This window comes from Dryobates pubescens, chromosome Z (assembly GCF_014839835.1).
Source record: "Dryobates pubescens isolate bDryPub1 chromosome Z, bDryPub1.pri, whole genome shotgun sequence".
Lineage (NCBI taxonomy): Eukaryota > Metazoa > Chordata > Aves > Piciformes > Picidae > Dryobates > Dryobates pubescens.
In genome coordinates, this window is record NC_071657.1 from 97,141,544 (window position 1) to 97,248,986 (window position 107,443).

The window sequence follows — 107,443 nt, forward strand, 5'->3', positions numbered from 1 at the left end:
ATGTAATTACCTTGCCCAACTCAACTCCTACTTCCCAAATATTGCATCACTCCCACCTATTTTTTATTTACTTAGGAATTTATCAATGCTCTGAGTCCTCTTTCAAATATTCTACATCTGTTCATTATTTTAATACACTGAAATTCTGTAAAAAGAGATTTTACTCTCTCCAACCACAAAAAATGGCATTCCACTACTGTCTGGCAACTTAATTATTGCATGCTTTGGGCTACGACTCAGGCTCACAGATGGCAGGCGAAGGAAGGTGTCAGTGTGCTTACCCAGGTGCATCATCTCAATGAGTAAATAAGAAGTTTGAAAAAAAACAACCCACCAACCAAGCCAAACACAACAAAACCCTTCTCAGATTCTTCCACCTTCCATTAGGGATTCCCTAAAACTGAAATGGTTTGATTTAGTCCACAATCCTGAAGAGTAATAGCTTTGTCTCTCTGCTCACATCCAAAACGTCTAGAATAATGTAGTGGAAGAGCATAGTGAGAAATGTCTAAAGACCCTGCAAAGGAGGGAGCAAGTCTGTGATGAACGTTGTGTTCAACATGCAGCTCTCAAACAAGACAACTTCACAGCACGTAACAGCTCAGTTAACAGAGTTGAAGTGAGGTCAAGCCTGGAATTCTAATTTTAATAGTCTTGTTCTAATGTTTTAATCCTCTTCTTTTCATTGTAAGATTATAAATAGCTTGTGTATATGCTTGTTCTGAATAAAGAAAATGAGACATGAGTTCATTGTTTCTTAGTTGGAATTTCCTAGAGGAAAAATACTGCCAAAACAATTTAATAGATTTTCAAATATCAAGACTGCATTTTGACCCAAATAGAATAGAATAGAATAGAATAGAATAGAATAGAATAGAATAGAATAGAATAGAATAGAATAACCCAGGTTGGAAGAGACCTTCAAGATCATCGTGTCCAACCTATCATCCAACACCACCCAATCAACTAAACCATGCAACCAAGCATCCTGTCAAGCCTCGCCCTGAACACCCCCAGCGACGGCTGACTAAATTAACCTGAAAGAAAAAAAAAATATAAAGTAGTTTCTTCATTTCCCCAAAACCACAGGAAAATAACAGCAACGAAAGAGCATTTCAGTCACTCAACAGTACTGTGAAAGTATGTTTGTTAATAAAGGTAAGGACAGTTCCTTTGAAGGCAAAGGGAGTTCTACTGCCTGCAGCTGTGTGTTTTGAGAAGTGTGCTGCAAAACAAAAAAATAAATACTTGAGCTTTATTAGTTTTTGATGTGTGTTCAACAAAACCAGGAGGCCCACCTCACTCAAACCTGAACCATTTCACTTCTCAGTAACTTGTGATTTTATTGGAGCAAGTTTTCTGTCAGGGGCCTGAAAGATGTGCTTTTAATTTCTTTCAGAGATGCAGTTTTTCTCAAGATCATATTGAAGACCATGTTGCTCAAGGCTGTTGCCAAATGTCACAGTACCGCTTCTGACAGCCACAGGGAGAAGAGGGAGGTTTCACAATAGGAATTGTGCAATAAGATTAGCCAGTCCAAGGAGGATAATAAAGATGTGAATGATCAATGCTGGCCACGTCAGCTGCCCAGCACGATGCAGGGAGATCACGTAGATGAGGGATGGATACAGGAATACAAAGGCCAGACCACACGTTGCTCCAGAGTATCTAAGGCAAAGAGGGAAGAAGGGAGGAGAAAAAAAAAAGTTTTGTGTTAACTAACCCTTATTTCTTCTTGTCATTTTTACCACTTAAACCAATGAACAATCAATGCCAGACAATGCCTGAACAATGACTATCTGCAGTCACTAAACATCAGTTTCTGTTTCTTGCTGTCCTTCACCTCCCTCATGAGCATTTAATTATCCACTTCTGTGTCAGCTCTCCTCCTTCCCTGTACCTGCACTCTGAGATGCCTCCTAACATTTTAGTTACATTCCCAGGTGCTTCTGGGGACTGACTCCATATCTGAATCACAGATTGGTTTGGGTTGGAAGGGACCTTGAAGGTCATCTAGTTTCAACCTCCTGCCACAGGCACAGACACCTTCTATTAGACCAGGTTGATTGAAGTCCTATCCAACCTAGCTTTGAACACTTCCAGGCCTCGAGCCTTCACAACTTCACAGTATCACAGTATAACTAAGGTTGGAAGAGACCCCAAGGATCATCGAGTCCAACCTGTCCCAACAGACCTCATGACTAGACCATGGCACCAAGTGCCACGTCCAATCTCCTCTTGAACACCTCCAGGGATGGTGACTCCACCACCTCCCTGGGCAGCCCATTCCAATGACGAACGACTCGCTCAGTGAAGAACTTTCTCCTCACCTCGAGTCTAAACCTCCCCTGGCACAGCTTGAGACTGTGTCCCCTTGTTCTGGTGCTGGGTGCCTGGGAGAAGAGACCAACCCCTTCCTGGCTACAATTACCTTTCAGGTAGTTGTAGAGGGCAATGAGGTCACCCCTGATCCTTCTCTTCTCCAGGCTAAACAATCCCAGCTCCGTCACCCTCTCCTCATAGGGCTTGTGCTCCAGGCCTCTCACCAGCCTTGTTGCCCTTCTCTGGACATGCTCAAGTGTCTCAATGTCCTTCTTAAACTGAGGGGCCCAGAACTTAAACTGAGTGGCCCAGAACAACTGAAGGGCCCAGAACTTCTCTGGGCAACCACCCTTGTGGGGCAGAATTTCTTCCTAATATGTAATCTAAACCTAGCTTCTTCCCACTTGAAGCCATTACCCTTGTCCTGTCACTATGTGACTTTGTAAGAAGTCCCTCTCCACTCTTCACCTACAAATGCCTCTCCAGACCTCAGCTAACCAGCCTAAGATTAGCCTTGCAGTCTCAATACGGTGACTTTCAAATTTTTAAAACAATGTTCTTGGAGTTTGAGGCATAAGAAAAATCACTGTTCCCCACTGTAAATGTTAATACTACTGATGTTTCTACTTTGTTTGGGGAAATTTGTCAACCTGCAATAGAAAAAGACTGGACAGTGCACCCTCTGAAAGCCCTCCTCTGCGGTCAGAATTGCAGATCTCACTGTGCCCCAGCCATTTGAGGGTACTGAAGCATGTAAATATGGGAACGCTCTTGAATCTGTAACTTCTATTTTAATTTATTTCATGAGCTCCTAGAAAATCACTCTCCAGATCTGAAAAGATCAACACATCCTTCTGGTAACTTGATCAACCCCACCAAGTGAAACACCAAACTCTTCTTTTTCTAACAAGCCCCTTATGGTACTGTGAGTTTCTACCTACTAAGCTATACTGCAGCCAAATGTTCATTAACTAACAACCTATTTTATTTCAAATACTTGAACACCCCTTTTAAACTAAGGAAAGATCATAAAACAGAGAAACCACCTGCAACAAATAAAACTAGATGATACCTAGGTTAGATGGTACATAAACAATTTATCATCAGGAAATTCACTGTTCTAAATGTCTGGTTGCTATGCAGAGTGTGCACATATTACAGAGGTCAAGATCAGTTTGCAAACAGAGAAATGTACTGCATGATATTTACTGGGAATTAATAAGCAGATCTCTATTACTGGAACATAAGACTTTCCCCTAAAAGGAAAGGTAGAAATAAAAGGAAATGTTAAAAAGACCACAACAACTCAAAGACCAGCTAGTCTGGTCAGACCCAAGCCTCTCATTCTGGCTTTATAATTGCAGATTTCTGTATTTTTAAACACCTCCCTCTCCTGGCTGCAGTAGGAAAGATGCAAAATAACAATGAATGACAACAATTACAAACATGGTGGTGTCAAGTGTAGAAAATAAAACTCGCTAGGTTGTTTAATCTTTCCCAATTACATAAATCCTAAGGGTTTATAGCATGGTAAATGTGAGATTTAATTTAGAAGTACAACTTTTATATCACTTTTCTCTTTGAAATTATTTTCTTTCTTGGATCTTTACTGTGGACTTTCAAAAAAGCTTACCACTAAACAAATGCTTGAGAGAAGCCACAAAATGATTGAGGGACTTCTCTATTGACACCATCTACTTTCATGTCTATAGTCACAAAATCCTCAGACACAGCTCCAATGAAACTTGAGGCCCAATCTCAATCAGCTCAAACAGTGGCATAACTGCAGATAGCTCCTTGTCAGAGCTTTAAAAAGGGTTGATTGTTTATACTTCTAAATCATTACTTACAACCTGTAAGCCTCGGAAAACATGAAGACAGAATTATTTGCACTCATACTGCTCCTTTTCAACATCAACAGGCAAACATGCAGCAGCACCACAGGCACATTCACTGCACAAGCAACACTCACCTTATGATACTTCCTATATTTGGATAAAATCTTGCCATTGCTACACCAGCTCCTACAATTGCTACGTTCAGGATGAGCACATGGACAACGCTGCAGGGAAGTGAGGAAAGAGTGTTAAGATCTATGCTTTATTTATTCCAGGATACACTCCCCATCATTTACAGTAATATTTAACTGGCATATGGACTGCACTAACATTTAACTGGTATATGGGTGGTGTATCCATTTGCACAAATCAATTAACTAATTTCACAGCAAACATAACATCCACTGAATAGTCAGAGTGTCAAACTCTGGAGGACACAGTCTCAGGCTGCGTCAGGGGAGGTTTAGGCTGGAGGTTAGGAGGAAGTTTTACACAGAGGGAGTGATTGCCCACTGGAATGGGCTGCCTGAGGAGGTGGTGGGGTCGCTGTCACTGGGGGTGTTCAGGGCGAGGCTTGACAGGATGCTTGGTTGTATGGTTTAGTTGATTGGGTAGTGTTGGATGATAGGTTGGACATGATGATCTCGAAGGTCTCTTCCAACCTGGTTAATTCTATTCTATTCTATTCTAGCATTTTGATTCAAATTATTCCTAAAGACTAATTATGTGCAATTTGGCAGTTCTGAAAAACAGCACAGAATCTGTTACCTACAGCTAATAGCAGCTGTATTATTTGAGATATTATTTCATCCATGTTGTAGTTTGAGCTGGGTGCCCCCCTGGTGCATTCACTTCCTGTGTCCAGAAGTCCAGCCCAGAGGGATGGACACAGGAAATTGTGTATTTCCTACCATAATTCTTTGCACCACTATAAGATCCAGTGCGGAGTCTGGCACTTCCTCTTTCCTTCCCTCTCCGAGACTTGGTAACTGGGGGAGAGATCTCCCGGCCATGGGCCTGACTGGGCCCAAGGCCACAGGGGGATGGGCAGTCTCAGGCCTGGCCAGCTGAGACTAGCCCAGCAGAGGGAGGGGGAAGAAGGAGCCCTGGGGGTTTTGCATGCACCCTCAGGTGGGGATGGGATCTTTCTTTGTCACTGCGCTTTGGGTTTTCTGTAACATTCACTGCTTTCTATTTAAACTTTCATCACTTTTTGCAATCCGTTTGCCTGAGTCGTTATTTCTGCCTGTGGTGGGGAGGGGATCTGCCCCAACCCATTACATTTTTTGGCGCCCAACGTGGGGCCAACTGCAGCTCGGATTGCAAAAGATGGAGAGTTTAAATTTAGTTCTGGGCGTCGGTTTGGGTTTGGAAAGTTGGGGCTCAGGTTTTGTGTTACCGGGGCGACTGTGTGAACTCCTGTGGGCTGCAGAAGGATAGCTGGTGCGTGGCTGATGGCATGGAAGTCCCTGCTGTTGTTTGGGAACAGCGAGGGGTGGTTCTTTCTGTGACTTTTTGCCCAGGGTAGCTTAAGAGTGCTCTAGTAGCCTAAGAAGGCGAGACCTGCCTTCTCCTCGTTCTCTGCGGAGCGGCAGGGAGCGGAGGAGGGGCAGCGGCAAGCAGAGCGTGGTCGGCCCGCGGCCGCTGCGGGGAGCGGACACCCGCGGCGAGCGGGCAAGCGACTGCTGGAGGTGACTCGGACTCTGCATCGCGGCGACAGAGACGGCGGGGGCCGGGCCGGGCCGCGTTCAAGCGGCGGCGGCGGCACCGCCCGAGCCGGGCTGCGTTCAGGCGGCGGCGGCAGCTGCAGCTGTAAATCTTTCCCTGGTGTTTTCGGACGTGTTCTGAAAATGGCGCCGAGCACCTGGCTCCGCCTCCCTGCTTCTTCAGCGGGCTGTGGCGCAGCTCCTCCCTCTTCCGGGGGTGGAGATTGTGCAGCCGGATGCTGTCCTGCCTCGGTACGTGAGCGCCCAGCCGGGGGGTGCGGAGTGCCTCTGACATGCATCCGTGTAGCTTTGGTCCGCGTGAAAGCGGTTGGCTGCGGCACCCTGGATGGATTGAAAAAGGCAGTCGTGGAGCCGGATTGTTCCGACTGGCCTGCCCCAGGGGTGGAGAATTTGCCGCTGAATATGAGAGTAAAGGCTTGGCTGAGAAGTTGTGAGGTATTTCCAGGTGACCAGGATGTCCCAAGGAGTCCACAAGGAATTCACACTGCAGGAGAAGGACTGCGTCGCTGGGAGGTTCCATCACATGAGGAAGAACAACTGGAATGGACTAATGCTTGAGCCTGAATGAGAGACTGTTTGAGTGGACGCCCAGATGAAGATATGGACTCTGCCGGACATGTCATCAGAAGTTTTCTGATCTGATGATGTGTTTGGGTGCAAAGATTATGGTATGAAATACAGGGGTGGCAATGTTGTAGTTTGAGCTGGGTGCCCCCCTGGTGCATTCACTTCCTGTGTCCAGAAGTCCAGCCCAGAGGGATGGACACAGGAAATTGTGTATTTCCTACCATAATTCTTTGCACCACTATAAGATCCAGTGCGGAGTCTGGCACTTCCTCTTTCCTTCCCTCTCCGAGACTTGGTAACTGGGGGAGAGATCTCCCGGCCATGGGCCTGACTGGGCCCAAGGCCACAGGGGGATGGGCAGTCTCAGGCCTGGCCAGCTGAGACTAGCCCAGCAGAGGGAGGGGGAAGAAGGAGCCCTGGGGGTTTTGCATGCACCCTCAGGTGGGGATGGGATCTTTCTTTGTCACTGCGCTTTGGGTTTTCTGTAACATTCACTGCTTTCTATTTAAACTTTCATCACTTTTTGCAATCCGTTTGCCTGAGTCGTTATTTCTGCCTGTGGTGGGGAGGGGATCTGCCCCAACCCATTACAATCCAGGTGTGCATCATCATATTTGTCATACCTCAAGGGCTTAGAACAGCAAGGTGGAATTAACCTGGGAAGAGTTATGAAGCTGTAGGCCTAGGAGAAGGCATGAGGGAAATGAAAACCATTCTGATCAGGGAGTAACTGGACATAGCTAATTCCCAGTGTCCCTGAAATCCATGCTTAGCACTTGAATCAATGACCTTGTTTCCAACAGTTACTTGCAACAGTTTCTAAAAATGTCCTCAAAGTTGAACTGTGTACAATTTAGCATTAAAAACAGTAGGCACTTATTTCACTGTCTAATTTTAGGCATCCCATTTCTAGGCCTTCTCACACCTATTTTAGGATCCAGAATAAACCTGAACCTTTGAACGTCTTCCAAGGCCTGTATGCTACTGCTGATGTCACAGAGGAAATCCACATTGCTTCCTGGCATAAATTTTTTTTTTTCTCCTTTCTTCCATCAATAGTAGTTCACAATATAAAATAAGCAACTGAGAGATAAATGTCAACTTCTCGACTGTGACAATATACCAAATATAAATGTCCTAGGTTTTATTCAAAAAAACCCAAACCCCAAGCAACACACCAAACCAAACAACTAAAACTGAAATCTGGATCAGCTCCCGTGGAGTTCAGAGTGAGTACAAATGCAGAGGTGTGGTTCATCTCTGAAATTAGCATGTGAAAAGCTGTTTTTATAAGCACAGAAACAGCCTAGATAACACAGCTAACAACTCACTGAACTATTAGCTGTTTTAAAACTGACGGATGATTTCTAATTTTGCACAATCAAAACACATATGGCACCCTCACAATGTAAAATCCACAATGTATATTCTTTGTGGCTGATTAAATGTTTCTGGACTGGACTAATTTTTTTTTATCCCCTGTATAACTTTTCTTTTGTCACATAAATGCATAACACAAAGGAACTGTGTTGAGGAAATTCCTGTTTATTGACAAGATGAAGAGCTAATGAACACACTCCTCTACCCCACCTGTCTACCCTGCCAAGCTACAACAGGCAAGTTTATTTTGCAAGCCTGTTCCCATCTGACTCTATGAATGCTGTAAAATTAGTTTTTGAAATATACCTGATGAAGCAAAGGAAAACCCCAGAAGCTCAGCCAAATTTCTGACAACAGAAGGCTGGTTAAGCAAAATCCACCAAGCTCTGATCAAGGAGTAGACTTCTTACCTTGGATAAGCATTTCCAAAAAACTGTCTTAACAGCTGAACTCGTGCCAGGTAGCCCAGCAGTGGGTATACAGTCATCATCTGGAACAGCAGGAAGATTCTTGCAACAAATGACATGATGTCATCGCTGGGAAAGTTATCTAGAAAATTCTAAACATAGAAATAATGTTACACTTATCAGTGGTGGCTGGATTATATGTATCTGCTGATTTTTAATAGCTGTGTGCAAGGGAAAAAAGAGATGAAACCCAAGCAACTACAAATGCCAAATGAACTCTGGAAAAAGGAGGCTGAAGGGAGACCTCACTGCTGTCTACAACTACCTGAAAGGACATTGTGTAGATATTGGTGCTGGTCTCTTCTCACAGGTAATTAGCAACAGAACAAGAGGGAACAGCCTCAAGCATCAGGGTAGGTTTAGACTGGACATTAGGAAAACAATTTTCACTGAAAGAGTGGTCAGGCATTGGAATGGGCTGCCCAGAAAGCTGGTTGAGTCACCAACACTGGATGTGTTTAAATGTTGTTTGGATGTGGTACTTGGGGATATGGTTTAGGGGGTTAGAGTAGGGCTGTTGGTTGGACTTGGTGATCCTGAGGGTCTTTTCCAACCTGAATGCTTCTGTGATTGATAACATGAAATACTGTTTCCCTCTTCCACAATTGCCTTGCCACCAAATACCAGATGATTTTTAAATATTACAGCACTGATGTCAGCTTTCTTATTAGCACTAAATATAGCGTTATTTTCAGTCATCTGAGCACCCTGAAATAATCAAGCCTGTGGAAGTGCCACCTGAGTTTTAGGCATATGGATTCATATGTTCCTATGACATGTTATATCCTATCTAGATATTAAAACCAGTTATTTAATCAGAAAACTGGATCACAGAAATGAGGAGAGGATTTGTCCAGAGAAGGGCAACAAAGTTGGTGAGGGGTTTGGAACATAAGCCCTATGAGGAGAGGCTGAGGGAGCCTGGGTTGCTTAGCCTGGAGAAGAGGAGACTCAGAGGTGACCTTATTGCTGTCTACAACTACCTGAAGGGGGGTTGTAGTCAGGCAGAGGTTGGTCTCTTCTCCCAGGCAACCAGTACCAGAACAAGAGGACACAGTCTCAGGCTGCGCCAGGGGAGGTTTAGGCTGGAGGTTAGGAGGAAGTTTTACACAGAGAGAGTGATTGCCCACTGGAATGGGCTGCCCGAGGAGGTGGTGAGGTCGCCATCGCTGGGGGTGTTCAGGAGGAGACTTGATAGGGTGCTTGGTTGCATGGTTTACATAGAATACATAGAATAAACCAGGTTGGAAGAGACCTTCAAGATCATCGCGTCCAACCCATCAACCAATCCAACACCACCTAAACAACTAACCCATGGCACCAAGCACCCCATCAAGTCTCCTCCTGAAAACCTCCAATGACGGAGACTCCACCACCTCCCCAGGCAGCCCATTCCAATGGGCAATCACTCTTTCTGTATAGAACTTCCTAACATCCAGCCTGAACCTCCCCTGGTGCAGCCTGAGACTGTGTGATTAGGTGGTGTTGGATGATAGGTTGGACACAATGATCTTGAAGGTCTCTTCCAACCTGGTTTATTCTATTCTATTCTATTCTATTTTATTCTATCATATACTACAAGTGAGGACATCAGAAAAAATGGTATAAGGCTGAAGTATCATGAAAATAAACAGCTTCTTAAGCACTTAGGATAACTACAGAAAATAAATGGGAAGAAAACTACTTGTACTCTAATAATTAAACAAGATTAGATTTCACCCCATGAAGTTATTTCAAATGGTTTAAAAAAAACCCACTTCATGTTTAAACAAGGGTACTATTTCTAACTAACCTACATTCACAGGAAGCCTTTAAATGCTGCTTCATTGCTGAATGTTGTGCAAGAGACACAGAACACCTGGCATAAAGTGGATCACAATTGATAACTCTTATCTTTGAAGTAATTAAGGGTGTGGAATCAGCCTTGCCTATAAGCAGATAAAAGTTTAATAGCCTTCACAAGGTGTTTCATGTGATGCTGTTACCTGAAGAACTCTGCTGACAAGGCTCACCATAGTATTAAGACTCCAAACCTACCCATAGCAAGGACTCCTATCTAAATGAGCTTGCATTTGCATTCTATTTCTTTTTCTGGAGCACCTGAAACCACTCCCAATGGGTAGGGTTAGTCACTGTGCACACAACTAAACATAAATATAGTACTTTGCAGGCTTAAAGGAGCTAAAGAAGTAAAACCCTTGACTGTTCACTTTTTCATTTTCACCTTTTCTTCATCACTTCCATAAAGTATTTATTAAATATTTCTTTTTTAAAGAACTACTGGCAACCAGACATAAATATAAATGGGATACATTACTCATCTGCTTGTGGCAGTCCCCATGAGGCATTAGCCAACTGACCAGAGTCAAGGACAGATGTGTCTGCCATGGTGAGTAATGAAGCATGAAGCAGTAGCAGGCTGGGTTTTTTTAGTACATATTTATTGAAAGATCAAGGATGAATATATGCTACAGTAAAACATCTCACCTGTTCAATACATTCTTTAGACAGTGGTGGAGAAGGAAAAGACATGAAAATTATCACTCCAACATACATATATGTTAATCCCACCAAGAAGTATGCAATAGAGAGGTCTCTCACCTAGAGGGAAAAAAAAAATCTCTTATTTTGGCCAGCACTGTCACCCCAAAACAAACAAAGTAAGAACCCTGAGAAAATTTCTATTGTATTTATTACTGTTACTTTTGTCTTTACATTTATTACTATTATTACTGTTACTTTTGTCTTTACATTTATTACTATTATTTTTACATTTAAGTTCTAATACTCAAACAGGGACTCCAGATCTGGTCATGGATCAGATAGAAAGGTGCAAGAAAATATCCCAGAGTGGAGCTAGACAACTATTATGTATATACCTACATGCAGAAAAGGGACTAAGAAATAGATATATACCAATAGATGCAGCATGTGATTGCTAGATGTACAAATATACACCAGTTTTTAAAACAAACAAGAACCCCCCCCACACTTTCATACATCCACCTACTCCTACTGAGAGCTTTGAGACACAGAGACAGCTGTTGAAGACAGAATGCCTATCAATGACATACAATAAATCTCATCAGGACTAAAATCTTGCAATTAAAGACATTAGCCTACTCAACTGAAAATATAATGTACAGGGCATTTTTAAAGACGCTGCTTTGAGATCTAACAGGATGACACCCATACACTGGCTCCAAACCAGAAACTAACATGTCAAGCTTCTGTATGAAAAGTGTGATAATAGCTAATACACTGTTAAATAAAAAATGCAAATAAAATACAAACAAGAAAGGCACAGGTAAGCATGTACATGTCCTTTAGCTTTAGCATCCTATTTTGTAATGATTCTTTCCTTTAAAATTCCCTATCCATTTAATTACTGAATTTTTCTAAACAATCCACAAAGTGCACTCAATTATAGCCAAACATTTTTAAGTAAGGTCATAAATCCATATTGAGCTATATTCCATGTACCTAAATATGGATGTAAACCCTAACCTCAATGCTCACTTCTCGAAAGTTTGACTATATTTATTAAGCAACTAATACACAAAAAGATTCTCAACTACACAAAAATAACTTACTTTTAAACAACATTCAGTATTGGAGGATAAGCAGCAAATGAATTTAAGTACTTTGTGAAACTGCAGAATCCACATATACATCAGACTCATCTCACAGCAGTATGGGTTATTCTACACCAATTGTGTTGATTTTGTGGGGTTTTTTCTTTGTGGTTTTTGTTGTTGTTGTTTTAATAAAGTAGGAGAGCATTTGTTTCTAGTTATTAACTAAATACATTCCATATAAGCTTATGCTACAGTACAAAAACACTCATTACCTTATAGCAAACCATTTGTTCGGTGGCTACTAATAATCAGCCTCTCAAAGGATGACTAGTAATGTTTCAATATATGACCCTATTTTCCTGTGACTGAGAAGCAAGTCTTAGCAGCTCAGGAACAGCACCAAATTATTAGGACTATATGGCTTCCAGATCAGGATAATTACGGCCTCCAGCCAGCTCAGTGAGCGTGGGCAAAGCTTACTCACACCTGTGCAGGGAAATGTTTCCCTAGGTGCTTCTCCACACTATCTCCTTGACAAAAGAAGCATAACCAATACCTTTCTGGGGTCCTCCAATGGGAAAGCAGTCCTCAAGGAAAGTATGAAGTGGTAGATTGTAAGGGTGAAGAAAAGTTCAGAAGAAAACCAGTTTTCAGTAAGGGAAATGGAATCTCCTGGACCTTTTGCCAGTGCTTTTGGTGTAGAATATTGATGCCTTTCCCCATCTGCTTGCAAGAGAAGGCTCCGAGGTGACCTAATTGTGGCCTTCCACTATCTGAAGGGGCCTCCAAGAAGGCTGGGGAGGGACTTCTCAGGGTATCAGGTAGTGACAGGACTAGGGGGAATGGAATGAAGCTGAAGGTGGGGAGATTCAGACTGGACATGAGGAGGAAGTTCTTCACCATGAGAGTGGTGAAGCCACGGAATGGGTTGTCCAGGGAGGTGGCTGAAGCCCTGTCCGTGTAGGTGTTTAAGCCCAGGCTGGATGAGGCTCTGGCCAGCCTGATCTAGTGTGAGGTGTCCCTGCCCATGGCAGGGGGGTTGGAACTAGCTGATCCTTGTGGTCCCTTCCAATCCTGACTGATACTATGAAGAGGCCAGTGATACTACTCATGAGACAGCAATGCATCTTTCACAAGTACTCCAGGGTAGCACTCATGCTTGTGGAAGCTGCACACTTCCAGCTGCAACCTCTTCCTCCTCCTGAAAAGCTACATGTAGCTGTAAGATGCTTCTTAAATCTTCACTCCCCATGCACTATCATTTAGTAAAGACTATTAACCTTTATCAGAGAATAACAATAGCAATAACATCGTCTTTAAATTATTTCCAGACTTTCTCCTGAGTGACATGAGAAGCTCTACAGGTATTTATATAAGAGCTACATCTTCAAAAGCACCAATGCTCATCCTAAAGAGTTATGTTAGGAATACTATATCTAAGCATACAGATTTCTTAAAAGTATTAATTAGTAACTTCCAGTAACTGCAGGAGACAGAGAATAATTAGGGCACAGTAGTTTTGCAGAGACATGTATTCTCACCTCCTGAAGACAAGTCTTATCACAGTCTCACAGTATAACTAAGGTTGGAAGAGACCCCAAGGATCATCAAGTCCAACCTGTCTCAACAGACCTCACACTAGACCATGGCACCAAGTGCCACGTCCAATCTCCTCTTGAACACCTCCAGGGACGGTGACTCCACCACCTCCCTGGGCAGCCCATTCCAATGATGAACGACTCGCTCAGTGAAGAACTTTCTCCTCACCTCGAGTCTAAACCTCCCCTGGTGCAGCTTGAGACTGTGTCCTCTTGTTCTGGTGCTGGTTGCCTGGGAGAAGAGACCAACCCCTTCCTGGCTACAACCACCCTTCAGGTAGTTGTAGAGGGCAATGAGGTCACCCCTGAGCCTTCTCTTCTCCAGGCTAAGCAATCCCAGCTCCCTCAGCCTCTCCTCACAGGGCTGTGCTCAAGGCCTCTCCCCAGCCTTGTTGCCCTTCTCTGGACACATTCAAGTGTCTCGATGTCCTTGTTAAACTGAGGGGCCCAGAACTGGACACAGGACTCCAGGTGTGGCCTAACCAATGCAGAGTACAGGGGCACAATGACCTCCGTGCTCCTGCTGGCCACACTATTCCTAATACAGGCCAGGATGCCATTGGCCCTCTTGACCACCTGGGCACACTGCTGGCTCATGTTTAGGAGGCTGTCAATCATTACCCCCAGATCCCTCTCTGTTTGGGAGCTCTCCAGCCACTCTGACCCCTTGTCTTGGACAATTTCTCAAAATACACATGATATTAAGTCACATGAGCTGACAAACCCTGTTTTCAGTTGCTATAAATTTAGTATTTTAGATGTATTCCTCATGCATAAAGCCAGTAACTCACAGTTGTTATTTGTATGTGGTCTACATATAAGATCTAGAACGAAGTGTAAAACTTCCTGCTGTGACAGGTACATGAAGTTGTGAGGGCAACCAGCCTGAAACAGAATTCTTAGTGTTTCCTTGGGACTACATTGAGAGGTAGATAACTGGCAGGCAATTTGCTCTGAACACGCTTAAACTATTCATGTTCCTACAGCTCTTAAGGATGTATGCTATAATCTGTACTAAGTGTTGATGTAATTCTGTGTTTTTATAACATATGACAAAACAGACCTTTTTCTTCATGTGCTATCACCATGCAAGTAATAGCTGGACATTTATTTCCATAAGCAAAAAAGGACAACTCAAGAACCTGGATTTACTTTTAATCAAGCAACCACTGGTTCCCTTGCAAACGTCTGCTTCTGCATGTAAGACAGCAACCTTTGCCCAGCAATGTGTGTTTATGTGTATAAGAGGAAAGTCTTTTGATTGATATTCACTACTCTTCAGGAGACCTAGGTTTGTAAAGACTCTGATTGTAAATACTGTTTACACAGCATAGTTCCAGATAAAACCAAAGGACAAACAGAGAGAGATAAAAGGATTAATTTTAAGTAACGGAGCAATAATCGCATTTGTCTGTTTTATAGTCAGAATGGACATCACTGTGGTGGAAGCTGTCTAAGCATAAAGAATACTGCAGCTCTCAGAGCTCAAGTTTGAAATCCAAGGATCGAATGCAGAAAAAATGGTTAAAAGAAGGAAGTATGTGGGAGATCAGAACAGAAGGAAGTACCAAAGGTAACATGCAGGTCAGAGACTGTAAGGATCACAACTTGCCACCTGCCAAGTACACCTGAAATAACACACAGATTTTGAGGGGGAATTTGGAGAACTGATGTTAGCTGAAGTTGCTGCTGACCAGGACCTCTTCTGATAGATGCACAGAATGAAGTGTTAGAAGTGCCTCTAGAAGAACAGAAAATTGGGTGACTAATGCTGGCAGCAGCACCAAACTGAAGGCAGAATCAGTCTTCTTATAGAAGGGTGGATATGAGAACTCTGAAAGTGCAAGATGTCCTATCATGCGCACAGCATAGCGCCCAGGTGCTGCTGGCAGGACCTGCGGCACAGGACTAGACACAGCACAGTGAATATCTTCAGATATTTCCCTGAAAGGAACAGGAAACTTTCGTGTCTTGTTTTCCCTGTTGTATGCCATGGAGAAAATAGTTTACTTTTCCTCAATACCACAGAGAAAGCAGGTTTGTAGAGTTGCTTGTTGGATGGAGAAGCCTGTATCACCACATCACAAGAAGTAGTACCTTCTCATGGTCTCATTTTAGATTGGTTTCTTCTCAAAAGAAACTGCCTGTGTAATATTTCAGTTGGACTCTGCTCCATATAATAAAAACATATGTTCAAGTGATAACATTTAACAAGGTGAGAAAAAAATACTCACCCTGTTTACAGATAATAAATAGTGTTTCAATATTTTTAGAAAGTAAGGTCCATCCACAGCTCTATGCTTTCTTTAGTTACCACCTGGACAAAAGACGTCTCTCTGCTTTTGTGGCTGGGCTAGTCTCTATGTAGTCAGTTTCTAAACCAGTTGATTGTGCAGTGCACAAAACCTTACACTGATAAATACAATGGACCAGCAGCAGGAGATGGGAACAGGGAGCTCAGCTGCAGTCTAAGAATCCTGCTCCCAGGTTTCTCCACGTTGTCCTGCTGATAGTTGTCTTATTCCAATGAACTACTCTTCTTACACCCACACCACTGTACTGGAATAGAAGGCAGAGGAATCCTCCCTCTGTGCATGTTCTAGTTTTGGGCAGCGATACAGGCCTGTGACCAGAAAGGAAGCTGCTATTGTTTTGTGTTTCTGACTCCATAAAAGAAATGTTACTGTTTCTTTCACTTTTTTCCCCCACCTCCCCCAATGAGTTGTTCTTATGACCTGTAGTTGCAGCAAGTTTTGTTAAAAAAACTAAAATGGTACTTTTCCTGCTCTCCAGGTTCTGTGCCTTTTCACAGAACTCCAACACTCTGATGGAAGACACATGTTATTACAGGTTGAGCCATGAAACTGAAGTCCCCATGGAATAACTGATATAAGAAAGAAGGTTGTTGATGCAAATATATAAGAAAAAATATACTCAACACCGTGACTCATATGATGGGGTGCTTGGTGCCATGGGTTAGTTGTTTAGGTGGGTTGGATTGGTTGATGGGTTGGACACGATGATCTTGAAGGTCTCTTCCAACCTGGTCTATTCTATTCTTATTCTATTCTATTCTATTCTATTCTAATTCTATTCTATTCTAATCTCACCTAGTCCACCACCTTAGTGAAAACAGTTAGCTCTACATGAGCATCAGTGCTTCATTAACATTTGCAAAGCACTTTTGAGAGCTAGGTAAAATGCTCCCATGCAGCTAGGGAGCAAATGAAATTCCTAGATGAATTAAGAACAGATTTGGTTTCCCATCACAAACCTTCCCAGCTTGAGATCTGAAGAGTACTTAAAAGTGCTCTTCCCATACAATTTATACACTCTTCTGGAATGAGAGAGCTGTCCAGGGCCTGGGATCCATGCTAGGGTCTAACTTGGAAATTTAACTCAGGCTCCAGAGATGGCACTCAGCAAAGCTGATGGGTGGCAATTTCTTCCTCATTAACACAGGAAAAGCACGCTAGAAGAGATTCCAGGTGCTGCTGTTTGGAGCTGATTGCTTGCTCCAATGTAAATGGAGGATAAACAAGCCACAAGAAGAGTCTTGAAGGTGGCATGGAGGCATTAGGCCTCCACTGCATACATAGGTGATTGCTGAAGTGACCATGGGGAAATCTTTTCCTCTTCTACATTGTGAGATTTTCTTGAGAAAACTGAAAATAAATTTACTTTGTTGTTTTTTTTCCCTTCTCCAGAGCTCCACTAACCCCTACTTTACTTGTCAACTATTTTGAGAAGCATGAAGAAGTTTTTTCGGAGGAGAATGCATGACTCCTTTGCAGAGGTGGTCACTTGCAAGCTGGCCTTGGTTCACAGAGAGAAAGAAGTAACTATGCAGATGACTAAAGCAAAAGGTCATCTCACTTGACTGGCACATCACCTCTGAATAATCAAAACAGATATGGCTGATGTGTTGTGCAGGCTACTTACTGTAGGTAGCTTTGCTTGAGCAGGGGACTGGACAGTATGACATCCTGACATCCCTTCCAACCTCAGCTTGTGATTCTGTACCAGTTTTTCATACAGCTACAGTTAAAAATCTTTGTGTGTTATGCAGTTATCCTTACTAAGTACATTTTAATGCAGCTGGACAGGAATACTGGAAAGTAGGGAGAAAAAAATGAAATCATCAAAATAACTACAGCAAAAATGTACTCTAAATTTATGTCATGTTCAAACCATTTTGTATGCAGAGCACTACACCTGGGGAAGAATAACCCATGCACCAGTACACGTTAGGGATTGACCTGCTGAAAAGCAGCTCCACAGAGAAGTCCGCAGAGAAGTTAACCAAGAGGCAGCAGTGTGCTCTTGTGGCCAAAATGGCCTATGGTATCCTGGGGTGCATTAAGAGGAGTGTGACTATCAGGTTAAGGAAGGTTTTCCTCCCTGTCTAGTTTGCTGTGGTGAGGCAATATCTGGAGTATTGTGTCCAGTTCTGGGCTCCCCAGCTCAGGAGAAAGTGAATTACTGCGAAGAGGCCAACAGAGAGCTGCAAAGATTATAAGGGGACTCTTACAAGGAGTGGCACTGTTTAGCCTGAAGAAGAGAAAGCTGAGAGGAAATCTTGTCAATACGTATCGATATCTAAAGGGCAGAGGTCAAGATGATGGGGCCAGTCTCTCCAGTGGTGTCCAGTGATAGACAATATGGGCAACAGACTTGTGTGGTCTGCTCCCTGAAGACAGGAAGTTCCACCCAAACTTAACAAAAACCTTCTTCACTTTGAGGATGACAGAGCAGTGGAACAGGCTGTCCAGACAGGTTGTGGAGTCACCTTCTCTGGAGACTTTCAAAAGCAGCCTAGTTACATTCCTGAGCAACCTGATCTAGGCAAACCTCCTTTAGTAGGGGGCTTGGATTAGATGATCTCCAGAAGTCCCTTCCAACCCCTACCACTCTCTGATTATTTAATTTTTTAAAGGGAAGATATTAAGAAAGAATCCAGTTCCTTCTGAATGAGCAGCACCATACTTTTTCAAGTGCAAAGGACCAGTCCAAAGGCTATCTATCAAGTAACAAACGGGTTTTCAGTTTAGGATTCAACTTAAGAGAATTTCCTATATAGGGTCGGGCTTCTCTGTGAACCTTGACTTGGACTGTCACACAAAACTACTTAGAAAAGACACACAAAAAAGGAAATCTTAGAACAGATATTACTGAGATGCCAAGGCTATTATTAGGACTCTGATAAAAATCAGTCCTGTGCCAAATACTGCCCACTAACTTTCATTCCAAAACTGGTCATTTTTAACAGAGTATTACAACATTGCCAGTTCTGCCTTTTGTGTATAATTTGGCCACTTAATAGCAGCCTGACCACAAATAATTCTGGGATACTTCTAAAAGCTTTCATTTGAATAGTCAGTAGCACATTTGTTAGCTGTTGGTAGCCAGTGAAAAGTACGTGTAACTGGGGTTTTTTTGTATCAAATCACAAGAGAGAGAGTTACATTTTCTGAAACTGGCACAGTCTGTGGTGGGTTGAAACTCCCCCCCAGCTAATGTGGTGAACTACCCCCGAAAATACAATTGCCAGACCAGCCCAGAAGCAAACGAAAATCTAGAAATATGAAATGCAATGAATATGTACAAAATACACAATATTTACATGTATTTACAATTTATAAACAACACAAGGACCCCCCTGGACAAAACCAGGGGGTTACCAACAGCTTCCCCCTCTCCATCCCCTTCCCCCCTGAGAAAACAGAAGAGAGTAGCTTGTTACTTAGCCACAAAAAGAATGCAGCCGAAGTCAGCAACAGCCAAGCAAAAGCCACCAGCTAATATCAGCTAGAGCAAAGAGCCAAGAAAAAACCAGAATCGTTTATACAACTAACCTTTGTTAGTTATCAGACCAATGGGATTATTTAGACTGTATCATTACTTTCCCTTTATATCCAATGGTAATTTATTTACATTCTACCACTTTCTATTCAAGATCTGTGGAAAACTTCCCAGACATCAGCCTAAAACTGCTACACAGTCTCTGGATTGATTTCCAGAGAAGCAGACAGGTTAAAAATATTGTTGTCTGTCAATCTAGACACAAATCAGCGAAGTCCTGTGAAATTACTTACATTATTTTCTTGATTCTTGTTATTTTGAAGAAGCGTGATGACACAATTGTGGATGAAGAAGGCAAGTGTCAGAATCCCTGTGAGCTGAGGGAACAGAATTCTAAACTCTGAGGGAGGAAAAAAGTGTTGATAACTTACTTCTTTGAAACAAACAATGTTGAAATGCAAAGGACTGTGGAATCTACTGGCAGAAACATGAACCTCCACATTGAAATGGGAGGAATTATCTTACCTTTCACCACAGACGATGTAGATACTTAATCACTAAGTATAAAATACCATAGCTACTATGCAACACAGACTCCATCAAAGTTTCTTGAGATACCTCAATCACAAAAGATTATCAGGTTAGTCTAGGATTTACACATATGAGCACTTCTGCTTCTCCACAGTTTAACTGGAAGGCATGTTTGAGGCAGGAATTGATTGCAGTGAGCATATATCTATTGGTCCCTGAACAGGAAAATGGGAAGAAGGAATCATTTGCTTTGTGAGCATCTCTCATTGTTAAGAAGTCACTTACACTACTAGAGGAAACATGACATCCACAGATGTTTAGGAGGTTCTGCTTACAAGAAAGGCAGAGCAATATTCTGTCTTATCATCATCTTAAAGCATCTATGATTTTTTTTTTATCTCCATGGGAATAGCATTGCTGTTTTAATACTTGAAGGATTATGTTCACAAGGTTGTGTTTCTGGGAGTGCTGCAACTGGTCTAGGAATTCACCACCGCGTAACATCATTAAAGCACCATCTTTGTTGGTATTATCTAAGGACATGTGTACTCTTTGGAGTGTCAACAGAAATTACAGGTCCCTGAACTAGCTCAGCTTCTGGAAAGCATCCAGCAATACAGCAAAACATTCATCAGAGGTGCATAAACCCTTACAGATCAAACCACAGAGTGTCCCATACAAACATATTCAAACCAGATTTCTCTAAAGCGCTATGGCGTCAACCAGGTAAACACACCCCAGGCTACTGAAAAAGGGCTTATACCAGTTGAGACAATATGCCTTCCCTAGGACTGGATTCACTGTATCTTCAATACCTAACCACGAGGATGTACATCTGCTACAACTGAGAGTGCAAACAACTTTTGGGCTTGATTTTCCTCCACTACCGTAATCTCAATAATAAAAAGCAAACTAACAGATTCAGAATCTCTTTCAGCACTGCATTTCCCCCATCACTACAACAATCAGAAGTAGCTGGATTTATATGCATTAGCTATATGCTCTGTCAATCATCTAGCCACACTGCCAAAACAATCAAATTACTGGGTGCTCCACTTCTTAGTGACCTGAGACACGTGTCATGTTATAGCTCATTTTACATAGGACCGCTTAATAGATCTCAGACTTCAGCCTGATTTCTCAGACTTAGGCTTGTTTCCAGTTTACATGGGTTTATTAGTGAACTACAGTTTCAGCAAATTTTCTTCTGCACTCTTCAGAGGAGTCTGTAGATATGAGACCATGAGAGCTTCTGAAGACTGTCTGCTGTGGCAATTCAGGTTAAAATAATGTTTCCATGGTCACAACAGAGTGATACCAAACACTGTGATACCAATCACAGATTCTTTACAGTTGGAAAAGACTTCCAAGATCATCAACTGTTAACCTAACCAAATCCACCACTAAACCATGTCCCTAAGCACTGCCCCTAGATGTCTCTTAAATACTTTCAGGGATGGTTATTCAATCAGTTTCCTGATTAGGCAGCCTGTTCCAATGCTTAACCACTCCTTTACTGAATAATTTTTTCCTAAAATCCCATCTCAACCTCTCTTGGCCCAACTTGAGGCTGTTTCCTCTCATCCTGCTGCTTCCCACCTGGGTGAAGAGATAGACCCATGCTTCACTACAACCTCCTTTCAGGTAGTTGTAGGTAAGTAAGGCCTCCCCTCAGCCTGCTCTTCTCCAGACTAAATAACCTCAGTTCCTTCAGCCATTCTTAACAAGAACAGAGGCTGAGGGAGCTGGGGTTGCTTAGCCTGGAGAAGAGGAGGCTCAGGAGAGACCTTATTGCTCTCTACAGCTGCGTGAAAGGAGGTTGTAGCCAGGTGGGGGCTGGTCTCTTCTCCCAGGCAACCAGCAATAGAACAAGAAGACACGGTCTCAAGCTGTGCCAGGGGAAGTTTAGGCTGGATGTTCCTCACAGAAAATGATTGCCCATTGGAATGGGCTGCCCAGGGAGGTGGTGGAGTCACCATTCCTGGAAGTGTTTAAAAAAAGACTGGATGAAGCACTTAGTGCCATGGTTTAGTTATTAGACGGTGTCGGGTGATAGGTTGAACTTGATGATCTCAAAGGTCTTTTCCAACCTCATTCTGTGATTCTGTGACCTGCTTTGGTCTTGCACACACTCACAGTCAGCAAAAATTGCCTGGCATTGAAGGTTCAATCAGAAAGGACAAAATTTTGGTTTTTTAAATTTTGTTTTTCTGGGTGACATAACAAAGTTGTTTGCTTTACACAGATTTCACATATTTCTAATCATTGAGATCTTGAAATAGGGTTCTGAATGTCTGGCAGAGATGAGAAAGGAATGACCTTCATCAGCTATGGGCAAATGAACAGATTTGATGATAGCTAAGGGCTAGGGATTGGAGAAGGGGAATACAGGATTTTTAGCAGACTTCTTTGCCAAATGTCCATGGAATACTCTAGGTAAGCTGTTTATTCCACTTACTAGTGTGTCAGATCAATTTCAGTTCAACTAGACAGCTGAAACAACACAAAGGGAGTGGTGGAAGATGACACAGAAGAAGTAGCTGCAAGATCACTTAAACTGCAATATGAACACACTGAAGTCAGTTCAGTTTCATACCTGTAACTTTACTCAGCTAACTGCTATCTGTAATTTACTGAGTTATTCCTCCTGATGCCACAGTGCATGATTCCACAAATCAGATCAGGTTCTATTTGAAACGGAAATGAACTCTGCTGTTTCTTTTTTTGATCTCTGTCTTGCTACAGCAGTTCCAAATCCATTCTAATTTTTAAGTTAAAATTGTCTTCTTCTCCAATTCTACATTATTTTACCTAACAATAGCTTGCAACCCATGTGCAGAACTGTTAACACAATCCTTATTGTAACCAGAAACTAAAAGCACACAGACCCACAGAAGAAACCTTAAGAAGGTTTCTACCTCTGAATTTTGCCTTAAGTAATTAAATAATTTTCTAAGAAGGGTAAAATGTTCCTGTGTCTAGAAATAGAAGGAGTGATACAATTCAGTGGTACAGGGGACATTTCCTTGGAGCTAACTGGTCATGCAATTTTGCCCATTGTAAAGGATGGGGAAAAAACCGCTAAGACCTAACCCCACATCCCTCATTCCAAGCTTCTTCAAACAAGAAACTGCTCTCTTTCAACTGTTTATGCAACAATACTGCTTATGGCTGTGACATATCCACAGTAACGTGTAACAGTACTTTGGAAAGAACAAACAGCCACCAAAACAACATTCAGAAAAGAAAAGAAACATACTGGAGAGCTAACAGCCTGACACAGTACAGGAAATTGTACTTGTAAATTATGGTGAATGAGCTATTTTACTTTAGCATGACAGTGTGTGAGGAACACCTTTACCAGTGAGTCTTGTCTACAGTTTCTCATTTGTAACTGCCACTGAAATAGGCATGATCTGATAACAATACTTGTAGAACTTATGATAATAGAGATGAAACAGGCTATAGCAAGCTCCTGTCACATGATTTATGTTAGAGATACCTCTGATGGGCACTGTTCCACAGTGCTGATACAGCTTCCTAATTGTTATTCTTTTATGATGGATCCTTCCTGAGCCTCTACATGCAACATCCGACTGAATTTCTTCACTTTACTTATGTCATAGAGGTGTTGAAAGGCAGGTGAGAAAGTCAATAATGAACTGCTTTTAAAGACCTTAAACCCATCACACATATATGCTTCATTGTTGCATTTTCACTGTCTTACCTGGTACAAAAAATTCATTCTCTGTAAACCAGTTGTATTCTAAGTGGATTCCCAGATGAGCAGCCTTTACAGTAACGAGAAAAACTAAGTAGACAACTGAAACCGTGCCTAGAAAAGACAAAACAAACACCATGAAACAATAGAAAGTACTGGTGTGGTGTTTTGTTCTTGCTCCATCCAACCAGTTAGTTGAAATGTTCATGATCAGTATCCATTCTTAAAAATACAGGCAATTATTTGTTGTCCTTCACAGCAGTGGCCAGCCTAAGCTCTAAATGGGCTTTTGCCTCTCTAATTTTCTTCCTCCATGACCTAGCAACATCCTTAAACATTTCACGGGTAACCTCTCCTTCCTTCCAAAGATGATACACCCTCTTTTTTCCACTCAACTAGCTCAGAAGTCCATTGCCCATCCAGGCTGACCATCTTCCGGCACAAGTCCTGGAAGGGTGGCTGGGAAGTGACCTACTGGAAATGGACCTGAGGGGGTGGTGGTTGACAGCCAGTTGAACATGAGCAAGCATTGTACCCAGATGGCCAAGAAAGCCAACAGCACAATAGCCTGTATCAGAAATAGCATGGCCAACAGGAGTAGGGAAGTGATTGTCCACCTGGACTAGGCATAAGTGAGGCCACATATCAAATACTGTGTTCAGTTTGGGGCCCTTCAGTGGAAGAAGGACACTGAGGTGCTGGACCATGTTCAACAAGTGACAAGAAAGGTGCTGAAGGGTTGACAGTACAGGTCTTGCAAGGAGCAGTGGAGGGAACTGGGGTTGTTCAGTCTGGAGAAAGGGAGGCTGAGGTGAGACCTTCTCTTTCTCTCTAGCTGTCTGAAAGGAGGTTGCAGCAAGATAGAGGTCAGTCTCTTCTCCTAAGTAACAGCTGAGGATAGGGTGAGATCAAACAATCTCAAGTTGGGCCAGGAGAGGTTTAGATCAGGTATTAGGAAAAAATTCTTTGCAGAAAAGGTTGTTGAGCCTTGCAACAGAGAAGTGGTTGAATCACCATTCCTGAAGGAATTTCACATATGTGCAGACACAGCTCTTGGAGACATGGTTTAGTGGTGCAATTGGCAGGTTAGCAGTCAGACTTGATCTCAGAGGTCTTTTCCAACCTACATGATTCCATGATTCTATTTTGATTCTGCTTATTGGAGAAACTTTCACTGTTTTCCATACCTTTAGCCTGATGCTTTAATAGTACTTTATTTGTAACCCACCTAGGACATTAAACTTTGCAAAGAAAGATGGAGACTTCAGACTCAGCAGGGGCAGAAGAACAGCGATCAGGTAAAATGGTACAGTTTGTGATTTGTTCCACCACTTCTCAAAGAGTTCAAAATCTGTGTTGTTTCCAGAAGAGAACATCACACTGCTGTTCTGTGGTGAGTGACTACCAGCATCACTTGGACAAATGACTGGAAGAAAGGAAAAGTATCACCAGATGTAAAAAGTTTTCACTTGCAGAGAATCTTCACAGCCAAGATCCCATAATGTCTAAAGGCTGTTCTACCTATGGGGAATGTAATCACTCAAAAACATTATTTAGCAAGTCAGTTCCTCAATTCCAAGTGGTTTTTTGTTTTGTTTTGTAATCAGAACTTCTGCACTAAGATTTCACTGCTAGGGACTCTGCACTTTGACAACTGCTATGTATGGCTGTTTCACCCAAGAGCAACAAAGATGCCGATTTCTCTGAAGCCTGAGCTGTGGCACAGAATCAGCCTCCAAGGTCATATACCTGTAACTAGGTATGTTCAATGTCTACATTTGCCTGCTAGAATGATGTCATTGCAACACACCTCTGCATCTAGCTGCATATTCAGCACTGTAATCTATCCCTGCACACCTCAGTAAGATCATATGAACAAAGAAGCAGGTGCATCTGTGTACAGAAGAGCCTGTATTACTGTATGTTGCTCTGGGAACACACAAACTAAGTATATGATAACTACTGTAACAACTGGCAAGTCTAAAGCTCATGCACCAAACCAATACACCCTGTCAGCTTGGTGCCATGCCAGGTACATCACTGCTAAATGGCACAGGTGAAGCAATTTAAGACATACACCCATGATGCTGCCGAGAGGAAACATCACACTCCTGTTAAGTGGAGGCTGATCAATGGCAGCACCTGAACAAGTGAGTGGAACAAAACAAAAGATGCCTTGACAAGATGTTTAGTTCATTTTTGTTGATATCAGCATTTGTTTCTAGTATGTGCCTACAAAGTTCTGTATTGAAATATGAACCTGTCTTATTGTTCCCATAATGTCTTATTTTAAATACTGGCATCTCACAGCAGTTGTGAGATCTCACTGTGACATCTCTCTTGCAGCTGCAGGCCTGTTCTGTTACAAAGGCAAAAGTGTAAAAAGTGTTTGTCAAATGTCTTGAGAGACCATTACATTACTTCCAGTTTTCTCATTGGCTTTTCCTCCGTTGCTTATATTGTTTCACGGACATCTAAAAATGCTTTTGTTCTTACTGGTCTCCCTGGTAGCCCTGAATGCTCTGCCAAGAGTAATTTGAGCTTCTCACAGCCCTTAATTTTGTGAAGCTGCTGCTTTAGATCCTCCAGTTGCTGCAGGATACTGTGGAATATTATTATGTACTGTCTCCCAAGTTATACCTTCTGCTGCATAAGAACAGGGCAGGATAGCAGAAAAGAGCATGAAAGAGCACTGCAGCAGCTACTTGCTCCTTGCTAGTAAGGACTGCAGGAGAAACAGGATCAGCACCAGCTCCAATGAAAATCAGCTGTTTTTCAGAATGATTTTCAAATCCTGTAACTGACTCCAAATAGCTGCTCTTCAGAAACACAGCTGCATCTAGTGTGGCATACAGCTGTCCAGCTAGTACTGCAATGTTTCCCCATTTCCATTTAAGTACCCAGGATAGAGAAAATTTTCTGCCTCAGAAAAAAGCACTACCTGTTCAGTTGGTATACATACGCAGGAAGAGGAGAGGTAAACAAGAATTCCTTCGTTCTGCATTATTCTGCAGATTTAAGAACTCCCAACAGACCTATTCTCATACTCGATTACAGCTTTCCCCCTAGTTGTGCCACCACCAGTCTCTTCACAAAATACAGGCAGACAATGCAAGCTAACATTCGTTTCTTTTTGCGTTCAGCATCATTAAAGCTGTTACAGATTTTAAAATAAGCATGTTGCTGCAGAGGTGATGGAGCACAGAGGTACTTCAGGCAAGACTTACCAACAGTAAAAAGATCTAAGTACGTCATTTTTAGGGTGTGGAAGTTAAAATTGCTTAATTGTTGTTAAAATGCCTAGCATTCGTAGTGTTAAGGTGGATCTATCTGGGTACACACAAACTCTTAATCTGATTTTTAATTCTTATCCCCACTTACGCTTTCCTTTTTTCCCCCCAGCTATTAACCAGGTGTTTATTTGTGGAAATACTAATCTCACATAGAAAATGGCATTTTTACGAACAGGTAATTTGAACTTACGCTATACGCTTTGTAATTGTAATGGGGTTAGGCATGGAAACATGATGCTTGCCTTTAACTACCATTCCCCACCTCCAAAACCAGGAAACACAATACCAGTAAGTGCTTCCTACCTTTGTAACTTCCATTGGTGCCAGGAACAATATCTGTTACATTAATGTCATGAACAAAGTCTGCAAATAAGAAGAAGTAAGGTTTACTACCCGTGTCCCAAACCTGCTATTATGCTTTTATCTGTTTACTTGACAAAAATTAAGTAAGTAAGTATTTTGGCACAATTACAACACTTTGCCCTTGTCCAAGTCAACACTTAAAAACTTTCTTTCAGAAGTGCTTTAAAGTAGCACCCCACTGCACTACTTTGTTCACAGGTCCATTTATGAAGGTCACAAGCTTCCCCTTTCAGCCGCTCATGCCTGTTCCCCCATTGCACCTCCACTTGTCCCAGCTCCTCAGTCTGCAGTGTTGTAGAACAGATAAGTGAGAAGGTGCCTCTTAAATAAATCAGCTGCTTTAGGGACAAAGTGCATGCACACTCTTTGTCCAGATGGTACTATATAGAAAAAGCTTCCCCTACTCACTTTTCTAATGTTATTTTCAGCAGAAGCTCTGCAGGATGCTTTTTCCATGTTGTATTTTAAAGAAAGGAAACCTTTGGAAAAAGGTTTAACTCTCAAAGTCTACAGTCATCTGTAGAACTACTCTGTTTTCATTACATCCCTGTGTTACTTCACTGCTCTGCCACACCTGGTATTTTTGACCTCTGCAACTTTACCAGTAAGAGAGTATTAGATAGCATTTTCTTTATATTTATTTTATATATACATGCATATATACAGAAAATGCCCACCAGCTTGGAAATACAATTAATGTGTCTCTGATTAACATTCACTTTTGCATGTGGGAGTATTACGTACAAACAAAATGCATCTGCATTTTAAAATGCAAGTATGAGCTGCTTGTTTCTCATGAACCAGAAAGTCTTGTGGGAAGAAAACTATTTTTTGTTTCTTTGCTTTGATTTATGACAGCCTGAACCAGAACTGAGTTTCTCCTACTTACTGATACCAGTTCAGTGTTGTGCTGGTTTGGGCTGGTTTTGAATTTGTATTCAAAACAGTGTTGGTAGTATGGGGATGTTTTCATTAGTGCTGAGCAGTACTTACAGAGTCAAGGTCCCTTCTGTTCCTCAAATCTCCTCACCAAGTAGAGAGCTGGGGGCGCACAAGCTGAGAGGGGATGCAGCTGGGATATCTGACCCCAACTGACAAAAGGGATATGCCATTCTGAATTCACATTCAGCATATGAAGCTGAGGAAAGGAGGAGGGAGAGGACATTTGGAGTGGTAGCATTTGTCTTCCTAACTAACTATTATGCATGCTGGAACCCTGCTTTCCTGGAGGCCTGCTGAAGAGAAGTAGTGAATTCCTTGCTTAGAGACAGACAGCCAACATATGCTTCCTCTACACCTAAGAAGTTCATTTTCTCCATGACAGTCCTCACAAAACTGTGATCTGTATCGGTAGGTAGAAGGGTGCTGGTAAACAGCAGTAGCTAAAGTACAGGTGAATAGCACTCCCACAGCATGGAGACTGCCTCTCCAACATTCTCCCTCACTAGTAGACTGGGTGTGGGCAAGATCTTGAGAGTGGACATAGTCTGGAGATATGCAGAGGACAGCAAAGGACAGCTGAATCACACTGACCAAGGGATACTTCATATCATATGAAGTCTGCTCAGCAATAAAAGCTAAGAGGAAGGAGTAGAGGGCACTTGTTACTATGACATTTGTCTTCCAGAGAAACTGCTATGCTTAATGAAGCCCTACTTCCCAGAAAGTTGCTGAACATTGCTTGCTGATGAGAAGTAGGGAATAAATTTTTTTCCTCCTTTGTTTCCAAGCATAACCTTAACTTTTGCTTATTCAACTGCCTTTGTCTTGACCCATGAGGTTTTTTTAGCAATACCCATCTAAGAATCATTCTTTTACTGTGCTGCAGTTCATCATTCCTTCAGGGATACTTGAAGAAACTTTATGGCAACACTCTAAGTGTGTTTGCTGAAGTCTAGAATGGAACTAGATAATTTTTTTATTAACTACTGGATCATTTCAATAGCCTAGACTGTTAAATGACTATTCAAATAGTTGCATACATGCACACAAGGAGGGAGTAAAAATACACAGAGAAAACAAGTAACCAGGTTTGGGTTGTTTGAACTACACCAAGAAGCCTCATTGCTGACATGCAAATTAGATAACTGGTACTTTTTCATTAAAACAACAGTTTTAAGAGAGAGACTGAGACACTGGCTTTGAAAACATACATGACTGTAGTAGTAACTCCATACATAGCTATTCTATTTATTATCAGTTGACTTTTCATGCAAAGAAACAGAAGAATTAAGTAAATTGGACAATCTTTTCCATTATAAAGTAGTCTTGATCTTTCCACAAGGTAAACATAGAAGGCAACCAAAAATGTATACTTACTGTAAATAAACTTTCCTGTGTTGAAGAGAAAGTTGGACATAAGCACCCAATAAACAACCATGGCTCCAACAAGTGATACCATAGAAAATAAGAGGCTTGACCACTGACCAAAAGATCCAAAGTAATATTTGCAGACATCTGGGAATTCCCAGTTTGAGGTATCTATTAAAGCTGAAGAAGACAAAAACCAGAAACATGTCTAAACAAAACAGTACGTCAGCATCAGTAGAACTCTTCATGAGAGTGTGCTCTTGTCTCAGAATATGCTGACACAAATTCACAATGCTTCCAGGGCTAAGATGATGGTTGCTAACTTCTTAAAGTATAACACTCATTAGGTGTTTGATTGAAGGAGCCTGGAGAAGCAGAGTTTGTTTATTGTGGCTACTACTACTTTGACTACTCCCAGAAGTACTGGGATAAGACGTGTTTGCAGGTAAAGCCTTTTGCAGGAGTTACAGCAAAGTAGGCCAGACCATGAACTGGTCCTCAACAATGCTCTGAAAAGAGATGCCATAACCAGGAGGCCTTACCTGTCTTTATTTAGGCAAGTGAGGGGATGATTTATGTATAAAAGCAGTAACTACAAAAGCTTCAAAAAGTTTTGAACAGTAAAAGCACATTCTAAAAAAAGTGAGACAACTGCCCATAAATTGTTTGCAACATAGAATATCTATGAATATTAGGGTAGTTGCAGACATAAAACACAAGTAGGTGCAGCTGCAGTCCACACTGCTCCACTGTGCAACATGATCAGAAATACATGCAGAGCATGTACATGCAGAGCATCGATCGTGTAAAAGAAGGGAAGCCTCTAACTCCTTAATTCACCAAACATAAGTGAACAACTGAAAACTTGCTTGCTAAGAAATTTGGTTTGGTTCTAACACTTAGGTCCCAAGGAACTGAAATATAATTTAAGACAGACACTTACAGAGCTTAGAAGCTGAGTACAGAAGTAGGGAGAAGAAACAACTTTTATTTGCAGGTTAGGTCTAACGTATAATAAAGATACAAACAAACTAAGAATCTATTAGATCTCTGTATTTCACACTTAATGGAAATATTTGTGTTACGAAACTTTTATTGCTTACGTATTGTCTTCCGTGACTTCACAACTCTGTAGCAGCAATAAAGAGTCAAAATGCCCATCAGCAAGATGAGAATAATTCCAGAAGTAAAGCCTGCCTGGAGAGCAAGAAATACAGGTTTCCTGCTTTATCAGTGGTGGGTTAAAGTTTCCCATTCACATTAACTAAGCATGACCAGCTCAGTTGGAAGCAAATGGAAGCTGTACTTACAAGCAATAACTACACTCCACAATGGAATGCAATGAACATGTACAAAATATACAGTATTTACAATATTATACAGGTATTTACAATCAGAAAACAGCACAGAAACCCCCCCTGGTCAAGACGACCAGGGAAGCTGTTCCACTGCACCCCCCACCCCAAAACCTCCCAAACCCCCTGTACCAAAAGAGAGAGAAAGAAGATGGAAGAAAGCAGAGTTAGTCTTATCTCAAGGTCAAAGGCATTAACCTCCCAGCGGAACAGCCAGAGCAGAGAAATAAAGAAGGAATTGGGATGAAAGTAGAATGTCAAAGACTGTTACGGTACATCTGCGTCCATGCCACTCATTCTGGCCAATTAAATTAGTTTAGAATAATATTTTGTTTTCCTTTTTACACCCAATAGTGAATTATTTATATTTCTCTACTTTTCTGCTCAAAATCTGCAGCTAACTTTTGAAGGCATAGCCTAAAACTGCCACATTTCCTTCTTTACCAGTAACACTACAAAAAAATTAAGAGCAAGCCATGTTGCCAAAAAACATTTTCATAACACATATATTTTGCACAGTTTTACCTGTTTTATTCCCCATGGGATACTTAATATAGATGTACCCATCATTGTGTTCCATATCATAAATCTAGGAAGAAAAGACGGCATAATTTAGGAAGCACTCTTACTTCATGTTATCCTCTTAGCTGCAACAGTTATTCATACAACACAGAACATTCAAGAATGAACTTTCTCACTAAGTTATGGCAAGGTGCTTAACATACATTGTCACTATACTGGAGTTTTTACCACAGCCATCTGCACAACTGTCAACTTTAAAAGCAGTTCCTAATGGACTGTACACATAGATTTCATCAGGAGCGGGAAGTACATGATCAGGAGCAATCTAACAAATGGATAAAAACAAAGACTTGTTAGTAACACCAAAGAAACTGTGGGAAATCACAAAATCTTTTCATGAAAAGTGCATTGAAAAAAACCAAAAGGATTGGGCTATATTAATTTCCTCCACATGAAAAAAAAACACGAAATAATTGATAAGTTTTTTAACTGGATAGCGGAAAATGGTATTTATTTTTTTTCTGGAAAATGTCTGTACTATATACAGATCATGCAAGGTCAATCATTGCAGCTGACCACTGCTTAAATCCTCTCATAGATGAGGGAAATGAACATACATATCTGAGCAGCCTGGAGCAGTCTTACAGAACTCAGACTATCTTTCCTTTAGACTGCGAGGATGTTCCACAAGAAGTTAATCCCAACTTCTGATAACACAAGAATTTGTTAAGGCACTCAGCTACATGACACTTACTTCAAAGAAGCTGCAGAGTGATTCTCCCCTACCTTCATTTGTGCTTCTTCTATAAACCTAGGCTGTGGAAGACTCAATCTGCTAGAGACCACTCTTAATTTTCCCTGTCTTTGCTTACCAATGCCTTGTCTGCAGGAGAGGTGAGCCTGCTATAGTAATGAATCCGCTTATTCATTGCTGAAGCTTCATCAGTGACTCTCTGCACATCATCGTTCACGCTGACTATGTTTGTAGGCTCCACATGAAATGGTCTGAAGGAAGGGGAAAAAAGAAAGAAAAGAAAAATCCTTAAATCCCTGTATGACAGGAGCTACAGTACAACTCAAAATGGCTTAACATCAGTTTGTATTAGTCTGTCGTTCACTGACACAGAGCAAATGGAAAAACATCACTGCCATAAGGAAAGCTGTCATCCATGAAAGAACTACATGATTATATCCACATTAAAATGGCCTCTTGCCAAATTGTGTGGGGCAACCTAACATCAAAATTCAAACCTAGGAGTTCTCAACTCAGTCTGTTACACTCTCAACAAATCACATTAGAACTACATGTTAATAAGCTTGGCCAAGCTTCTTAGTGTCTTAGCTCTGGCAACTAGTGTTGCCAGAGCTAGTGATGAGGAACAGAGGTAGGAACAGAAAGCATGAGAATGCATACAGAGGCAAGAAGAAGACAGAGGAAACAAAAAAAACAACAACAACAAAAGAAAGGAGCGGTGATAATGAAGACCATCTATGAAAAGACTAGGAACTACTAGCCAAAAACACAGTTTAAAATGTTGTTTAATGTGGAAAGAACCAAGCCCAAGTACATGTGTGCATACTATTTTTAAACCAATACATGTGGGAATGCAATTGGTCACAGAACCCAGAATAACAGATGTCCATTTGCAGTTCTGAACTATTTCATGACATCACTTCAGATTTAATTAAGGTCATCACAAATAACAGCAACAGAAGTCCTATGTCTCTCGTACAGAGATGTACAGCGTACAGGTGGTCTCCCTGCTCTCTTCCTCAGCTGAGTTGGACTGTAGGCACTATCAGAGCCACTAAGCAAAAAAGCAACCACACCACACATCCCTCATTTTCTCTGCATAGATGTAGGTACAGAGGAACAAGGGTGAAAACTGTTCCTTAACTTGAAATACAACATAAATTTGACTTCATGCCAGATACTGCAGAGATTATTATTTTTTTTAATCCAGTGTTAGTTTATTTCCATATAGAAATACTATGCTATTGCTTAAATGTGACATTCACTCACTAAACAGGCTAATTTCTCACAGAGAGGGGACACTGTAAGCCTTGGTAAAGCTTTTTTGGTTTTTTTTTCTCTTTCATTGGTACTTTTAATTTCTAAAGCAATCTCAACATCTTTATCAGATTCTTCTATGCTGATGTTTAAATCACTTAGAAACAAGAACCATCCCAAAACCAAAAACCATGAAAGTACAGATCCCAACAAGCTGCAGGCTACCAAGAGCAGAAATTACATCAGAACAAATCCACACCATTTTTCCTGTAACATGAGCAAAGCCTATTTGAATTGTCTGTTTTTCAATATCCCTTTCTGGCTCAGGCTTAAAAGGAAATAGGTCAACCCTTCTTTCCCCAGCTTTAAATACCCTAACAAAGGCCTTATTCATTTTCTCAGTGAATTATTAAGCATTTGCACCATGGCACCACCTTTTATATTGAAGAAAGAAAAGGAACATAGCTCTGAAGTTGGTTACTGTGTCTTTGAAGAAATGCATCAGAGAATCATAGAATGCATGGATTGGATGAAGGTATGTCCTTATTCCTATGTGCTTAAGGAGACACAGCAGTTAAGAGTATTTGTAAGACCAGTAAAAAAATCACTGAGAAAAACAGAAAAGAGGCTAACAACTTCCTTCTCCAGAAATTCATACTTTCCTTCATCTTAGACTTAATTAATTCTTACAAGTTTCTTTGTCATGGAAAATATGGCTTAGATTTGGTAAGCCATTTCCCACTTAAGGAAATGAAAGAGAACACTTCTCATTTCTAAAATATTCTCAAATTACTTTCATTTCTTTCCACATCTATGACACAAAAGGGGGCATCCCCAGTTTGTGTGTGGACTTCTGTGATGTTTTTATAAACAATTAACATACATTGTAAAAAAACCCAAAAGATGCCACTATTAAACCAGAATAAATTTTAAGCAATAGTTTTATTACTCAAGAGGCACAAAGGTCTAACTAACCCCATAGGTATATAATGTATAGAAATACTTATGCACTGTCAGCTCTAACTTCACTTCACTTCTGATTTCACTTGTCTTAGCTTAAAATTTATGGGCTGATCCAATCTTTGCATGCTGCTGAAAAATACTTCCTTGTAAGACCTGTGAAATACAGACTGTAGTAATAGAGAAGAGATATAGTGGGTTTAAATGCCTCCCCACTCCCAGTCAGCTCTCTGCTGTTTTGATTTTGGATCACTGACACACATTATCTTTAGAATACAGTAAGTATGTGTTTTGCTAATTAATACAACAGCTGCATAGTGCGAAGAGCTTCATGAGGGCTACATCTTTTCCCATCTCCAATTAATATTGTCAGTATATTCTTATAATCTTCCACTGCTACTGTGGAAATTTTATATATATTACTACTGCTTCCCACACGGAGGAGTGCACATATTTAATGCTGCCAGTACTTGGGCTACTTGCCTGATTGATCCCTCCTGGTGTGCATCTGTTCAGAATGAAAATGATCTCATGCAGCAGTTTTCTTTTTCTCTGGGTACTACTGCATCTCAGGTGCTACTGAGCAAGTGACTGTACTAAAACAGACTGCTCATGCATCAGTTTTATCATTAACTGAGACCTGTTTGAAAACATCAGTCTGACTTGGAAGCTAGGTCAGGATGCAACCTTCTCTGATCTCCTCCAGGAGAGGGTAGCATTCTGTCTAAGATCAAGGTCATTTCTCAGCACCCAGCTACACCCAGATTAAAGACTCGTTGTAGAAGATACTTGAACGTTTGAGAAGTTCTCAAAGACTAAGATTTTCAAAGCCCAAAGGCCCCAGGATATAAGCTGGGGTGTATTTTGGAAAACTTTGTTTAGGGACCTGAAGAATACAGGACAAGCACTCTGTACATGCAAGCAACAGCAGCTGCAACAAATTCCTAGAGAAGTTTCTGAACCAATTATGAAAGGGAGGTGGAAGAACGTGGTTTTGGGAAATGGGAGAGGTTACATGACTGGAAGGTGTGACTATTAATGCAAAACAGACAATTTCTATGCATTGAGATAGAGTACAGCGTCCCATGAATTTTCTGTAGTCATACTGAAAAACACAATTACAATTTGCATTTCAAAAGCTAGCCTGACAAACAATGCGCTTTTTATCAGGACAAACACACCAGTAAAACACTGCTTTTTCCACAGCACAGTGAGTATGGACCTGATAAAGGGTTTCACCCAGGAAGTCCACTATACCCCAAACAAGTACTTCAGAAACCATTCCCAGAAAACCTACAGCTATGCTCATCTGAATTATTTCTCATTCACACAAAGGAAAAGCTAAAAATAAGAATTCCAGTGGTGGTCCAGGAAAAGAGAGAGTCTATCCATATTCCCTTACCTTATGAACTTCACCGGTGTTTTTTTCAAGCAAAGAAAACTAAAAGAGATGCTTACAATTAAGGTTGTTTCCAAATATTGTATTAGGCAAAGTTCACAATCTTGCAACCACTAGTATTCATAAGAATGATAAATCTCTTCAGCAATGTACTACATATTGCAGAGCAAGGAAGCAGTATGAGGAATATCTACCTCAGTAATTTTTAAACTAAATAATGCTTTCTTCCAAGCACCTTTGCCACAGCCTTTTTAAAGAGCAAGCAACAGGTTGCAAAAGAATTCTTCACTTTGAGGGTGGCAGAGCACTGGAACAGGCTACCTAGAGAGGCTGTGGAGTCTCTGGAGGCATTCAGAGCTGGCCTCAACACGTTTTTATGTGATTTACTCTTGGTGATCCTACTCTAGCAGAGAGATTCGACAAGAAACTCTCCAAAGGTCCCTTCCACTCCTACCATTCTCCTGTAGCACAGGAGAAGCAAAAGAGTAAGACTGATTCACTACAATGGAAATTAAAGTAGGGTGAAATAGTAAGAAGATTATACTCATAAGTTGCTATTTCTTAATTGGGAACTGCCTGTATGTACAGGAGTATCACAGATGTCAGAGTGCTTCTCTTTAGAAAGCTTGTTCCAAAGCATTCCATGACTAACTTGATTTTTACTTTCCTAGCTTTCTTAATTTACTTAAGCATTGTAAACAGTCTGCTCACAGTTTATCCTCTTAAGTTCTTTATTCTTTTGCCAATATATTTTACTTCCTTTTTCCACATTCATACCACTATTGTCACCATAATGATTACAGCACAACCACACAAGTGTCTTAAAATGCTGGAAAAGAGAACACTAACCTTACAGAGGACAATATTAAGCCACCTCTGCTACTCACAGGATATGCATTTAAACATGAAAGAATCACAAGCTTAAACATATCACATTTTAATCACTGTTCCCTCTTCTGTGTCAAAGGCAAACCTATTCTACTCTTACTAAGAAGTACGAAGGTTCTTAATTAAAAAGGTTCTAACACTTCCGAATTCAGAAGTAGTAGCATTAGGAATTAGTAAAAATGTTAACAACACAGGAAAACAAACAAAAAAAAAGCAGGCATTAGAGTAAAAAGACCACAAGGGTGTGGAGCAGTAAAAGAATAATGAATGCAAAAAGAGTATTAGCATTAGGTTAGTCCTGACTATTGTCTGCGTTTTTGTAAGTTAAAAGAACTTTGAAAATAAAAGGGAGAAAATCACTTCTGCATGAAAAAGAAGAGCTGCTCTGCCCACAACCGACAGACACTGTTTAATTTATTACTGTTTCAGTTCATCCACTGATCTCTCTTACATTGTGTGAGGACACTGGGATTTCAAAAGGAATAACACGGGGAAGAAGGCTTGATCTCCCTTTAGCAGGGAGTGCCGAGAAGTTTTTTCATATGCAAAACAACCAACACAAAACATAAGTGTTTCTTTGAAGGTTCAAGTATTCCTGAAGATAACTGCAGTATCAGTTGACAATCTGAGCAATCACAAGGGGAAAAAAAAACCCAACCCACCTCCCTCTCTTGCATACAATGATCATCAATAAACTTTGCAGCAACGACATTCTGATTTTTAAAGGGACCTACAAAATGGGCAAAACAAGCTAAAGTGGTGTGGGTAATTTGGGTCACTGCGAAGAACAACACCAACCTGTTTAGGATTAAAAACCAGCTTTTTACTCCACACAGATGAGCAAAAGAATACTGGACAAAATAATTTACAACTCTAAACCACAGTTAGCTTATTGTTCTTATGTAAACACAGAAAAGCATGTGTTTCAAACATCCCAAATTCTCCAAGATGTTAAGAAAATCAAATAACTATGTAAATACCATCAAATCTCAAACAGTCCAAACAATGGAATAAAACAGCACTAAGAAAGACAAACAATGATTATAAAAGCAAATCACACAAAATACTTCAAGACATATCTTAAAGCAAGGTGAACACTCACCAACATCAGGTTTCTGAACAGTAAGTTACAAAATAGGAGCTAGCTAAGCAGAGTGAATCATGCAGCTGCACTAAGACTTTCATGCCTGATAAACCCCACTCTGGAGCTGCTAATCCCTGAAGTTCTAATGAAGAAGCCTTTCAAAATGCCCACTGCCCTGATCATAACTGACAGAGACTCCCATGGGCTGTTCTTCTTCATTCCCTCTTTTAAATACTGTGGCTACCTCTTCTAAAGACACAGAGTTCAACCTTTTTGGCCCTACTATGATGTCCATGCATTCCTGATATGCAAGGGCTCACACCCTTCATTTTTGTGCTTATGCATGTCTGGAAGGAAGACTTGTAGAAACTGGCTAAGTGAGCAATAAGAAGAAAGGGGGTTTTTAATTTTTTTTTTTTTAATTTTTATTTTTTAAACCAGGTTGGAAGAGACCTTCAAGATGTCCAACCCATCAACCAATCCAACCCACCTAAACAACTAAACCATGGCACCAAGCACCCCATCAAGTCTCCTCCTGAAAACCTCCAATGATGGCGACTCCACCACCTCCCCAGGCAGCCCATTCCAATGTGCAATCACTCTCTCTGTGTAAAACGTCCTCCTAACCTCCAGCCTAAACCTCCCCTGGTGCAGCTTGAGACTGTGTCCTCTTGTTCTGGCGCTGGCTGCCTGGGAGAAGAGACCAACCTCTGCCTGTCTACAGCCTCCCTTAAGCTAGTTGTAGAGAGCAATAAGGTCACCCCTGACTCTCTTCTCCAGGCTAAGCAACTCCAGATCCCTCAGCCTCTCCTCACAGGGCATGTGATCCAAGCCCCACACCAACTTTGTTGCCCTTCTCTGGACATGTTCCAGCAAGTCAACCTCCTTCCTAAACTGAGGGGCCCAGAACTGGACACAGTACTCGAGGTGTGGCCTAACTAGATCTCAGAGAGCTGTGTTCAACTGTACAATGCCTAATGACAATGGGAGTCCCTTGGGGGGTCAGTACAAGGACCAGTTTAACATCTTTGTCAGCAACATGGACAGTGGCATGGAGTGAACTCTCCGCAAGCTTGTCGATGAGACCAAACTGTGTGGTCTGGTTGACACACTGGAGGGAAGGGATGCCGTTCAGAGAGACTTGGACAGGCTTGAGAGGTGGGGCCAAGACAGCCTTGAGAGCCACAGAATCACAGATTAGGGGCTGCAAGGGACCTTGTAATTCCAATCCCCCTGCTAGAGCCTAGAGTAGATCACAAAGGAATGCATCCATGTGGGTTTTGAGTCTCTCCACAGAGGGAGACTCCACAACCTCCCTGGGCAGCCTGTTCCAATGTTTCATCACCCTCACAGTGAAAAAAATTCCTCATGTTTCCATGGAACTTCCTAGGCCTCAACTTCTACCCACTGCCCCTTGTCCTGTCACTGGGCATTGCTGAGAAGAGCCTGGCTCCATCCTCTTGGCACCTTTTATATATTTATAAACATTAATGAAGTCACCCCTCAGTCTCCTCCAAGCTAAAGAGCCCCAGCTGCCTCAGTCTGTCCTCACAAAGAAGATGTTCCCCTTCCTTAATCATTTTTGAGGCTCTGTGCTGGGCTCTATCAAGCCATTCCCTGTCCTTCCTGAACTGAGGGGCCCAGAACTGGACACAATATTCTAGATGTAGCCTCACAAGGGCAGAGTAGAGGAAGTAGAGAACCTCTCTCGACCTACTAACCACAGCCCTTCCAATACAACCCAGGATACCATTGGCCTTCTTGGTCACAACAGCACATTGCTAATTCATGGTCCACCTTCCATCTACTAGGACCCAGGTCCCTTTCCCCTTCATTGCTCTCCAACTGGTCAGTACCCAACCTACACTGCTCCATGGGATTGTTCTTTCCCAGGTGCAAGACCCCACACTTGCCCATGTTGAATTTCATTCAATTTCTCCCTGTCCAGCTCTCCAGCCTGTCTAAGCCTCTCTGAATGGCAGCACAACCCTCTGGTGTGCCAGGCACCCCATCCAGTTTTGGGTCATCAGCAAACTTGCTGATGGTGCACTCAGTGCCCTCATCCAGGCCATTGATGAATATATTGAACAGCACTGGTCCCAGTACTGACCTCTGAGGGACTCCACTAGATTCAGGCCTCCAACTAGACTTCATCCCATTGACCACAACTGTCTTACTTCTTTCCTTCAACCAGTTCTCTATCCACCTCATTACCTGATCCTCCAGATCAGTTCCTCAGTTTAGCTGCAAGGATGCCGCAGGAGACAGCATCAAATGCTTTACTGGAAACAAGATAAACCACATCCACTGCTCTACCATCATCTATCCACCTGGTTATGTCCTTGTAAAAGGCTATCAGGTTGGTCAGACACGCCTTCCTCTTGGTAAAACCATGCTGACTGCTCCTAACACCCCTCTTGTCCTTGATATGCCTAAGGACAGCACCAAGGATAAGCTGCTCCATCACCTTTCCAGGGATGGAGGTGAGGCTGAGCAGTCTATAGTTACCTGGCTCCTCCTTCTTACTGTTTTTGAAGATTGGAGTGATGTATGCTTTCCTCCACTCCCCAGGTACCTCTCCTGTGTGCCATGACTTACCAAAGATGGTGGAAAGTGGTCTGGCAATGACCTCCACCAACTCCCTCAGCACCCTTGGGTGCATCCCATCAGGACCCATGGATTTATGGATGTCCAGATGACTTAACTGTTGCCTAACCTAGTCCTCATCCACCAGTCCTCACCTACCAACGAAGACCCCTCCTTTGTCCTGTCTTTCTCTGGTGCTTCAGGGGTCTGGGGCTCCCAAGGACAGTCTCTAGCAGTATAGATGGAGACAAAGGTGGCATTCAGTAACTGCCTTCCTTGTGTCCCCTGTCACTAAGGCACCCACCTCATTCAGCTGTGGGCCTATATTGCCTATGGTGTTAGTTTTTCCTGCCATGTATTTGAGGAAGTCCTTTGTGTTGTCCTTGACCTCCCTTGCAAGTTTGAAGTTCAATGAGGCCAAGTGCAAGGTCCTACACCTGGGTCAGGGTAATCCCAAGCACAAGTATAGGGTGAGCGAGGATTGGCTTGAGAGCAGTCTTAAGGACTTCAAGGTGATGATAAACTTCACACAAGCCAGCAATGTGCACTTGCAGCCAAGGCAAACCACAACCTGGGCTGCATTGAAAGAACGGTGACAAGCATGACAAGAGAGGTGATTCTGTGCCTCTACTCTGCTCTCAGTAGGCCCCAACTGCACTACTGTACCCAGTTCTGGTGCCCCAAGAATAAGTAGGACATTGACCTGCTGGAGTGGGTCCAGAGGAAGGCCACAAAGGTGATCAGAGGGCTGGAGCACCTTCCCTATGGGGACAGGTTACAAGAGCTGGGACTGCTTAGCCTGGAGAAAAGAAGGCTCCAAGGAGACCTTATAGTGGCCTTCCAGTACTTGAAAAGGGTCTACAAGAAAGCACCAGAACAAGGAGCACAGTCTCAAACTGCGCCAGGGGAGGTTTAGACTCGAAGTGAGGAGAAAGTTCTTCACTGAGTGAGTCGTTCGTCATTGGAATGTGCTGCCCAGGGAGGTGGTGGAGTCACCGTCCCTGGAGGTGTTCAAGGGGAGATTGGACGTGGCACTTGGTGCCATGGTCTAGTTGTGGGGTCTGTTGGGACAGGTTGGACTTGATGATCCTTGGGGTCTCTTCCAGCCTTGGTTATACTGTGATACTGTGGCATGCTGAGAGCTGGTCCCAGTCTTGTTGGCCTACTCTGGACATATTCAAGTGTTCCAATGTCCTTCTTAAATTGAGGAGCCCAGAACTGGACAGAGTACTCAAGGTGTGGCCTAACCAGTGCTCACAGAGAAAAGAGTATTGTTTAGTCCCTGGCTAACATGTAAATAGGCCATCATGGCTTTCCAAAGCTGCAGGCTGAAACAGTGGAAAAACACTATTATCGAGACTTTTTGGTTTTTTGTAGTGGGTCCCAACAAAAGGATTTTGCATACAACAGCGCCATCTTCAGTTCCTTCAGGAAAACTGCTCTACTATAATGCTGGGAGCAAGGGGAAAAGGGCCATAAGCCGGATCCAAGAGGTAGCACGGGGCTATTCCTTTGTATAAAAAGTTATTCCTTGTCTAAAACGGTAGAGGTGATGCCTTCAGTGAGCATCAGAAGGTTTGTTTTCCCTCCAGTTGCAGATTTGGTTCTAGGACCAGCTCACAGAAATCTTAACTCCCACAGAAGCAGCTGTCTCCCACTCTGACTTCCTCTGGGGAAGAAAATGTGCAAAATAACCACTTACCTAGATATGTATTAAATTTGCAGGCATGGCAAAAAGGCTCATCTGCCGAATTTTTCAAATATGCTAAAAAAAAAAACTACTACAGTTTTCTTGAAAGGTAATAAAGGTCACTCAGTTTCCTCAATAGCAGCAAATGAAGTTTTTTCTCAGCATCAGCTGCAGAATACATGCAAAAGCCATTTACACATACTGACACCCATTTATCTACACCATCTGGCAAGCTTTTTTGCATAGTCTCAACATTTCTGTTTGTTGTGGTAAATAAAAAACACCATGCTTCAGCATACACACATGATATTCAGTGTCTGGAGACATTCTAGAAACCACTTGCAAAGTTCTTACTGGAGTACTCCCTCTGAAGTGATGTCTATAGAGAAGTCTCATAAACAAAACATAATATGAACATCTGTTGACCTGATACTTGGAAATAATATCATATAGAGACAAAGTAGGAACTGTTTGTATTCAGATCCTTGTTTCCAAGTGTTAAGTCACTGTCTTTGGAGGATTCTGTTGCCAAGGGCAAAGATTAAACAACTCAGTCCTATATACTGCATCTGTAGGTTCAGCCTTCTTTGTACCTTTTGTACTTAAAATCTTCTGGATTGAACTGGATACTCATGATTCCATAACTGCTTTCATCACCTCCCACAGGAACTAAGAGAGGTTTGGTATCCTCTTCCATATTTGGTGAACGTGTCTGCTTCTGGATTCTGTTGGTTATTCTGACCTAAAAAAGAAACGAGACAAATGCAGTTAAGTAAAATTGTGTCCCTGCTATAAATTTAACATGGGTAAAGTCCCACAGCTTCAGAAGCCCTGGAGTGAAAGCCACAGAAAATCCCCTCAATTTGCCACTTGGGAATTCTCATTTCATAACACAAACATCATGGGACAAGTGCAGCAGTGATGGTATTCTCTACAACACACTATCTATTTATGTGCTCAATGTGCAATTGTAGTCAGAATCTCTACTAGCACTGCAACAGACATCAATTAAAGGCTGCTGCTGGTTAAATTTGAATGGAAAGAGATATGTGAAAAGTGAGGCTTGGAATCTGAATTTCCTTTGAGCTACCACAGCTAAGAAGTGAGTCTACCATATGAAAATTACCCTTCAGCACATTCATACACAGGTCTTATCTTCCTGCTTTCAAAGCATAGGACTCCTTTTCTTATTGCTCCACCGTAAGACCAGCATGAGTTTTAAAAGAGCTCAATTTCAATTTTTTAACAGTACAGGTGAGAACAATTTATCACAGTTATTAGAGACTATTATTTTACTAAGTTACTTCAGACTTTTCAGCGGAAACATAAGCACTTTTACAATGTATTTCCCAGACTAAAGATCAGATCATTGCAGTCTACTGTGTCCCAGCTCTTTGAATTAAAGGCAATGGATGGTTAATAAGGCACTAATAATAACATATTTATGCTTTCAGAGCACTCCTGGCAAATGTGGAAAAGATCACTTTTAAGCTAATGGAATTCTACTTAGACTGGATTACAGTCCTCACATAGAACTCGCTGGAGTTTCATGTGCACCTGAACAAACATAAAAGGCTTTAACAGTTCTCATCCCTGCTACCTCCTGAAGAATTCCTTTGAAAGGTCTCCTTCAAACAAAAATGTCAGAAGTATCTTCTCTTTCCAAGGAACTGTTTCTGATGCTTTAGAATGTTAGACAGAAAAGACAAATAAGAACCACAGCTGGCACTAGATAAGGGAGGATGGCACTGCATGTTTGAAACCTGGTGTGATGAAAGAAGGTATGATAGAAACAATGAGGTGTGCATCATCCTCTCTCCAACCTCACATATACACTGTAAAGGATGCATCCCAGAAACTCCACCAACCTGAATTAAAGCAATGGTATGGCTCTATCCTTTCCTAACTGTACGTTCCCAACCCTATTGCATTAAGTCATCCTGCTAATGTCTCTGAAAAAAAACACCAGAGAATCTGTAGGAGAGGACGAAAAGGTAGGCAGTTTTCAACCAGGCCGACTCTGGGGTTCAAACAATTGCTAAAGGAGGAGTGGAATAAAACTGAAGGAGTGTGTAGAAGGCTTATAATATGGTACCATCTTCTTTTATTCCATTCTTTTCACTTTTCACCTTAACACACTGCATGCTTTTTCTGAACAAGACACACCTTGACCTCATAAACAGGCCCCTCACTCATTCTGTATTTTGCACGTCTCTCAGCTTGTATCACACTTTGGATGTAGCCATAAAAATATAGATGAAAATTTAAATTCACAATAGTTGAATTTAAATTTCTAAATTAATTTAAATCCCATATATTCAGAAACTGGTTTAGTCACAGTTTTACATAAGACTGCAGAACTGAGATCCCTTCCTTTCACACACTCTACTTTATGGTGCAGATTATAAAGATAGCAAATGTTAATTTAAGATGCTGCTTTGAACACATCTCTTTCTTAGAAATCTGTTGTAAATAATGTATTTACACTTTACAATTCATCCTGACAAAAGCAGACATTATCACCATATTGATTTTCTCTGCACAGTGGCTATATAATAAAGAACCCAGAAGATTCGATAGTATTCTATAAAGAAAAATAATCCTTCCCAAAAATAGCATAATGTGGGCTTGACAGTATGATTTAGGTTTCACAGAGTTGTTGCTTACTCACTCCTTAGAATACACTTAAAAGCTGTACTGGTGAACACTTTGTTTTTCAAGTGCCCACTATTGAAAACAGGTATGTGAAGCTTATGACCAGTGAACTGATTATAAACAGATGCAGCTATCACATATGTAAAGACTGATGCTGGATCCAGTATAGCTGTAAAGACTATCACAAGAGTAAGATGAAGAAGAATGAACTTGATGAACTTTTAATCTAATTTTACCCTCTTCCAGCTGGACTGCATGCTCAAAAAACATGCTTAATACATAGAATGGAGGCAGTTGTGCCATATGAAGTAACTGTCTGATAGACTCCATTACAATAACCTCTTCTCAACTGCTTACCTTATTAGTGTCCTCGTTATGATTTTTTTATACTGGGTATCAAATCTGCGTTCACCTCACTCTAGAGGTTTATTCCAAAAATCTGTGATATGACATGCAGTACTTCCTACATGGTCTTAAAAGCCTAGAATCAGGAGCAGGACACCCAACACAAAGAATTCATGTCAAAAAAAAAAGAAATTTGCTTGGCAAACCTCATTGCATTTGTGTATTTTATGAATCACTGTAGTAATAATTTCCATGACGTCATTGTGGCATTCAAAGAATTGCAATGGCTCTCTGGGATTCAATAGATCACCGCTTGGAAACCGAGAAGGTTGGTTGAAGGATATGCGAGTCATTTGTTGTCAAACTGGATTTTCCTCCAAGTGAGACAGACGTCACCACTACCTGTAGTGTACCTGCAGTTGCCAATTTCGCAGTACTTTGTGTTTGGCAGTGCTATGAAGCACCACTGCTCCCTGCTGCTAATTCTCACAGTCTTTCCTCCACCTATTTGTGGTGGAACAGCTATTTGTCTTGTTCTGGTAGAATGAACAGGACTGAGGTACAGACCTGGCTTACAATGTAACAATGAATAGGAAGATTTGGGGCTTGGTTTGGGATTATCTGGGCTGTGGTTCTGCAGAACCAGCAGTTTCACTATACAGTTGAAGATACAGTTATGGTTTGTGGAATGAAGAACAAAATATTGCTAGAAGCATAACTTAACCTATACCTCCGACAGTATGTTCTTTTCTCCCCTCTGCTTAGAACCTTCTCTTGTAATGTTGCAAAATAAAAGAGCACTTGCCCAGTACACCCCCAAATTATGTTAAATATTCTGAATGCAACTAAGTAACTCTCAAACTAAGCATCAAAATGAGCAGATTTTTTCCTGTGCTCCATTCCCTATCTATAGTTAAGGATAATGCTAATACTTGCCTTATCTTACAGACACATTATGAAGATAAATTAACTTTCGTGTAAAGCTTAGCTGTGACTAAGCACTGCAAAAAATGCCAAGGAGAACAGTTAACAGTTGTTGAGCAGCAAATAAGGCAGATCATTCTCACACAAAACTGAACACTATCACTCTCCTACTCTTGACAGAATATTCCCTATTCTCAGAACTGTCCAGCTTGAGAAAAAATATTTCATAGACAAGTATTTCCAGTCAGTATCCTAACTCATATGTAGCATGATCACTAAGACTGCCTCACCAATTTTGATTTCCATTAAGCTTGGCCAAGTTTAATAATCCAACATTTGAACACTTCAGTTTTGCAATCTCTATCCTTTTAAACACAAATCTGCGTGTTTAATAATCTGTGCGGAGACACTGGGTTCACATTGTAATGTATTTGGTAATGAATGAAAACCAGGGTTTTTCTCCTCAGCATACTGTACCCTATATTCTTCTCTAAAAATTGTGCTTCTCTCTCCAGATCTTCTGCCACTTGCTCATTACCATTCTATCCTTCAGCAAGGACTCCTTTTTCAGTTGCAGGAATCTGCTTTTTTAATCCCCATCTGGCACAAGCATCATGTGTTTCCTCTCTAGTGACAGCAGAGACAAAGATCAGAGAAGTGTCACAACTAAAATCCTACTGACAAGCCAGGAACAAAAGAAGAAACATCATGTTTTTCCCTGCAGCCTGCAGCATTGCTGTTGAGAGGAAAAGGCTGTAAGAAATTTTTCTCTGCACTGGTATTTCTGCTCTTTTCCAGCTCAACTTTAGCAATGGCAGTGGTTTTGCTTGTGAAACTCCTAACCTGTCACATAACAGATATGCGTCACTTAGTCTTCCAAGGATTTGACTCCAGGATGAAATACTTTGGCTTTGATACCCCTACAAAAATCAGCATTAAGTGATGTCGAAAACCACTTCCCTAAAATCCCATGGCTGTATCTAATGTAGTTATTAAGATTTTAAAAGTAGACTTTCCACAATAACTATTACAAAGGAAGCATGTTGTCAGACATGTAGTAGCAAAATCCCCACATATACAGAGCAATGCTGACATTATCACCTTTTAAGAGTTGCTGTACACAGCCTTAAAGCACACTCAGTAGCCCTCCTTTCACTTACAGAGGAATGGCTACATCTAGGAGGAAAACTTGAAACACTCTTCCAGATATTAAAAAATCTGTCCATACTACTGGCATGCTAAAATAAGATTGGGATTCTCTACTGGGTAAGGGCTTAAAACTGGAATTACTATGCTATCAACATTGTCTTAACCATCATGAATAGCTAATCCCCTACATAAACACTACTAATATCAAGATATTTTTCAATGGTCCAAAATCTGCATGCACTTTGATTTCTATTGTCCCTTCTTTTTTCAAGACATAACTTCACTGGTTGCAGTGGTGAAGATGACTGAGTATGCCCTCTTGCCCTATTTTACAATTCACCTATAAACATCTGAGCACTCCATCAGAGGGATAGCAAAAGGGAAAAAGTGGATGAGAATTCAATAACCCAGGTTACTGCTGATCTTCAACTGTGAAGCAATACCTAGGGGTACACAAGTTACTTTTCTGCATTCCCTTCTGCTCTACATTGTGCAAGACTTTCTGATGGTGAACTGAACAGGGTTAGACCTTCATTAATCATCACTGGCTGCTGTTGCTGCCTTCATATTCCCTCTGTCCTGGTTATAAACTCTGTAAAGCTTCAAGGAGGGAAGATAAGGGCATATCAGTTTTAGAAATCTCATTCTAGCCTGGTGGCTGGCCTGTGGTCAGTCTTCTTTGTACTGGATGACAAAACCATGTAACAGTTTGCTTGCACTATGAATCTAATAATAGTATTTTATGACTCAGGTAAAGATTTCTGTGTCAACGCTTTAAGATAAGACATACATCTTTACCGATTAGAGTTATAGCCCAGGCCATGCAAGAGGGTTACCAAATACATTTACCCCACAGCAGCAACAAACAGTTAGATTAGTTGATTACCCTAGTCACATCACAAGCACTGACAGTACTTATCTGGTCTGTAGGACTGCTAGTTATCACAGACCCTTTCATAAAAGGTAGTAGAAGGAAGGCAGAGTGGGGGTCTGCCACCATACACACCCCCTCCAATACCATCGTGGCTACAAGTGCAGTTGGACATGGTGCTGTAAAAACAGCAGCAGGAGTCCTGGGAGCTGTTGGAGCTGCACATCACCAAATTTAAATCTATGCATAGAATACATAGAATACATAGAATAAACCAGGTTGGAAGAGACCTTCAAGATCATCGCGTCCAACCCATCAACCAATCCAACACCGCCCAAGCAACTAACCCACGGCACCAAGCACCCTGTCAAGTCTTCTCCTAAAGACCTCCAGTGATGGCTACTCCACCACCTCCCCAGGCAGCCCATTCCAATGTGCAATCACTCTTTCTGTATAGAACTTTTTTCTAACATCCAGCCTGAACCTCCCCTGGCGCAGCCTGAGACTGTGTGGTTTCATAACAGTTTTCCAGTGTAGGAGATCCTGTGGATCAGCCATCACAGATGAAATCAGAACTCTTCATTTGGAAGTCATGTAGTTTGAAATAAACTATAACAGAACTTAGTCACCTACAGCTTACCACTTTTCAACCTGTTTAATTACAACTGCAGCCTTACATTTCACCTTGGTAGGAATTTTGCCCCACAAATGCTGTTCGGCTTAATGTACGGCAGCAGTTTTCCTCGGTTTGAGATTTCTAATGATTCTTAAAGCAGCCCCCAGTCAATTAGCTTACACAAATAAAACTGTGATCATTCAAATGTGGCTGCATTTAGTTTTCTTATTTAAAGTCACCATTCCTAAAACCCCACCTCATACTCATGTGGATTCTTAAATACAAGAATCCACTAATATTTAGTTGACACATGAAAAACATTTTTAACAGTGCTTCTTGGTGTGACCTGATCTTCGAGATTTTGAGGTGGTGACTGGATTAATGAAGGTTGAGACATAAATCTCAAGTAAACTGCAGGCTGCGAACATACAAATTTTAAGAATTAAGTAAGGTCTAAACTTAAAAACAAGAATTTGAAAACAGTTTGTCAGCATTCCTTGGTTCCTCCTTCTGCGACAGTGAATCCTCCCATCAGAGGTGACTGAAGAATGCTCTACTGGTCCTAAGAGCAGCAACATACATTCACAACACCTTAAAATAAGGATAGCTTGCCACCAGTCAGCTTGTCCATTCTGTCCTACAACTCTATTAGTTGAAGATTATTGAGACTGCATAAGCAATTTAAGTCAACAGCTTTTTTTGGGAAAGAAAAAGGCTCTTTAACATAAACACCAAACCACTGTTACGCTGTGCAGGTCAGATTGAACCAATGGGGCTGTGATTGCTGCCGGACGTTAACAGCAGAGTTAACAAGAGATATCACATTAACTTGGTTTGTCTTCAACTGATAAAAGATCCATTGTTTGTACATTGATCGTTTTGGTGGTGACAGTAAAGAATATACAGTCGTCTCTCTCCTTAAAGATTAAGTCACATTTTAAACACCTTTTTGCAGGTCAGTGGGTCCATAGGGCCGCGAAAACGGATGTAAGCTTTTCCCCGACACGTGGGTCACTCGAAAAGCTCTCCTGGCGTTTCTGTAGCGCAGACAGCGCTCTCGGGACAGAATGTCACTTTTGTCACGTGACACCAGAACCATACAGGGTTGTCGCCAGTCTCCACGTCCCGAGCCGCTTTCGCCCTTGCCCTCACCCTCGCCACCCCTCAGGTCCAGCGCACTCGGCGGCAAACAGGGGAACCTGGGGCCCACCGGCGCGAGAGAGCCAGGCAGAAAAATGTGGAGCCTCGTCTGGCCGGCCCGCCGCGCCTCAGGGGGGCTGGCAAAGCGTGGGCGGTGCTGCGGCCACAGCGAGTGAGGCGGCCGCGGAGTCGTCCCCCGCGCCAAGACCCAGGAGCCCTGCGGCGCGTGCCCACTGAGCCGCCCTCCCCGCCGGGCGCCCCGGCCGGCCCCGAAGGCGCTGCCAGCTGGCGCCACACAAACAGACGCAGCTCTTCTACCTGCGGCGGCTCGGCACCGCCTCGCGCCGCTCCGGCGGGCTCCCGCTCCCGCGGCGGCAACAGGAAACACCCGGGGCCGGGCCAGCGGCAGGCGCCTCTGTCTGCCGCCGGATCCGGACGTGGCGAGCCGCGTAGTTCCTGAGAGCGGCGCCGCTGAGGGAGCTGCCGGGTACAGGACTATGCTTCCCGGGAGGCAGTGCGCGGTGCCAGGCTGCCGGGGTGGGGCCGCGCGCCTCACTGCAGGCAGGACTGGCTGCGGTGTGCTGTGACGGTATTAGCGCTGGGTTTGGAGCGTCGGCGAGGCACTCATGGCCTTTAGCCGGGGTCAATCAGACCGAAAAGCCAGCCCTGAGAAGTCTGCTGATTGGTTTTAAGGCAGGAGATGCCACGCCTGTTCTTGGGGCGCTATCGCTGTCCTTCCCCTCTCTGTAAACAGTTAAACTGGTGCTGCAGTAAAGTGCACCGCGCGGGGCTTCCTACCGCCTGCGCAACCTCTCTAGTGAGGTCGTCATGGTATGGACAAGCGTGTACCGCCGAGGCAGGAACACAAGATTTGTGTTTGCTGGTGATGGCTTAATTAAAAGAAACAAAACCAGAAGCCCACACATTTGCTTCCATGCTTTTGCAGTCAGCATGTTGAAAAGTTGGGGCAGTTCAGGCTGGGTGCCTCCTGTTGGTGCCACATAAGCTACACCTCCGGTGTCCCAAGTGTCCAGCCCAGTAGGTGGGCACAGCAAATAGCACATTTCATACTCATAATGTCCTGCACCCTATAAATTAATTTGCAAAGTCATTCTCATCCTCTTTCTTCCCTCTCTGTTCTTGTGGGAGATGCTCAACTTGGTATCTTGGGCTTGGATAGGACTAATGCTAGGAGGAGAAGCAGGGTGGTGACAGTCTCAGACCTGGCCAGCCTGAGACCAGCCTAGCTGGGGGGTGGAGTGGGGTGGGGTAAGAAAGAGCCCTGGAGGTTTGGGGTATACCCTCAGGTGGGGAGAAGGGAAGTGTTGGGAGGCCTTTGGCTGTGCTATAGGGGACTGTATGCTTTGGGATTCTTCTGTCACTATGCTTTGTAGCTTCTGTAAAATGCTGCTTTTCCATTTCAACTTTTTCAACTTCTATCACTTTTGCAATCCATTTGTGTGTCATTCTTTTGCCCCTTTCAGAAGCAATAGGGGATCTGTCTGGCCTCAAACCAGGACAAAAGTGCAGACATAACATTGCCAAAACAAATCACATGGGTCCTCGCATCCAGAGGATGGCCATGAAGAACATCGGAGGGCTGGAGCACCTCCCCTGTGGACACAGGCTACAAGAGTTGTGTCTGTTCACCCTGGAGAAGGCTCTAGGGAGACCTTATAGCAGCTTTGTAGTACCTGAAGGTTGTCTGCAAGAAAGCCATAGAGGAACATTTTACAAGGGCTTATAAGAGAATGAGAGGGAATGGATTGAAGCTTGAGGAAGGTAGATTTAGACTAGTATTAGGAAGAAACTCTTTACAGTGGGGGTGGTGACACACTGGGACAGGCTGCCCAGGGAGGTCATGGATGCCCCCTCCCTGAAGGTGTTCAAGGTCAGGCTGGACAAGGCCTTAAGCAACCTGGTCTAGTGGAAGGTGTTCCTTCCCATGATGGGAGGGTTGGAACTAGATGATCTTTAAGGTCCCTTCCAACCCTGGCATGGAGGCACCCACAAAAAAGACAGCAACAGCCGCCTCAAAACTCTGGATTTATTGCAATTAATCTGTTCTCCTTCCAACACAATAGAATTACAGATTTGGATGCCAGTTAGGAAAATACTGTTCCACAATTAATTAAACTGTTTGGAGAGATGAACCACAATGTGCACATACTCACTGAGAAAATTAAAATCTCCCCTCGGCTACCCAGAAGATACATAGCCACACACACACACACACACACTCACCAAGGAAAGGCAAGCACTCCTTAGAGGAGATCCCATTCTAAAGGGATCTGAATGCCATGCTGCCTCTGTATGGGAAGAAAGCCATCTCTCCATAGCAGGCTTCTACTTGTACCCTGTGAGCTGTGCTGAGGTAGTTCAATTTCTTAACTAGTCCTACTGCCTAGATATCAAATAAACAGAAGGACTTCTGGGCTCTGAGGCACCAGCTTATGTCCACGGTGTCAAGCTGATCTTTATCCACCCTGACCGCAAGCCTCGGCCCTTTTTGTGGTGTCTGTCAGGACCTTGTGTTAGGGAGTGGGGGGGCACTCGTACCTGCCACAAGCCTAAGCCATTGTATGACTGATTATAACATTTTAGTGGATGAAAAAGTAACTTTCCCCATCATTGCAAACACACACTAACAAACTTAGTGTTTTTTTTTAAATTTTGTTAGAGATTAGTCCAGATTTCTTCCAGAGAAATACTGGTAATACATCAGGATAGCATTTACAAGGTACTAACTGTGTTACACTCAATTTAAAAATATTTATTTTGGGGTGGGGGGCAAAGAGAAAGCACACTTTACATGTTTGTAAGTCAATAACTTGTTGTTAGTATAACTGAAATCCTAAGAGTATAATATATTATTTCTCCATCAAAAATAGAGCTTTAGTGCAACAAAAACAGTTGTTTGGCTCATGAAGAAGCCTACTCAGTTTTCATGTTTAGTCTACAAGTAACAGGGTCTGCTATGGATTTAGCACAGCAGGTAAAACTTAGGTTGTGATTCAGAAACTTGTGTATAACTTTATATCCTTCCAACAAAGATGCTCCCATTACAAATTCATCATCCTGGTGTAACTAGAAAATGAAATAAAATAGGTGAATAAATAAATATGAAATAGGTCAATGAAGTAACCAGAACACAGCAGAGAAACCATAATTGTTAGCTTTTATTTCAAGGTAACACAGAATACAGCTGGTAGGAGACCATCTTTATAGACCTCAAATAAGGAGATGACAAATTATGGAAGGAAAGATAATAAATGATGAAGTCAGAAGTTTTCTTGAAGATAAGGAGTAGAGGCTTTCACTAATGAGTCCACACCTCTCAGAGAATACTTGAACCTCAGGGAAGTAGTGAACAGAGTGATGAAGAACATCGGAGCATCAGAGGGGGAAGAAGTCAGGGGACTTTTTGAAGACCCTTCCCCAAAGTTTGCCAGGGGCTGGGAGTGTGCATGCAAAGAGCCATTTGTATATATTAGCATGAGATCTGAAAGGTTGATGAATATTTTAATGATTTCTCATATAAGCAATGAATATACATTGATATGTATTTTATAAGACTGTATCCAAACCCTGTTCAGTATGCATGGATTTTGTGAAACGATTTGCTCATGCATACAGCCTTAATTAAATGCCTTTTTGCTCACTAAAACCTTCCAATTGGTCTTAGAGAGTTTGAATCCGGTATTTTGAATGAAGTAAGGAGATTTCACTGTTTTTCATTAAGTTTACCACAGCATCAGTAACACTTGGACCTTGTGTATCTCACAGAAAGCTAATCACTCCAAGCAGCTGTCATTGCTACCTGCACTTAGCACAGCCTCATATATATCATCTAGTGGCACCATTTTAAGCTTACTGTCAAACAGAAAAGCTGGTTCTTACATTTCTTAGCTCCTCTGCATTCTAATTTGAGTACCTGTGCCCTGTCCTTATGTTCCTGAAAACTGAGAATCTGTAAAAGATAGGAGTAAGGTAAAAATAGCCTGTATGTTAATTGAGAGATCACTCCCCCAAAATACCAGCTGCTGCAGGAATTTGCCTCATTGCTGCCCAGAGCTCTTACTAAACATTCAGATGTTCACTGCAAAACTACAGATCTGATGTTGCATCTCTGCAGCAGAAGACCTTGAAGTTCTTGAACAGACACACAGATTTTCAAATAGTTATTCTGACTAGGAAAATCTCTTGAACATGCTGGAGCAGGTTAACTAGTATTTATCACATGCTTGCTTTACAATTTTCAGAATAAGCATTACTGTTTTATTTCACAGCATGAAAAGAGGTACAGAAAAGACACACACTGCAGTAATGCTACCAAAACAGCATGTGTGCTCAGGGTTGAACTGTTCTTTTAGACCACATGCTGCAAAATTAAGAAAGGGACTTCTAGTCAGTGTGTCCTTGATGGTTAAAACATGCTGGACAAATATGTAAAATGTGTTATTAAATAATGCAGTTTGTTTTTGGATTGAAAATAGTGTCCTGGACTAAACTAGCCTCATTATAAAGTTAAAAAACACATCTCACAGCCAGAAGAACCCTGCCCCAAATATGCCACTTGCCCTATGAGCACCTGTAGTGAATTTAGGAGAAGTGGGGCCTCTATAAAGAGAAGTGAGCAAGAGTATAACCAGTGGTTAATTAGTGGGTGTGGGCATGAGGCAAAGTGAACACATTTCACTTCACAAATATCTCCACAAATTAACCTAATTACTGTGATACTGTAACCCAGGCTTGTACAAGTCTGAAATAAACAAGCAAATTCTCTCCTGTGTGTGTGATTTTTGGCTTACTGCATACCAGGCAACGAATACATCTTTTTTTTGTACAACACTAGCAGCCCCAAAACACAAGCAGATGTGTCAGCCATGATTTTTAATAGATGCATTGAACTGATACTGCTGCCATAAAATTCAGCTATGTAAGGAAGCCCTGTAAGACCCCAGTTTTAATTTTTAGAAGGTAAGCATTTTAAGTTTCAGGTGCAAGGAGACTCATGTCTCAGATCTTGCACACCAATGACTTAGAGAAAGGTACACAAGAGACTCAGTAAGTTTCTTGTATTATGCTTCTATTTCAGCGCCGGACACAGGTAGAATAATTTCAAAAGGCCTGTGTATCTTCAGAGAGTTTGGGGCAAACTTTTATACAGCAAGTCATCTGTGGTATGTCAATACTTCACAGAAAAGCCCAGATGCTTCCTATCTATACAAAGATTATCCATCTAAAAATAGCAGAAGTATACATATCATCCAGGTGTCCTTTATCTAATACAAAAAGACCCTCTTGTCCAAGACTAACAGAAGTAAATCACTAAAAATCCTGCTATTCCTTATCCATGCAGAGGCTGTCTGCCAACTCCTCTCCTCCTCCCTGCATTCCAGCATTCAGCTAACAAGGAAAATTCTTATCTACCTGGTTATTCTGTTAATGAGAATTTTCTGTTCATCACCAACGAGACAAACTAGCCACTTCTTATTTCTTAAACACATGCATATATGTTAGATTTCCCTGAATGGTCATGCATATTCATTTAATTTCCTGAACTGGTCAACATATTTACATATTTAATCTATCAGAGAGTGCATCTCTGTGGCTGTCTCCAAAGGGTCCTATCTATGCTCTCCTTCAACAATGTTAATGAAAGAGGCGTTTAGCCCTCTTTTATCTATCGAGTCTGATATAACAAAAAACTGTGGAAAGGGCATTTTTTGTAGTTGGTTGTTTTTAAATAGATTGTCTATTTAACTTTGTTGCTGTTGTTATTCTAGCAAGAGATATGTTAACTGTTACAGTAATACTTTTTAATTTTTTTTGCAGAGTAAGTTGCAGTCCTGCCAAACAGAGGACTTCACTTTCATTAGAAATGAATGAAAAATTGGGTACACCAATTGAAAAAATTAAGGACTATCCAGATGCTCGGATAGCTGAACGGGACCATCACTAAAGCACAGAAGCGCCCAGATACTCTGAATCTGCCTTTTCGCGAGTTGCTTTTTCCTCCCACATGGACCTTGACTTTTCCGACCCCGCCGCTCCGCCACACAGCGAGCGAGGCGCACCATACACCTCTCAACCTTTTCCGCCCACAGAAACAGCAGCCACAGGCGGGTCAAAGCTTCGGCAGAAACCTGCCCTGGCCCAGCAGCGGCGCACAGGCGCACTCCCAGCGGCCCAACCGTGAGGCCGCTCGACCCCCACTACAGGCAGTGCCGCAGGCGCCCCGCCGGCTAGGTGCGCTCCTATTGGCTGGCAGGCGAGGCACGCGACGGGGCAGCCACTGCACGTGGCAGAGGCGTTATCGCAGGTACCAGGCGGAGGAGACATTTTCCTTGGTCGGAGCCGCGGCGCGGCGGGAAGGAGGTAGGGGCGGGGTGGGATTGCTTGCCGTTCATGGAAGCGGAGGGGTTCCCTACTTGTGGATTGTTGGTTATGAGGAGGGCACTGAGTACTGGGGCAGACAGACTATAACGTTCCTTGCGAACTTGCTGGGGCAGATGCTCCTAATTTTGTCTCTCGCAAGCAGGTCCCTCCAGATACAGCATGTTCCAGGAGGACTGGAATACAGACGTGGGGGATGAGGCATCATCAGTCCTCCCACTCTTTGAGGAGGTATGTTGGGGCAATTGTTGGGCTGTATCATGTTTGCTTCTCTTTTCTCCATATGTGTAAGCTGGACTCATCATGATGATTGTGCTCTAAGCTAAGTTAACATGGTCACAGTATTCTTTAAAGGGATTAAATCCTTCTGTGTTTCTTGGAAGTGTTGTTAATGCCTAGTCTTTAGGGAAGAAAAACCAAGAGAATCATGGAGCCTGACTGGACGTGTGTAGCAGCTGTGTTTTCAAATCTTGATAGCCCTGTGTTTTTTTGCAAGCTCTCTGGAAGCTATCATCTATCCAGAAGTAGATGGAGATGATGCTTCCTCTCAGGTACTCTGTTTTTGCAAGCTGCCTCTCCTTTGCTGGGTTTGTTCCCTACCCTTCTGAGCTGGGCTACTAAGGCATTTGTAAACCCAGCTCACTTAAACTGGTAAAAGATGCTTATAGAAGTTAGTCTTGAGTTAAATTACTGATAGGAGAAAATGTGCAAATTTAAGGGCATTGGTTTTAATGGTGTTTAAATTCAGCCTTTATGAACAAATAAAGAGGCGAGTCCAATGCCTTGTTCAGATCTCTCTGCATAGCTGAAAACAAGGTTACCAAAAGAAGATACTATGGCATTTGGTTTCACAATAGTAATTTGGATTTAACTTCCTGTAGTGTTTATTAATCAGAAATCTATACTAATACCTAGAAAGCATGGTCTTGAAGTAAAAGGTTTGGTAGTTACATATTGTTCCTCAGTCAGCTGGTGTTCTGGCTTACTAGAATATCTGGTTTGCATTATACAAGAGAAAGTTAAACATGGTTTTTGCTGGAAATAAAACTGACCATAAGAATGAGATGTGAAAATTACATCCTGATCTGAATTGTTTCATATGGGATATCTGAATCTTTGAAAAAAGTAGCAGGGACTGACATATTTTAATTATTTCCTTGAAGATAATCTCTAAGCATTCTCAAATAAAACTACAGAAACGCAGTTCTGAAGCTTACAGAATGAGATTTTTAATCACAGTACAAATAGCCTGAAAGATTGGAAAAGAACATTACTTTAAAAAGTTATCTTGGTTTGAACAATAAATATTACTCATATTTGAGAACTTAATTGTTGGAAGTTGCCAAAGCTCATGTCTCTATAAGAAAGTGACAGGAGGCAAGGTAAACTTTCTTAACACTAAGTCAGCTGTGTAAACTGAGTTTGGTGATGCTCAGATACAAATAGTATGCAATTTAGTATATTGAAATGTAATAAACTGAAGGGAGTGGAACAGTCTTGGACGCTGCATTTCAGAAGTTGCAGAGGCAGGTTTTTTCAAGTGCAAAACTTAGCAGCTGTGTTTGTATTTACATACGTTGCTTGACTTAGGCTTAATGTTATGTCTTGTTTCTTGTAGGCTGCGTTCTCTGGAAGACAAAATGGCCCCTTGTCTGACTTCCAGACAGGTGAAGGTCTGAGTGTAGGCTCATTCGGTATGTGAAGAGCACTTCTGATTTTACTGACATTTGTGAGAGCTAGGCCCTTCAGCTTTATGGTGATCCCTTCCCCTTTTTTTCATTTGATGGAATGTTGTTTATTTAGTACGTACATGATCTAGGGGTGGATATCTCTGGATTGTGTTAAACCCAGGATTTAAATCCACACATGCAGTAGAAAAATTAAAGTGAATGCATATGGTGATGAAATCAGTGACTCTAACAGCTGTTGTTCAGGAATACACTGATGCAATACTAAATTTTAATTCCAGTGAATTAGAAACAGGGATGTATTTTAGGCATCTTCACCTGTCAAATATTGCTTGAAAATCAGTACATTTAGAGCGGTAAATGGTACAGCAATGAATTAACACTAGTGTTTGGTAATTTCAGACTCCCTGTAAGACCAGTTTGTAAACCTGTATAGACATGAGTTGCATTAATAATTCACATGGTAGGCAAATTACGATTCCGAACATTGCTGTACTTTTACCAGTTTTTAATAGAGTGCTTGGCAGGTAACAGTGCAGTCTACAGTTGATATGTTGTAAGTGATGGGTGTAGCAGATGTGACTAAAGAATGATAATGGTTCTATCCCGTTTGCTGTCTATAAATTTATAATCTGTGGTTTTGTACAGTGTTTTTCATTAGTAGAAGCAGTAAACACGGAGGGCAGCAGGGTGAAGAAGGAACTTACTAAGGCAGGTGCTTTATTTATTTAGGTATTTTGGTGGCATGTGATGTGCTTTCCAAAACTTAGCAATACTGAATTAATTTAGTGTATGCAAATCTCACCTGGAAGAGGACTGATGGAATAAGGATAGGTTAGGATGGTAAGTAAAGAGAAGAGAGTTTTCCTCACTTTTACAGGCAAGTAGACGGTCAGTGGAAGCCAATCTATTGTGGTAAACCGCAAGAGTAGCAACGTAAATAATTGGTAAGCTGTTTTTTATTTGCTGCTTGCTCCACGCTGTGTTACAAACATGTATGTCCCAGTATCACAGTATATTAGAGGTTGGAAGGGACCTCAACAGATCATTGAGTCCAGTCCCCTGCCAAAGCGGGATTACCTAGGGTAGTCTGCACAGGAATGCATCAAGCTGGGTTTTGAAAACCTCCAGAGAAGGAGACTCCACAACCTGGGCAGCCTGTTCAGGGCTCTGTCACCTTCACTGTAAAGAAATTTTTCCTCATGTTGAGGTGAAATCTTTTATGTTCAAGCTTGAACCCATTGTTCCTTGCCTTACTACTGTACACCACCAAAAGAGCTTGGCCCCCTCCACTTGACACCCACCCCTCAGATATTTATACACATCAATGAGATTGCCTCTCAGTCTTCTCAAGACTAAATAGCCCCCCAGGGATCTCGGTCTCTCTTCATAGGGGAGATGCTCAAGTCCCCTAATCATTCTCGTGTCTCTCTGTTGGATTCTCTCCAGCAGTTCTGTCATTCTTGAACTGGGCAGCCGAAAACTGGACACAGTAGTCCAGGTGTGGTCTCATCAGGGCAGAGAAGAGAGGTAGAAGAACTTCCCCAGCCCTGCTGGATACACTTTTCTTGATGCATCCCAGGATACCATTTGCTCCCTTGGCCACAAAGGCACATTGTTGTTCCATGGAGAACTTGCTGTCCACTGGGACTCCAAGGTATTTCTCCATGGAGCTGCTTTGCAGCAGGGAGCCCCTAATCTCTAGTGATGCCTGCTGTTATTCCTTCCCAGATGTAGGACCCTGCGCTTGTCCTTATTAAACTTCATGAGATTTGCCTGCACCCAGCTCTCCAGCCTATCCAGGTCAACATTGGATGGCAGCCCAGCCTGACAAGGTGTCAGCTACCACCGCCCAGTTTTGTATTGTCAGCAAACTTGCTGAGTGTGCTCTCAATCCCCTCCTCCAGGTTGTTGATAATGATACTGAACAAAACTGGACCCAATACTGATCCCTGTGGAACACCACTGGCCACAGGCCTCCAAGTTGACTCTGTCCTGCTGCTGATGCCCCTCTGAACTCTGTTGTCAAGCCAGTTTTCAGTCCACCTCACTGACCAGCCTTCTATGCCACATTGCCTGAGCTTTTCTGTGAGGATGTTACGGAAGACAGTATCAAAAGCTTTACTGAAGTCAAGATATATGACATCCACTGCTCTTCCCTCAATCTACCCATTTGGTCATAATTTCATAGAAGGCTATCAGATTAGTCAGACAGGATCTCCCCTTGGTAAATCCATGTTGGCTACTCCTGATTACCTTCTTGTCTTCCATGTGGTTAGAGATGACCTCCAGGATGAGCTGCTCCATCATCATTCCAGGGATGGAGGTGAAGCATACTGGTCTGTAATTGCCTGGGTCCTCCATTTTGCCTTTTTTGAAGACATTTGCTTTCTTCCAGTTGTCAGGCACATCTCCTGTTCTCCACAACTTTTCAAAGATGATGGGGAGAGTCAGAGTAATTTCTACTGTCTTTCCCACAAACTACTCAGATCTTCCAATGAGCAGGAGCTGTGAACATTGTTTAGACTATAAAAGCAGCAGTTCTAACATTTTTAGTGTTGTATAAGCAAGGTGTCTTAATTGTGTGACTTGGTAATGTACCAAATGTCCTTCATTCTCTTTTTTTGTTTTCCTGTATGACAAGCTCCTATGTACAGGTGATCTCTTCCTTAACTTGTTTGTCATGTTGCAGAGTGTGCTCCAAGCTTCCTCCGAGTGAAACACAGCCCTGTGTTATGTCACAATTTTGCATATCAGAAAACCTGTGGTGGGTGCATTCTGTTCCATCATCTGAGTCATGAATGAAGGTGATGTTTGCCTCATTATCAGTCATTGGAGTATTTTGCTAGTGATTTGCCTCCAGGTGGAATTTCTGCTGCTGATCATAACCCTTGGATCCCAGTGGTTCAGCCTACTTTCAGTCCTCCTCACTGTCAGGTTACGTAGGCTGGTCTTCATTGGTTTGAGTATCTTACAGGAGACTGTGTCAAACTCCTTGCTTTCTGGTTTTCCTTTTCCAGGTGCTGTTGAAAGACCTAACAGAAGTCAGTATTATGTTGGAAGGTGCTCTAGAAGTAGAGGTGGGATTGCATGGTTAGAGTTTGTAGTTTTGGGGGAGATTTAAGACTTTACTTTTGGTAAAAACATTTAGAATGGAGGACCTTGCAATTGATATCTGAGTGGACTATAGAAACTAAAATCTTACTATGTTGGTAACAGTACTGTTTCTGTGTGGTGCTATTCTGTATTTAAAATGGAAGTTAAACCTGTCCTAAGATTTGTAATTTTAATTGATTTTCTTTGCCTTACGAAAGGACATCATTAATCACATGGTGGGGTTTTTTTGTCCCGTGGGAGGTAGGCTACAGACTTGAGGTTCTTTTCAGACTGGATGTTGTAATTTTACTGTTGAGTTTAAAAAAATACCCAAACTGAAACAACAAAAATAAACCAAAGCCATCCCAAACCAAAAGCCTATCTTGAAGCCAAAGATAGCTTTGAATGTTGTTGGTTCTTTTTTTCTGATTACAGGTACTGCTGCTGAAAATCAGAATAGATGGCGTGAGCCAGTGAGTACATTTGGTAATGGAAGGAATTCTGCAAACAGAGGTAATTGTCTGTGGTGTCTGTAATTCTTGTGGTTGGTTAGTATTTGATACTTCGAAATTTTCAAGTACTCAGTTTTGTTGTGTGAGTACAAAATGAGTATTTTATTACTTTGAGGTTAATACCAGTCCCTGTTTCTGTTTAATGTAGGCACTCGTTACCACCCTATAGCTTTGGCTGCCCAACATAAAATACACCCTCACCAGATGGCAGGTCTCTACAGTTGAAAATCTGTTTTTAACTCTTTGACTCCATCCTTTGTGGAAAGGGATATTTTTCTGTGCTCAATATTACCATTCACATATTTGCACATGAGGAAGTGTACCAGTGCTCTTCTGTGAAAGACCTAAAAGCATTCTTTAGTATCCCTAAAGCAATCCCTGTCCTCTTCCTCCTTTTAATGGCAAATACCACTCTTGGATGTGATGTAAGTTGAAGGGCATAGTGACTGGGGCTGTGGCAGTACTGCCACATATACTTCCATAGGCAAGCACTTAGGGCCGTGGAAGCTCAGTGTTGCCTAGCATCTGTCTGGATAGTTGAGAACTTTAGTCCTGGCTTGGGTGCATTTACCAAAAGTTGAGACATGGAGAACAGGTGTGGAGACAACTTGAAGTTGTTATTTTTATTCTTTCAAAAAGTTCTACACCATCTTTTGCACCTCTTGAATTGATGTCCTTTATGGTAGGGGCATGCTAGACTTACATAAGCAAGCAGGCAGCAATCCTTTGGTGATGCTATGAAATGACAGACAGTTCTGTGGACATTCTGACAGTTGCAAAGTAACTGACACACAGTAGTATTTAAGGTCTGTAGTGTGTATGGATGTTTTTATCCTGACTGTCTTTTACACGTGAGCCTTTAAGATGCAATTTTAAAATACTTTAATTAAAAAACGTCAGGTGTTGGTGGAGAAGGGACTATAGGTGCTGCAGTAGGGGAACTTGGTCTCCTTTAACAGAAGATGCTCTTTGTCATTACAAGATGCTAGAACAGGTGCTCAGTTGAAGAATAAGGAGTAAATGATGTTAAAATCTGATTAATTGCTTGGATCTTTGACAAAACCTAAAATTGTCCAAGCTAAAATGATGAATACTTTGTCTATGCCTGTAGCTGTTTACTTCCTCTCCTTTCCCAGCAGGAGGGTGACTAGGGAAAGGTGTTAGCAATAAAAAAAAGGGCATACTTGTCAATGCCTGTCCCAAACAACTGAATAAACAGTTCAGAGCAAATAAATAAATAAATTTCAGGTCTGAAAGGCAGATGTTCAAATCCTCACTCTTTAGGAGGCAGCAATTCCTACTGCCGTGTTCCACATTGTTGATTATGGAAATGCTCAGTTGCCCTGTGACCAAAGCAGAGCACTGAAGCTGATCAGCATCATAACCAAAGTGTTGAAAGTAGTATGTTATATACCATATATGCATGTAAAGTCAAGTACTTTAAAGTTTTAATGTTTGATTTACTTTTTTGCAGAAAGCAATGCTACAGGAGAGGAGTAGACTCTTGTCATAATACATTTTGGGGAAAATTACTCCTTTTCTTTATTTCAATGCTTAGGCAAATCACTTAGTTTACTTCTTATATGACTTCATAAAATAAAGACAGCAATGTATAATTGCAAATGGAAGGCACTCGATCTACACTTACAAAATTGAGCAAACTAAGTTGTTTATTATGCTATACTGCAGGTTTCCAAGAAATGAATGCAGTAGAAGATTCTCCTATGCAAAAGAGAGGTTTTGCAGCACTTCCTTGTGGTTTTGGAAGACGTGAGAGTGAGTTTGTTTTATATTGACAGCATACATTTGGCCATTTTTTCTGGGTTTGCTTGCCTGCTGAGAACTACAAGTATAGAGGTGAAAGCTATAAAGTAGCTTCTGTTCTTCAGCTGTGTTGTGGAATATGGATGACATCTTTGAAAAATGGTATCATTGTAAATAATACAGCCTAAGTTGAAGTTAGAGAAATCTGTGAGTGCTATTGCACTGTAGAGTTTTTGGAGTAAATACTATTAGCTTTAAGCATGGTATTTCTTTCTTTATGCTGATTTTAGACAATACATCCACTACACTGTGTATTTCTTACAGGTGTTAGAGGTGAGCAAAGAAACAGACCTCAGTGTGGCAATTTTGGTGGCTCTAGAAGAAGAGCGTTTGAAGGTTCTGCAGGTAACACTTTCTAGTAGGGTCGTGAACCTTCCATATATCCTCACTGTTGATATGTTCCTAGCTTTGCTAACTGTTATCATTGCACTTGTTCTCCCTGTCTGAATTAACTTTCTGTGAATATTAGGTAGCTTATATGCAGTGCCCACACAAAGCATGTTAGTAACCTGGTTAAATTTTTTTGTAATTGGATTTTCAAAGCTGTTGTTTTCATGCACAGTGAAGCAGAGATACTAACTTAAAATTTACAGCAAGCCTTTAAGAGCTTGCTTAGTTTTGAAATAGTCACTTTAGACTTTTTCCACCTCTTAAAATGGGAAGTTTTGTTTTAGGTGATTTGAATCTAATGTTGAAGGGTTTTTTTTCTTGTCTGTGAAGGACTTTTTCCCTCATGCTCCATTATACACATAGGGTTGCTTCACATCCATTTGACTTACTTCAATAGGGCCCTTGTCTGGCTTTTTGTAACTAAGCTTTTATTGTTTACTTACATTTCTACTCATTCTGCCACCTATTTAGGAACCACTGTTGAATTTTCTTGGAACTTATTAAGATTCTTACTTAAATTTTCTGTCAAATGAGCTTTTTTTCCCTAAAAGCAATTAATGTTGGAATGCTTTCCATAGCAGTACCTTACAAAGACAACGAAGAAAAAGGTTCTGAAAAAGGTAACTTGCCTCTTTGTAAGTAACGTGCCAGTTCTTATTCGCTTTTAACTAAACATTCTCTTTATCTAAAGTTATTGGAAGTATTTGGGTAAAAAAGAGGATAGTGAATGGATGAATGCATAATCGTCTCAAAACTATTAATGTAGCATGACTTGCCAAGCAAGTACTGTTAAAGTCAGTACAATTAAACTTTGCTCATCTTTAAATTACTAGGCAACTCAGTGGTTGTTCCCACCTAAATAGAGATTTAACTTTACAGAATGGAATGTTTACAATGCCTCTGTTGCAGGCTGTTTCTTCATTCTAATAGTAAAGCTTATCTACTTGAGACACTGAATGTAACTGGCAATAGTTCAGGGATCTAAGTGGTGATAGTCATTAAAGCAAAATACAAATGAAGTGATAGATTCTTGGTTTCAGACACTATAGCATCTTGGATGCAGTTTTTGGAAAACAGGCTTGATGTCTTTTACTGAGTGCAAGTTGATAATTACAATTTCATTATTTCTGTGTGCAGGAGATTTGATTGAAATGTGTCATTAGTAATAATTTTCTGACATTATTGAAAGAGTCAGCTGGGACAATCTGTTAAAACATTTGCTTACTTTAAAATAAGACTGGATGAGGAGCTTAGTGCCATGGTTTATTTAATTAGATGGTGTTGGGTGATAGGTTGGACTTGATGATCTCAAAGGTCTTTTCTAACATGGTTAATTTCGTGATTCTGATTCTTACCTGCAGTGGTTTTTGCAAGTGACTTTAGCCTTATTTGCCTTTCCTTTATTCTTGAAAGGCAAATAGACAAATAGTGAAGTCCTGACTTTTGTTTGAGTAATTGTGGTTCCTGCAAACTTTAGTAAGCATCAAATAATTCTTTACTTTTCAGTCTGAAAATTACCTTAAGGTGTACAGCAGTATAAATGTACTGCAATAAACAGATTAATTTTGTCTTTGTGTATTAATAAATGCTTTGTTATTCAATACAATAATTTACATTGTAAGGAGTTTGTATGGTAGAACTGGTTTTTGCATGGTGGTAGAGTAGAATAGAATAAACCAGGTTGGAAGAGACCTTCAAGGTCATCGCGTCCAACCTATCATTCAACCCACCTAATCAAGTAGACCCTACTTCAATTTTTGTGAGCTGTTTTCAAAGTAAGGTCCTTGAGCAAATGTGAGGCAAGAATGCTTTACAAAAGTCTGACTGTGATTTTTATGTCTAGTAATATGAAAATAAATTCTCATATAATCCGTTTATGGAAATCCTTGCATTCTTGGGAAGTGGGAGAAATCTAAATGACATCCCACTAAAGGTAACTTCAGTAGCTCCATACTTAAAATAATTTAAGTTTTCATTGTATTGTTCATGAACTTGAGTGGCTGTGTTTTTAAGGTCCAAAGGTGACTTATGTGCCGCCTCCTCCTCCTGATGATGAAAATTCCATCTTTGCACATTATGAGACAGGAATTAATTTTGACAAGTATGATGAAAATGTTGTCGAAGTGTCAGGACTTAATGCTCCAGCACCATTACTGGTTAGTAAATTAACCTCTAGTTTATGTTGAAAGTGATTTCTGCAAGGATGTATATTCAGTCTAATATTCACTGCTAATGAAAACAGTAATAAGGATTTTGGATCTTGAAGACACTACTGTGTTGGAAGGAGATGCTGCCGATTTGAAACATAAAAATACAAACACAAAATGACATTAACAAACTACCATACTGGATGGACAAGAAGTATCGTCTTAAATAGCAGAAAAACACCAGTTCAGATCCTGAATTGGCAGCGGTTTCTGGGGAGGCTGGTAGAGTCATTTTGTGAAGTCTGTTACTGGGGGATCTTTTAAGGATGCAAATGAACATGTGTTGGAAGAGTTTTCATTTGGTCAGAGAGGCGGTTTTTAAAGTAATTTCTAGCTCTCTTTTCTATGGCTGAAAGTCATATATAACTCTATTTCTACTATGTACTAGATGTCTAGTATTAAACCCCACCACTACAATGAAACAAACCTATAAACAGGAGGGAGAAGTGGGAGGGCAAGGCAACTGATTTTATCATGTGTGATGCCTTTTGGTCCTGCATAGTAATGCAGCTTTAGCTCCTCTTACTAGTTTCAGCACAGACTGAGTATCCTTCTATGTGAAATGAAACTGAAGTGGTTTAGTTTTTTATAGCATGCCTTGTTGGCTTCTGCTGAATTTTCTGTCAAAATGCTAGTAAGACCAGATGAAGGCCTATACTGTGCTACAGACAACTTTACTTGAATGGCAAGAGCAGGTTGAAGAAACTTTTCAGGGCTTTTGCCTGTAGGAACCTTGGCAATCTAGACAACTGGTGAATCTCTCAAAAGTTAACTATTTTTAGTGTTCAGACATCTGTATCCTATGGTAAGTGTCTCAGGTTTTAAAGTTCAAAGTCCTGTGGTTGTGTAGTGTTCATAATTTTTTTTCTCCTGCAGAATTTTGAAGAAGCTAATTTCTGTCAGACTTTAAAGAGGAACATTGCTAAAGCTGGATACTCTAAACTTACTCCGGTGCAGAGGTACAGCATTCCAATTGTACTGTCAGGACGGGATTTAATGGCATGTGCCCAAACAGGATCGGGAAAGACTGTAAGCATTTCATGTAGTACTCATACTACTGGGAGTGTGTGGTACTAAACTTTTAGCTAGATGACCCAGATTTCCATGCCCCAGGTTCTTCACAGCTTGTTGTATAGTGACTTGTGATGCAGTGGCAGGTGTAGCCTTAAACATCGATATGAATGATGTCGCATTTTGGGGCTTAATTTCTTCTTTAAGTGAACTAGTGTCTTGATACAGAAGGCCAATCTTCAGGGCTGCAGATACAGGTTCAGAAGTATAGGCAGTCATAGAAAATAATGACAAAAAAACTTAGCAGCTGAAAGCTAGGATTTCACTAAATCACAGAATGTCAGGGACTGGATGTGACCTCAAAAGATCTAGTCCAACCCTGCCTAGAGCGGGATTACATAGAGTGGGTCACACAGGCATGCATCAAGATGGGTTTTGGATGTCTCCAGAGAGGGAGACTTCACAACCTTTCTGAGCATCCTGTTCCTGTGTTCTGTCACCCTCACAGTGAAAAGCCTTTTTTCCTTATATTTACATGGAGCCTCCTGTGCTCCAGCTTGCATCTTGCCTTGTCTTATAATTCAACATCACTGAGAAGAGCTCCATTTTCCTGACATACACCTTTCACATTTATAAACATGAATGAGGTCACCCCTCTGTCTCCTTGGCTCTGAGCTAAAGAGACCCAGCTCCCTGATCCTTTCCTCATAATGGAGATGTTCTACTGCCTTAATCATATTTGTGGCTCTGTGCTGGATTCTTTCAAGCAGTTCACTGTCCTTCAACTGAAGGGCCCAGAACTGGACGCACTATTCCAGATGCAGCCTCACCAGGGCAGGATCGATGGGGAGGAGAACTTCCCTTGACCTGCTATCCACACCTCAGGATGCTATTGGCCTTCTTGGCCATGAGGGCACATTGCTGGCTCATGGTCATCCTGTTGTCCACCAGGACTCCCAGGTCCTTCTCCCTGGAGCTGCTCTCCAATTGATCAACCACCAACATATCCTGGTCTATGGGGTTGCTCTTTCCCAGATGGCATGAGTCTACTTTTGTGAATCCGTGATCAGTGTATGTGAGCATAATGCGTGGAACTGCTTGAGAAACCCAGAAGTTTGGTAGTACATGACTATTCCTGTATTATGAGATCCAAGGTCCAAAGGCATAGTATTGCACTTCTTAAAGAAGGATAAATAAGGTTAAATGTTCTGTAGTGCATTCAGGTCAATCCTTTTATTCAGTATTCAGTATCACTAAGGTTGGAAGAGACCTCAAAGATCATCGAGTCCAACCTGTCACCACAGACCTCATGACTAGAGTAGGGAGGACACTAGTGCCCACTGCAGGCTTGAACTCACGACCTTCCCCATTAAAGGTCTTATGTGCTACCAACTGAGCTTGCAGTCTGATTTTCTTGAAGTTATTTCATGATGTGCTGTATCACCCTAGCTTTAAGATTTATGTGCAGCTTTTAATGTGACTAATGAAAGCTCTTAATTCTAAACAGCATAAATAGTGCTGCTTTTTTTTTAGGCAGCTTTCCTTCTGCCGATTGTGTCTGTCATGATGAGAGATGGTGTAACTGCCAGTAGCTTTAAAGAGCAGCAAGAACCAGAGTGTATTATTGTCGCCCCAACTAGAGAGCTGATAAATCAGATCTTCCTAGAAGCAAGAAAATTTGTGTATGGGTAAGCTTCTGCACTGTTGCCTGATCTTATTACTCTTTCTGAATCAGCAGACTTGCCATTAATACTTTTAGAAATTTTTCTGTGCCAATTCAATTACTACAAATACCTGAACTTCTGGCTGGCTAGCGATTTAAACTCCTAATCTTTGCAATATTGGGGGTGGAAGGCAGGCCAGGAGGAGGCTTACTCCAGCTTGAAGTGAAGGTGCTTACTAAATGTGTGTCACACATTTACTGATGAGAAAAAACCAGTTTCTTAAGTAACTTAAATTTAGGTTGCCTTACAGAATGCATACTTTAATTGTCACCTTGACAAAAATAGAGGTATATGTTAGCACTTTATAGTTACCTTTCAGAGGTGGTTTCTAGTAATGCTGCTTCAGAGTGTTTCTGGTCTTGGACAGAAATTTCACATCTCAAGCAAGATATTTTAGCTCTACTTTTTCAAAACAGAGCAAAAGGTTTTGACTTTTCATTAGACCCTTGGATGTTCCATGAGAGTACATTTGTACTAGTCATAACATTGAAAACTTGCTTTTTAGCAAGGTCATTCTTGTAAAGGTAGTTTTCTACAAGAGAAAAATAGCTGATGCAGCTTTACTGGGTGGAACTAACCAAAAGCCTCAGTAAGAAGAGCATGAAGTAGTAACACTTGAATGGGTTTGCCATCTAATGCTTGAGCAGCCAGTGTATTTGATTGCTTTACAAAGATCCTTTCAAGGTGTAGAAGGATTGCTGTCAGAGCTCTGAAGGCATGTATTTGGTGGCTCTGCTTTTTTTAAGTATGCTGTATAGAAGGGGGCTGTGAGTAATACTATTTCAGCTCTTAGTACTAGCAACTATCAGTTGAAAGGAGAGGGAAGAATGCAGGTAAATTAACGTGTTCTTTTCAAGGAAGCCATCTGTACAGTCTCTATTATGTAGTATGAATAGGAGCTTTGAACTTGGTGAGTGAGCTTCTGGTCTTGAAACATGGCATTTGGTTATAAGCTGTGCTGTATGATGAAGGAATTAAACTAAAATGGCTTATGGTAGGTCTGGTAATTTTAAATGTATTTTTATGAAACTACTGCTTGCATGTTTAATTATAATTTTTATTTTTCCTTTATTTTTTTATTTCCATAATAGAACTTGTATAAGGCCTGTTGTGATGTATGGTGGTACACAAACAGGTCATTCAATTCGGCAGGTAATGCAAGGCTGTAATATACTATGTGCCACTCCAGGAAGGCTTCTGGACATCATAGAAAGAGACAAGGTGGGAGCTTAATCTGAATTTCCTAAACACTTGTAGATTTTGCATACTGGTTTACATTCTTCAGATTTGATAGAAACAAAGATAGAGCCGTGAAAGCCAGTCAGTATATTGCCTTAGTACAGGCATCTACATAAAATACAAGTGAGTTTTTCTTGGAACATCTAAACACCATGAGTTTTCTGAAAGAACAGTATGAATCCAGGTTTTTCCACTCCCTTTCAGGGTCCACTGGAAAATACCCATCTAAATGAAACTGGCTGCAGTGTTCTTGGCAATTAAATTTTAGAAGTTTAAATGCATGAAACGCTTTCTCTTAACTCCTGTGGAAATTTCTGCAGCAGATCTTCACTTGATGTCCTGTTTGTTTTGCTAAAACAGCTTTTTTTTTTTCCTGTCTGGAACAGTACTAGTATTCTTTGAATGTTTTAATACTGATTAAAAATATTTTAAATAAGATGAATATTTAATACTGATTTAAAAGTATTTTCCAGTCATTGTAAGTTCAAAGTGAAATTACTCCATATTATAATGGTGGCTTACTGATGTTGTACTGAACAGGTGACATTTTGAAAAAACTCTCCTTGGTAGAAAAACTAGAGATGGGCTTTTCGTGGCTGTGAGGCTTCTAGTCACAATGAGAGCCTTGGTCAGCAACAGTGAAGTTGTGATGTCCATAGTAATGCTTTCTGACTATAATTTTTTTTCAGAACAAGGCTTTTTTTCTGAGGTTGTGTGAGACATTTTGGTTTGTATTGCTGAACCAAACTCCAAAGCACTTCAGGGTATGTGTATTATTAGTATTGATGCAGATTGAAAAGTTAAATAGAGCTGGAGATGCGAATGGAACAAAATACACGTGAGCTGTTATTTGTGAACAATTAACTTCTAAAAAGAAATAAGGACAGATTTTGACAATTAGGACATTCTGTAAGCATGTACTATCAGTGAATAAATACGCTTTTTCTTTCACTGAAATGCTTGCAGATTGGTTTGCAGAATGTGAAATACTTGGTACTAGATGAAGCAGACCGCATGCTTGATATGGGATTTGGCTTAGATATGAAGAAGTTGGTTTCTTACCCAAGCATGCCATCCAAAGATGAACGCCAGACACTGATGTTCAGTGCCACTTTTCCTGTAGAAGTTCAGAGGTGAGTAAGGTAAAAATGCAAGTAGATCTGAAGAGCTGTTAAGAGTACTCCTTATGTGTAAAAGCTTATAATCTTGCTAGAAGATGCTGGAAAGCTATGATGTCAACATTCCTTGCTGAAAACATCCATATTTAAGGTAACAGAGCTATTAAGTTGCATAAATGAACTGCTTAACTTCCGTGGGGACTCTATAGCAATTTATGAACTATGTCTAAAAGCTTTTAAATTTCACTTCTGCGCAAGTCCTTATAATGACACCATTTGTTTCTTCCTCACCACATCTGTGCAAGCTCACAGATGTTTCACAAGCAGCACTGGTAGTACTGTCTTCATCACCAAGATATAACATAACCCGACATCCCAATTATTGCTCACCTTGGCAGCCTTTCTGATACACAGTTCCTATTTGCATGCATGAGAGCTATTTGTTTCTAGTAGTTTTAAAGCTTCCACAAATGACTTTAGGGTATATTTAACAGTTTTACTACTGTAGTTTCAATTTAGAATTATATCCATCTGTGAGTTCTTAAACTAGTCAAATCTTAGACTAAACACATTGAAATATCTAGTAACTTTTTCATTTGCTGTGAAAAACACCAGTGCCCAGTTACATCTTTAAACCATGTGGGAGATTCAAGTCCTTAAGACAGTCTTTTAACATTTATAAGACTTTTTTCTTTTTCTTAGGCATTTGTTCTAAAACTTGAGATTGACTGTTTTCAGTTAAAGGTTGACTTGAATTTTACTGCAGTGGAAGCTGCTTTGTGTGTACTGAACATAAGCACACTGGTGTATTGATAAGTTAATAGTTTAGTAAAACTCCTAGTAGTATTATGAGGCATTCCAAGGAATTACCTATTTGACAAGTTTGATCTCTTGGATAAAATTGCCTATGAAGAGGAACACTGAACAAAACTTTTTTTTTGCCTATGGTAACTCATAAACAAATGTCATGTAATAAACTGTGTTTAAGCAGTGCTTTTGTTGAATCATTGAATGGGGTGGTAGTGCCTCTTGAAGGCCTGGTTTGAGTTCTGTCTGTGTAGAATTCTCCCCTGTTCCTCCAGCTAGTGATGAAGTAGTGCCCTAAGAATGTTCTGTGATCATATGTGAGTTACCCATTTGTACAGGGTTAAGACAATCCTGTGTAAAAAGCAAGCCCCCTGCCATTCAGATCAGGTGGGAGAATGTCCTAGTTTCATAGTCTGCCCTCCAAATGAAGCACCCCCCATGCCAATGCTGGAGAGAGGGAAATACAAAAAAACCCCTTGGGTTTGAGATAAGGTGTTTACTGAGATGATAAACTGCACAGTTAGGTTACAAAAGCAGGAGCTGCAGCAGAAGCCAGAGATAAAACAGCTCCCCCCAGTCCCAAGCATGCAGCAGCCAGTCCAGCAGAAAAGGCCAGCACCCCAAACCCAGAAACCAGAAGAAGCAACTGGAAACAGGAAGCCTCTGATGTTAAAATCTGAACCTCAAGCCCCATGATACTTTGCTCCAGCCAGCACTTTTCATTTTGAAGGTGGCATGTCATCAGCATGGTGCTGAATACACATCAGCAGATTCAACTCAACCCATGACAACCCATTTCATTACAAGCATGTATATGGAACTTATTTTCTGAGATAGTTAGAAAATGCAGTGCTTCTGTTAGGAAAAGTTACAGGGAAGTAGTAAGGCTGTACATGTTTTTACTGAGGAGATTTTTTGTACAGCTGTCTAAAAGACAATGCAGACGCATGCATTTATTTTTTTAAAGTTGAAAATGACTGCGTTGTGAGGAATGATAAAAGTATTTGTGACAGTTGCTTAATCAAGGTTACTTAAAGTAAAAGTAAGCTACATATTAGACTTCATGTTGCTCAATTTTGGTTTTGTTTTTTTTTTAAGGCTGGCTGGTGAATTTTTGAAATCTAATTATTTATTTGTTGTTGTTGGACTCGTGGGTGGAGCTTGCAGCGATATTCAGCAAAATATTCTTCAGGTTCCTGAGTATTCCAAGAGGGATAAACTCATTGAAATTCTGCAAAGCATAGGTAACTTTTCTTACTGCTAATTGTTTTCCAGGAAGGACAAAATTACTTGTTATTAAACTTGTGCCCCTGCTATTGACCAGGTCATAATTCCCTTCTATTGAGTATTTCACACTTCATGAAAATACTGATTGGAGCTTGAAGATGATCTCAGGAAGTTCTAGGGTTTCAGGCACATTCGTGTTACAGACATTTGTCAAGGGCTTATCTTTGTTGATAAGCAGACAGGCTTACAGATGGTTAATTTCTTTATACGGTCTATTACAGCCTTTAGTATCTGGGGGCATTACCTCTGGATTATAGCTTCAATAAGCTTCTTACACAAATGCTCGGGCCTGTATTTTGTTAATAGCTGGGATTTTTCCACATTTGCTCTGAATGTATCTTAAGTTTTAATACTGACTAAGGGAGTTTGGAGTTTAAAAAGGACTATGTACCTTGCTCTTCAGTGCTCAGAATGGAATTCATACTTAACACACAGAGCAGCACTTGTTTCCTTCTTTTATTGAGGAGAAGAATACAGTGCTCTTGTCTTCAACCAGAGTTCCTGTTTTGATGCAGAAACTGATGGATTGAATTAAATAATTTCAATACTGGCAAGAAATTTCAATCAAACCTTAAAGACTTCATTCAGCACTCATTAGGTTTTTATAGAAAGACCTGCAACTGTGAATAGTGACAATGCATTAGGTTTCAAACTGCAGTGGATCTGAACTCTTGTTTAACAGGTCATGAACGAACCATGGTATTTGTGGGCAGAAAGATAAAAGCAGACTACATTGCAGCCTTTCTTTGTCAAGAAAAAATATCAGCCACTAGCATCCATGGGTAAGTATTTTTAAGTGAAAATCAGGTTAAGTGACTTATGAAGTATTAAGTGACTAATACATAATACTTTATCTTATGAAAAGTTTCTATTGAGATTTCATGTTTGGCCATCTGTGTGACTTAGCATGCCTTGTTTCAGACAGTGCTGTAATCCTCAGCAGCTTTGTCCACATGAGAATGTAGTGTTTCTGAAGGCTAGTTCTTACAGCATTTCCTGAGTTACACATCTTTCTGTTTGACTGCACTTCAAATGCAGTGAACTAGAGAATCTTATCCTTACTGCTAAAAAAAAAAAATCCGTGTATTATAAATTCAGTACAATCAGATGTTGCTTATATGTCATCATTTGCATGACCAAAACTGGACTCGACCTTTTGATGTCACTGGTGAGATTATATTCATAAATTCAAGTGGCAGATCACAGAATCACTAAGATTGGAAGAGACCTCAAAGATCATCAAGTTCAACCTGTCACCATAGATCTCATGACTAAACCATGGCACTGAGTACCAAGTCCAATCCCCTCTTGAACACCTCCAGGGATGGTGACTCCACCACCTCCGTGTGCAGCCCATTCCAATGGCTAATGACTCAGTGAGGAACTTTCTTCTCGCCTTGAGCCTAAACTTTACCTGGGGCAGCTTGAGACTGTGTCCTCTTGTTCTGATGCTGGTTGCCTGGGAGAAGAGACCAACTCCCACCTGACTACTACCTCCCTTCAGGTAGTTATAGACAGCGATAAGGTCTCCCCTGAACCACCTCTTCTCTAGGCTAAACAATCCCAGCTCCCTCAGCCTCTCCTCATAGCGCTTGTGCTTGAGGCCTCTCACCAGCCTCCTTGCCCTTCTCTGCACATGTTCAAGTGTCTCTATGTCCTTCTTAAACTGAGGGGCCCAGAAATGGACACAGATGTGGACTTCCGTGACATCTTACAGGCATCCCTAAAGTGATGAGACAGTTTGAGTCATGTACTATACAGATTTCTGATGCAATCTTTTCTGCCTCCTTGATTTGTTCATTGACAAAGCATTTGAATGGAGATCAGTTGAAGACAAAGATGCTTATACTTTGAGTTTGAATTATACTCATTAGCATTGCATACCTGAACAAATGCTGAGGAAAAAATAAAAATAAAAGAGTTGCTAATTCTAGATTATCAAATCTTCTAACAAGGTGATCTGTTGTGCTGGGTTGAGGCAGCCCCCTCTCTCCCCACCACAGGCACAGGAATAAGACACTCAGACAAACGGATTGCAAAAGTGATGAAAGTTTAAATAGAAAGCAGTGAATGTTACAGAGAACCCAAAGCGCAGTGACAAAGAAAGATCCCAAAGCAAACCCAGAGGCATCCCATTCCCACCTGAGGGTACACCCGAGACCCTCAGGGCTCCTTCTTCCCCCTCCCTCTGCTGGGCTAGTCTCAGCTGGCCAGGCCTGAGACTGCCCATCCCCCTGTGGCCTTGGGCCTAGCCAGGCCCAAAGCCAGGAGACATCTCCCCCAGTTACCGGCTGGTGGAGGAGGAAGAAAAGAGGCCAGTGCTAGACTCCGCACTGGATCTTATAGTGGTGCAAAGAATTATGGTAGGAAATACACAATTTCCTGTGTCCATCCCTCTGGGCTGGACTTCTGGACACAGGAAGTGAACACAGCAGGGGGGCACCCAGCTCAAACTGCAACATGCCACCCCTGTATTTCATACCATAATCTCTGCACCTAAACACATCATCAAATCAGAAATCTTCTGATGACATGTCCGGCGAAGTCCACATCTTCATCTGGGCGTCCACTCAAACAGTCTCTCATTCAGGCTCAAGTGTCAGTCCATTCCAGTCCTTCTCCTCTCATCTAATGGAACCTCCCGCGATGCAGAGTTCACTCTTCTGCGGTGCAAGCTCTTCATGGATCCGTTGGACATCCTGGTCACCTGGAAAGAACCTCACAACTTCTCAACCAAACCTTCATTCCCATTTCTATCCACTCAGCGGCATTATTTCCACCCCTGGGGCAAGTCAGCCAGAACAATCAGGCTCTGCTGCTTTTCCACCCCTCCAGGAAATAGCACGCTGAGCCTCTCTCAACAGTGCACGGACCTATCCAAGCCCAGTGCTGACCGCTTCCAGCCGCGGCCCGAGGCTCCACAGACGCATGCCACAGGTACACCGCCCCTCCACTGGGCGTTCGCGTACCGCAGATGTGGCAGCTCCAAGTACACAGCCCCACCCCGGGAGAGGAGGGGCTGCTCCACAACCTGCTGAGAAGAAGGGAAGTGGAGCCAGGTGCTAGGCGCCATTTTCGGAACTCGTCCGAAAACGTCGGGGAAGAGAACAGGGCTGGCCCCGCCGCCACTCCGAGTGCACGGCCCGAGCCGCCGCCGCCGCTCCGAGCGCACGGCTCGGCCCTCCGGCGCCGCAACCCGAGCATACAGCAGGGCTCCAGCCACCTCTATCGCCGCGGTACAGAATCAAAATCGCCTCCACCCCTCGGGCATTCAAACAGCTCCTCCAGCGAAAACCATAAACGCGTCCCCAGGGCCCTTGAGAACAGCTTTCGAACTGAGTTCCCGTTCGCCCTTCCTGGGTATCGGGAGCCGGGCTCGCCCGCTCCGCCGCGGCTGGCCCTACCCCGCAGCGAGAACGGACCTGACTTTGATCTGCTCGCCGCTGCCCCTTCCCCCATTTCACCCCCCCGCCGCTTCTGCCGCTCCGCAGAGAGTAAAGGTGGAGGAGGGGCAGGTCCCGCATTCTTAAGCGATGCCCCAGTTCCGATGGTTAAGAGCCACCCCTGCTTGAAATAGCAGGAGGGGCTCCGTGCCACCGGCCACACACCAAGTGTCCCCCGGCAATCCACGAGAACTCGCACAATCGCCCCAACAACAACAACACTTGAGCCCCAACTGCCAGAGAACCAGAACGACGCCCAGAACTAAATTTAAACTCTCTTATTTTTTGCAATCCGATCTGCAGAATGCACACAATAGCAAACTCCTCTCCTGGCTGGCTCGCCAAGAATGTGGTGGGTTTAGAGGCAGACCCCCTCCCCACAACAACCATCCTCTGCTACCAAGAATGTGCTGGGTTGAGGCAGCCCCCTCTCTCCCCACCACGGGCAGGAATAAAACACTCAGACAAACGGATTGCAAAAGTGATGAAAGTTTAAATAGAAAGCAGTGAATGTTACAGAGAACCCAAAGCGCAGTGACAAAGAAAGATCCCAAAGCAAACCCAGAGGCATCCCATTCCCGCCTGAGGGTACACCCGAGACCCTCAGGGCTCCTTCTTCCCCCTCCCTCTGCTGGGCTAGTCTCAGCTGGCCAGGCCTGAGACTGCCCATCCCCCTGTGGCCTTGGGCCTAGCCAGGCCCAAAGCCAGGAGACATCTCCCCCAGTTACCGGCTGGTGGAGGAGGAAGAAAAGAGGCCAGTGCCAGACTCCGCACTGGATCTTATAGTGGTGCAAAGAATTATGGTAGGAAATACACAATTTCCTGTGTCCATCCCTCTGGGCTGGACTTCTGGACACAGGAAGTGAACACAGCAGGGGGGCACCCAGCTCAAACTGCAACATCTGTCTTTCATGTAAAGAACTGGAATGTAGTTCTGTTGTGTTTATGCAATGGCTTAGTGCAAGGGCAAACCAGTTTCAAGTCATTGCCCCTTGTCCTTTCACTACAGGCCTTTGTAAATGTTTCTCTCCATCCTTCCTGTAGGCCCCCTTCAGGTAGTGGAAGGCTGCTATTAGGTCTCCCTGCAGCCTTCTCCATCAGCCTGTCTTCCCAGCAGAGGTGCTCCAACCCCCTCATCATTTTTGTGGCCCTCTTCCGGAGCTGCTGCATCAGGTCCGTGTCCTTCCTGTATTGTGGGCTCCGGATCTGGACATGGTACTCCAGGTGAGGTCTCACCAGAGCAGAGCAAAGAATCACTTCACTCATCTGCTGGCCACGTATCTTTTGATGGAGACCATGATATGATTTGCCTTTTGAGCTGCAAGCACACGCCGTCTGCTCATGTCCAGCTTCTCATCCATCAGCACCCCCAAGTCCTTTTCCACAGGGCTGCTTTCTATCACCTCATCCCCTAGTCTGTATTAATAGTGAGGATTGTTCTGGCCCTGGTGCAGAACCTTGCACTTGCTCTTGTTGAACCTCATGAGGATCACCTGGGCCCACCTCTCCAGCTTATCCAGGTCCCTCTGGATCACATCCTGTTCCTCTGGCATATTGACTGCACCACTAAGCTTGGTGTCATCTGCAAACCTGCTGATGGTGCATGCAATCCCACAGTCTGTATCGCTGATAAAAATATTAAACAGCACAGGTCTCAGTACAGGCCCTTGAGGGACATCTCTTCTCACTGCTTTCCCTCTGGACTTCAAGACATTGAGCACCACCCTCTGGATGCAACCATCCAGCCAATTCCTGTTGCAATCATAGGAATAAGTAGTCAGAGCAATGTGGTAATACAAGCTTAGAGCTTGATATAGTGGTAGGCCATGCTTACAGTATCACAGTATAACTAAGGTTGGAAGAGACCCCGAGGTTCATCGAGTCCAGCCTGTCTCCACAGACCTCATGACTAGACCATGGCAGCAAGTGCCATGTCCAATATCCTCTTGAACACTTCCAGGGACGGTGACTCCACCACCTCCCTGGGCAGCCCATTCCAATGACGAACACAGTATCACGGTAACTAAGGTTAGAAGAGACCCCAAGGATCATCAAGTCCAACCTGTTCCAACAGACCTCACAACTAGACCATGGCACCAAGTGCCACATCCAATCTCCCCTTGAACACCTCCAGGGACGGTGACTCCACCACCTCCCTGGGCAGCACATTCCAATGACGAATGACTCAGTGAAGAACTTTCTCCTCACCTCGAGTCTAAACCTCCCCTGGCACAGCTTGAGACTCTGTCCCCTTGTTCTGGTGCTGGTTGCCTGGGAGAAGAGACCAACCCCCTCCTGTCTACAACCACCTTTCAGGTAGTTGTAGAGGGCAATGAGGTCACCTCTGATCCTTCTCTTCTCCAGGCTAAACAATCCCAGCTCCCTCAGCCTCTCCTCATAGGGCTTGTGCTCAAGGCCTCTCCCCAGTCTTGTTGCCCTTCTCTGGACACGTTCAAGTGTCTCGATGTCCTTCTTAAACTGAGGGGCCCAGAACTGGACACAGGACTCAAGGTGTGGCCTAACCAATGCAGAGTACAGGGGCACAGTGACCTCCCTGCTCCTGCTGGCCACACTATTCCTAATACAGGCCAGGATGCCATTGGCCCTCTTGGCCACCTGGGCATACTGCTGGCTCATGTTTAGGCGGGTGTCAATCAGCACCCCCAGGTCCCTCTCTGTTTGGCAGCTCTCCAGCCACTCTGACCCCAGCCTGTAGCTCTGCATGGGGTTGCTGTGGCCAAAGTGCAGCACCTGGCACTTGGGCTTGTTAAATGCCATCCCATTGGACTCTGCCCATCTGTCCAGTCGGTCAAGGTCCCTCTGCAGAGCCCTTCTACCCTCTAATTGACCAACATCGCTCCTAATTTGGTGTCATCTGCAAACTTGCTGATGCCTGCCTCAACCCCCTCATCTAGATCATCAATGAAGATGTTAAAAAGGATGGGGCCCAGCACTGATCCCTGGGGGATGCCACTGGTGACTGGCCGCCAGCTGAAAGTTAATTCACCACCACTCTCTGGGCTCGGCCCTCCAGCCAGTTCCTAACCCAGCACAGAGTGCTGCTGTCCAAGCCACGAGCTGACAGCTTAGCCAGCAGTTTACTGTGGGGGACGGTGTCAAAGGCCTTGTTGAAGTCCAGATAGACTACATCCACAGGCCTCCCCACATCCACCAGACGGGTCACCTGATCATAGAAGGAGATCAGGTTGGAGAGGCAGGACCTGCCCTTCCTAAATCCATGTTGGGATTAGCACAACTGTAGTTTAGCACAAGTGTAGAAGTAACTAGCAGTTCAGCAAAACAGTGCTGTGCTAGCAGTGTGTAACTAAAACAAAGTCCTAGTAGCTGTAAACACAAAGAATTGTCTTGGAATAACAGGATGTATACAACAGGATATAATCAACAACCTCGTGTGATACTAGTAGTTTAACCAATAATGTGTAACAGTAGAGCCTGCGGAATGAATGAAGTTATGCTAACCACGCTCTGTGAGTCTGTGTATCTATATAAGCTGTAGTGGTTCCTTAATGAAACTGAACAATGCTTTGATTGTATTGGTCTTCCGTATTGATTCTGATCTCCGTCGTCAAAAAATTCCTTATCCGCTGAACAGTCCACCCATCAAATCCATCTCTCTCCTGCTTGGTGAGCAGGATGTTGTGGGGGACTGTGCCAAAGGCCTTGCAGAAGTCCAGATAGATCACATCCAAAGGTTGTCCCTTATCCACTGACATAGTCATTCTATGATAGAAAGCCACTAGGCTGGTCAGGCAGGATTTGTCACTAGAAAGCCATTCTGGCTGTCTTGAATGACCTTCCTGTCCTCCATTTGCCATAGCATGTCATCTAGGAGGATCTGTTCCATGACCTTCCCAGGCATGGAGGTGAGGCTGACAGGCTGGTAGTTCCCAGGGTATTCCTTTTTGCCCTTTTTAAAAATGGGGGTAATGTTTCCTTTCTTCCAGTCCCCAAGGGCTTCACCTGATGGCCAGGACTTTTCAGATACCACGGAGAGTGGCTTGGGCACTACATCAGCTAATTCCTTCAGGATTCTGGGATGTATTTCGTCAGGTGCCATGGGCTTGTGTGTGTTCAGATTCCTCAGATGGTCATGCACCTTCTCTTCACTTGCAGTGCAAGGGACTTTGTCTCCCTGGTCTCCAACTTGCAGGTCATCAACATGACAGCCATGAGGAGAGGGGTTGCCCGTAAAGACTGAGGCAAAAATGTTGTTGAGAATCTCCTCATCCATTGTTACTAGCTCCCCATTGTTACTTGTCAGGGGGGGAAACACTTTCTTTAACCTTCTTTTTATGGGTAACATACCTGTAGAAGCTTTTCTTGTTTGCCTTGACATCCCCTGCTGTAATGGGTTGGGGCAGACCCCCTCCCCACCACAGGCAGAAATAACGACTCAGACAAACTGATTACAAAAGTAGTGGAGAGTTTAAATAGAGAACAGTGAGTGTGCACAAAAGGAAACATGGCGACAAGAAAGAAACCAAAGTAAACTCAGAAAAACTCCAAACCCCACCTGAGGGTGCATCCAAAACCCCCAGGGCTCCTTCTTCCCCCTCCCTCTGCTGGGCTAGTCTCAGCTGGCCAGGCCTGAGACTGCCCATCCCCCTGTGGCCTTGGGCCCAATCAGGCCCATGGCCGGGAGATCTCTCCCCCAGTTACCAAGTCTCGGAGAGGGAAGGAAAGAGGAAGTGCCAGACCCCACCGCAAAATTTATAGTGGTGCAAGGGATTATGGTAGAAATACCTAATTTCCTGAGTCCACCCACTGGGATGGACTTCTGGACACAGGAAACACCCCTGTAGCAGAGGGCACCCAGCCCAAACTACGACAGGAGCCACCCCTTATTTCATACTATAATCCCTGCACCCAAACACATCATCAGATCAGAAAACTTCTGATGACAAGTCTGGCGGAGTCCATATCTTCATCTGGGCGTCCACTCAAACAGTCTCTCATTCAGGCTCAAGCATTAGTCCATTCCAGTTGTTCTTCCTCATGTGATGGAACCTCCCAGCGACGCAGTCCTTCTCCTGCAGCGTGAATTCCTTGTGGACTCCTTGGGACATCCTGGTCACCTGGAAATACCTCACAACTTCTCAGCTAAGCCTTTACTCTCATATTCAGCGGCAAATTCTCCACCCCTGGGGCAGGCCAGTCGGAACAATCCGGCTCCACGACTGCCTTTTTCAATCCATCCAGGGTGCCACAGACAACCGCTTTCACGCGGCCCAAAGCTACACGGATGCATGTCAGAGGCACTCCGCACCCCCCGGCTGGGCGCTCGCGTACCGAGGCAGGACAGCATCCGGCTGCACAACCTCCACCCCCGGAAGAGGGAGGAGCTGCGCCACAGCCCACTGAAGAAGCAGGGAGGCGGAGCCAGGTGCTCGGCGCCATTTTCGGAACACGTCCGAAAACAGCAGGGAAAGATTTACAGCTGCCGCCGCCGCCTGAACGCAGCCCGGCTCGGGCGGTGCCGCCGCCGCCGCTTGAACGCGGCCCGGCCCGGCCCCCGCCGTCTCTGTCGCCGCGATGCAGAGTCCAAGTCACCTCCAGCCGTTCGGGCATCCAAACGGTTGTTTCAGCCAAAGCCACGAACGTGTTCTCAGTGCCTTTGAGAACAGCTTTCCGGCTGAAGTCCCCGCTTGCCCTCAGGCTACGGCAGCAGTCGCTTGCCCGCTCGCCGCGGGTGTCCACCCCCGCAGCGGCTGCGGGCCGACCACGCTCTGCTTGCCACTTCCCCTCCTCCGCTCCCTGCCGCTCCGCAGAGAACGAGGAGAAGGCAGGTCTCGCCTTAGGCTACTCGAGCACTCTTAAGCCACCCTGGGCAGAAAGTCACAGAAAGAATCACCCCTCGCTGTTCCCAAGCAACAGGAGGGACTTCCATGCCATCAGCCACGCACCAGGTGTCCTTCTGCAGTCCACAGGAGTTCACACAGTCGCCCCGGTAGCACAAAACCTGAGCCCCAACTTTCCAAACCCAAAACGACGCCCAGAACTAAATTTAAACTCTCCATCTTTTGCAGTCCGAGCTGCAGTTGGCCCCACGTTGGCGCGCCAAAATGTAATGGGTTGGGGCAGACCCCCTCCCCACCACAGGCAGAAATAACGACTCAGACAAACTGATTACAAAAGTAGTGGAGAGTTTAAATAGAGAACAGTGAGTGTGCACAAAAGGAAACATGGCGACAAGAAAGAAACCAAAGTAAACTCAGAAAAACTCCAAACCCCACCTGAGGGTGCATCCAAAACCCCCAGGGCTCCTTCTTCCCCCTCCCTCTGCTGGGCTAGTCTCAGCTGGCCAGGCCTGAGACTGCCCATCCCCCTGTGGCCTTGGGCCCAATCAGGCCCATGGCCGGGAGATCTCTCCCCCAGTTACCAAGTCTCGGAGAGGGAAGGAAAGAGGAAGTGCCAGACCCCACCGCAAAATTTATAGTGGTGCAAGGGATTATGGTAGAAATACCTAATTTCCTGAGTCCACCCACTGGGATGGACTTCTGGACACAGGAAACATCCCTGTAGCAGAGGGCACCCAGCCCAAACTACGACACCTGCCAAGTTCAGTTCCAGCTGGGCCTTGGCCTTCCTGACCTTGTCCCTACACAGCTAGGCAACGTCCCTATATTCTTCCCAGGGTGCCTGTCTCTTCTTCCATTTCCTGTGTAGTCCCAGCTTGCCCTTTAGTTTGATCTGCAGGTCATGGCTCAGTCATGGTGGTCTCTTTCCTTCCTTGCCCGATTTCTTACATGTGGGGATTGAGATCTCTTGTGCTCTGTGGAAAGCATCCTTAACAATCTGCCATTAATGCAAATGTTTTACTGGTTTCTGGTTCACCAGAGTTTTTCAAGTTGAAGTTAGTTAGGATAGTTGTTCTCCTCTCGAATAGTGGTTGTACCAGATTTCACTAAATGTCCCATGTTGGATATCAGAGCACTGTTAGCTTTGTAATTTGTTCTCATTTGGACAAGAAAGAACATGAATTTAATACTGATCTACTGTATTTAAATACTGGATAATCTTTAAACAGTCTTGAAAAATTAAAACCCTGGAGCAAATCTAGTTTTCTTCTCATGATACTAAACTAAAGACAAGGCCTGTACTGTTAGTTGATCATACTTCTTCATACATCTGAAAAACAGCCCATGCGGGCATGGAGGTAGAATTAATCTTTGCTCTTCTGCCTCCTTACTACAATGTAATGGGAAAATAACTTCTGACTATGGTAAGTGTTGTAATTTGGGCTGGGTGCCCTCTGCTACAGGGGTGTTTCCTGTGTCCAGAAGTCCAGCCCAGTGGGTGGACTCAGGAAATTAGGTATTTCTACCATAATCCCTTGCACCATTACAAATTTTGTGGCGGGGTCTGGCACCTCCTCTTTCCTTTCCTCTCCGAGACTCGGTAACTGGGGGAGAGATCTCCCGGCCCTGGAGCTGATTAGGCCCAAGGCCATGGGGGGATGGGCAGTCTCAGATCTGACCAGCTGAGAGTAGCCTAGCAGTAGGTGGGGAAGGAGGAGCCCTGGGGGTTTTGGGTGCACCCTCAGGTGGGGTTGGGGTCTGTCTGGGTCTATTTTGGTCTCTTTCTTGTGACGATGTTCCCTTTTTTTTGCACACACTCACTGTTCTCTATTTAAACTTTCCATCACTTTTGCAATCTGTTTGTCTGAGTCGTTATTTCTGTGTGTGGTGGGGAGGGGGTTTGCCCCAACCCATTACAGTAAGAAGAAAGAATTGGTTAAGGAAATGGATCTTCTTAGAGAAGGGATTGAATTTAGTACACCATTACCTATGGTTCTTTAAAAGTAAGTAGAGGTGTAAGTTAAAATAGTTGCTGTGTCTTACTACATAAACTAGTAATGCATGGGTGGTTGTGGTGAGGTTTGTTCATTTGTTTGTTTTGCTGATTGGAACACCCTTCCCCTGATGTTACCCACCCACCCCTGCCCCCAGAAAGTATTACTGTCCATGCATCATGACCTTATTACTTGTATCTTAAGTAATGCTGCCATTCCTTTCCTTATAGAGATAGAGAACAGAGAGAGAGAGAATTAGCTCTTCAGGATTTTCGCTCTGGAAAGAGTCCAGTTCTTGTGGCAACTTCAGTGGCAGCAAGAGGTCTGGATATTGAAAACGTTCAACATGTTATTAATTTTGATCTTCCCTCCACCATTGAAGAGTATGTACACCGAATTGGACGAACTGGTCGCTGTGGAAATACAGGCAAAGCAGTTTGCTTCTTTGATAGTACTTCAGATGGCCATCTTGCACAACCTCTAGTGAAGGTGCTTTCAGATGTAAGTTTCAAATTTTAGTGCTTGATTTTTTTATATTAAAAGAACTTAATCTGGCACCAGGTCTTTTAGTGACAGATGGAGTACATCTGTCTCCCATGGGGAAAAGGATCCTGGCACATGAGTTGGTGAGGCTCATTGGAAGGGCTTTAAACTAGGCTTGAAGCGAGAGGGGGCTAAAACTAGGCAGACTAGAGATGAGACAAAGGACAGCCTTCAGTCTGCTCTTTCACTTGAGGTGGGAGATGGTGACAGTAATACCAAAATTATCTGTGACAAGTGGCAGGAAGATGCACCAGGATTGCCAGGAGGTAATAGTAAGGGCCTTCAACCTGTTGCCCTGAAGCGTGCTGTGAACACTGCAGCAAAGGCACGGTCTTACAGAGCTGAGCCAGGTGCCGCTGAGGTAGTAGGAGACAGGAGGGTAGCTCCCATCAAACACTTTGAGGGGAACAGTGGGGTGCCCGTTTAAGAAGATGACATGGCTGGCAGCCCAGCTGAAGTGCCTCTACACCAACGCACACATCATGTGCCAGAAACGGGGAGTTGGAAGCTACCCTGCTACAGGAAAGCTATGACACAGTGGCAATTGCAAAGACTTGGAGGAATTCTGTGACGGGAGTGTGACTATTGATGGCTACAAGCTGTTCAAACAGACAGGAGAGGAAGAAGGGGTGGAGGGGTTGCCCTCTAAAGAAGTGGATAGTGTGTGAAGAGTTGTCGCTAAAGAGTAGCCATGAGCTACTCTAAATTTTAGGAAAGCAAATTTTCGGATTTCAAGGAGTTACTAAATAAGACCCCATGGGAAACAGCCCTCAGGAACAAGGGAGAGGAACAGAGCTGGCTGATCTTTAAGGATGCATTCCACAGAGCACATGAGATCCCAATCCCCACATGTAAGAAACTGGGTAAGGAAGGCAAGAGACCACCATGACTGAGCCATGACCTGCAGATCAAACTAAAGGGCAAGCTGGGACTACACACACAGGAAATGGAAGAAGAGACAGGCACTCTGGGAAGACTATAGGGACATTGCCTGGCTGTGTAGGGATGAGGTCAAGGAAGGCCAAGGCCCAGCTGGAACTGAACTTGGCAGGGGCAAGGGGCAATGACTTGAAACTGGAGAAGAGTAGATTTGGATTAGATGTTGGGAACAAGTTCTTTACCATGAGAATAGTGGAACACTGGAACAGGTTGCCCAGGGAGGTGGTTGAGACCCCATCCCTGGAGATTGTCAAGGTGAGGCTTGACAGGGTTCTGGGCAATGTGATCTGGTTGAGGATGCTTCTGCTTACTGCAGATGGGGTTGCACCTTTGGAGGTCTCTTCCAACCCACAACATTCTGTGATTCTATGATTCTGTTCTTTAAGATTTTACTTTAGTGTACTGAGCAACTATTATTTCTTTGCTACAGTTGTGGGGCTTTTTATACAAATTTGTAAAGCAAACAAATTTCTAAATTCACTCTTCTATTATATAGGCCCATCAGGAAGTTCCTTGTTGGTTGGAAGAGATTGCTTTTGGTTTTCAAGAAGGAGTCTTTACAACAGTTAATACACAAAAGGTAAGTTTGGGAATTAACTGAAAGTCTAGGCCTTTAGAACTTTGTTTCAGTGTAAAAGTGTATTTAGCAATATATATTCAGAGCATTACTACTGGAACTGTGATGTTGGCAAGTGTGTCTCTTAGCTTCAAATCTTGAAAGCTCAATACTTCTAAAACTGATTTTGGATAGCTTGCTTGACTTGGACTGTTATATTTCAGCCTTACTAGTTGCATCAGCCTTGTCTGTGGTGTCAAGAATTACTCTTCAAAAGAAGAGTTTTGTACAAACATGCACAGGCTGTACTTCTACAAGTTGCTTTCTGCATATGTAGGTTAGAAGCAAATAGTTCCTATTTACACAGCCAGTGGTTGTTATGAATTCCTCAAAGTAACTAATTTGACTGACTTAAGATAGATAAATGCCCAAATCTGATCCATGTCAAAGCTGTTCTTGATGTCTGTAAGGAGAAGGTGCCCTCTGGTCTCCCAGCGTTGCTGATCCTAGATGTTAAAATACAGTTTGAGCTCTCTAGTTCAGAATTTAAATTCTGTGTCTGCACCTACTTTGAATTATGTTAATTTTTTTTCTTAGTTTTGTTTTTTGTTGTTGTTTTCAAATGGCTATTGATACTTCTCATTTTTATCTGCTTGGATTTTAGTGCCTTCATCGAAAGCCTTTCTTTGATCCAGTGCTGCCATAGAACTTTATCATATTTCAGTTGCATTCCAAATATTAATGCATTCTTGGAGATCACAAGAGAAATAATTACTCTCACTGCTGACACAATATCTGAAACTCAACTTCAAGCTCAAATCTTCCTTTTATTATTTAGCATTTTCCATACCATCGTTAACTGAAAGTACTGCGAGCTCTGGGTTTATTTACCTGCCTGACAAGTTTCCTAACCAGATATGAAACTTTTTTACTTTGGGTCTTCATGGGACTTCAGTTACAGGCTAAAACATCTGCTTCCTTCTCAGGCTTGCAGCCTCATATTCTGTATTCTCATTCAAGGACATGTTTTAAATTTGCATAGATTGCTTTCAAAGGTAGATCTCATCCACCTTTAAATCTGGATTGCTTCCAAACACACATCTCCAGCCTCTGTGGAGTGACAGATTTAAGAAATCTGTCATTTTTAGGTCAAAGTCTGTTTTTGATATCCTTTAAAACTTCTCAGTTGCCAAATCTCATTGTTACTCTGGCTACATATTTATGAATAGAAAAGTTTCAGGGGAAATCTGTCTTATAGCCTTGGGAGAACTCTCCTCTTACTCACATATGCACAGTGCACCAACTCGTGTTTGAGATTATAGAATCATAGAATCAGTAAGGTTGGAAAATACCTCAAAGATCATCAAGTCCAACCTGTCAACCAAGACCTCATGACTACTAAACCATGGCACCAAGTGCCACATCCAATCCCCTCTTGAACACCTCCAGGGATGGTGACTCCACCACCTCCCTGGGCAGCACTGTCCAATGCCTAACAACTCTCTCTGTGAAAAACTTTCCTCCTCACCTCGAGTCTAAACTTCCCGTGACGCAGCTTGAAACTGTGCCCTCTTGTTCTGGTGCTGGTTGCCTGGGAGAGGAGACCAACCCCCACCTGGCTACAACCAGCCTTCTCATAGCTGTGGACATCAAGAAGGTCTCCCCTGAGCCTCCTCTTCTCCAGGCTAAACAATCCCAGCTCCCTCAGCCTCTCCTCACAGGGCTGTGCTCAAGGTCTCTCCCCAGCCTCGCTGCCCTTCTCTGGACACGTTCAAGTGTCTCAATGTCCTTCTTAAACTGAGGGGCCCAGAACTGGACACAGGACTCAAGGTGTGGCCTAACCAATGCAGAGTACAGGGGCACAATGACCTCCCTGCTCCTGCTGGCCACACTATTCTTGATGCAGGCCAGGATGCCATTGGCCCTCTTGGCCACCTGGGCACAATGCTGGCTCATGTTCAGCTTACTGTCAATCAGTACCCCTAGGTCCCTTTCTGTTTAGCAGCTCTCCAGCCACTCCGACCCCAGCCTGTAGCACTGCATGGGGTTGCTGTGGCCAATGTGCAGCACCTGGCACTTGGACTTGTTGAATGTCATCATGTTGGACTCTGCCCATCTGTCCAGCCTGTCAAGGTCCCTCTGCAGAGCCCTTCAACCCTCGAACCGATCAACACCTGCCCCCAGCTTGGTGTCATCTGCAAATTTACTGATGACTGACTCAATCCCCTCATCCACGTCATCACTGAAGACATTAAACAGGATGGGGCCCAACACTGATCCCTGGGGGACACCACTGGTGACTGGTTTCCAGTTGGATGTGGCACCATTCACTACCACTCTCTGGGCTCAGCCCTCCAGCCAATTCCTAACCCAGTGCAGAGTGCTCCTGTCCAAGCCACAAGCTGGCAGCTTGGCCAGGAGTTTGCTGTGGGGGATGGTGTCAAAGGCCTTGCTGAGGTCCAGATAGACTACATCCACAGCCTGCCCCACATCCACCAGGCAGTCACCTGATCATAGAAGGAGATCACGTTGGTGAGGCAGGACCTGCGCTTCCTAAATCCATGTTGGCTGGGCCTGATCCCTTGGCCATCCTTCAGGTGCACTGTGATTGCCCCAAAGATCACAGTATCACAGTATAACTAAGGTTGGAAGAGACCCCAAGGATCATCAAGTCCAACCTGTCTCAGCAGACCTCACGACTAGACCATGGCACCAAGTGCCACGTCCAATCTCCTCTTGAACACCTCCAGGGACGGCGACTCCACCACCTCCCCAATCTGCTGCATAATTTTCCCTGGCACTGAGGTCAGGCTGACAGGCCTGGAATTCCCTGGCTCATCCAACCAGCCCTTCTTGTGGATGGGCATCACAGTGGCCAGCTTCCAGTCATCTGGCACCTCTCTGGTGAGCCAGGACTGGTGGTAAATGATGGTGAGTGGCTTGGCCAGCTCATCTGCCAGCTCTCTCAGCACCCTAGGATGGATCCCATCTGGTCCCATGGACTTGTGGGGATCCAAGCAGCTAAGGAGGTCTCTACTTCCTCCTGGATCACAGTGGGACTATACTGCTGTTTGCCTCTAACTGCCAGCTCACGAGGCCAGTTATCTGGAAGACAACCTATCCTGCTATTAAAATTTGAGGCAAGGAAGGTGTTAAGTACTTCTGCCTTTTCCTCATCTTTTGTTACTATGTTCCCCTCCATGTCCACCAAGGAGTGGAGGTTGTCCTTTCCCCTCCTCTTGCCATTAATATATTTATAGAAGAATTTTTTGTTGTCCTTCACAGCAGAGGCCAGTCTAAGCTCCAAATGTGCTTTTGCCTCTCTAATTTTTTTCCTTCATGACCTACCAACACACTTAAACCTACCAGGGGTTACCTCACTTTCTTCCAAAGATGATACACCCTCTTTTTTGCCCTTAATTCCTTTAGAAGTTCATTGCCCATCCAGGCTGGCCATCTGCCCCGGCAGCTCGTCTTCCGGCACAGCCTGTTCCTGAGCCTTCAAGAGTTCTTTCTTGAAGTAGGTCCAGCCCTCCTGGACCCCTTTGTTTTTAAGGGCTGTTCCCCAAGGTACCTTCTGAGTTCCTTGAGTGTCCTGAAGTCTGCCCTCTGGAAGTCCAGAGTGGAGGTTTTGTTGCTGCCCCTCTTAGCTTGACTGCATATTGAAAACTCAATTATCTCATGGCCACTGGACCCCAGGCAGCCTCCAACCACCACATCTCCCACCAGCCCTTCTCTATTGGCAAAAAGGTCGAGCAAAGCCTTACCCCTGGTAGGCTCACCCAGCAACTGGGATAAGAAGCTGTCCTCCATACACTCTAAGAACTCTCTGCTCTGTTAAGTTCCCAGCAGATATCAGGCAGGTTAAAGTCACCCATAAGAACAAGGTCTGGTGATCTTGAGACAGCCTCTAGCTGCCTATAGAATAATTCATCAACCTCTTCATCCTGGTTAGGTGGTCTGTAAGAGACTCCAACCAGGATGTCAGCCTTGTTGGCCTTCCATCTAATTCTCACCCACAGGCACTCAACTTGGTCATCCTTAATCTCTAGTTCCATGGTATCTAGAGCCTCCCTGATGTACAGGGCCACCCCTCCATCCCCTCTCCCTTGCCTGTCTCTCCTGAAGAGCCTGTGCTCCAGTCATGTGAGTCACCCCACCACATTTCTGTGATGGCAACTACATCATAACTTTCCTTCTGTATACAAGGCTTCCAGCTCCTCTTCTTTGTTACCCATACTGCATGCATTACTGTACATGTACTTCAGCTGGGCTGCTAGTTTCATCCCTGACTCCAGCTTACCACGCTCAGACTCCTGTCTGGGGGGACTGGTTTCAGCCCTTTCCCCTTCGAATCTGGTTTAAAGCCCTGTCAATGAGACCTGCCAGCTCCCTTCCTAGACCCTTTTTCAGCATGATTAAGGGAACAAAGCATTTCTCTTATGAGGAAATGCTGAGAGTTGTGGGGCTGTTTAGCCTGGAGAAGAGAAGGCTGAGAAGGGGTCCAGTCAATGATTACAAATACCTCAGCAGTGGATGTCAAGAAGATGGAGCCATTCTGTTTTCACTGGTGCCCAGTGATACGACAAGGGGCAACTGAACCAAACTAGAACATAGTAAGTTTTGCATAAATAAGAGGAGAAATTATTTACTGTAAGCACTGGAGCACTGGAAGAGGCTGTCTAGAGAGGTTGTGGAGTCATCTTCTCTGGAGACATTCAGAACTGGCTTGACATGTTCCTCTGTGGCCTGCCCAAGGTGATACTGCATGGAAGGGGGGTTGGTCTCGATAATTTCCAGAGGTTTCTTCCAGCCCCTAGCATTTTGTGATTCTGAGAAACTCAATTAGCATTGAGAGATGTGGCATGTGGAAAGCTGAAATGGTTTTGTAGTGACATTTAACATTCAATGGTTGAAAGCATTAATGATTCTAAACTAGTATCTGTTCTTTTTCCTAGAACTACAGAAGTGGAGGCAATGTGAACCCAGGAGAAAAGAAGTATTCTGCAAGTGAATTGGAGTCATGGGGTTAAAACTACTTCAGTGCCAAACTAGATTGCATGCTGTTGTACTTCTAAGTAAACTGTTGCATCTCATGTTTCTCATAGTTTTGTTTGTGGAGCAATTGCTGTTTGAAAGAGTAGCTTGTATGGTATACTAAATCTGACAGCAGTGTCTACGTACTCAGTTGTTGCAATGAACCTAGTGATGATTATCACTTCACGGAGGAAGTCAGAAGCAATATTTTTGGGAACATTTCAGGTGTTCAAACTTCCCTTAGGTGTTTGCTTGGTAGCTGGTTTGCAAGTAGAAAATAGTAGATCCTTTGAGATCCTTTGTTACCAAAATTCTGCAAGGAAAGATACTATTGTGAAGACATAGTGTGGGATAGCTTTACGAAAAGAGCTCATCTGAATTTTGTGATTGTTTCTTGTTGTAACAGGTCAGTTTAAAGTTAGAATCTAGTAATAAGATGACTTAAACATAAGGATCTGTTAATTTTGTAAACGGTTACTTAATAAAAACTTGAGGAGTGCATATTAATGGTTGCTTCTACGTCAGGTGAGTAAAAGAGCACCTCACTACAGTTTCATGAACTAGCATTATTTTGACATGCGTGGAACATCGGACTCTCCATACAGAGCTTAGGTCAGTGGCAACATTCACAACCTAATTGAAACGTGTTTTATGGATCCATCTTCAAAGGGTGAAGCCCTGTGTTGCTTCTAGTCGTGTTTTTGCCTTTGACAGACGTAAGTACTTTTCTGTTATCTCTTGTGTAAAAGTCTGATTCAGAGCACGCTTGATGGTTCCAAAAGTTTTCCAGACTTGTAAAAGCTGAAGAGGGGCAAGCAGCCATTAACAGTTAAAAGATTTCCTCAAAGTTAATTTTTCATTGAAAATCCTTAAAATTATTTTTGTTTACCAGGGCAGTATGCTGCAAAGATGCATATCATTGTGTCCCAAAAGAAAATAGCAAAGTAGATATAATTTGTAATGTCTTATACTGGGGAACAAGCTTACAAGCTTCTCTCCTGTTCTCTGGTATGTAGCACCAAATGCTGAGCAGTATTTCTTGTACAGTCATCTCACTTAGTACAGGGAAATAATGCTTCTAAGCTCTGCTTGCAAGTCTGAAGGTTTAATGCCTAAATTTGTGAGACTCAGAACTGACTCGAGCAGCAGTATGAAATCTGTCATTGTGGAAAAGCAGGCTGTCATTCTTAGTTTTTGTAGGAATAAGTAAATCTATGATTTCCTTAAGTATCTACTTACAGAAATACTGCTATGTGCTACCTAATGTGTTTATAAAAAAGTAAAATAAGTCTTGGATACTTACCATAGAATCATAGAATCAGTAAGGTTGGAAAAGACCTCAAAGATCATCAAGTCCCACCTGTCACCTAAGACCTCATGACTATTAGACCATGGCACCAAGTGCCACATCCAGTCCCCCCTTGAACACCTCCAGGGACAGTGACTCCACCACCTCCCTGGCTAACAACTCTCTCTGTGAAGAACTTTCACCTCACCTCGAGTCTAAACCTCCCCTAGTGCAGCTTGAGACTGCGTCCTCTTGTTCTGGTGCTGGTTGCCTGGGAGAAGAGCCCAACCCCCTCCTGGCTACAACCAGCCTTCTCAGTTTGTAGACAGCAATAAGGTCTCCCCTGAGCCTCCTCCCGGCTAAACAACCCCAGTTCCCTCAGCTTCTTCTCGTAGGGCTTGTGCTCGAGGCCTCTCCCCAGCCTCGTTGCCCTTCTCTGGACACATTCAAGTGTTTCAATGTCCTCCTTAAATTGAGGGGCCCAGAACTGGACACAGTACTCTGGGTGTGGCCTAACCAGTACTGTGTACAGGGGCACAATGACTTCCCTGCTCCTGCTGGCCACACTATTCTTGATTCTTCATGTATACCATTCTTTCATCACACTTCTACATTTGAACTCATAAGCAGTGGATGCTTTTGAGCTTGAAGGCTGTAATTCAGAGTACAGTACCCTGGAGAGCATGAGTTCTTCACCTGACAGATCTTGAAGATATTCACATCCATTCTAAATTTTGGGGAAGAGACTAAGAATGTCTTTGGTTGCTAGCAGCAACAGATGCAAGTGAACTGTAGTTCTTGGAGGAAGCTATCAAACTGATGAAGCTTTCCATTTATGTGACAAGAAAATGAAGGCAGTACAGTCTGGGCCACTTCTAGCCTACATTAAACCTATGAAGGAAGGGACTTGTTTAAAGGACCTTTAGAGCATGGAGTGCTTTGCCTCCCATCTCAGACCTTTTGACTTGGGTGGGGCAGCAAAGGGAGTTCTTAAACTGCGTAAAGAACTGTTCTGGGCCTGCTGGTCTTAATCACTTGAACTGAAAGCTAACTAAGGGAAAAAAAGGGGATATTTTAGCTTGGAGTTTCTATTGCTGTAGTGCTATGTCACATGTTTCCACTAAGAACTAGAATGCTCAGCTTGCTAAACATCTTCCTTGAGAAGCACTGCATGAAAAACTAAATGTGGTGGAATTTAATCTTTAGAGGAATTGAAGGTACAACTTGCTATACCTAACAGCCATAGGATGTGGTGAGTGGAAGTTAATGTTGCAGCAATTTCAGGCTTGCATTTTATTTATAATTTGGAAAGTAATGTCTGGCTTCAGCAGACAGCAGGCTGTTAATGACGCTTCTCAGGACAGGCACTTGCTTTGTCCTGGGTGAATTGAGGCACGGCAAAATCCTGGTCGCAAGGGGAAGCAGGCTTGGCTCTGACTCCTAAGCTCTTTGTATCCTGAGGTGTGCATGCTCGTGGCATTATCCCAGGTGCTGGACCAGGCAACTCAAGGCAGTTTTAAACCAGACAAGCAGGTTCAAGCATGCAAGGCTTGAGTAAAGCAAAGGCAAGGCAAAAGCAAGGCTAAGCAAGGCACAGGCAACTAGAAATCAGCCTATATATAAATCTTGCCCGAGATTGATTGGACCAATAGGGCATGAAACCAGCACATAATTACCCAATGGAAAGGGGTTCTGCCAGGCTGTGGCCTGAACGCATGTCCTTACCACAGATACAGGGTTGTTTACCAGACACACATAGTCCTGTCCCCTTTGTTCCTTTTCCTGCATTACATTGGCTTTCTGCAGGAAGGAGCGGGGAGAAGGGGACCCTGTCTAGACACCTTAGTGTCTGTCTGGGTTTGTGCTGGGGCTGTTTGGCCCTGCCATGACATTCTACTCCCTGACCCTATGGGGCAAATGGATCTCAGGCCATAAATGTCCTTTTAGTGAGAGCTACATTGTGGACCCTGGCTTGTACAATCACAGTGGCTTACATATCAAATACAGTGGTTTACACATTAAGCACAGTGACTTCCAATACCATATGCACTATATGAGCAGTGTATACAAACCACACTAAACATGTAGCCATGTACAAAGTGTTAATACAAACATTGTAGAGCAGCATATGCTCTGAGCCCAATATTTTGGTGCTCTTTCAGTTACTGACCCCCTGGCTGTTGGTGGATGTGTCTTCGGTGTGACACTGAATCAGTCAAAGTGTCCATGGGGCTTTTTAATGTCCCACCCCATCGGATGTAAATGGGTCTCTGTTGTTGGGAGACATGGCTCCTTGAGGTGAGAGAGAATGTCCTCCCTTGCCAGGCAAGGCTGGGTTTGTGATGGGCAAGAAGAGGGTTGATAATAAAAGGTTCTCTGAATAAATCCTTACCTACTTAAAACTGAAAAGTGAATGTGTGTGCACACCTGTGTATGTGTTTGCTAATTTACTGTTTCATTGCTCTATTCCTCATGAATACTTCTTGCATCTTGTCACTCCATGCAGGGACTTGGTTCATGTGTTTCCTCGTGTTTCTAGGTAAAATAGAGGTTACACAGAACTTCAAGAATAATGGAAACTGCAAGAACAGTATTCATGGAAAATCAGAATTCATTCTGAAACATGCGCTACTGTTCTAGGACTCTTGTGTCCTCAAATACATGCTTAATCTGCAGGGAAATATTTCATTCTTAGCTGGAAGAAAACACTGATAAACAAAGGAAAATTAGGGTGGGGAAGGAACTGCAGTGTCAGCTGCCTCTCTCACTTTTATTCCTGCGCTTACATAGTTTTAAATGTGTCGGGAGAAAGTGATTGAAGGCCAGACTGGAACATGCTGTGTTAATGCCGCCTTCACTCAGAAGAGTCCCACTGTCCTCCAGGTGGCAGTCGGGATGAGCTTTCACAGACTCAGTATGGTAGGGCTTGAAGGAGAAATGGCTTGATGGCGTTTTGCAGCACTTCAATAACCTTATGCTGGCACAATTGCAGGCAGTAGAAGCATTTAAATGGAGTTACAGGTATGCTGTTCAGTTAGCTCACTGGAACACACAAGATTCCATGTAAACATAAGGAAAAATTGTTCACTTTGAAGGTGGCAGAGCGCTGGAACAGGCTGCCCAGGGAGGTTGTGGAGTCTCTCTGGAGGCATTCAACCCCCACCCCGGTTGTGTTCCTGGGTGATACTCTCTTCTCCTGTTTTAGCAGAGGGCTTTAGAACTAAATGATCTCTGCAGGTCCTTTCCAGCCCCTAGCATTCTTTGATTCTATGACTAGTGGATCCAGTTCTAGGAGTGGGAAAGAGTAAGTTAACGGTTTCTCTGCATAGCTGAAAAAAGAGGAGTAGAGAGAAGCTTGCACAGGTGGTTTTTTTTGTTTCTCCCAATTGAAAAACCCCAACCTTTGGGGCTTCTGGGCAATTGGATGTGGGGGGGTTGAGTAGACTCAGTATAACTAGACTCAGTATAACTAAGGTTGGAAGAGACCCCAAGGATCATCAAGTCCAACCTGTCTCGATAGACCTCATGACTAGACCATGGCACCAAATGCCACATCCAATCTCCTCTTGAATGCCTCCAGGGATGGTGACTCCACCACCTCCCTGGGCAGCACATTCCAATGATGAACGATTCGCTCAGTGAAGAACTTTCTCCTCACCTCGAGTCTAAACCTCCCCTGGCACAGCTTGAGACTGTGTCCCCTTGTTCTGGTGCTGGGTGCCTGGGAGAAGAGACCAACCCCTTCCTGGCTACAACCACCTTTCAGGTAGTTGTAGAGGGCAATGAGGTCACCCCTGAGCCTTCTCTTCTCCAGGCTAAACAATCCCAGCTCCCTCAGCCTCTCCTCACAGGGCTGTGCTCAAGGCCTCTCCCCAGCCTTGTTGCCCTTCTCTGGACATGTTCAAGTGTCTCAATGTCCTTCTTAAACTGAGGGGCCCAGAACTGGACACAGGACTCAAGGTGTGGCCTAACCAATGCAGAGTACAGGGGCACAATGACCTCCCTGCTCCTGCTAGCCATACTATTCCTAATACAGGCCAGGATGCCATTGGCCCTCTTGGCCACCTGGGCACACTGCTGGCTAATGTTTAGGCAGGTGTCAATCAGCACCCCCAGGTCCCTCTCTGTTTGGCAGCTCTCCAGCCACTCTGACCCCAGCCTGTAGCTCTGCATGGGGTTGCCGTGGCCAAAGTGCAGCACCTGGCACTTGGACTTGTTAAATGCCATCCCATTGGACTCTGCCCATCTGTCCAGTCGGTCAAGGTCCCTCTGCAGAGCCCTTCTACCCTCTAATTGACCAACATCGCTCCTAATTTGGTGTCATCTGCAAACTTGCTGATGCCTGCCTCAACCCCCTCATCTAGATCATCAATGAAGATGTTAAAAAGGATGGGGCCCAGCACTGATCCCTGGGGGATGCCACTGGTGACTGGCCGCCAGCTGAAAGTTAATTCACCACCACTCTCTGGGCTCGGCCCTCCAGCCAGTTCCTAACCCAGCACAGAGTGCTGCTGTCCAAGCCACGAGCTGACAGCTTAGCCAGCAGTTTACTGTGGGGAACGGTGTCAAAGGCCTTGCTGAAGTCCAGGTAGACCACATCCACAGGCCTCCCCACGTCCACCAGATGGGTCACCTGATCATAGAAGGAGATCAGGTTGGAGAGGCAGGACCTGCCCTTCCTAAATCCATGTTGTATTCTGTGAAGCAGTCTGTGCATTCCTAGAGAGGTAGCTTGTAGGTGCTGATCTCTGATCCTGTCAGGCCAGTGAGCCCGGTGCGCATTGCTGGAACGAGTCCAGAGAAGAGCAACAAAGTTGGTGAGGGGTTTGGAACATAAGCCCTACGAGGAGAGGCTGAGGGAGCTGGGGTTGCTTAGCCTGGAGAAGAGGAGACTCAGGGGTGACCTTATTACTCTCTACAACTACCTGAAGGGAGGTTGTAGACAGACGGATGTTGGTCTCTTCTCCCAGGCAAGCAGTACCAGAACAAGAGGACACAGTCTCAGGCTGCGCCAGGGGAGGTTCAGGCTGGATGTTAGGAAAAAGTTCTATACAGAAAGAGTGATTGCACATTGGAATGGGCTGCCTGGGGAGGTGGTGGAGTCGCCATCACTGGAGGTTTTCAGGAGAAGACTTGATGGGGTGCTTGGTGCCGTGGGTTAGTTGTTTAGGCGGTGTTGGATTGGTTGATGGGTTGGATGCGATGATCTTGAAGGTCTCTTCCAACCTGGTTTATTCTATGTATTCTATGTATTCTATGAGTTCTGTACTGATGATACCAAGTCTTGACTTTTCAGTTACCTAGACTCTACTGTGATGAAACACTGGGGTATGAACCTCACTAGTGTACAGCTGTGGTTGCAGACAGTACCATCCTTGCACTGCTTTGTAAGTCCTTACTACCCTGTAATTAAACTACATTCTGCTGAGTACTCTGCAATCCGGATACAGATTCAGAAAGTCACTAATGTGTGTTATTTTAAAAGTACATGGAATCTTTATGGAAATAATCTTTATGGAAGTCATGATCATGACTCAACATACTCTCGGTCAATTAAGTTCTTACAGATAAAAGTTACAATGGTATTAGTGCCGAGAGGAATGCTGAATAATGGAACAAAGGACTGAATACTAATTAGGAGTAAAAATGAAAGGGAAATTAAAAACATTTTAATAACTTTCAGGCTTAGAGCAGTTGGGCATGATGTTCTCCAGAGTTTCGTTCCATCTGCAAGATTCTGATTCTGTGAAAACAAATCAAACTACCTGGCAAAAACTCAAAGCTGAGAAACTGGAAGTTCTGTCAACACACAAACTGATTGTGAAATGCTAGTTTTAAGCAGCTAGGAAAATAAAATCAGAATGCAAATGAATAAAGGGGAGATGAAGGATCACTTGCTTCTCAAGCTGGCAGGTAATAATACATAGAATACATAGAATAAATCAGGTTGGAAGAGACCTTCAAGATCATCGCGTCCAACCCCTCAACCAATCCAACACCACCTAAACAACTAACCCACGGCACCAAGCACCCCATCAAGTCTTCTCCTGAACACCTCCAATGATGGCGACTCCACCACCTCCCCAGGCAGCCCATTCCAATGTGCAATCACTCTCTCTGTATAGAACTTCTTCCTAACATCCAACCTAAACCTCCCCTGGTGCAGCCTGAGACTGTGTCCTTTAATAAACACCATGCTGGGGGAGGACAAGCAGATGCATTCAAGAATGCCTGGGGAGCTGGTGTGAGTTTTTCTGTACAGACAAAGTAATTTCAGGAGTGGCTGCCAGTGAAGCTGTGGCTGCCTTCTTAGCTGCTGGCACTGCTGATGTGGCCACCATCTTAGGTACTGGTGCTGCCGTTGTGGGCTGTGTCTGCCTCCCCGTCTGCCGCCGATCTCATTGAGAGCTCCCTTGCCATTAGCTCCTACCTCCCTGTCTCTCACTGTTTGTCTTGTCTCTGTACCTTCTTTATCACTGAAATTTCTATGTTTGAGTTAGAACTGCCTCTTCTGAGCCTATGCCTGCTCCATCTAAATATAGAACACCTATTCACTGCACATCTCCCTTGGAGCAGTGCCATTAACAAGAACACATTGATTATCACCAACAACATAATCACACATAGCAAATAAATAATTTTTGGAATCCCAGCTGTTCACATAGCTCTCATCTACAGGAATGCTAAATTCATATATTTCTCCTGGCCTGGTAGTAGTCACATTACCATTTTTTTAAGCCAAAGAAATCCTAAGCAGCGGTCATATAGTGTTTGTAGCTTGTATTTAAATCAAAGGAACAGTTTATATGCCAAATATCTGCCCAGCTTATCAAACATCATTGCCACACACCATCTATACAAAATCACCATCAGAGCAGAATATATCAAATGCCACACAACCCAAAAGAGCTTCATTTTGCTTCCTTAATCAGAGCAGGAATTAATCAATTAAGCAATTGTTCCATGTCGGGTGCCAATTATTTTTTGTAGTGTGGTGGTTTGAAGCTTCCCCCCAGCATTGTCCAGTTCTGGGCCCCTCAGTTTAGGAAGGATATTGACTTGGTGGAACGAGTCCAGAGAAGAGCAACAAAGTTGGTGAGGGGTTTGGAACATAAGCCCTACGAGGAGAGGCTGAGGGAGCTGGGGTTGCTTAGCCTGGAGAAGAGGAGACTCAGGGGTGACCTTATTACTCTCTACAACTACCTGAAGGGAGGTTGTAGACAGACGGATGTTGGTCTCTTCTCCCAGGTGGCCAGTACCAGAACAAGAGGACACAGTCTCAGGCTGCACCAGGGGAGGTTCAGGCTAGATGTTAGGAAAAAGTTCTATCCAGAGAGAGTGATTGCCCATTGGAATGGGCTGCCTGGGGAGGTGGTGGGGTCGCCATCACTGGTGGTTTTCAGGAGAAGACTTGATGGGTGCTTGGTGCCGTGGGTTAGTTGTTTGGGTGGTGTTGGATTGGTTGATGGGTTGGACGCGATGATCTTGAAGGTCTCTTCCAACCTGGTTTATTCTATGTATTCTATGTATGTATTAACTTTCAGCCAGACCAACTCAGAAGCAAATGAAGCTGTATTTACAAGTGAAAACTACACTCTACAATTGAATGCAATGAATATGTACAAAATATACAGCATTTACTATATTACGCAGATATTTACAATTAGCAAACAACACAAAACTCACCCTGGTCCTGGACCAGGAAAGCTGTTCCACTGCTTCCTCCAAACCACCTTGTCCCAAGAGAGAGAGAGGAGTTGAGAGAGAAGCAGTGGGTTAGACTTATCCCAAGGTCAGCCAGAAGCATGTTATCTTCTCCCCAGAGAATCAAAACAGCCAAGGTCAGAAGAGAAGAGAAAAGGAATGGGAATGGAAGTGAAAATGTGAAGGATTTTTATGATATGGCTTCTCTCATCCCAGACAGGCAATGAAATTGTTTAGAATAATCTTTTGTTTTCCTTTTTACACCCAATAGCGATTTATTTATTTTTCTACTTTTCTGCTCAAAATCTGCAGCTAAATTTTAAAGGCATAGCCTAAAACTACCACAACTGTTTGTTCAAATGGGCTTAATCCTGTTTCTTTGCCTTTTGAAATTGTGATGAAAGGTTGTGGAAGCTTTAATTACCATAGGATGAAGAAGTTTAAAAAATTTCTGTAGTAAACTTCAAAGCGCAGCAATGTGTGAGCAAAGAGTCCCTTCTCTGCCAGTGTTCTACAGGAGAGCGATTACAGCTGATGTGATGTTGCAATACTGTGAGGAAGATCTGAAGAAAGGGAAGGAAGTATTGCAGAGTTCTGTTATTCTGAAATGGATAACGGGCCTGTGGTCTTCTTAGGAAAACACCTGATCCTTTTCTTGAGGAATGATTCCTGTCAAGAATGGAGATTAAAAAGATTCACAAACAACTACATTTAGAACCTTTCTGTGTATATTAAACATAGAATACATAGAATAGAATACATAGAATAAACCAGGTTGGAAGAGACCTTCAAGATCATCACGTCCAACCCATCAACCAATCCAAGACCACCCAAACAACTAACCCACGGCACCAAGCACCCCATCAAGTATTCTCCTGAAAACCTCCAATGATGGTGACTCCACCACCTCCCCAGGCAGCCCATTCCAATGTGCAATCACTCTCTCTGGATAGAACTTTTTCCTAACAGCCAGCCTGAACCTCCCCTGGCGCAGCCTGAGACTGTGTCCTCTTGTTCTGGTACTGGCCACCTGGGAGAAGAGACCAACATCCGTTTGTCTACAACCTCCCTTCAGGTAGTTGTAGAGAGTAATAAGGTCACCCCTGAGTCTCCTCCAGGCTAAGCAACCCCAGCTCCCTCAGCCTCTCCTTGTAGGGCTTATGTTCCAAACCCCTCACCAACTTTGTTGCCCTTCTCTGGACTCGCTCCAGCAAGTCAACCTCCTTCCTAAACTGAGGGGCCCAGAACTGGACACAGGACTCGAGGTGTGGCCTAACCAGTGCAGTGTAGAGGGGCAGAATGACCTCCCTGCTCCTGCTGGCCACACTCTTCCTGATGCAGGCCAGGATGCCATTGGCCCTCTTGGCTGCCTGGGCACACTGCAGGCTCATGTTCAGCCTACCATCTACCAGCACCCCCAGGTCCCTCTCAGCCTGACTGCTCTCCAGCCACTCTGACCCCAGCCTGTAGCTCTGCATGGGGTTGCTGTGGCCAACGTGCAGAACCCGGCACTTGGATGTGTTCAATCTCATGCCCTTGGACTCTGCCCATCTGCCCAGCCTGTCAAGGTCCCTCTGCAAAGCCTCTCTACCCTCCAGCAGATCAACTCCTGCCCCCAGCTTGGTGTCGTCAGCAAATTTACTGATGATGGACTCAATGTCCTCGTCCAGATCATCAATAAAGATGTTAAAGAGGATAGGGCCCAGCATTGATCCCTGGGGGACACCACTAGTGACTGGCTGCCAGCTGGATGTGGCACCATTCACCACCACTCTCTGGGCTCGGCCCTCCAGCCACTTCCTAACCCATCGCAGTGTGCTCCCATCCAAGCCATGGGCTGACAGCTTGGCCAGGAGTTTGCTATGGGGAACGGTGTCAAAGGCCTTGCTGAGGTCCAGGTAGACTACATCCACAGCCTGCCCCACATCCACCAGGCAGTCACCTGATCATAGAAGGAGATCAGGTTGGTCAGGCAGGACCTGCCCTTCCTAAACCCATGCTGGCTGGGCCTGATCCCTTGGCCATCCTCTAAGTGTTGTGTGATTGCACTCAGGATGACCTGTTCCACAATAACATAATAACATGAGCCATTCCTCACTGAGCAGTGTAATGATTGGTGCTTTTCTTATCCCTTCTGTTAGGTTAGGACAGTTTGTAGGTCTGCCTCTAAAACTACGGGAAATTAGAGTGATAAAGTTGTTGCAAATTCAGTGTTAGGAAAGTCATATGCTTGGCTGTTGTACTGCATCAGAACTAAAACTGTAGTCATAAGTGAGTAACAGCATGGTTTGGAGGGCATTGCTGTTGTGGGATCTTTATGTTATCCTAAAATAAAACTTAAGAAGGGCATTGTGAATTTTTCAGTCTTTAAATGCAGCTGTGTGTGGAGGTTAATGGTAGTAGGTTTGTGATGAGAATGCTTAGAACATGACACCAGTATCTTACTGTCACTGAAGTTTATACACACACGAGCCAGTTCAGTAGGGAATAGAAGCGTGCTCATGGTTTTCCTATGTCTATGGTTCTTCAATGGCTTAAGGGCCTCCTCTTTACATTTAGGGGAATAAGATGGTTCAGTTTATTGCTCCCAAAAAATAGATCAACCTAACAAATTATGTAGGACCAAGTTAGCTTATACAGGGTCTTGTGGGCACAAGTACTAGTACAAGGTATGCGTCAGGAATGTCAATGAGGTAAAGGATGGACTGGAGCAGTGCTAGTAATTGACTTGCATTGCTGTGGAGTTGTACCTTTATAAACTGATGACAGTCTGTCCTGGTTTAAGGCTGGACAGATTCTCTGTTGCCCCTGAAAGGGACAAAAGAATGACCCTCACACAAATGGGTTGGAAAGTGATGGAAATTTTAAATGGAAAAGCAATTGGTATTCTATAGAAACTACAAAGCATAGTGGCAAAGATATCCCAAAGCATACAGAGCCCCTTAGAGCACACCTTTCTCCCCACCTGAGGGTATACACAACCCCGCCTCGGGCTCTTTCTTCCCCCCTCCCTCCCCCACTGCTAGGCTGGTCTCAGGCTGGCCATGTCTGAGACTGCCCCTCTCCCTTCTCCTCCTGGCATTAGGCCTAGACAGGCCTAAGAGGCCTTGAGATACACCCCCAACATTACCTGATAGGGAAGCATCTCCCATGGGAGCAGAGAGGGAAGAAAGAGGAAGGGAAAGACTTTGCAGATGGATTTATAGGGAGCAGGATTGATGTGTATGAAATATGCAGCTTCCTGTGTCCACCTACTGGGTTGGACCCTCTGGACACTGGAGGTCAACTTAGGTGTCAGTAACAGGAGGCACCCAGCCTAAACTGCCATACGATACACCTTCATAAACAGAAGAAAGTTTTGTCCTGGTGCTGACAGGAACAAAAAAATCCGTTACATGGTGTATTTCCAGTATCACAGTATCACAGTATAACTAAGGTTGGAAGAGACCCCAAGGATCATCGAGTCCAACCTGTCCCAACAGACCTCACAACTAGACCATGGCACCAAGTGCCACATCCAATCTCCTCTTGAACACCTCCAGGGACGGTGACTCCACCACCTCCCTGGGCAGCACATTCCAATGACGAACGACTCGCTCAGTGAAGAACTTTCTCCTCACCTCGAGTCTAAACCTCCCCTGGCACAGCTTGAGACTGTGTCCCCTTGTTCTGGTGCTGGGTGCCTGGGAGAAGAGACCAACCCCTTCCTGGCTACAACCACCTTTTAGGTAGTTGGAGAGGGCAATGAGGTCACCCCTGATCCTTCTCTTCTCCAGGCTAAACAATCCCAGCTCCCTCAGCCTCTCCTCACAGGGCTGTGCTCAAGGCCTCTCCCCAGCCTTGTTACCCTTCTCTGGACACGTTCAAGTGTCTCGATGTCCTTCTCAAACTGAGGGGCCCAGAACTGGACACAGTACTCAAGGTGTGGCCTAACCAATGCAGAGTACAGGTGCACAATGACCTCCCTGCTCCTGCTGGCCACACTATTCCTAATACAGGCCAGGATGCCACTGGCCCTCTTGGCCACCTGGGCACACTGCTGGTTCATGTTTAGGCAGGTGTCAATCATCACCCCCAGGTCCCTCTCTGTTGGCATCTCTCCAGCCACTCTGACCCCAGCCTGTAGCTCTGCATGGGGTTGCCGTGGCCAAAGTGCAGCCCCTGGCACCTGGACTTGTTGAATGCCATCCCATTGGACTCTGCCCAGCTGTCCAGTCGGTCGAGGTCCCTCTGCATATATATATGGTATAGCTACACAGATGAGTATTTGGTTGTGTGGCTCAGTTTGCAATGAAGCTGTAAATCCATGCTGCTCATTTGATATTGCATTAACATGCCATATATGAAGTCATAGCAACTGTAATGTTACTGTGCAAGGAAGCTGTAGGCTCTGAGGCAGTTAGAATTTCTAAATGTGAATAACAAACTTTCCCCTCCCCCCCACCCCGCTGTTGTGTGTCTCGGGCAAGCCTTTTTTTCCAAAGATAAGCTGCTGTTTGGTATCTAGAAATATAAAATAGGTAAGATTTAATAACTACGATTCTGTGCAAATAATTAAACTAGTTAAACAGAAATGGCATATGGAGTTGCAGATTGCCTTTTTTTAGAATTTTCTGACCTACAGAACCTGCCTGTGAAAAATGAACTCCTGTAAAAATAAATTCCATTCTCAAACCACTCAGGTGGTCCTTTTCAGGCTATATTAGCATTAAAGTTGACTTGGGACAGTCTTCATTTCCTTCACAGTAGCTGGTGTGGGTTTGTGCTGTGAACAGTGGTGGTAAGACAGGGATGTTTTCGTTATTGCTGTGCAGTGCTCATTCAAAGTCAAGGCCTTTTCTGCTCCTCGCTCCTCCCCAACAGCAAGTAGGCTGGAAGTGCACAATAAGTTGAGTGGGGACATATCTAGGACAACTGACCTCAACTGATCAAAAGGATATTTCATGCTATATAATACATAGACTACGTAGAATAAACCAGGTTGGAAGAGACCTTCAAGATCATCACATCCAACCCATCAACCAATCCAACACCACCCAAACAACTAACCCACGGCACCAAGCACCCCATCAAGTCTTCTCCTGAACACCTCCAATGTTGGCAACTCCACCACCTCCCCAGGCAGCCCATTCCAATGGGCAATCACTCTCTCTGTATAGAACTTCTTCCTCACATCCAACCTGAACCTCCCCTGGCACAGGCTGAGACTGTGTCCTCTAAGATCATAATATAAGATATATATATAAGATATAAGATCATATATGAGATATATAAGATCATGCTCACAGCATAATGAAGGTGAAGGAGGAAGGAAGGTGGAGGGGATGTTCTTAGTGGTGCCATTTGCCTTCCCAAGTAACTGTTACACATGTTGGAATCCTGCTTTCCTGGAGATAGCCAAACACTGGCCTGCTGATGGAAAGCTGTGAATTAATTCCTTGTTTTGCCTTGCTTGTGTGCATAGCTTTTACTTTACCTATTAACCTGACTGTCTGAACATGAATTTTCCCACTTCCACACTTCCAATTCTCTTCTACATCCCACCAGGTGGGACTGAGTGAGTGACTCGAATTAAACTACAAGAGAAAGTAAACAAAAAAGACTCAGTATGAATCCTTGGTTCAGAAACCAAAGATGGAATGTTCTTCTGCTTCCTCAGAGTTTCATCATGATTACAAGTTTAAATGAAAATAAAGTTACGGCTTTGGTATTTGGTTTAGTCAATATGTTGGAGAAAGTGCTTGGTTATCAAGAGAATGGCTCTGCAGGAGCTGAATCAAAACTTTTGAGGCAGGATAGGAAAAGAAAGAGCTATTTCTATAAGGACTGTGGAACCTGTGTGGCTGGAAAGCCACAGTCGAAGTGGGAATAGATGGCAAGAGGAGAGACATTTGATCTTTGTCTAGTTTTGGCTAGTCATTTGTGAGGCAAAACAGCAAATTTTTGAGAGCACCTCAGGCTAATTTCTCTAGATATGTCGCTGTCATGTGCATCTTGGCTACTTCTTTCTTGCCAACAGTAATGAGCAGTGGCTTTTCAGGATGCTGGTGAGATTGTTATTGTGGACACAACCACTTTGCATCTACTGATCATTGCTATTTTGTCCCTTCATATAGATCTCCATAAGTTACTAATGTCTGCCTCCAGGTCACTGACAGTTGGGCTTCAAATACGTATCTTGCAAATTATTTGAAATTACTGGAAACAGATGAACAAGTGAGATGTATCTAGAAGTGTTGTACCTTATTTTTTCTTCCTTGAATGAAAACCTGACCAAGTTGTTCCCGAAATTTTGAAATGTTTGGGTTCTTTTCTTGTGCAGATCAATTTTTACAAATTTTGTATCCCAGTTGGGGATACAAACGACTCCCCTTCAAGAGGGAGTAGCATCTGGGATCAGGCAGTCCCTGGTTCAGCAGTCAAAAGAACACAGACAGGGAGGAACGGGCAGTGAAAACAGCGAATCTTCCTTTTGAAGGCCCTTTCTTTCTCTGTGTTTCAGCAATGGCAGCTTCGCTTTCCTCCCATCCTCAACACAAAGTACTTTGTTCTTTTAGAGCATCCAAGTGTAAACTGGATATAAGTGCAAGTGTAGACATGACAACATATTTTGGGCACAATTTCTATTATACTCTAAAGATTTCCTGTTTTCTGTGGCAAAACACTTTTGATAAGTCATGTTGAGGAATAGCTTGAATCTCAGGGACATGGTTCTATGGAACAACTGTTTGAACAAAGTGCGTAGGCCGTACTCCATCTTGTTATTTACTGCTCACAGTTAGCTGACATGCTGATGCAGCAAGGTCACCATAGTGACTGTGCTTGCAGCTGTGTTACAAGATAACAGCATGTAAAACGAAGTGTAAGTGAAACAAAGAACTAGCTAGAGAGGAGCTTGTGAAATTGCACGTAGACCTAACCGCAAGGAGGCTGGGTATTATAATGTAACCCTGAGCTAACAGCCAATGGAATAATGACATTTGTGCATACTTAGCTGAGATGCTATATAAGCTGTGCATTTGAACAATAAAGTTGGAGCTTGCTTATCAATCATATTGATTGTCGCTTGTCTTCCCTCGCTGTGTTTCCAGCTGTGGTTTCTCGGCAAGCGCCGTATTTCCCGGCA

At 43.3% G+C, this 107,443-nt stretch overlaps 2 protein-coding genes across 2 annotated transcripts; one reads left to right on the plus strand and one right to left on the minus strand.

The window, feature by feature from the left end:
• Window positions 1–1,247: 1,247 nt before the first annotated feature.
• Window positions 1,248–42,728, minus strand: SLC38A9 (solute carrier family 38 member 9). The gene is made up of 14 exons (XM_009896603.2): window positions 42,586–42,728; window positions 32,247–32,379; window positions 31,578–31,699; window positions 31,378–31,441; window positions 30,601–30,694; window positions 29,507–29,677; window positions 27,128–27,187; window positions 24,760–24,957; window positions 23,538–23,645; window positions 19,573–19,679; window positions 10,789–10,902; window positions 8,245–8,393; window positions 4,295–4,384; window positions 1,248–1,668 (listed from the first exon to the last, which is right to left on the minus strand). The coding sequence occupies exons 1-14, from the start codon at window positions 42,687–42,689 to the stop codon at window positions 1,503–1,505; spliced, it is 1,680 nt and encodes a 559-aa protein (XP_009894905.2). The 5' UTR covers window positions 42,690–42,728; the 3' UTR covers window positions 1,248–1,502.
• Window positions 42,729–50,525: 7,797 nt separating this feature from the next.
• On the plus strand, window positions 50,526–91,321 carry DDX4 (DEAD-box helicase 4). The gene is made up of 17 exons (XM_054177831.1): window positions 50,526–50,537; window positions 55,638–56,073; window positions 56,237–56,322; window positions 57,710–57,785; window positions 61,311–61,388; window positions 63,476–63,556; window positions 64,153–64,221; window positions 65,615–65,757; window positions 66,685–66,837; window positions 68,353–68,507; window positions 69,635–69,764; window positions 70,749–70,915; window positions 72,806–72,951; window positions 73,677–73,776; window positions 84,481–84,751; window positions 86,229–86,312; window positions 91,247–91,321. Exons 1-17 carry the CDS (start codon window positions 50,526–50,528, stop codon window positions 91,319–91,321), a joined length of 2,262 nt encoding a protein of 753 aa, XP_054033806.1.
• The last annotated feature ends 16,122 nt before the right edge of the window (window positions 91,322–107,443 follow it).

What these genes read in the sequence shown, in the direction of transcription:
- SLC38A9 (XM_009896603.2), bottom strand. Translation starts at nt 42,689, where the DNA reads ATGGAAGAGGATACCAAACCTCTCTTAGTTCCTGTGGGAGGTGATGAA. An exon ending in CACAGGAAAGTTTATTTACA is followed by an intron (nt 27,188 to 29,506) that starts GTAAGTATACAT and finishes TCTTATTTGCAG; the next exon opens with ACTTTGTTCATGACATTAAT. An exon ending in AATATAGGAAGTATCATAAG is followed by an intron (nt 1,669 to 4,294) that starts GTGAGTGTTGCT and finishes TCTTTGCCTTAG; the next exon opens with ATACTCTGGAGCAACGTGTG.
- DDX4 (XM_054177831.1), top strand. An exon ending in TGAAATTCTGCAAAGCATAG is followed by an intron (nt 72,952 to 73,676) that starts GTAACTTTTCTT and finishes CTTGTTTAACAG; the next exon opens with GTCATGAACGAACCATGGTA. An exon ending in TCAGCCACTAGCATCCATGG is followed by an intron (nt 73,777 to 84,480) that starts GTAAGTATTTTT and finishes CTTTCCTTATAG; the next exon opens with AGATAGAGAACAGAGAGAGA.